This window comes from Miniopterus schreibersii (assembly GCF_964146895.1).
Source record: "Miniopterus schreibersii genome assembly, chromosome: 1".
Lineage (NCBI taxonomy): Eukaryota > Metazoa > Chordata > Mammalia > Chiroptera > Miniopteridae > Miniopterus > Miniopterus schreibersii.
The window spans coordinates 146,120,570-146,264,748 of NC_138101.1; the positions used below are offsets into that span (position 1 = coordinate 146,120,570).

The 144,179-nt window shown below is 41.7% G+C and overlaps 4 protein-coding genes and 3 pseudogenes across 8 annotated transcripts; 6 read left to right on the plus strand and 1 right to left on the minus strand.

Moving 5' to 3' along the window:
* The first annotated feature begins 273 nt into the window (after positions 1–273).
* B2M (beta-2-microglobulin) lies at positions 274–6,569 on the plus strand. Its single transcript, XM_081132831.1, has 4 exons — positions 274–490; positions 4,430–4,705; positions 5,256–5,286; positions 6,251–6,569. The coding sequence occupies exons 1-3, from the start codon at positions 424–426 to the stop codon at positions 5,267–5,269; spliced, it is 357 nt and encodes a 118-aa protein (XP_080988957.1). The 5' UTR covers positions 274–423; the 3' UTR covers positions 5,270–5,286; positions 6,251–6,569.
* Positions 6,570–17,230: 10,661 nt separating this feature from the next.
* On the plus strand, positions 17,231–18,009 carry LOC308550785 (E3 ubiquitin-protein ligase RNF4 pseudogene; annotated as a pseudogene). The gene is made up of 2 exons: positions 17,231–17,496; positions 17,725–18,009. The product of its transcript is annotated as an E3 ubiquitin-protein ligase RNF4 pseudogene (transcript).
* A 7,062-nt stretch (positions 18,010–25,071) lies between these two features.
* LOC308550838 (DNA damage-regulated autophagy modulator protein 2 pseudogene) lies at positions 25,072–26,016 on the minus strand (annotated as a pseudogene). The gene is made up of 3 exons: positions 26,002–26,016; positions 25,600–25,910; positions 25,072–25,476 (listed from the first exon to the last, which is right to left on the minus strand). The product of its transcript is annotated as a DNA damage-regulated autophagy modulator protein 2 pseudogene (transcript).
* A 5,600-nt stretch (positions 26,017–31,616) lies between these two features.
* Positions 31,617–41,184, plus strand: TRIM69 (tripartite motif containing 69; the record flags this gene model as incomplete). 2 transcript variants are annotated; one of them, XM_081137703.1, is made up of 6 exons in its annotated part: positions 31,617–32,087; positions 32,910–33,005; positions 35,878–36,111; positions 36,883–36,905; positions 36,991–37,115; positions 40,643–41,184. In XM_081137703.1, the coding sequence occupies exons 1-6, from the start codon at positions 31,761–31,763 to the stop codon at positions 41,182–41,184; spliced, it is 1,347 nt and encodes a 448-aa protein (XP_080993829.1). In that variant the 5' UTR covers positions 31,617–31,760. The 2 variants fall into 2 exon arrangements, with proteins under 2 accessions (XP_080993829.1, XP_080993830.1); XM_081137704.1 differs by having other exon boundaries at positions 31,704–32,087; positions 35,833–36,111.
* Positions 41,185–48,428: 7,244 nt separating this feature from the next.
* TERB2 (telomere repeat binding bouquet formation protein 2) lies at positions 48,429–64,430 on the plus strand (the record flags this gene model as incomplete). The annotated part of the gene is made up of 7 exons (XM_081140738.1): positions 48,429–48,492; positions 48,610–48,691; positions 49,419–49,558; positions 51,404–51,465; positions 53,525–53,610; positions 61,625–61,713; positions 64,288–64,430. The coding sequence occupies 7 exons, from the start codon at positions 48,429–48,431 to the stop codon at positions 64,428–64,430; spliced, it is 666 nt and encodes a 221-aa protein (XP_080996864.1).
* Positions 58,885–60,979, plus strand: LOC308564488 (AP-1 complex-associated regulatory protein pseudogene; annotated as a pseudogene). The gene is made up of 2 exons: positions 58,885–58,907; positions 59,988–60,979. The product of its transcript is annotated as an AP-1 complex-associated regulatory protein pseudogene (transcript).
* Positions 64,431–92,646: 28,216 nt separating the features above from the next.
* Positions 92,647–127,773, plus strand: SORD (sorbitol dehydrogenase). The gene is made up of 9 exons (XM_081136220.1): positions 92,647–92,988; positions 103,148–103,181; positions 106,557–106,721; positions 110,611–110,770; positions 114,570–114,688; positions 119,959–120,024; positions 121,625–121,800; positions 125,296–125,417; positions 126,324–127,773. Exons 1-9 carry the CDS (start codon positions 92,926–92,928, stop codon positions 126,487–126,489), a joined length of 1,071 nt encoding a protein of 356 aa, XP_080992346.1. The 5' UTR covers positions 92,647–92,925; the 3' UTR covers positions 126,490–127,773.
* The last annotated feature ends 16,406 nt before the right edge of the window (positions 127,774–144,179 follow it).

A 144,179-nucleotide genomic window follows, 5' to 3' on the forward strand; every position in this document is an offset into this window, starting at 1 on the left:
TCTGGGCTTTCATTTTATTTATTTTTTCCCAAATGAAAACCGCAAGTTCTAGGCTCCTAACTGGTTTCGGGCACCGTAAGCAAGTGACTCGTGATCTGGGACTGGTTGGGAAAGCCAGGGCGCCGGACAAAGGTGCGTCCTGACTGAAGTTCAAACGCCAGCATCCAACGCCCCAGCCCCTCCGCCGCGCCCGAGATCAGAGGGCGCCCTTTTACAGAAAGCGAACTCTCCAGTCCACGCCTTCTAATACATCACGAGGCCTTATAGGAAAATGAAACTGAAAATTTCCTTTCCTAACCCGGTTCAGCACCGCCGGCTAGGAAACTGGTGACGGGCAGGGTTCTGATTGGCGGCGCCCGAGCGGCATATAAGCCAGACGCGCGGCCCACGGGCGCAGTCGTCGTCGCGTCCGCAGTGGTAGCGATGGCTCTCCCCGTGGCCCTGGTCGCGCTGGCGCTGCTCTGTCTGTCTGGCCTGGACGCTGAACCGCGTGAGTGCCCCTTCCTCCCCGTTTCTCCTCCTCTCGCCCTTCCTCTCCGGGTCCCCTACCCGCTTTCTCGGGACTCTCTCTCTAACACCCTGGTTCTCCAAGTGCTCTTTCCCGCCCAGGGGACGGCGGGGGGGGGGGGGCGGTGCGAGCCCAGGACTCAAGCTTTTCCTTTCTTTCTCCGAGAGCGGGAGCTGGGGGAGACGGCTGGCACCCCCGGGCTGGGGAGGTCGGGACAAAGTTTCGGGGTGTTGATAAGCTTCTGAACAACCTGGGTGAGAAAGGGTTTCTCTTCCGCTCTTTCGCGGGACCTCTGGCTCCCGGGCGCAGCTGCAGGGGAGGGGCTGGGAGGCGGTTCCCCAGCCCCTCCGAGCTGCGGACTGCGAGTGGGTGGAGACGCGTTGGGGCGTCGGGGGAAGCCCGGCGGGGGTGAATCTGGGCACCTCTGGGCTTCGGGCTTCCTCCCAGTGCCTGCCAGGTTCACCTGTCCTTTCGCACTTCTCCATACGTATGGAATCAAACCTTGGGCGTCTGCGCGCGACGTCTGTAGAATGCTTTGGGGTGTTACAGGGCCCCCGCTTTCATATCATTAAGTCACTTGTTCCCATTACACTATGCCGCTTTCTCTCTCTCTCTCTCTTTTTTAAAAATATATCTTTATTGATTTCAGAGAGAGGAAAGGAGAGAGAGAGAAACATCAATGATGAGAGTCATTGATCTGCTGCCTCGAGCCCGCAACCCGGGCATGTGCCCTGACCGGGAATCGAACCCGGATCGCCTGGATTCTAGGTTGATGCTCAACCGCTGAGCCACGCCTGGCTGGGCCACTGTGGCGCTTTTAATAATTGTAAGAGCTACCCTGTTTTTGACAACTCACAGTGTGCGGGGGACGCTGTGTGCTTCATGTCATTTTAAGTCTTAAATGGGCCTACAATGTAAATATGAAGGTTATTATCAGCATTTCACAGATGAGGAAACCGACGCACCAAGAGTTTAAGCAATTTAATCACACAGGGAATAAATGGCCGACAATGGCTCCTGACTAGAGCGTAATGCTGAGGTGTAAACCTTTGGGCCGTATGTAATCCGTACCTCCTCCGTTGGGTATGAGATTGCCTGGAACAAGCTGGGAGGCTGTGGGGCCCCTGTTGCCATTTTTGGCTCCTTGCCAGGTTCTTTCCAAGATGAACTCAGCCTCTACTTTCAGTTTTGAAAAAGCCAAGGTTAATCAGTCAGAGAGGTTGTAAAACCAGTGATAAGGGTAATCAGAGTGATTACCCAGGCTGTCGGTTGAGGACACCAGGGACATTGAGCATGTCCCAAATACCCTGTAATATACAAGACTCTCCTATTTTCCCCCTCATAAAACCCTCTGTGAAGCATGGTCTTTTGATCATGAGAAGAAGGTATTTAATTTATAATTTGTTTACAAAGTAAAGCATGATGTCTATCATCAGTATTTTTTAAAAAAAAGATGTTTTTATTGATTTCAGAGAGAGGGAGAGATGGAAACGTCAATGATGAGAGTAATTGATTGGCTGCCTCCTGCCCTCCCCTACTGGGGATGGAGCCCACAACCCAGGCACATGCCCTGACCAGGAATCCAACTGCAATCTCCTGGTTCATAAGTAGATGCTCAACCTCTGAGCCACACAGGCGGGGCTGTCATCACTATTATTGATATTTGCTGACTGTAGAAGCCTTTTTGAAAAATAACAAGCTAGCATTTTTTAAAAATCTTAATTTTAAAATTTCTAAAGTAATACATGCCCTGCATAGATCATTTCTGGAAGAGACCCAAGAAATAGGTAATGGTGATTGCCTCTGGGGGTCAGTTTTCTGCTCTATCCCATGTGTGGGTTTGTTTGTTTCATGTGGACATAAATTATTTTTTCAGGTAAGCTTTGGAAGCTAAAATAACTCTCCCAAAGTCACAGAGCCAGTAAGGGGCTGGGTCCAAATTAAAACCTAGGCCTCACTGATACTGGTCCTCTTAGAAGAGATTTTTCACGATGCTTTTGCAAAACCCTACCTGGTTCCCTCAAAGTGAGAATTCCAGGCCAGATGAACCTTGCTCTTACTCCTGTGGCATTTACTATATTCTAATTATTAGAAGCTCAAATACAAAGAGCATTCTGATTTATCTTCACTTTTAACTTTATGGGGGAAAGAAATTAAGGCTTCATTGGGATCCTCGGTCCAGCTTTTGTGGACTTTTGATATTTCCTTTCCTGGCGACCTTTCCTTTGATGATAGAGTGTTTCTACACAGATGCATGTGGCCAGAGTGGTCTGGTACTTCTCCTTTTCCCCACCACCTTCTGGACCTGGAGGAGCAGCTGCCCTGTAGTAATCATGAACCCTGAATGTATACCTATTTTATTTTTATTTTTAAAAAATATTTTTATTGACTTTTTTTTAGAGAGAGAGGAAGGGAGAGAGAAACATCAGTGTGAGAGTGAAACATCAATCAACTGCCTCCTGCATTCCCCCTACCAGGGGTCAAGCCTGAAACCCGGGCATGTGTCCTGATGGGGAATTGAATGGGCTACCACTCAGTGCAGAGGATGATGCCCAACCAACTGAGCCACACTGGCCAGGGCTGTATGTATTTTAAAGTGAATTACACACATGCATTAGTGTCAGTCTGTATACTGAGTAGCAGTAACACTTCTCTTCATTTTGGATGAAAAATATAGAAATAGAGTTTATATTTTCTTTCTGCACCCCCAAGGATGGTCTAGTCATGCATCCCCTTTGGAAACGGCTGTTCTGTAGCCTTATACAATGGATTCTGAACCCAGCTAGTTATAGGAATCATTTCAATCATCCCATTCTCATGCATTACTGTACTTGGTCATAATGGAGAGTATGTTCTCTCCCATTTGCCAGAGTCCTCACCCTTTCCTATTGTTTTGACCCAGCCAGACTCACACATTTAAGCTATTTGCCAGCTTCTGTTGGCATTTAAACCTTGTAGCTCATGAAATCAGGTACAAAAGCAGGGGTTTGGTGTATAAACTCTAGGCAGGATGAAGAGGTTGTGTTTTGTAGGAACGTACTTTGAGTTGACTCTCTTAGGAACCTGAGCAACTAGTAATGATAACATCTGCCACTTACAGAGCAACTGCTGTGTGCCAGACCCTTTACTAGATACTGCACACTGAGAAGTCAGATGGGTGTCGGTCTAGGCAGGAGCAGGAACCAAAAAGGAAATATGTAAACAAAGAAAAAAATTGATGGGGCTGAAACAGGATACAATAACATGAGTTTTTTGATGTGGCTAGTAGGAGGGTGTGTGAAGAGAAAAATGAAATTTGAAAAGTAGGTTAGGGCCAAATCATGTAGACTTTTTTGAGTGATGTGTTAAGGAATTCTGTGGGTGCCGAGAAGCCATCAAAATCATTGCTAGATAAAGAAGTGATCAAAGACAATACAGTAAAAAATGTAGGAAAATGCTATAGAGGGCTATTAGGCAGCATACTGATAAAAATATTGTATTACCCTTTCTGTATTTTGTGATCGGCTTTTCCAGATGTGCCAGCTTTTAAAAATCACTATTTCTTATGATTTATTTTCTCATTTTGATTAAATATTCATTTTCATATCTACAAAAAAATACCTCTCGAGAGACTCCGCAGAAAGGTTCTTAAAGATTTGTCACAATCTCCAGTGACAGCAGAAGATACTACTAGAAATCTGCCAGAAAAAGCCAAAAAGGCATGTGTAGGGGAATTATGTGAGAAAGATACCAGGTCATGGTTTATCCCTCAAAATGGAGGTAGCCTTTTGGAAAAGTGAAAGCTTATTTGACCAGAGAGGAACTGGAACTGGAAGTGGACAATCAAATTTAAACACTTGGTGCCCAATCTAGCTTTAGACCAAGGTTGTCCCAAGTGATATACTGTGCATTGCTCATTTATCTTTCCCTGATGTTCCTCAGGTTCTCCAAAGATTCAGGTTTACTCACGCCATCCAGCAGAGAATGGAAAGCCAAATTTCCTAAACTGCTATGTGTCTGGGTTCCATCCACCTGAGATTGATATTCGTTTGCTGAAGAATGGAAAAGAGATGTCTGCGGAGAAGTCAGACCTGTCTTTCAGTAAGGACTGGTCTTTCTATCTTCTGGTGCACGCAAATTTCACTCCCAGCGCAGGAGATGAATACAGCTGCTCTGTGACTCACGTTACTCTCCCTGAGCCCAAGAAAGTTAAGTGGGGTAAGTTTTCAAGTTCTTTCCTTAACTGCTGGCAGTTGTATCTGAGTATAGCCACAGCATAAAGCTGCTTTGATATTTTTAAAAATATGTGTACTGGGATTGTTAGGGAATGTTATTAGAGCTCTGATAAGTGGCACCTTCTGAGAGATCTCTGCACAGCATGGTCCCGGAGATGGTCGTTTTCCTGAGGCAAGAGCAGGGAGCAGCAATAGCACTTGCACAAATGCACACTCATTCCCAACGTCTTACCTGCTGGCTTTCTCAGGCTTTCCTGACAACCTCATGGATACTTCGAACCAACAAGAGTCTCAGGGAGGCGCAGGCCTTTGTAAGCCTTGCTCTGCTGGCACCCTACAATCCTGGACTCCTCCAGCACTGACTGGGTTGGGTTCTAGGCTAGTAGGCAGGTTTGGGTCCTGCTAGGTAGTTCTAACCCAGGTACTCATGGTTAGGGACAGCAGGCTATTCTGCCAGACATTTGTTAATACATAGTATTTTAAAAATAAAACTTATCGTTTCCCTTTTTCTTCCCCCATTTTCTTTTTCATAGATCGATACAACTAACTGGCAGCATCATGGAGGTAGGTTTTTAACTTAAAAGAAACGTTTTGTTTGTTTGTTTCATTATTCTGAAGACTTTCCAAACAGCTGTAATATGACATCCTCAGTATATGGAGGACATTAATCAGGGCAGCAGTTCAGCAGGCGGAGAAGAATCCTGCAGGGTCACATTCCCTTTTCCTGTGGAGTGGCATGTGGAAGGTGTGTGGCCCCAGTTGTGGCTCTGCCAGCATCACTGGCCCCCTAAAGGAAGTCAGAGGAGCTGCTGGTGTACAGCATAGAGGCAGCTGGTTACCCACACTACCTGCAAGGCTTTGCTCGCTCTTCTGCCATTTCCACATGGGGCATCTCCGGGCCTTCAGAAATGAACCATTCTCTTCTGTTGCATAGCAGTTGCTTTATTAGTCAGAAGAGAGGAGTAGCATGGTTCTAAAGAAGTCCCATTCCTTTAATCTCTTGTTGAGCCTTAGCATGTGAGCACTGGGTTTGCCTTCTGGAGGCTCCCAGTCCAATAGAGGAGAGAAACAGAAACACTGTTATAATGCATTGTAAAGATACTAAAATGGATGTATCTACAAGGAGTTCTAGCAGCATGAAAGAGGGAGGAATTGGACTTCTCTGTCTCTTTGGATGGAGTTCACAGGTAGAAAACCTCTTCACATCTCCTGTTATATTTTAGGACAGGGAAATTAATTCAAGAGAGCATCAGAGAAGCTGGGTGACCTGCCCAGAGTCACACAGTAACTAAAAGGTAGAGCCAGAATCTGAACTCTAATACCAGCATTCTTTTCTCTTAGGTTGTGGGAGAATCAATGGGATAAACTAATGGGAAATGCTCTTTGTAATGGGTCTGGAAAATTGTCTGCAGCTACTACTTTTACAAATCGTGATATACACAGAAGAAGTTAGACAAGTTGGGTGGTACAGTCTGTAATCCAAATAAAATAAGTATATTTTCTAACAAGACTTTTTCTGTCCCCTCAGGTTTGAAGATTCCTCATTTGGATTGGATTGATTGCAAATTCTGCTTGCTTTCTTGTTAATGCATATATGCTATTGTGCTTTAAAAAACAATATTTACATTAACAAAAATGTCATCTTTATAATTTCACTTTGGCCACTATTGACGTATCTGGGCAGGGGGTTACTGGCTGCATAGGGGTAGGGAGAATAGAATTCTTATGTCCAATATTAACATCATAAAAAATTACATAATTTTTATATAAAATTCAGATTTTCCTATTAATCTGTGTTATAACTATGTTGATATCCTTGGTTCACTAAATAAACAATGGTGAAACTTGCTGTGTCCAGTTTCTTATACATCTCTCCCTCTCTTACCCTTTAATTTTTTTATTTTATTTTTTTATTTTTAGAGGCTGTTTATTAAAGCTGGGGACAGTGAAACAAGAAAGGGCTGGGGAAATAAGCCTAGGCTGGTCTGCTTTGGCTAAGAAGTCAGAGAAAAGGGGGCCTTGGAGACAGGTTCAGGGGGTTTGCCCGGGAGGAACTGTCCCTGCCCATTGCTGCCCTGGTTGCAAGTCTCGTGGGTTTCCTTAGATAAGTAGGAGATGCGTGCCTGTGGGGGCAGGAGAGGGGCAAGGAGAAGAGAAAGGCCCACGCACTGGGACCTCTATTTTGAAGGTTTTTAAATGATGAGAGTTTAGGGGAGGTCTTAAGGGAGGATCTCAATAGAATATAATATTCATCAGTTTTTCCTCTCTTACCCTTTTGTTTTCAAACAGGGAAACAGTCTTCAAGTATCACTTGAAGAAGAGTGTAAACCCCTGGTATATAGGGTTTGGTTCACAGTGGAAGGGGCCTTAGTGATTTACAGTTTACAGATCCAGAGGAACAGGATCCCAGAGAAATTAAATGACTTTGTCAGGGTGACACAGCTGTCTGCTGAAGACCAGGCTTCCATCTTTTAGCCAGAGTTCTGTTTCCTGGGCCAAGACATGAATATATAGACTCAAAGGGAGCAAGGGTATCTGGAGAATTTCATATTTTAGCAGGTAGTAGATATACTTTGAATGAAAAATACTAGATTTTTAAATTTCAAAGCATAGTTTATACATGATGACCTGCTTGGCACATTTGTTTCTTTGACCAAGAATTTCAGTTAGCTAGTGCTAGGTACTGACAGGACAAATAGAACACAACACTGCTCTCAAATTGCTCAGTGTAATGGATAGGCAGACATGCACTCAAACAATTAACGCATTCTGATAGAGTGTAGCACAGGGAAGTCCAGAGAACTAGGTAAAGCATGTTTGGGAAACAACAAACAACTAGGTAGGTGTTAGGGAAGTCACTTGCTTGAGCTGCGACTTGGTGGGGAGAGGTTCTCTTTGGTGAGTGGGGCCTGGGGTTTTCAGGGAGGGAGGCAAATTATGAGATGTAAAGAGGTGTGACAGGTGTGAGTAGTTCCAAACAGCAGAGCAAGAGCAGCTGGGGAAGATTTGTAGGAACTTAGCTGAAAAGATTGACGAGTGACTTAGACCCTTAACTATTCACCCTGGGTGCACTTTTGAATCACCTATGGAACTTATTAAAACATAACAGCTCTAAAAAATAAAGTCTATTTAAAAAAACCCCAGCTTTCTAGGTTTCAATCCAGACCAACTACACCACAGTCTCTAAGTATGGAGCCCAGCCAAACAATAGTATTATTATATTTTTAAAATTAAGACCTTAAGTTTTTAGAGCAGTTTTAGGTTCACAGCAAAATCGAGAGGAAGGTACAGAGATTTCCCATATAGTCCCTACCCTCACCAACCATAGCCTCCCCCATTATCAACATCCCCAACCAGAGTGGTACATTTGTTACAACCGATAAACCTACATTGACACATCCTTATCACTAAAGTCATAGTTTACATTATGGTTCACTCTTGGTGTGTTGTATGTTTTATGGGTTTGGACAAATGTATAATGACATATGTCCCTCATTATGGTATTATACAGAGTATTTCACAGCCCTAAACATACTCTGTGCTCCCAACATTCATTCCTCCTACCCCTACCCCAACCCGTGGCAACCACTGATCTTGTTACCCTCCTCATAGTTTTGCCATATCCAGAATGTCATATAGTTGAACTCATACAGTTTTTAGCCTTTTCAGATTGGCTTCTTTCATTTAGTAATAAGCATTTATGGTTCATTCATGTCTTTTCATGACTTGAGAGCGCATTTCTTTTTAGTGTTAAGTAATATGCCATTATGTGGGTGTACCATAGTCTATCTGTTCAACTAATGAAGAATATAATGGTTCCAAATGTTGGCGGTTATGAGTAAAGCTGATACAAATATGTGCAGGCTTTTGTGTGGACATCAGTTTTCACAGTATTGTTTGTTTGTTTGTTTTTATCTCTAGATAGTTTTAATGTGTAGCAAAGGTTGGGATCCACTGGGTTAAATAATAAAGGACTTTCTATTCCATGTCATTGAACACAACTATTTTGTGAAATCTTGTTTGCCGGCTGATGGTCCCATGTAATGCTCCTCCAGAGCACGCCTTAGTTCCCCACTTCAGAACTAGAGACTAGTCAAAGAGGAGGAGTACTGGAGCTTAACTATGCTCATTAAATTTAAATGTGCAATGCAAATTAAACAAAAGTCTCAATGTCAATAATAAAGTTAGACCTCACACATACTGACATAGAATAACCATGCTACACTGTGGAAACAAAAAAGTAATTTCTAGAAAATATAAGTCATGAAAAAGCCCAAACTATATAAAGCACATGCATTATATATTTTATCATGCACAAAAGCAGGTCTGTAAAGTCATGCCCTGAATTGTTGTTAGTGGTTATTCAAGATATTGAAGAAGGGTGAATAAAAAAGAGGAAGCTGACTAGTCTGTTGGGAAATTAATTTGCTAAAAGCCATTTGGCTGAGTATGAACTGGCATTTTCGTGAAATCCCATATGAGTGTGTGTGTGGTGGGGGAAGGATTTGGGGGAGAGCTGGGAGTGGAGGAGTAGATGGTGAAACAGTACAGGCTCATATCTTAAGCAGAGGTACTTCCCTGCTGCTGCTCACCATGGCCAACAGTGTGGCCCATGTTATGCCCTTCTAAATACTGAGGAATGTGGCAGCTGAGTCAACCATCACCTACCAGGGCCTGGCCAAGTGGAAGGAGGCTGGGAACCACAGGACTCTCCTACTCTCCCAGGTGGAGGGCCAGTCTCACCCCAAACTATGTTGGTGAAAGGGCCGAAGGAAGCTGTCTCTCAGCTTGAAGCAAATTGATTATTTGAAGAATTATTTGGCTAATTAATATATAAACCTTTCCTTTTAGAAAATTTATTGTAGAATTGTTTTAAAATTGTCCTCATTGCCTGGCCGGGCGTGGCTCAGCGGTTGAGCGTCGACCTGGGATCCAGGCGATCGGGGTTCGATTCCCCGTCAGGGCACATGCCCCGGTTGCGGGCTCGATCAATGACTCTCTCATCATTGATGTTTCTACCTCTCTCTCTCCCTCTCCTTTCCTCTCTCTGAAATCAATAAAGATATATTTAAAAATAAAAAATAAATAAAAATAAAAATAAAAATAAATTGTCCTCATCATCAAATAATGAAAATAAAGAAAAACATCATAAACTTCTGCAATCTCCTATGACAGAGATTACCACATTTTGGACCCCACTGGATTTTCTCAGTGTGTACCCATCACTCTCAATTTTATGTTATGACTATTTTTCAAATATAATCTTTATTAAATAGCTCTCCTTGCATTTCCTTATAATTCCCCTTTTAAGGAATTTAGAAAGGTCCAAGAAACCAGAGAAAGACAGCATTTGATTTGATGCAGGTTCTAGACCTGTAGTGATAGCCTGAGAGGGCTCCATACTTTGAATGACAATAGGAAGTGACAATGATAAAAAGCTGTAAGGTGGGAGCCATGGCTTTAGGCAATTCACCAAGGTAAAGGGGAGAAAATACATCTGGAAGAGAGAGTCCAAGAAAAAGCAGAAATGTGAGTTAGAATTCAGCAGTTTTAACCTAAAACTGTTCTGTTGACCCAAGGACCTACAAGGAAAATACCAAGAGATGAGACTGTGACTGTAACTTAGTGGTTTGTGTGTAGTATTACTTAAGACTGGTACTCAGATCTTGGCAACGGTGGCAGACATCCCGCTCATCCCCCCTTCAGAGCATCAGCATTTGCCTATCTCTGGCACTCCAAGCTGAGGTGCTACTTTTGATCCCATTTTAATATATTTTTAAACAAACGATATTAGCCTTTTTACTCCCCCTTCCTCCACAACCTCCCTTAGCAGATAATCCCACAGGAAAAAGTCCACAAATACAGAAAACCTCTTAACAATGTTTACCTAGGCACAGGGCTAAGGTGGCAGGACAAAGACAAAAGGAAACTATTAACAATATTATTCTACATACTTCTATATGCTTTGAAGTGTTACAACTTTTAGTTTTTGAGTAAATGTTCACTACTTTTTAAAATAGGAAGCTTATATAGGCAGAAAAGAAAATTTGTTAATCCCTCTACCCAGAGATGATCACTTACTAGTGTTCATTTGGGTGTGTTTAGCTCTTTAGATTTTTATTTATTCTATATTTAAAAGCGGCTATTGTTATTATCATGTATATTTAAAATACTTTAAAATAATACTTTTTATATATCATTTTTTCACCATCCCTAATGAAAACATGTCATAAATGGAAACAATACAAAGAACTGGCAAATGTTTTTTCTAGTTTTTGTCAACAACCACTCTCCCAATATCTTTGGGATGTTGTTTTTACTTGTCTTTTATATATTATAAATTCTTGAGTAAAAGTCAAGGTTTTTCTTTAATAAAATAAATATTTAGTTTGTGATGTAGCCATTAAGATTTTAGGGGCAACAATTAGCCTTATCTCTCCTTCGACTCTAAGCTTTTAGGGAAAAAACTGAAGATTAACATTTGGGTCCTAGATGTCTTAAAATAAAGTATCTGTGAGTACCTTGACTGAAAACTTTATGCATTAAAACTATTCTGATACTTTGGAGAGCTACAGAAGGGCTGATAGAAAAAGAAAACCTAGTAAATATAATTAAAAATAACAGTTTAATCATGTATTATGCACTTACTATGCACTGGATTCCGTATAACTTCTCTCATTAGTTGGATGCACATTTATTTGTCTTCTTTGGTCCTTCACAACATAGATGATTAAAAACTGAAACTGAAGAGATTTTATATTGCCAGAGCACACAGGCCCAACTGAAAGTTCACAGTGATGTGCAGGCTTCCCTTCCCCCGTAGACCACTTCCTGTTTTTACTGTTTCCACACAGCGGAAAGAGAGAGGCTCTTTCTGGCACAGGATGCCACAGAGCTATCCAAAGCGGTTTCCTAGGTGTCTGTAGCTGTCTGCAACTGCGTGTCCCTTATTCATAACCTGAAGAGTCAGTGAGCGTCTCAGAAGCAGGTCGTGACCAAGGATTCACATGCAAGTGACTTATTGAGAAAGGGCTTCCCGGAGAAACCAGTAAGGGAGTGGGGGATGAAGGGTACAGAATGGGAAGAAGCCAAGTGAGGATGTGATTTCAGAAGTCCCACACCCAGCCTGTGCCCATGGTGAGCTCTAGGACAAAGAACAAACCTCGGAGTCTGTTCTGCTTGGAAGCAAAGGAGCTGGGTTTTCCTGTCAGGAGTGTGAAGTGGGGTGAAGCATGAAACTCCCAGGTACTTCCAGCACACTTCAGTACCCGAGGGTAATCTGCAAGTCTAGGGATAATGTGCAGGTCCTGGTTGTTGGCAGCAAAATCTGAAAAAGCTGGTGATGGGCTCCTAGAGTTTGGTGGGGCATCAGTTTACTACTGTGAGTTTCTTGTTAACATCCTCTGATAAAAACATCTGCTGAGCCCACAACACAGGCCATCCCAAACTTCCATTAAAAGTGCCAAGTTTCTAAGGGGCTAGCATTAAAGTGTGAATGCCACTGAACTCAGACCTGGGTTTGAAGTCCAATTCCACAAAAGGAATGGGAAAAGTCGTATTTCTGGCGTGACTCTTCATCACCATATTCATAAAATGGGATAATTATTCCTACATCATAAAGTTTATTCATTTATTCACTTAATCATTTGTTCAATAAATGTGGAATTCTTTTCTGTGCCAGGCACTGTTCCAGGGATGTTCTGACAAGGGGAAGGTGATAAGGATGGCACTGTAAAATGTAAAGCTCTACGTAACTGCTTTTACTTGCAGTGGTTCTTCATTTTCACAGCTCACTAGAACATAACATTACCTAAAAGCACAGCAAGGAGAGATACAAGGGAAAACTTCTTGGTGCTTAGCAGGTGGAAAAAAAACCCCAAACAAAACCAAACCACCACCACTACCAACAACAAAAACTACTATGGTGGAATTCCTTTCCTTAAAGGGCTTTAGGTAAAAGATGGTCCTCCCTCCCGACAGTTTCTCCAAAGGTGAGTCTATAGGCAGAGCTCTCCTTTGGCAGTCTCAGGATTTCTGGGAATGGTTTTGATTAAAGTATTCATAAGGCCTAATTGCATCTTCAGGAGCTTCTAATCCTGACTCTGTCACAGTTCACCCTTTTTCAGATCTTTTGACCTTCCCTGGCCTCGGTTTCCTTATCTATAAAATGAAGGGTTCTTGACTACTAACTTGTGTATTAGACCCTTACTTACTATACGTCTAGGATAGGGAGTCACTACTCAAGCTCTCTGTGTGAATTAGCCTCGTGTAACCTGGGTATAACACCTGAATTAGCACCTCCCAATTACCTATTCTTTTTTCTTTTTTAAAATCTCAAATAAATACTTGTTGCCTTTCACAATGAAAGGCCTTTTATTTTTAAGTTAGCAACCCATAAACATCCTGGAACAACTGTTACATGGACATATATGGACTTTACTCCCTCCCCTGGGGTTTCTGCCTCTGTCGTTTGCCTACTGGAATTAACCAATCCCTGTTAACCTAGCCAGGGAAAAATCTTTTATTTGCATTTTGTGGTTTTTGCCTTTATGGACCCTGCCTTTCTTCGTTCACTCCGCAGTGCAGTTTGAGTTGTTACCCGAATCTGTGTCTCTTGGGTTGCAATCCTTTGTTCAAATAAATGCTTTTTGTTTTTTATTACAGCCTAAACTAAACCTCTTCTTTGGTCAACAAAACCATGACATTGAAGACTGAAAGTTGCATTATATTGATGGCTCAGATTCAGATATGATATTGTGGCTGTGGTGAAAATCTGTAGGTAAAATTTGAAAAACAAACAAAAATACATCTTCCTTTGAGTTGCCTAGTAGTTGAATTCCTGGAAAATTCAGTGTGTATGGACCTGGCATAGTAGTCAATAAATATTCAAGGAATAAATTAAAATAACTGAAAAATAAAACATATTTTTACATGTGATTGTAAAGCCCAGATTATAAACAGATTTTTCATACATTTTATGTGTGTGTGTGTGTATGTGTGTGTGTGTTGGGACTCCTGGCCCTCAGCCCCTAAATATCTGTAGTGTCCCTATTATTGGAACAACCAAAAATAGTCTTATTAATTTACAAATTTTCTCTTTAAGAGACATACTGCCTTCACTGAGAACCACTAGTGTTGAGTGGGGACTTGCTGATCTAATAATGATTAGGGTGCGGGGGTGGGGGAAGGGCCAAACACAGCAACCCCGCCCTTCCCGGAAAACATGAGGCTTTGTATAAACCAGAAACTAAGAGCAGGGAAAGTCCCTTTTTCTAGCCTGAAACAGCATTTTTTGCCAAGAGACCAGTGACGAACACTAGGGCTCGGATTCTGATTGGGCAGTTGAGAAACTAAGCGAGCGGGACAAAAAGGAAAACCCCAGTGCCTTTCACCAGGCGGCTGGTGGGAATACGTGCCACTACTCCTCTCTTTGTGATCTGAGCTATCTTTTTCTCTGGGTGGCTCCGGCCACCAGCCTGGGCACGTTGGAGGTGTGCACCTCCTCCCGGGCCACCTCTCCCCCTGCTGCTTCTTCTCTACCTATTGGCTCTTCCTGGCCCTGTGACTCGGGTCATCCTCCTCCGCCCAGGGTAGCCCGGCACCCAGGTTCCGCTCGCTCAGGGTCCTTCCGAATCTGACCGGGGAGCCTGGGAGAAGCCGGAAAGTGGCACATCGCTGGGTAGCTACCCGAGCAGGGCAAAGAGGAACAGAACAAAATATCTCGGTCATTGGTGATTTGCTGGGTGCATAAGTGGGGTTGGGGGGGGAGGGGTGGCGCTGCTTCCGGAGGCTGCCCAGCCTCCTCCCAGAGAACATCGCCAGGAGCAAAAGGCAAATATGTAGTTGAGGGTGTCAGCCAAAGAAACATTAAATTCTACAGAGAATTTTTGTGAATTTATTTGAGCCAAACTATTGACAATTGCTGGGAAGCAAAATCTCCACGGATTGAGAAAATGCTCTGGAGAATGGCAATTTTGCATCTTATTTTATACATTACAATCAAAAGAGAAGGCGTAATGGGTTACATGAAATCCACTGGTGATAGATTAGGGAGGCAGGAGAAAGCAAAGGGGAGGGTGGTGGGAACCTCTGGGATTGGATGAAAAGTAAAATGATAAACACATCTTTTACATAGGTGGGTATAGGATAGTTAACAGTCAACAATTAACATAGTCACAATAACAGAGGATTTGTGGTCCTCACCTCATGCTTTGTGCCTTGAGGGGTCTGGAAAAGGGAAGTTACCCTGATATTCCAAAAGTATGTAATGGTAGACACAAAAAGACAATAAGCTTAATTAAGGTAAAGATTGACTTTTGTCAGGGAAGATTCTAACCTAGGACATGACTACCTGCCCAAACTGCTTTTAGTTAAAAAGTTTTAATTTCAGACCATCCTATGTGATTACTTTAGGTCTCTGAGTATGTAAGGCTGCCATTCAGGCCTTCCCTGAGCTTGTCAGGTTTACTACGTAGCCCTTTTTCATCCACAAGGGTAGTGATCCAGTGAGAGGCAGGTGTCTGGGGAGGGGGATGGGGCCAAGAAAAGTATTGCCTGGGTAAGTAGGTCAGTGTATCTGGGGGAACACTGAGCCCTGTACTCTCTTCTGGGCTCACCTCATTTTCCTTTCCAATTCCACAAGTCTTCAACCAGATTCTAAGTCTTGTGTCTCAATCCAGATCATGTCAGCTGTTTTGTGTAACATCCCTATGACAGTTCATGTGTTTATTTTGGCAAAAGCCTCATTGAGATATAATTCACAAACCATACAATTTACCTATTTAAAGTATACAATCCAGTGGGTTTTAGTATATTCACAGTGTCGTGTAACTATCATCTCCATTTTATTGATTTTTTTTAGAGAGAGAAAGGAAGGCGAGGGGTGGAGGTGGGGAGAGAAACATCTGTGTGAGAGAAATATAGATCGGTTGCCTCCCACACTCCCCCAACTAGGGATCAAAACCTTTTGGTGTATGGGAGGACACTCCAACCAACTGAGTCACCTAACCAGGGCCTATCACCTCAATTTTAGAACATTTACATTACTCCCAAAATAAATCCTGTACCCATTAGCAGTCACTCCTGTTTCTCCCCATGGATTTGCCTTTTATTGACATTTCATATAAATGGAAGCATACAGTAAGTGGTCTTTGTGATTGGCTTGTCACTTAATATGAAGTTTTCAAAGGGCATCCATACTATAGCATGCATCAAGTACTTTATTCCTTTTTGTGCTGAATAATTCTCCATTGTATGGATATGCCACATTTTGCTTATCTGTTTATCAGTTAATGGGCATTTGGGTTGTTTCCACTTTCCATTATTATGAATAATGCTGTTGTCAATATTTATGTACAAGTTTTCCATGTGAAGCTAAGTTTTCAGTTCTCTTTGGTATAAACCTAAGAGTGGAATTTCTGGGTCAAGTGGTAACTCTGTGTTTAACTTTTTAAGGAACTGCCAAACTGTTTCCAAAGCTGTTACACCATTTTACATTCCCACAAGTAGTGTGTGAGAGTCCCAATTTTTCTATATCCTCGACAACACTTATCTTTTTTATTATTGCCATCCTAGTTGGTGTGAAATGGTATCTCATTATGGCTTTTATTTACATTTCCTTAATGACTAATGATACATTAGTTTAAAATTACAAAATAATTTATAGGACTTTTATAAAGTTTTGAGAACTTTAACCATCTAGGTAACATACCCAAAACTCACAGAGAGTGTAGGCTCAAACCAATTGCTCTGTGATGAATGCTTGATAAACTCTATCCCCTCTTTCCTAAAACAGAATCTGGGCTAAAACTCTTCAAAACTCCACTTGCTGCCTCTGTTAGAAAGAGATTCCCGGGCAAGATGAAGTTTTATGTGAACTAAACAGTTCATTTCTTATTTGCTATTAGAAACTCGAATATGCATAGAACTTTTTGGTCTCTCCATTTTTACTTTGTAAAAAAGTGTTTCCTGGAATTCCTCCTCATGTGTCTTGAATGAAGTTGTGACCCTTACGTGGTGTTTATGATTGTGTGCTTCTCTTCCTGTAAGTGCAGTTGGGCTCTCCTTCTCCCCCTACCATCAGGACATAGAATGAGCAGGCACACAAAGCTTAAGCTTTGTTTAAAAGCAAAACTATCAAAAAAATTGGGGGTATGCATTTTTCTCTATATATCTATACATTTTATACTACCATCAATCTTATTTTAAATATTACTAAAGCTTAATTTTTCTCTTATTTTTCAGTTAAAAACTCAGATTGAGCTGTTTTATAAGTGGCTCTCAGAAGATTCATACCCCTAGATCCTGTGGGAACACAGTAGTTGTGGAGGTGGAGACAGGACTGGAACCAGAATCAGTGTTTAGATATACCTGAAAATCTGGACTCTAAATTCTTCTGTAAGTCAGGGAGTGACTGACCAATAGCTGTGAGACACTGAGGACTTTAACATTCATTGTAAACTTTGGCACAGATCACTTATTTCTCTGAAGACTGGATCCAAAAAACACAATGAATGCTAGTACATGCTATGGTGGCATGAATTCCAGACAAGCTCTGGAATTTTGTACAGCTGGGGAAGGAGGCTCAATTCCTGAGATGGTCTTGGAAGCAGAACTGATAGAGCTGGGAGAAAGTAATGAGTGGTTGACCTCACTTCTGACTCTCTAGAACCTGCAGTAATTGACCTAACTTACCATGACTCTGTTGTGATTACTGAGGAAAGGAGAAGGCCAAGGAGAAACAAAAGGTCATTCCAAGGACAGTCTTGCATCGGTGTGGTGAACCGTGGAAAGAAGGGGTTGGCCCATCCGGGCGTGGCTCAGCCGTTGAGCATCAACCTAGGATCCAGGAGATCGGGATTCGATTCCCGGTCAGGGTACATGCCCAGGTTGTGGGCTGCAGCCGATCAATGACTCTCTCATCATTGATGTTTCTATCTCTCTGTCTCTCTCCCTTCCTCTCTCTGAAATCAATAAAGATATATTTTAAAAAAATAAAAAAAGAAGAAGGGGTTGATGAGGGACAGAGATGTATATATGACCAACAGTGCTTACCACAATGCCCTGGGAAAAGAAACTTAAAGTTGCACACTACTTGGTTATATCCAGTGCCGAATTTGTATGGATGGGTACTTGGAGATTGAATTGAGTAGACGACACATTTACTTTTCAGAATGTGGCCACATCTTTTGTAGTCAGTGTCTCTGCACTTCCCTTAAATATACTAAAAATTGCCCAGTTTGTTTGAAAAAAATTGACTGCCATCAGTACCACTGCATTTATATGTGATGTGTACTGTGTTACTCCCTGACTGGGTTTTTCCATGTCCTTGTGCAGAAACTATGGAGTTGTTCTGTATTCAAAAAGCCTGTATGAAAACTCTTTTATTGCTCACAAACAATGAGACTGCTTTTTTTTTTTTAACATATATCTTTATTGATTTCAGAGAGAAGAATGGAGAGGGAGAGAGAGAGAAACATCAATGATGAGAGAGTCATCACTGGCTGGCTGCCTCCTGCTTGTCCCCAACTGGGGATCAAGCCCGCAACCTGGGCATGTGCCCTGACGGAGAATTGAATCGCAATCTCCTGGATCTTAGGTTGATGCTCAACTGCTGAGCGACGCCGGCCGGGTGGGACTACTTTTTGATTCCTTTAATTTCATGCTGCAGGCCTGGACTTTTGTTGTTATACTGAATCAGAGACTAGTGATTGTCCTTAAAGCAATTTTCCCTTTTTTTCTCATAGTAATAAATTTTTAACTGGCCACATGGGGACATTTTGGATCATGTAAATAAGAGCAGCATCCTAGAGATGGTGGAGCCACACCCACTCGGGCGACACATTCTCTTTTTTAAGAATTAAAGCAAGCCCTGGCTGGGTAGCTCAGTTGGTTAGAGTGTCATCCTGATATAACAAGGTTGTGGGTCTGATCCTGGGTCAGGGCACATACAAGAATCAACCAATGAATGCATAAATAAGTGGAACAACAAATCTATGTTCCTCTCTTTCCCTTCCTCTCTAAAATCAATAAAAATAAATAATTAAAAAAGAAGTGATGCAAGAAGTTATTAATAATGACACCTACTATTTTTTAAGCAATAGCTATGTTCCAGGCACAATACTAGGCATTTCACACATTACAGCCAACGTATACACCAAGGCAAGAGCAGGAACCCAACAAAATATAAGAGCAGAGGTTGAAGGGAGCTGCCACATGGCACTTAAGGTGAATAATTTGGTGATTAGTGTACACGGTTGTGGGAAGAAGTGAGAAAGTGGCCACATCATGAGTAGAGCACTGTGTTACGAAGTTTAGATTTTATTCTACAGGTGCTAAGATGTCATTAAAGGCTTGTGAGCAGAGCCCCCAGAGAAAGATTCTTAAGGATCAAGCATGATCTCAGTGAAGGCCAAAGATACTGTTTGAAAGTTGGGGGGAAAATATAGAGATGGGATTAGGAAGGAAAGATCCTGGTGTTGATTCTCCTCTAAAAATAGGAGGAAGTAACCTTGGTCTAAGGAATTTAACTGGTACTCTCCTGCCCTTGGATGCCTAGCAGTTTCATTTTAGCACAGCCAGCAGAGCTGTACAAGCCTTTGAGCTGTGGTAGCTCTTGAGAGATGGTCGATCTGAGGTGGCAATGATAGGAGTCCAGGGGGACAGCTGTGGCAGTTTGAATTTAGCTTTCAAGTAAACAAAAAAGTGGAAGCTCCTTTGGTGAGAGTGGAAATGAGATTAGGTGAGGTGGAAAATCAAATTTATCCACTTAATGCCTGACCTAGCTTTAGGCCCAGATAGTCCCATAGTGAGATAATCCGGCAATTTGTCATTTCCTGATGCTCATTGAGAGGTTACAGCAGAGAATGAAAGCTAAATCAAGGCAGTATTTAATATGGGCCCTTTCCTACCCCCTTAGCTTTCAGCAGGCAAACAGATCCTACAGGGCATATTCCCTTCTCCTGTGGAGTGTCATGAAGAAGGCATGTGGCCCTAGGTGTGGCTCTGTCAGCATCACTGACTCTCTAAAAGGAGGGCAGAGGGGCTGCCAGTGGGTGGGACAGGATAGAGGTAGGCAGATACCCAACCACTTGGCTTCCCTGCTGAGAAGACAGCCTATAAAGTACCAACTTCTCTCTTTGTTTTTGAATAAGTTCAAGCCACAAAAATAGCAGCTTCTCTATTCTGCAATCAGGAGAGAGAAGGTGGTGCACCCTTCTTGGGGAATGCCCACTCCAATCTCATTTTCAAGTGAATTTTCTTTCACCTAAACTCTTGATAATCCCTAGGAGACTTGCAACCAGGGGAGCAATGGGCAGTGGAAGCTTGTCCTGGGCTTATCCCCTGAACCTGTCTCCAAGGCCTCCTTTTCTCTGACTTCCCAGTGAGCTGACAGCAGCCCACCTTGGCTCATTGCTTTCCTATAACATTTCTAGAGAGACAAAACCACTCCGACTAGCCTCTCCTGTTGCTTCTTCTATCCTAGACCCTTCCTTGTTTCACTGTCCCTAGATTTAATAAACATACTCTTTAAAAAAAAAAAGATGGGAGGGAGAGAAGGTACAATGCATTGCTGGGCATGGGCCAGTCATTAATTCATTCACTCATCTGCTCATTTACCTGGTACTTATTAAAATTTGATAGTGTGGTAGGCTCGTGTAGTTAAAAAGATAAACAAGACAATCCTTTTCTCTAAGAAGCTGCCAGATAGTGGGGAAGAGATATGAAAACAAATAGTTATAACACAATGAAAGAAATAATGCACTGTAACAAAAGCTATTATAGAAAAATCTGCTAGGTGTTGCATAAAAGAAGTATAAAAGAGAAGATAACTGACTTCTCTGTAATTTCCGTGGAGTCTAGTAAGATGGAAAATTGAACTTTTAATTTATACTCAGCTCTGTTGGAGTCCATGAAAATTAATAGCTACTTACATCTCTTGTTATATTTTAAGTCAGAAAGTTAATTTGAGGGAGCAGAACTTTTTTTGTAAACTATATGCTATACTAACGTTAGTACAATAATAATAATAATAGCTATTATCATTTATTGGGTTCTCATTATGTGCCAGATACTGTTAAATACTTCACACATATCATTTCATTTAATCCTCGCAATGATCCCATGAGGTAGGTGTTTTCATCTCTATTTTATATATGATGAAATTGAAGCTTGGTAAAGAAAAGCAACTTTGGTCTATAACTCTTTTTCCCCCCTACCTACTACATGGTAAAAGCTGGTATATGTAGTTTCTTAGACATCACTGTCCACTGCCTCTCCCCAACTTTGTTTTTAAATAGTGAAATAAATATTTAAAATTCCCCTTTGTAAAATTTGGAACCTCTTGCTATGCTGTTTTTGGAATCGCAAACTTTAGAGGTAGAAGGGGAGTCTTAGGAATTCATATTTTACAGATGGAAGAAATGATGCCCAGAGGAGTTACACGTCTTAGCCAAGGTTAGTCATTGCTCTGATGGGAGACAAGGCTTTTGTCTTCTAGGCCAGTATTCTCCCGCCTGGGCTAGAGGCTCTAGAATGTGCAGACTCCAAGATTTAGTACAATAATCTTTACTAAACATTGTTAATCATTTTAGCCAACAACAAAATTATTCGATATGAAACCAAATTAATTTTTTAACCTAGGGACATAGTTTCTAGGTGAGCATCAGCATTTCATAGCCATTTACTTGACAAGAGATTTGATCCAATGAATGCCACATACTGTCAAAGTGAGCAAGACATAGCACTACCCAGCAATTCACAATTTAGTGAAGGGGAGGACATGCAATCAAAATGTAAAATAATTATTTCCTCGTATGTACAAAGATCTAGGATGCTATAGAAATGTGTAAAGCAGTGGTTCTCAACTGGGGGTAGGCCCTACCCCCACACCCTCAGCAGATATTTGGCAGTGTCTGGAGGCATTTTTGATTGTCACAAATAGGGGGTTGCTACTGGTGTTTAGTGAGCAGATGCTAAGCACCCTAAAATTCATAGGACAGCCCCTCCCCCTACACCCACCAAACACTTTGCCAGCCCAAAATGTCAATAGGGCTAAAGTTGAGAAAGTCTGGCATAGAGCCAGCAAAATATTTTCTATAAGAAATAGGGGAGTGTAAAATTTGGATGCCAGTTACAGCAGAGTTTAATGAAGAGATCATGATTGGGTTTGGGGGAGGGTAATCCCCAGCAGAAGGGACAACCTGTGCAAACCACAGAAGCATGGCATATTTGGGCAATCACAAACACGGCAGGAAGAGTTGTGGACATTAAGGCTAGACAGCTAGGCAGGAGCTAGGTAGATATTCAAGAAAATATACTGAGCTAGAGAAATTACTATTAATAAAAGCTATTTGGTTCCATGATGATCACTCAGGAGCACAGTCTAGCTATGTATCTCTGTGAGCTAAAAACTGAAGAAGAAAGCTGTTTGAAATGAGGCTTTTCTCATCTTGCTTCCTTAGGGCCTGGGATTTTCCAGGCATTTGTTACTTTCTCTGACATAAGAGTAGGAGCTCTTTCAATGGAATGTGAGCTCTGAGAGGTAGAATAGCTCTCTATTAAAGCCACTTAACTGGGGTCTCAATGCTGTGGTGAGATCATGAGGGATGATGAGAGGGTTATTTCTCATGTGTTAGGCTTATGGACAGAAGATGATTATTTCTTCTTTTGTAGAGCACCCTAGTTCAGAAATGGGAATATGTGAACCTTAAGATTAGACTGCCAAAAAGAAAATATATTAGACAGCCACCTGATATCTAAATGAGCTGCCCCCTATAAAAAAAGGGTGGGCAGGTAGGCCATTTCAGTCAGGGTTTTTCTTTCTCGTAAGCTAATGATCAAAACAACTGACAAACTGTCACGGAACCTGCCAGACATCACTCTCGCTTTGCCCCTTCTCCCCAGCTCCTGAACTTTTCCTCCTCCTGTCATGCTCTGAGCCCATTCTTAGCAAGCTACCAGGTCCTAGACCCTGGTCTGAAGCCATCCTGAGCCTGTTGAACTCTGTTTCAAGTGCCTGCTTCTGACCCTGGTGTTCTGATGATAGAGCTTAATGGAGGTGAGTTACTTTTCTCTAACTCAGCTGGCTTTCTAGGTGTAATTTGGAAAACCCAATCAGAAGGGGGTATGCATTTTAGAGCACGAAAGGAAATTCATGGAAATATTTAACTGTGACAGCTTATACCATCTATACTCTCTCCAGGTATTGGAATAACCAAGAATTTTTTATTTTAATTTAAAAAAATATATATCTTTATTGATTTCAGAGAGAGGAAGAGAGAGGTAGAGAGAGAGATAGAAACATCAATGATGAAAGAGTCATCATTGCTTAGCTGCCTCCTGCATGCCCCTGACTGGGGATCCAGCCTACAACCCAGGCATGTGCCCTGACTGGGAACCGAACTGCAATCTCCTGGATCCTAGGTCGATGCTCAACTGCTGAGCCATGCCCGGCCAGGCAGGAATAACCAAGAATTTAGATAAGAGAGGTTGCAGTAAAGTAATGAAACTCACAATAAACTTTTGAGAAAATTAAATTAAATTCTATAAAAATTTACTTTCCTAATTAATGTATCACTTTATTTTAGATTGAAAAAAATTATTATGTATAATTTGATTTGCTCGTTATACCATCACATTTTACGTTTTATATTAAAAACAAAGTTGATTTCTGAGGTTAAACATTTTTAACTGAGTTTCTTTAAGATCCATTCAGAGCTAAAATAAAGCAAGTAATATTCTGAACTAATGGTTCTCTTGATACATAGACAGAAGAAAATTTTTATTTACTATAAGAAGGCTGGAAAAGGTCACTAAAATCCATCAACAAGAAATTTTAACCGAAGTCCTTATGTAATGAGTTATCATTTCCATCAACTTCTACATCTTATAAAGTTTGTTTTAAATGTATATTAATCACTAAGATGAGGCTCTAATTTCCTTGATTATGGGAACTTTTTTTTCTCTTCTTCTTCTCTGCCCTTAACTGTTGAAACAGAGTTATAAGTATTTTTTAAATAACTTCTAGAGAGAGAAAAATAAACACTGTTGCCTCTTCCTACTACACTCTTATTAAAGCAAAGTCAGTAAAAAGACATACTTCTCCATAATAGTAAAAAAACAGTTTGTGTAACAGTGAGCTTCCCACAGGACCCTACAGGACACCTACTACATTAGGCCACTCTACCAAACCTGGGAGTTGTAGCAATTCTACCTAATACATAGAAACAAACACAGGGAGGCTGCCAAACTGAGGAGACAAAAAACATGTCCCAAATGAAAAAACAGAAAACTCCAGAGAAAGAACTAAACAAAGTGGAGACAAGCAATCTACCATATGCGGAGTTCAAAACATTGGTTATAAGGATGCTCAATGAACTTAGTGAGAACTTCAGTAGCATAGAAAAGAACATGGAAACCATAAAAAAGAACCAGTCAGAAATGAAGGATATACTAACTGAAATAAAGAATAACTTACAGGGAATCAACAGTAGAGTAGATCAATCTGAGAATCAAAACAGCGATTTGGAATATAAGGAAGCAAAAACACCCAATCAGAACACCAAAAAGAAAAAAGAATCCAGGAAAATGAGGATAGTGTAAGGAGCTTCTGGGACAACTTCAAGCGTATCATTTGCATCATGGGGGATACCAGAAGGAGAAGAGAGGGAGCAAGAAATTGAAAACCTATTTGAAAAATAATGACAGAAAACTTTCTTAAGCTGGCGAAGGAAATAGATATAAAAGTCCAGGAAGTGCAGACAGTCCCAAACAAGATGAACCCAAAGAGGCCCACACCAACACACATCATAATTAAAATGCCAAAGGTTAAAGACAAGGAGAGAATCTTAAAAGTAGCAAGAGAAAAGCAGTTAGTTACCTATAAGGGAGCTTTCATAAAACTGTCAGCTGATTTCTCAATAGAAACTTTGCAGGCCAGAAGGGAGTGGCAAAAAATATTCAAAGTGATGAAAAGCAAGGACCTACAACCAAGATTACCCAGCAAAGCTATCATTTAGAACCAAAGGACAGATAAAGAACTCCCCAGACAGAAAAAAGCTAAAGGAGATCATCATGAACAAACCAGTATTACATAAAATGTTAAAGGATCTTCTTTAAGGAGAAGAAAGCTCTAGCCAGTTTGGCTCAGTGGTTAGAGTGTTGGCCCACAGATTGAAGGGTCTCATGTTTGATTCTGGTAAAGGGCAGGTACCGCAGTTGCAGGCTCCATCCCCAGCCCCAGGCCGAGTGCGAGTGGCAGCCAATTGATGTTTCTCTCTCTCTCCCATCAAAAGCAAAGAAAGTCTGAGAAAATGTTACAGCCCAGAGGAGCTTAAGCAGAGAAGGCAACTAAAAAATGTAACGTGATAGCCTGGATGGGATTCTGGAACAGAAAAAGGATATTATGGAAAAACTTAGGAAATTGGAATAAAATATGGAGTTTAGTTTATTAAAAAAAAAAGAAAATGACATAGACCATTTTGTTGTAGTAGTGATCATGTGAAACACATAACCTTTGTCCTCGGAGTTCCAGTGTGGTTTCTGTACTATATCTGTGCCAAAACTGCCACTGTACAAAAGAAATGAGCAAGTCAGCATGCTAAATGTACTTACTCCCCACCACATAACCAACAGTATTCTGATCTAGATTTATTTGCTATGAATTTTGGGCTGCATTCAGCAGGAAAAGATGGTCTGAGCAAACATATATAATAAGCCTATACCAAAGGTGAGCACAGCTCCACATATATGCACAGGGTGGAGCAAAAGTAGGTTTACAGTTGTGAGTATGCAAAACAGTTTATTCTTTTATTATTTATAATTATTGTATTATTTCCATATGAACAACTGTAAACCTCCTTTTGCCCCACCCTGTACAATAAAAAAAGTTGTTTTCTGGAAGTTTGCCACAGAAGGAAGTCCTAAACAACTCAGAATTCAAGTACAAGGCCAACCTTGTTTAATCTGGTGATACAATTCCCTTCAGGATTCAGAGCATGAAATTGCTTATAAGAAACATAAACAGTAGCAGCGCATAAAACTGCAGTGAAATTTAACATTGTCCCAAACAAGCACTTTTCTGGAGCTAATGTACCACTGATATAAGGCAAAGCAGGGTCAACAAGGTGGAGAGTGAAAGCAGCAGCCATCCAAATTACAAGGGCTGAAGGATGGAAACTGAGGCCTTCCTGAAACTACCACATCTCAAACGAGTCTTTGCTATTAGTTTGATTTTACCTTGCTCACTAAACTTTAAGTTTTGTGAGAGCAGGAACCAACTGTTTTGTCCACCATTATATTTCCAGCTCCTGTTTTAAAGTTCACAAAGTATCAATCTTCAAATCTGCCCAAATCTGCACCTTTTGTAAATCCTATGTTCTCTGCTTTCTTTGAGGATCCATGAATTGGAACGGCAATTACAATTTTTAAATTTCACAAGTATTTAAATACCACTGGTAATGAGATGAATTCCTTATGCTGTCCCCTCTCAGTGGTGACTGCTTGCTAGGATGAGCCACCAGGGCTGGCTTCTGGGTCTGGAGTCTGTGGGCTGTTGAACAGCCAATGAAATAGGTCAGAAGTGCACCTGTATTTTAACCAATTTTAATTGGTTATATGGCAAAACACTAAAACAATCCAATTGGCTATTAATAGTAAAATGAAGAAATACAGTTTCATCAGTAAAATATCATATAACAATAAAAATGAATGAAATTCAGCTATGCACATTGACATAGGTGAATCTCAAAAGTTCATGTTGATAAATCTATTAAAGGCATAGTTATAGCACATCACCCCCACCTACAAAAATGATAATTCATATCGCTGAGATGTAATGAGCTCTACTTTTACCTAAGAAAGCAAAGCTGGGTGGGTAAAAGAAGGTTAATTAAACATTACCCTGGAAGCAGGTTACCAATTCCTAGCCCTACACTGTACTAGTTACCATGATGACATAAATATGACTGCTGTATTGAATTATTTTATTTTATTTTAAAATATATCTTCATTTATTTCAGAGAGGAAGGAAGAGGGAGAGAGAGAGATAGAAACATCAAAGATGAGAGAGTCATTGATTGGCTGCCTCCTGCACGCTCCTCACTGGGGATTGAGCCCGCAGCCCAGGCATGTGCCCTGACCGGGGACTGAACCTTGATCTCCTGGATCCTAGGTCAATGTTCAACCATTGAGCCACGCCCAGCCGGGCTGTATTGAATTATATTTTTTAAATGTCATGCTGAGTAAATAAAGCAAGGCACAAATATATAAAATATGATTTTGTTTATATAAACATCAAAATTGGTAAGAAAGACATGATCAACACAAAATTCAGGATAGCGATCATCTCAGAAATAGGAGGAGGGGCATTTAGGTGGTAGGGAATATATGGAAGACTGTTGGGAATGTTCTATCTCCTTTCATGGCTGTTTATCTATTAATAATTCAATAGCATATGATTTTTTTCCATGCTGCTTTCTGTATTTGTGTTATGCTTAAAAATCAAAAAGTTTAAAAATAATTTTAAAACTTTTGTTCATTGAAAGATATCACTAAGTAAGTAAAATGGCAATCCACACAGTGGAAATTGGTATTTGGAATATGTGTACCTGATAAAGAACTTATATTTAGACTATGTGAAGAAGTTTTGTGAATAAATAAGACAAATCAACAATAAAATATGTGCCTTGTATGGGCACTTCACAAATGGGGAAATCAAAATGCACAATTAACATCTGAAAATGGTCCCAATAGTCATAGTCATCAGGTAAATGCAGATTAAAGCCACAATAGAATGCTACTGGTACCCACCAGAATGGGTAAAATGAATATACCTATACTAACTTTTGACAAAGATATGGGGAAACTCTAGTGGCACTGTAAATTGATACAACCATTTAGAAAAAGTATGGCAATATCTACTAATCTGAATATATGCCAATCCTATGATCCACTCCCTGGTATATACCCAAGAGAAACGTATATATATATAGAACAACATGGATAAACCTCACAAATGTAAGGCTGACAAAAGAAGCCAGCAATAAAGAGTACATATTGCATGGTTGCATTTATTTTTTTTATTTTTTATTTTTTAAAATATGTCTTTATTGATTTCAGAGAGAGGAAAGGAGAGGGAGAGAGAGAGATAGAAACATCAGTGAGGACCGAGTCATTGATTGGCTGCCTCCTGCATGCCCTCTACTGGGGACTGAGCCCAAAACCCAGCATGTGCCCTGACCGGGAATGGAACCCCAATCTTCTGGATCATAGGTCAATGCTCAACCACTGAGCCATGTGGGCCAGGCACATGGTTGCATTTATATAAAATTCAAATACACGCAAAAGTAATGTTTAGTGTTGGAAGTCACTGAACTGCATAATTAAGATTCTACAGATATTAGCAAATCAGATCCAGCAATATATTAAAAAGATCATACACCATGACCAAGTGGAATTTATTCCAGGGATGCAAGGCTGGAACAATATTTGCAAATCAATAAACATGATACATCACATAAACAAATTGAAAGATAAAAATCATATGATCATATCAATAGATGCAGAAAAAACATTTGATAAAATCCAACACCCATTTTTTATAAAAACTCTCAGCAAAGTGGGAATAGAGGATCATACCTTAACATAATAAAGCCCATATATGACAAACCTACAGCCAACATCATACTCAATGGGCAAAAACTAAAACCATTTCCCCTAAGAACAGGAACAAGACAGGGGTGTCCACTTTCACCACTCTTATTCAACATAGCACTGGAAGTCCTAGCCACAGCCATTAAACAAGAAGAAAATATAAAAGGCATCCAATTTGGAAAGGAGGAAACAAAACTGTCATTATTTGCAGATGACATGATATTGTACATAGAGAATCCTAAAGACTCCACCAAAAAACTACTAGATTTAATAAATGAATTCAGCAAGGTAGCAGGATACAAAATGAACACCCAGAAATCGATGGCATTTTTATACACCAATAATGAACAACCAGAAACAGAAACTAAAAAAACAATCCCATTTACCACTGCAACTAAAAAAATAAGATACCTAGGAATAAACTTAACCAAAGATGTAAAAGACCTTTACTCAGAAAACTACACGACACTGAAAAAAGAAATAGAGGAAGATATCAACAAATGGAAAAATATACCATGCTTATGGATTGGAAGAATTAACATAATTAAAATGTCCGTATTACCCAAAGCAATCTATAAATTCAAAGCAATCCCTATTAAGATACCAACAGCATATTTCATAGATCTAGAAAAAACACTTCAAAAATTTATATGGAACCAAAAATCACCCCAAATAGCCACGGCAATCCTGAGAAAGAAGAACAAAGTTGGAGGGATCACAATACCAGATATTAAGTTATACTACAAAGCCACTGTAATCAAAACAGCCTGGGACTGGCACAAGAACAGACATATTGATCAGTGGAACAGAACAGAGAACCCAGAAATTGACCCATGCCATTACGGTCAATTAATATTTGGTAAAGGAGGCAAGAACATACAATGGAGTAAAGACAGTCTTTTCAATAAATGGTGTTGGAAAAATTGGACACCATTTTTTGCAACACCAAAAAATTGGTGTTGCAAAAGAATGAAACTGGACCACCAACTTACACCATACACAAAAGTAAATTCAAAATGGATAAAAGACTTAAATGTAAGGGATGAAACCATAAAAATCCTAGAGGAAAACATAGGCAGTAAAAATCTCAGACATCTCTCATAACAATATGTTCGCTGATACATCTCCTAGGGCAAGAGAAACTAAGGAGAAAATAAACAAATGGGACTGCATCAAAATAAAAAGCTCTGCACAGCAAAGGAAACCATCAACAAATTGAAAAGGGAGCCCACTGTATGGGAGAACATATTTGCCAATGACACATCAGATAAAGGGTTAATATCCAAAATATATAAGGAACTTATACAACTTAACAAAAGGAAGACAATCCAATTAAAAACTGGGCAATGGACTTAAATAGACACTTCTCCAAAGAGGACATACAAATGGCTAAGAGACATATGAAAAAATGCTCAAGGTCACTAATCATCAGAGAGATGCAAATTAAAACCACAATGAGGTATCACTCATTGTGGCTACTATCAACAAGTCAACGAACTACAAGTGCTGGTGAGGGTGCAGAGAAAAGGGCACCCTAGTGCACTGCTGGTGGGAATGCAGACTGGTGCAACCACTATGGAAAGCAGTATGAAGTTTCCTCAAAAGATTAAAAATTGACCTGCCATTTGACCCAGTGATCCCACTTCTAGGAATATATCCTAAGGAACCCAAACACCATTCGCAAAGAACTTATGCACTCCTATGTTCATAGCAGCACAATTGATAATAGCTAAGATTTGGAAACAGCCCAAGTGCCCATCAGTAGATAAGTGGATAAAAAAGCTGTGGTACATTTACACCATGGAGTACTACGTGGCTGTGAAGAGGAAGGACCTTTTGGGCTTTGGCACAGCATGGAGGGAACTAGAGACTATTATGCTAAGTGAAATGAGCCAGTCAGAGAAGGACAAGTACCACATGATCTCATTTATATGTGGAATATAATAAACAAAATAAACTGATGAACACAGTGGATCCAGAGACATAGAAGCTTGGAACAAACTGAGGGATCTCAGAGGGAAGGCAGGGTGCGTGTGTGTAGATGGGGAGAGATTAATCAGGGAACTTGAATGTTTATGGGCATGGCCCATGGATATGGACATTGGTGTGGGGAGGGCCTAGGGGTGGGACAGATTTGGGGTAGAGGGGATCAGTGGGGTTAAAAGGGGAACATCTGTAATGGTCTCAACAATAAAGATAAAGGCAATAAAAATAAATAAATAAAAAACAAAACAACAACAACAAAATATTTTGCATTTTTCTGTACGTATGTTATTTGTGTAATTTAAAATATTTATTTATTATTTTTTTAATCCTCACTCAAGGATATTTTTTCCATTGCTTTTCAGAGAGAGTGGAAGGGAGAGAGAGAGAGAGACATTGATGTGAGAGAGACACATCAATTGGTTCCCTCCCTCACGTGCCCCAACTGGAGCCAGGAGAGAGCCTGCAACTGAGGTACATGCCCTTGAGTGGAATCAAAACCCGAGACCCTTCAGTCCGCAGGCCGATGCTCTATCCACTGAGCCAAACCGGCAAGGGTGTGTAATTACTTTTTAAATTTTTAATGATTTTAAAATGTTTATTTATTTCAGAGAGAGGAAGAGACGGAGCGAGAGATAGAAACATCAATGATGAGAGAGTTATTGATCAGCTGCCTCTTGCACACCCCCTACTAGGGATTAAGCCAGCAACCCTGGCATGTGCCCTGACCAGGAATCAAACCATGACCTCCTGGTTCATAGGTTGATGCTCAACCACTGAGCCACGCTGGCCATGCTAATTTTTTTTTTTTAAAGAGGGCAGAAGGCCTGGGTGATATTATGGTTGGTGATATTATACCACACACTGAGGAATCTGATTGATCTTCCAATTCTTTGTACATGACTTCTAAACACAGAACAAGACAGAAAGGTAATAACTAGGAGAACAGAAGTTGAAGGTAAAATTCTCAACTGACACACAGGGAAAATGGGTGGAAGGAGGGATGTACAACAAAATATATTTCTTTGGTTGAGTGCTCTATCTTCTGTCTTGGTTGTCTATTAAAGTTTAAATAGTGTTGATAGTAATAAAATGATGTTACAAAACACTAAATTTACTGGATCCCTTTCAAAGAAGAGATTATGGTGCTTCTACATTGGTTGCACCAATTCTCAGCTTCTTTAGGAATGGAGCACACTATCCTGGAGTGGGCAGCTAGAAAGAGAATTCATTGTAACCATTCTTTTCCAAAGGTATCTTCCAAACCTTCCTCCAACACTGACCCAGGCAACTACATTGAAGTGAATGATTTGATCACTCAGATACCCTCTGAAGGGCAGATACAAGATATTACTAAGGAGCTACACTGCCAACTGTGTAATGATTGGTTCCAGAATCCACTGATGCTAACCTGTGGCCACAACTTCTGCCAGGCCTGTATTCAAAAATTTTGGAAGCAGCAAGCAAAGGAAACATTCTGTCCTGAGTGTAGGATAACATGTCAGTATGGCAACTGTGCATTCAACCTTGTATTGGAGAAGCTGGTAGAGAAGATTAAGGAGCTGCCCCTACTCAAGGGCCATCCACAGTGCCCAGAACATGGAGAGAACCTGAAACTGTTCAGTAAACCAGAAGGGAAACTGATCTGCTTTCAATGCAAAGATGCTCGGCTGTCTGTAGGACAGTCTAAAGAATTTCTGCGGATCTCTGATGCTGTCCGTTTCTTCATGGTGAGTGAGCCCTAGGCCTTGAACAATCCCTTAGGCAAGCTGGGGGAAAATCTTCTGTAGGGCTGCTTCTCTCTTCTAATTTCACCCCTTTATTCAGATGATTATTAGAAAGCTCAGAATGCTCAGAAAATACAATATATCTTACAGTGTTCTTTCTCTAGAGGTGCTGATATAGGAAAGGAGCAGTGGAGGAGCTGTGGCCTACTCTTCAAATAATGAAATATTTACCTAAACCCTGCAATGACAGTGCTCTACTAGACACCCTTGTAGAATATGAATGTATACAATATTGCTCTTGTTATAAAAGTCTTGAAATCTAGTCAAAATGAATAAAACCATAGAAGTAATATAAGTTTACTATTGAGAACTAAATTTTGTCACATTAGTAATCTATAAATGTTTAGAATTTCAGACAAGGTTAGAAAAAAACTGAAATATTCAGGGGCTGTATGGAGAAAGAAACCACTGAACGGGGAACCCATTTGGATTTGGATGGGCAGAAGGCAAATAGTGTTGTGAGAACAATTTAAGTAAAGGTATAGTTAGAACAGTGCAACTAGGGTAGAAAATGTGTAGAGTTCTGTTTCCTTCCTCAAAGCCCTGTAGTTAGCTAAGAAGGTAAAAAAACAACTAAGATTTTCTGCTGCTTGTAATTTCCTTCACAATTCCTGGAAAAGACAGGAACTATGACATAGTAGAAAGGAAAGACTTTTGTAGCAAGAGCTTGTTTTTTTTCTGATATGCTGGGGCTTTGGGGGAGATGTCCCTTATGGCCCTTCATCTCCCAAGTCAGTGTGGGTTAATTCTATGTGGTATTCCCAGGAGGAGTTTATTGTCATTAAGGGTCAACTGGAGGCAACCCTGAAGGAACTTCAGTCCCTGAGGGACATGCAGAAAGACGCTATTGTTGCTTACAAGGTGAGGAGCAGGGTAGAGGGTTATGAGATAGAACTAGAATACACCCTCCTTATAACTTTAGTTATTTGGGTGGAAAGGTACCTATACATGTGTTATCAATACACTAAATGACACCTGGGTTATAGAATTTTAAAATGGACACAGTAGGGTGGAAAGGAGTATAGCAGTGGAATAAGTTCCCAATAGTTAATCAACAGAAAGAGCATAATGGCCTTTCCCTTAATATGCTGATCCTTTTGAAGGTTCAGTTGCTGGGTGATTATTGTGATTTGTCTGGTCTTTCCTCTTATTTATAGTAAAATAAGAAATTTATCTATGGCAAATCCACTAAAGATAGCTATGTCCAAAGAAATACCTTTCTTTTCTTTGGGTCTACAACCAGTCTACCTCTGAAACAAGGTCTCTCAGATTGCTGGCTTTTACGATCTGATTTGATCTTTCCTAGCTTCGCCCAAATGAAATAACACTATTGCCTATACTTTCAACTTCACAGGAGCTCTAGGACAACATTAATGGATAGAGACTTGGCAAATCAGTCTCTAGGTTGGGGAGTTAAATTGGGAGTTCTACTTATTTATTAATGATTTATGGAGGAGAGTATTCTTTGGCGTTTGGCATCTGGAAGAATATGTACAGTGAGAGAAAGAAGAAAGATAGATGGAAATAATGACATCTCCAAAGAATCTTGTTCCTATTGCAAGAGTTCTTAGTTCAGCTATTACAGTTAACATTCATTCATCAAAAAATATTTATTGAGTGGGTCAGGCATCGTACTAGGCACTATATTTCACTAGGTTGGGAGATGGGTGTTAAATAATCCCACCAATAACAACAAAATAACAATGGTGGTCCTAGCCGGTTTTGCTCAGTGGTTAGAGCGTTGGCCCTTGGACTGAAGGGTCCTGAGTTTGATTTTGACCAAGGGCACATACCTTGGTTGCAGGCTCGATCCCCAGCCCCTGTAGGGGTGCATGCGCGAGGCAACCAATGGATGTGGCTCTCTCACATGGATGTCTCTCTCTGTCTCTCTCTGTCTCTCTCTCTCTCTCCCCCTTCCACTCTCTCTGAAAAGCAATGGGAAAATATATCCTTGGGTGAGGATTTTTAATAAAAAGCATATTGAAAAAAAAAAACCAACTCCCCAACTGTGATAATTACTATAAATGAAAATACAGGGTGCTATGAGAGCATATAAGTGGAGAACCTAATCTAGACTAAGGGAGGGCTGTTCTCTGAAAAAGTCACTTATTAATAACTGAGAATTGAAGGATAAGTAACTTAACTAAGTGAACTAGACAAGGGGAATATGAAGGAAGTGTTCTGAAGAATGTTCTATAAGAGTAAAGAGTAAAGAGCATATGGAAAAGTCCTGAGAGAGGAGGTCAGTTGCTATGGTAAACAGAGAGAAAGTCAATAAAACTGGATCCTGGTAGGCAAGATGAGACTGAAGAAGTAGATATGGGCCCAAACATGTAGGCCCTTGTAGATAATGTTAGAAAATTTGAATCTCATCCTGAGAATAATGAGAAGCCGTTAAAAGGTTTAAACATGACACGGTTTTTACCTCATTTTGAAAATTTCAGTCTGGTGGCTACGGGGAAAATGAATTGAGAGAGACAATGACAAGGATAATGATTAGAAGGCTACCACAGTGATTCCATAGAATGATGATGGTGGCTTGGTCTAGAGAGGCAGTGGAGACGGAAAGAAATAAACAGCTTCAGCATATTCTTTGGAGATAAAAATAACCTGGATGGGGGGATTCATTAGATGTTAGGGGTAAGTGTAGATGTCAAATAGACAGTTGGATACAGGAATCTGGAGCTTAGCAGTTGGACTAGGCTAAAAATAAGAAGTCAGCATACAGATGGTACTGAAAGCTGTGGGAAGAGAGGATATTACCTATAAAGAGAGTATAGAATGAAAAGGGAAAAGAGTCCAAGACAGAATATCAAGTAACTCTAGAACCAACAAATAAGACTGAGAAATAGTGGTAAGATGGGTAAAAGGAAAACTGGAAAAGTGTGGGCTAGAGGAAAGAGAGAGTTAAGACTATTTTAGAAGTGCAATTACAATGATGGACCAGAGAATCCAAGCTGGATAAGAGGGGACATAAAGGCAGAAGAAGTTGAAGGAATAGAAATGAAGAGGTCAATATACAGGTTTCAGTGAGACCCAATAACTGCAATAGGGGTACCTGAGTGAGTATAAAAAGTTAATTTTGGAGATGGTGAAGTTTCTGGGGATGATAAAATCCTCAGTGTAGCTAAGAGAATGAGTAGATAGAAGTGGAAATCACTAGAAATGAGAATAAGGAACCAAGAAGCCAGGATATCAGATGGCTCACCCGTGAGGATGTTGAGGTCACCTAAGGAAAGAGCTGCAAGTGCATCAGTTATCAATTTCAGTGCTTCAAACATTTCCCATCTCTTCTTTTACATTGTCCTGGCAGCAGGAGTGGTATCCCCCCAGTTCTGATGTTCTGATTTCTTAACAAGGACATCTCTCTTTCTGCCTCCTTATGGCCCCAGTCTAACAGCATCACTTGGTACATACTGGTTTATACTTCTGGGCAGAAGGGTATTATCATTCATTCTTATTTAATATGGCATCAGTTACCACCTCAGTGCTGCGATAGGAACCTGGAGGTCACTTCTGACTATTTCATTCTGAATTATTAAACTAGCTGAGGAAGGTGGAGTAAGTCTCCCCGCCTGCCACAAAATGGGCTCCTTTTAGTATGGTTGAATATTGAAACTCAGAGGCCATTTTTATGCATTTTCCTGTTATGGTATTTTCCAAGTGGTGTGGGCCCCCACCCCTAAGTGCTAGTCTCAGTAATTACCATGGTAATGATTATGGAGGTTTCCAGGAAAACAAGCTACATCTGCAGCAACACATCTCCTTGGAGTTTCTAAAGCTGCATCAGTTTCTGCATGGCAAAGAAAAGGACATTTTAAATGAGCTCCGGGAAGACGGGAAAGCCTTGAATGAGGAGATGGAGCTCAATCTGAACCAGCTTCAGGAACAGTGTCTCCTAGTCAAGGAGATGTTGGTGAGCATCCAGGCACGGATGGAAGAGCAAGACTCCTTCAACTTTCTCAAAGTAAGACTCCATATCAACATGACTGTGGGTTCACCACTAGGGGAAAGAGGGTCGGAAAGGATGTGGAAGCAGTTTTCCCCACAGGGAGAGGGAAAAGCACTCTGCTGGGGGCTTTAAACAAAAAGATTCCCTGGGAAAAATAGTAGGAGGCTACTTTTGCTTTACACTCAATAGAAAACTTTACTTTCACCCTCCTAGAAAAGAAGATAATAAAATGCCAGTAACAACAGTATGTATTAATATTTTAATATTTCCCCATAAAGAACTTTGGAGGTTTATCTCTCAAAAATAAAAATGTTGCAACTTAAGCTGTATCTTTGGCTCTCAGTAATCATAAATTGACCTGTTTGAAAAGCTGTTTGCCAATCTTTGCTAACTGAAGGTTCACTTCTAAAGTAGCATTGGTTACCACCTCAGCACTCAGCAGCTTAGCTAGCCAGAGTAAGGAAAAGTGGCCTTGGGGTGGGAAAACCTACTGTGTTTTTCTCCTGAGACTGTGGCAGTATAGGTAAATATAGCTTAACCTTAACTTCTCTCATTCCATATAAAAGGGAGCTAGAAAATAAGAGCAAGATAAAGCCAGTTTATCTTGGGGTAGATGAAGGATGCAGATCAGAAAAGACATGTGGAGGATGAGAGGTAGCAATGGGATGGGGACTGTCTGCACTGGATCCCAGTATTAACAATCAAATTCTGGTGGTGGCCAGTATCAGACATTTCTGGAGTTGATGAACAGGCATCTAACTTTTCTATTTCTCCTTTCCTCTCTAGGATATCACATCTTTCTTGGATAGGTAAGTGGTGTTTCCATATGGTATTTGTACCCTACCTTCAGTCCCTGGAGGATGTCTAAGAATAAATGATTTATGTCCCTTGCAGCTTGCAGAAAGGAATAAAGGTGCTGACACCCAGAGAGCTTCTCTCCAGAAAGCTGAACCTGGGCCTGTACAAAGGTCCCATCCAGTATATGATGTGGAGGGAAATGGAGTCCATTCTTTCTCCAGGTATCAGTGGGTAGTAGCTATTGGTACCTGGAGCTCCTAATGTATGTTTCGTCTGTGGGACCTCTTCTGTGCCCTAATTAGTATGTTAGAACCTGGGACAAGGGGAAGGGTAGAGTTTAGCAAAAGAAGGCTAGTTGATATACTAAATTTCTTCTGGTACTATGACCTAAGAATTTATAGCTTTTTACTGGTAGAGTCTAATGTCAGAATTACCTTTGAACCTATGATTTTGTTTAATTGTCCTATCAAATGTGACAACAAATATTTTATCCTGTTTTGCTAAATCAGAAATATAAGTCCCTGGAACTTTTCTGCCCTGAAGAAGGAATTTATTGTACATACTCTTTGAATGTAATAGGGTCTTTATAAGTCCTCTTGTGTTTGATGTTCATAATATAGAGCATAATCTCTTAGGAGATTGTTTAGAGATCTTCAGTGCTTCAAAAGAAAACCAGTAATTTCAACAGGTATGCCTAATATGAAAACTGTTTTTTTCATCCTGCTGATAATAAATAATTGAGCAGGAAAAAGAACACAAATAGCATTTCAAGAACATAAAGTTCTAAATACAATTCTTTAGAAACAAAGTTCTAAATAAAGTTTTTTAAAGAATTCATATAGACTCATTATTATTAGTAATTACGGACTTAATGAAAATCATAAATCTATCCCAGTTAACATTTTTCCAGGTAATTGACATAAAAATATCAGCTTTACTGAAATACAACTAACATAGAACTCATAAATTTTGTTGTTAATTTTCATCATTTAAAAAAATTTATTGAATTTATTGGGGTGACATTATATACCATTATATAGGTTTCAAGTGTACGATTCTATAATACAAAGTATTGTGTTCACCACCCAAAGTCAAGTCTCCTTCTGTCACCATTTATCCCCCTTTACCCTCTTCTACCTCCCCCACCCCCATTTCCCTCTGGTAGTCACCATACTGTTGTCTGTGCCCATCAATAGATGAGTGGACAAAAAAGCTGTGCTGCATTTACACAATGGAATGCTATTGGACTGTAAAATAAAAGGAAACCTTACCTTTTGTGACAGCATTGATGTACCTGGAGAGTATTATGCTAAGTGAAATAAGCCAGTCAGAGAAAGACAAATACCATACGATTTCACTTATATGTGGAATCTAATGAACAAAATAAACAAAACAGAAACAGACTCATAGATACAGAGAACAGACTGACAGCTCTCAGATGGAAGGGTACTGGGGGACTGGGAGGAAAAGGTGAAGGGATTAAGGGGGGAAAAACCTCTTAGGCATAAACTTACTATTTTACGGTGTACAATACGATGAGTTTTGACAAATGCATATATTTATGTAAACATCTCCAAAATCAAAGTATAAAAGAATTCTATCATCCATTTGTCTCTTCTGGCTGGTCATTTTTTATTGGATGCCAAACATGATCAGTTTTATATTGCTATTTCCTTGATTTTGTTGTAATCTTTTAAGCTCTACTGGATTTAACTTTGCTGTGTAGGTAAGTTATTTGAAATAATTTTGTTTCTTCTGACACTTTCTTTAAGCTTTGTTAAGGTTTTTAAGCTTTGTTAAAGTAGTTCAACAGCAGCCTTTAAACTAGGGCTAATTTAGCCCATTTTCTAAGGTAATATAATTCCCTTGTGAGTACCCTGTCTGATGTTCCATACATTATAACATTTTCCCATTCTGGATGGCAAGATTGAAAATTATTCCCAGTCTTGTGTGAGCTCTAAAAAATTGTTCAGCCTACTGCTTTCCAGAGAGTCATTCACTGGCCCTAATGAGTTTCATTGAAAATCAGTACTCAGCCACAGCCTTGAGGGAATCCCTTTGTAGATGTTCAAAAGTCTATGTGCAGCTCCCTCCTCTGTGTTACTTTACTCTGCAAATTCTAGCTCTTGAGATAACATTGTGTTTTTCTTCCAAGTGCTCTTTGCCCTGTAAAATCAAACTTTATGTCTAGCACTCATTTAAACCACAAATTGATTTTTCTTTATTTTTGGTATAATTTTACATCCAAGAAAATCAAATGGGATTTAATATATGGCTGTTTTACTAAAAATGTAACTGTGATCAAACCTTGGTAAAATACACTTCATACTTCATATTTCTAGGCCTTTGCTTATTCTGCATGTTTATATTTTCTCCTTTCCTGCCTTATAATAGATGCTGTTGCTTTAGGAAAGGGGTTGGCATTTTTTTATATATAAATGGTCAGATAGTAAACATTTTAGGCTGTGTGGGCTATATGGTGTTTGTAGAATTAATGAATATGTTGTGGCATCTATATGTATAATTTTGTGATTTTCCTCCTGCAGTGGTAGGAATTAGGATGTGAATTTGAATAGCTGGATAGATCCAGAGTTAGAAAGTTGCATGACAGGTGCTGCAGAAAATAAAAGTGTTGAGGTTATTGGCAACAAAGCTGCCAGTGCTAAGCTGTTTAAGAAAGGTTTTTAAGCCAGGAGGTAGATAGCTTGGGGTAACAAGAAGGGACTGGCTTAATGAAGAAGTGAAACAATGGTTGTAGGAGGAAATGAGAGTGAGAAAGCTCAAAAAATAAGACAATGGGATATCTGAGCTTAAGATTTTAGAGAATGAAGAGTTCCCAATTACTACAAGGTCCAGAATATGGTCATTGACAAGGACAGCTGAAATGGAGTCAAAAGTCACTAACAATGAAGTTAAGGACCTGCCAGAATGGAAGATTGGTTATATATCCAGAGACAGTGAAATCTCTTGGGATGATGGGCTGGAGTTGGGGTAGAGGAGTGAAGTTAACCCAAAGTGCAGGAAGTGTAACAGGAAATTTGTACATGACATCATCAAACACAGATAGAGAGTAATATGAAATTGAACAGCAAGAGCCTCAAATGAAAAGTGATTTAAAAATCGTAAGGATGAGGAGTAGAGTGGGGGCTGGAAGTGGCAGTGGTGGCTATTGGATCACTGGCATCAGAATTTAGAAAATAGTCTTTTGAACTTTGGGAATCTTTATTTTTGGAGGAAGAACCAGCCAGGCTTCTGTTAGAGTAAGGAGGTGATGAGAGAATTCTGTAGACTGAGGATGCAAGAGAGTTCATTAGGAAGGGAGTTAGTTCCAAAGGGCAGAGTGGAAAGGGTTTGGTGGGAGCAGTGGGAGGATGGGTGAAAGCAGAGGAAGTAAAGAACACAATAATGGGGACAAGAGCACCTTAGAGGATAAATCATTGGAGGGCTCTACATTTTGGGTGCTGGCCAAGGATAACAGGAATATGAGCCATGGTGGAATTAGTTGGTGCCTAGGCTTCAATTGGAACTTCGAAGTTCACTTATTTATTTAACAAACAGTTCCTTGAACACCTAAGAACAGTTCCAAATTTTGAAGATATATGAGGAAACAAAACAGATGAAGTCGCTGCCCTTCCAGAGATTACATTCTGGTGGGGGAGATAAATTACTGGTGTTTATGTAAATACTGCCTTTTACTATGGGAATTTGCATTCACCCCTTTTCTCCCATTCTCTTATTTTCTAACTAGGCTTATCTCCATTAACTCTGGACCCTAAAACAGCGCATCCAAATTTGGTGCTCTCCAAATCCCGAACCAGTGTGTGGCATGGTGACATTAAGCAGGAAATGCCTGATGATCCAGAGAGGTTTGACTCAAGTGTGGCTGTGCTGGGCTCAAAAGGCTTCACATCTGGAAAATGGTACTGGGAAGTAGAAGTAGCAAAGAAGACAAAGTGGACAGTTGGAGTTGTCAGAGAATCCATCACTCGGAAAGGCAGCTGTCCTCTAACTCCTGAGCAAGGATTCTGGCTTTTAAGACTAAGGAACCAAAATGATCTAAAGGCTCTGGATTTGCCTTCTTGCAGTATGAAACTGACTAAAAACCTCGACAAGGTGGGCATATATCTAGATCATGAAGGAGGGCAGGTGTCCTTCTACAATGCTAAAACCATGACCCACATTTACACCTTCAGTAGCACTTTCAAGGAGAAACTTTATCCCTACTTCTGCCCTTGCCTTAATGATGGGGGAGAGAATAAAGAACCATTGTGCATCTTACATTCACAGTAATTAGTCATACTATACTGTGTAAATTCAGAGTGTTATTAAAGAACTACTGAAATAGTTTACCAGTCTCACTGGTTTCTCTTCCCAATTTAATAATGAATAAATGAAAAGAGGATTCACAAATTAAATTCCATTCTCAGTGTCCTAAGTGGATTTTACCAAAGCCTTTCAAGATGTCATTCTAATTCATTAGGGTCCTCTATGACACAGGAGCCTCTCTCATGAGAGTGATCATCATGCTATCGTTACTGAATAAAACTGCAACTTGAGTTTGTGATATTTGGGAACCCTTGTCAAATGTGCCCAGACATTCTATTATGCTGTCATTAATCTCCAGCATAATGACACATATTAGACGAATTTTCAGATATATACTCTTCTTCCTATTTAATTTTCTTTTTTAAAAGAAATCCTTACCTGAGGATATGTTTTTCATTGATTCTAGAGAGAGTGAAAGGGAGAGGGACAGACAGAAAAACATCAATATGAGAGAGAAACATTGATCAGTTCCCTCCCGTAGGTGCCCCAACCAGGGATTGAACCCACAACCTGGGTATGTTCCTGGACCAGGAATCAAACTCTCGACCCTTTGGTGCTTCAGGAGGACGCTCAAACCAACTGAGCTGCACTGGCCAGGGTTTAATTTTCTTTTAATATAACTTTTGCAACACATTTCTTCTCTAGAACTTGTTACTGTAATTAAAAAAAACACCTGTAATTTAAAAAACAAAGCTGCTCCAGAGATTTAGAGAAAAGAAAAAAAAAAGAAAATAGTCTGGGCCAGTTTATAATCTTGTCTTGAATTATCTCAATATACTTTTTAGTCCAGTGAACCTCTGACGCTTTCTCAGCCCCTTTTTCTTGCTTTATCTATCTATGGGGGCACTTTATCTATCTATGGGGGCACTTGTTTTTCCATATTCAAATATATTTAACCATTTCCATTTGCTATGTCCTTTTCATCATTCCTGTCTATAATTTAAATTTCAGTATTTTTCATCTTGTCCTCTCCAATATACTCATCCTCCAGCTTGTTCCATCTTTCTAAGTCTAAAGTACTTAGCATCATTGATCTCAGCCGTACCCTTGATGAACCATCCCCATTTCCTTTCCTTAGACGTTTCACATAACTGGGTTTCATTCTCTATATCTGACAGGATTTTTTTAGGTGAGGGGAATGGGTATTTAGGACCTGCAGCAGTGGCCATCTAAAATCATAATAAGCACAGCTCTTTGGCAGGGTGAAAGCCCCCAATTTGTAATAATGGAAAGGATACACACACATTACAGGTAATAGTCATGTATCATTGGCATACATAATACACATACACTCATAGCTGCTTACTTAGGTAAACAGCCATGACATAATTATGCTACATTTATTTATTCATTTATTTTTATTTTATTTTTATTTAAAATATTACAGATGTCTCTTTTTCTCCCCAATGACCCGTTTCCCACCCCCCCCCGTTCCTGCCCCCTCCCCAGTCCCTCTCCCCACCATTGTCCGTGTCCTTGTGCGTATCTGCATATAAATTCTTTGGTTACTCTCTCCCCCTCCATCCACTTGCCCTCCTCCATCCCTCTAACATTCATCAGTCTCATCTATGCTTCCATTTAAAAAGTTACTTTTTAAAAATGAATTCACTTCAATTAGAATATAATGAGGACTTTAAAAAATTATTTTTAAAAATATCTTTTTATTGATTTTAGAGAGAGATGAAGGGAGAGGGAGAGTGAGAAACACCAATCAACTGCCTCCTGCACGCCCCCTACTGGGGATCAAGCCCATAATCCCTGCATATGACCTGACCAGGAATTGACGCTCAACAAACTGAGCCACAGTGGCCAGGACAGGAGTTATTTTATGCCTGGAACCTTGCAAGATGTTTTAAAGGAAGGAAAATAAGCACAAAAAGAAAAAAGATTCCTCCAGAAAGATTTAAAAGAAATTCAGATGTTTGGACCCCACCCAAGACCAATTAAAGCAAAATCTCCAGCACATGTGACTCTAATGTGCTACTAGGTCAGCAAACCATTGAACTAAAGGAATACATTTTCTTTAAAATTTAAAAAAAAAATTCAAACATACAGAAAAATTGCAGATTTGTATGACAAACTCCCATGTACTCTCCACCTAAATTCACCAATTATTAACATTTTCCCACATTCTCTTAGTCTCTCCCACATCCACCCCATATGATTTTGTGTATGTATATAATTATTACTAATGTTAACTTGCTGAACCACATTAGATTAAGGTGCAAGCATTACAATTCTTATCCTTAAATATTTCAGCAAGTATCTCCTAAGAACCAAGATATTCTCTATATAGTCACTATCAAATTTAGAAAATTTAACATTGACATGATACTACTTACTAGCTACTATTCAGTCCATATTCAGTAAGTAAATATGTCTAATGATGGGGTTTTAGGAAAGGTGGTAAAGAATTTCAAGTAGTATGACAAAGAGTTTGGAGGATAGAAGAGGGCTTATAACTGCCTCTTAAATTATATGCATAGTTCTGGATAATTGATATCTAAAATCTGTCCTTTGGGAAAGATGAGTATTACAGAGTTCAGAGGAAGGAGAGGTAATATTCACCAGAATAGGAGAAAATTATAAGGAAAAGTTGTAAGTTGGATAGTGAAAAATGAGTAGGAATGAATAAAAATTCTAAATTTGCAGAAATCAATTTTTCTTAAAACTGAATTTTTTGTGGTGATGGTTGCATAACTATCTATATAAATATACTAGAAATTAGTGAACTGTACACTTATAATGGAGACATTTTTACAGGTTGTAAATTATACCACAATAAAGCTGGAGTTTTTTTAAAGGAAAAGAAAAAAAGTAAGGTTTTATTCAGATCCCCAGAAGAAAAAGGACAGACTGCAAGTGTATACACATTTTCCACTACCTATAGGTGTCCATCTTAATACTTTCTCTGACATGCTACCTCAGCTCTCCAGCATTTGTCTTAACATTTAGATGACACAAATTTATTTTCCCATAGTTTTCCCAAATAAATGGTTATTCTGTACTGAATAATTTAAACAATCCCTCTACTTAGAACTCATTATAATCAAAGGCAGGAATCCTTCTAATGATTATGAATCATAAAACATCAGTATGAGACCTCCCTTGTGGATACAGACTCTGAATGGTATTCATTAAGAAGCGTGAGTGGGGCTATCATACAGTTTTATCTTAGGGTATAGGATATGAGGCTGATAGAAACAAAAATATCCTTGTATGAAGTAAAAGGTAAAAGAAGCCCCAGTGTGTTAGAATTCACTGAGGTGAGAACCCTAAAAGGAGAATGCCTTGTGCTTTTCTTTGACGAACTGGACTTTTAGAGTAATAGTGGTAATATCATTGCACAGTTGTATAACATAGCTGAGATACAGAAGAAAAAATAGTAAAACTAGATTATGAGTTATTTTCAGGGAAAGAGATGCTCTGGGTAAATTAATTTTTCAGACAAGTAAACATGGTTTATTCAAGGCCAAATATTTTATTAACTACTTTAGATAAAAACCTCCTACTTTGACATACATTCTTGACTATTTTATTTATTTATTTTTAAAATATGTTTTTATTGACTTCAGAGAGAGGAAGGGAGAGGGAGAGAGAGATAAAAACATCAATGATGAGAGAGAGTCATTGATCCGCTGCCTCCTGTGAGCCCCCAGACAGGAAATGAAGCAGGCAACCTGGGCGTGTGCCCTGACCTGGAATTGAGCATTGACGTCCTGGTTCATAGGTCGACGCTCAATCACTGAGCCACGCTGGCCAGGCATTTCTTAACTATTTAAAAATATTAAATTGTAAAATACATGCAGAAGAATGTATTGAATGTATACAGGGTGTCCCTCCCCCAAAAATGTATACATATTTTAACAGCGGATAGCTCAATTCTGCAAATGAAATGTATTTGAATAAACACTGCCTTTATAATTATTCAAAGTGTGTGTATATATTTTGGGGAGATACCCTACATATGCAGTTTAGATTATACTATAAAAGTCAAGTACTCATTAACTGGCCATCTAGTTTTGGAAACAGAACAGTATCAAAATCTTTGAAGTTCCCTGTGTACTTCTCTCAGCTCTGAGATAATCACTAATCTACATTTTGTATTGGCTTTTTCCTTTTTAAAAATATTTCACAGGTCTGCTTTTCCAACAAATGTACTGTTTAGTTTTTTCTATACTACATATGTTAAGTATAATTTCACTACCTTTTTTTAAAACTTTAAATGAATGGAATCATGTTGTATGTCTTCCTCTGTTTTTTAAAAAATCCAAATTGCCCAGCCCGGTGTGGCTCAGTGGTTGAGCATTGACCTAGGATACAGGAGACTGAGGTTCAATTTCCAGTCAGGGCACATGGCCAGGTTGCGGGCTCGATCCCCAGTCGGGGGCATGCAGGAAGTAGCCTATCAATGAATCTCTCATCATTGATGTTTCTATCTCTCTCTCCTTCTCCCTTCCTCTCTCTGAAATCAGTAAACATATATTTTTAATAAATAAATAATCCAAATTACGTTGTGTTCCATTTCATGAAAATAAAACAATTTAAATATCCAAACTACTGTGGTTTCTAGTTTTTTATTTTTGTTTTTTGGTTGGTTATTGCTATTGCTTTAACCACAATGTTGCCATAAACATTATTGTATATGTGTATTGGTAAATAGGAACAAGAATTTCTCTAGGTACAAATCTAAGAAATGCTGGAACATACAGTATGCATATCTGTAATGCTGAATTGTTGGTCAAAGCTATTGCGCGAATTTACATCCTCACAAGAGGATGTGCGTTCCCATTAATCTATGTCTTTGCCAATTCAATTTTTACCAGTAAGGTAAGTACATAATAGTATCTCATTGTAGTTTTAGTTTGCATTTCCCTAATTACTACTGTGGTTGAGCATCTTTTCATAAACTTATTGGTCATTTAAGTTTCTTCTTTTATGAAATGCCTATTCAGATGTTTGCCCATTTTTTCTATTGGATTGTTTGCCTTGTAGTGATTCATAGGATTATTTATAGGTTCTGGATACCAATCCTTTATTGGTTATTTGCTCTGTAGATATCTTCTGCTGGTTAATACTTGTGTCTCATTTAAAAGATCCTTCTCTATTCAGAGGCCAGAGAGAGAGATTTTTCTGTGTTTTATTCATGTTTTAAAGTTTTGCCTTTCATATTTAAATGCTTAACAGTTCAATCAACTAGAAAGTAACAAGTATACATATGCATGCACCTAACATCATAATTTCAGTATATATAAAGCAAAAATTAACAAGAAGAAATAGATAAAACCACAAGTAAAGTAGATTTTAGCATCCCTCTCTCAGTAATTGATAGAGGAGTCAGACAATATGATGAACAAATATGACCCAATGAACATCTGTAGAACACTGCACCCAACACCTCAGAACAGCCAACAGCTGCAAAATATTTTTTAAACACACATAGAACATTGACCATATACTTCAGTCATAAGGAGAATTCCAACAAATTTTAAAGGATTATAATCACACAGGCCATATTCTTTTAATTTAATGCATTTAAGAATCCAGAAATCAATAGCAACAAGGTAAATAAATAATCCCATGTATTTGAAAATTTTAAAATATTTTAAATAACCCATGGATCAAATAACTTACATTGGAAATCCAAAAATATTTTAAATTGAATAATAAAAAAATGACATCTCAAAAACTTTGGCACACAGTTTAAAGGAAATTTATATACTTATATGTACAATTTAGAAAAACAAAGAATGAAAATCAATTATCTCTTTCAAGACATTAGAAAAAGAATAGCTATCTAAAACCAAGGAAATTATAAGAGCAGAAATTAATGATAGAGAAAAGAAATATATCAAGTATCTATGAAGCCAGAAGTTTCTTCTTTGAAAAGGCTAATAAAATTGACAAACCTCTGGTGAGACTAAAAAATAAAAAGGCACAAATAACTAGTATCAGAAATGAAAAAGGAGCTATTACTACAGAGCCTTGCAGACATTAAAAAAGATAATAAAAGCTTTTATGAACAGTGTTATATCAGTATTTTTGAAATTTTAGATTAAATGGGATGAACACCAGAAAATACAGCTTATCAAAACTGATCTAAGGAAGAGGGTGGATACTGTAAAAGAAAAGCATAATTTTGAGAAAACTGGAAATTTGAACACTCATGATATTTGACTGTATTAAAAATTATTATTTTTAAGTGTGATAATGGTATTGTGGTTATGTTTTTTAAAAGGTCCAATTAAAACATTTATAAATGAAATGATAAAATGAGTTTTGCTTCAAAAGAATACTTGATGCTAAAATTCTACTTCTGGGTATTTAACCAACTCTGAAAGACATATGCATCCCTACATTCATTGCAGCATTATTTCCAATAGCCAAATAAGTGTTTTTGGATATTATGAATGGATAAAAGTGTGGGGTATATATACAATGGAATTTTATTACTCAGTCATAAAAAAGATTGAAATCTTGCCATTTGCAACAACATGCTTGGTCCTGGAGGGCATTATGCTAAGTAAATCAGACAGGAAAAGACAAATACTGTATGATTTCACTTATATGTGGAATCTAAACAATAAAACAAATGAACAAATAAACAAAATTTGTTTGAAACAGACTCATAGATACAGAGAACAAACTGGTGGCTGCCAGAAAGAGGCGGTGTCAGGGGGTGGGCGAAATAGGTGAAGGGGATTAAGGGACACAAATTCACAGTTAAAAACGAAATAAGACATAAGGGATTATAACAACAGCATAGAGAATAGTCAGTAGTACTGCAGTAACTTCGTACAGCGACAGAAGGTAACTAGACTTACGGGAATAACTACATTGTAACGTACATAAATATCGAATCACTATATGGTATACCTAAAACCAATATAATATTGTAAGTCAATTATACTTCAATTTAAAAAAAACATTTGATGCTACACAGCCTGCACCCATGCCTGTACAACATAGCACAATAATTTTGTTAATACATACTCACGGTTTAAAATTCACAGGTATGACTACTGACCCCTCCCTGCAGAGTAGGTCTCCTCAGTCTGGTTGTGGCCGAATCCCTCTTCCTCCTGCCTCAGGCTTTTCCCGCCCACTACCCTGAGAACCAATCATCGAGCAGGCCTTCAGACCTGGGACCAATCAGCGATCTCTGCTACCGCTCCCTCACCCATGACCTCGACTGCAAGGCGGCCGCCATGTTCCAAGGGCAGCGGGGTTGGTTCTGCCGCAGCGTTGGCGGGAACCTGAGGCAATTCTGGGGTAGGAAGCCGGGTGGGAAGGGTGGGTGCGGTGATGAGGGTAGCACCCCTCCCCACTCTTGTGCCTTGGCCCCACGGTACTTGCTGACTTACCCTTTCTTTGCTCTTGCCTCCACAGTAGCCGAAGGGGGGACGATCAGTGACCTGAGGGCCGCGGACTTCTTGTTCAGCTGTGACGCTTCCCACCCAGACACGCTGAGGTACCTGAACGCCACCTGTCACGATGAGCCAGGAGTTGGAGGTGGAAATTGCAGCCCACTCATAAACGTGGATGATCGGAAGAGGCTGGAAACGAGCAAGCTTTCAGTCCTAAATGTGGGGATTAAAATAGATAATCTTTCTCCTCTCCTGTCTGCCACAGTGGCCTGGCCTCCTTCCTGGTCCCCCAGTGGCTTCTCGAGTTCCAGTGTTAACGGCTGTCTCTCCCACAGCTCCACGTGACTTCTTGAAGGCCCCTCATATTCAATACGCTTAAACCAAATCTCCTGATTGCCCCTCAGACCTGCACCAGGTCCTGTGCTCTCAAGCTTAAAACCTTTTTTTTGAATAACAACCTCTACCCACATTCATCAGTCAGTGGCCAGACACCATGGATTGTACCCCTCAAACATTCTTAGTACTCGCTGTCACTACCTTAGTACACACCCTAATTACCTCTTGCCCTGACTATCAGGGTATTTTTCTGGGGGGTTGCTCTGCCTTCGATCTGTCCACCTGTGATTTCCTCACATTGCTGTTGGATTATGTTTATAAAGCAGAGGTCTAATCACTGCCCTGGCTGCCCCTCTTCCCCATCCCCTTAACCCCCAGGCTGATTACCTACAGATAGATAATTGTCCCTACTTCCATTTATTTATTCTGTTTTTGAAAGGTTGAATACATTCTTGTTTATTTCATAACCTAAAGTATTTCCTTTCTTTCTCCTAGGGTATATCAGAGCCTCGATTACATAGACGACAATGCTACAGTTTTTCATGCCTACTATCTCTCTGCAGTAGCTAATGCTGAAATTAAAAATTCAGTGGCTTTAGGTCATTTCGTTCTTCCACCTGCATGCCTGCAAGAAGGTTAGCAAAGATCATTCGCCCAATCCTGTCAGACAGTCAAATCCCCCTAAGTCGTCCAACTGTATACTGATCTAAGTGGGAAAGCATGCACTTCGGATCAGATTGCCTTGATGTATATTCTAGTTTTATTTGTTTATCCTTCATGCATTCACTGAGATCCTCCTGTGTGCCATAGGCTGGGGATTCAGTGCTGAATAACACAACGCAGATCTTGTTCTCATGGTTCACTGGCTGGGATCCAACACTCACTAGTTCTGTAACCTTTAGGGCCTTCTCCCAAGCTGTTTTGAGGATAAAATGAGATAATATAAGAAGTCTGATCTGTGAACATTCAATAAAATGTTCTTTGCTAGTTTTGAATCTCTTCATTATATTTCTGAAAAATACTTTTCTACTTTCTGACATTTAAAGATTCATTATGATAATAAACCCTTCTATTACTATTGTTGTTTATACTTTTGAAAGTACTTTCACATTATGTCAGCAACCCTGTGAAGTAAAGGGCAAGTAAATAAAGTACTTCTGAAATGGGTTCTTTTAATTTCCCCTGATTTATTCTATTCAACCCTATCTATCTTACATGGCTAACTCTAAATATCCCATTTTTGTACGTCTTGCATTATTACCCGATTCTTGATGTGTATATGTCCATTCCTAGCAAGACAGACAGAAGCTAGTACAAATTTCCCGTGATCAAAGTATTAAAACAAAAAATGCTTGAAAAAGAGTTCTATAGAAGAGTTTTAGAAACCCCAAAGATTGGGTTCCTTTCATAGTTTTAATGTCCTGGTAGGACCTATTTATAACAATAAATTGCTCTAAGTGGTTATGTAAATAAATTAATGACTCCTATTCTGTCTGAGTTTAGCATCTTACAATTACATTGTATTTAGATTTTTAAAAACTGTCAGAAATGAAAACATGCTCCTTTTTAAAAATAAAAACTATACATTATTAATCCACCTAGACCAGTATTGTCTGGTAGAAGTATGAAGACGCAAATTTGAGCCACACATCAATCTTAAACTTTCTAGTAGCCACATTAAAAAGAATAAAAAGAAATAGGTGAAATTAATTTTAAGAATATATTTTATTTAACCTACTCTATCGAAAATATCATTTCAATATATAACCAATATAAGAGCTATTGAAATATTTTACATTTTTTGATACTAAGTCTTTGAAATTCAGTATTTATGTTAAGCTTACAGCACATCTCAGTTTGAACTAGTGACACATTTCATTATGGTGCCCACATGTAGCTAGTCAAGTGGCTACTACTTGGCAGAATAGATCTAGAGGAAAGCTACCTTTTTAGCCTTGAGTGGGCTACTGTGGAAACTTTTAAGATCTTTGAGTTAGGATGATGACATAGTCCTTTGACATACTGAGCATTGTAGAATTCCTGCACTACCATGTCCACTAGACATGTTGCTCTTCCACCCATCTTTTAGCAAAGTAAATTATTGAATTCTTGAAGACTTCTATTCTAAAAATTCAGGAATTTTACAGCTTTTATTTTGACTGGACAATTGCCTTCTTTATTATTGCTTGGTCTAAAGACACTGACATCTAATGAAAAGATATATTCCAGCAAGAAAACTTTACAACAATGATTCTCATAATGCACTGGAATCATCTGGAAAGTTTGTTGGAAATGTAAATTCCTGAGCTCCTTCTCAATAATCTGATTCAAAAGAAATCTGCATTTTAAACAAGTATCTTAGGTGATTTTGATACAAGTGGAATAACGCTGGCCTAGAAATTTCAGACTTCAAGTAAAATTCAGAAAATGTTACATTTACTTTTTAAAAAACAGTATTGGATTTGTTTTTCCTACAACAGAAATAAGAAGAAAAATTGGTAGTTTTATTTGGGAACAAGACCAACATTTTCTGACAGAAGAGGTAAGAGTAAAATAAGGTACTTAATTAAAATCTACAGTTTCAAAAATTTTTGCAAGCGGTGTAATCTTAAAAATGTTTGCCTGTGACATGTTAGCACCAATGATCCAGGTTAAGGAATTTAAAGACCATGTTTTTCTTGAACATTATCTGATTTGACATTGTTTTTATACTAGTACATTAGTAATATTGAGATTTTTTTGTACGAATAAAATCATTCATATAACTTGAAATTTTGCTTCTGTCAGTAATAATAAGGGAGTAATAGTTGCCTAGTATATACCAGTTCTTTTCTGCCAGTGTAGATTCTGATTGATTAATTACGGTGTTGTACCATTTGTTAAATATTTTTAATAACACCCCTCAGTAAATGTGCATAATACTAAAAATTGAATTTTATAGCTTTTGCCATCCTACCTCAAATTTGCCTATGCTTTTGACTTCAGAATCTTTATGCAGTAGCCAAGTTTGGGATAATTTGAACATCAAAATTAACAATGACAGTAATGAATTATAAAACATTACATTTTTAAAAGTTCATGACTCCATAGTGATACTTCAAAAGCATAAAGAAAGAAAAAATAGAAAAACAGAAGGAAGGCAGGAAGGAAAAGATGGGATAAGAGAAATTTTCCTTAAGGATAGCAGCTAATAAATATACAAAGAATGATAGAACAGAAAACCCCACTTTACCACTCCCAATAAAATCATTGATTTAGGCAAGGGTCATTAATGGATGTTAAAACCATGATCTCAAATGATCACCCCACAGATTACTAATTATAAAGGTAAGCAATGTACCTTTACACTGGAGAGATCTATCAGACCACCACCTTAACCAACTGATCAAATTTAGCATCACCAATACTGGAACAACCTCTCATTATGTTCAGCTTGATGTAATACGATAAAAAGTACATAATATTATCTCTGTAATGTTCCTGTTCAAAATGCTTAACCTGAATCTAGTTATGACTAAACACTCAGACAATTGTAGAATATTGGAAATACCGCAAAACAATTAGCTGGCTTAGGGTTTTTAAAACAATGTCATAAAAAAAAAGGCAGGAAGACTGTTTTAGATTAAGAGACATAACCAAATGTGATGTATAAACCTTGACTGGATTCTGGATTTTAAAAAAAAAGTTTAAAAAAAAGGCATTTTGAGAACATTTGGGAAAATTTAAGTATGGACTGTATTACTAGGTGATATTGAATTAATGTTATTTTTTTTTAACTGTGATAGTGGTATTATAAAGATAAAATATATTTTTTAGAAAATGCAATGCTAAAGATTAAGGAATAAAATGTCACAATATCTGCAAATATTTTCAGATGGTCCAGTAAAAATAAAAATTAATGGGGAAGAAATGCAGGGTGGTAAAAATGCCAACACTTTATGAACCTAGGTGAAAGGTATATAGTACTTATTGTATTACTCTTTAACTTTTGCTAAGTTTGAAATTTTTCAAACTAAACAGGAAGAACATCTTTACAATTAATACGTCTAAAGCCAAACAATTAACATTTATTTTGTACTCCTTTTATTAATTTGTTTTTTTCTTCTCAAAGTATCATAATCTGAAAATAATATTTCTTTTATAGTCTTTGTCTATGTTGTACAAAGGACCAAAATATTTAACCACTGTGGCTTATCACAGTGCTTCCAGGGACATGAATGGTGATAGAATGGTTATTATTTGATAGTAATTATTGAGTATTCCAGGACTTTAGAGCTAAAAAGTCCTTAAAGATCATTAATTTAATCATTCAGTCTTAGAAATGAGAAAACTAAGGTAAAAGAGAAGTAAAGATCTGTCTTGGTTCACATAGCTAGATATTATTAGAAAAGTGGAACAAAATTTTCTCAGCTCCAACCCAGTCCAGCATTTTTTCTACTAAAAAATTAGAACATGCCTGCTGTACTATTGACTATTGACTAGACACTATTGACTCTAGAACTTGTATGATTATATAGTAAAGGATTTTGTTAGTTCTTTCAAAATATTGATTGATATTGAATATTAGCCAATTATAATGTGATTTCTTTTGCTATCCACAGCATGATGAAATAACACCAAATGAAATAAGCCCCCTTAAGGAAAACAGTGAGCTAGCCACAGATCACCAAAAAGAATTATCCAAAAGGTATTGAATTCATATGCTTCATTGATATTCAATTCAATGTAGACATCTTTGAGCACTGACTATGTGTTTATCTCATTTAATTTTCAGTTTTCTTATGAAATTGTACATCATCACATTGATATTTTACAGAAAGAGATCTAGGATCAGATAGATTGTAATTTGCCCAAAGTCTTCTATTAAGTGGGGAGATGCAGGATTTAAACTGAGTCTATCTAATTCTAGAGCCCATGCATTTAACTACTGTGTTAGACTAACCTTGCAGAAAAGAAGCTAGAATTTTATTTATATTATGATTACTGTTACATTATTTTTTAAATATATCTTTTTATTAGAAGAAAATATACTAATTATTAGCAGTAATTTTATTAGGATTGGAAGTTGTGATGTGATTACTTTGGTTTAAGAAATTAAATTTATAAAGACAAAAGTGTACTTGTCATTGTGTTAGGGCCAATCTTTGAGAGGTCCCCTTGTTGCAGACTTATTTATTATCTAGTCTTAATTTCATATTTTCCAGTTTAGTGGTTTCAAAATATTCATGGGGGAGCATTGGTTATGCAAAAGTCTGGTATTTGACTGCTAAAATAAAAATGATCAATAGGAATTGTCTTGCCCAGCCAGGGTGGCTCAGTGGTTGAGCACCAACCCATGAACCAAGAGGTCACCAGTTCGATTCCTGGTCAGGACACATGTCTAGGTTGGGGGCTCAGTCCCCAGTAGGGGGTGTGCAGGAGGCCACCAATTGATGTTTCTCTCTCATCGATGTTCCTCTCTCTCTCTCTCTCTCTCTCTCTCAAATCAATAAAAACATTTAAAAAAAATAGTAATTGTCTTTCTTCAATATAAAAAGTAATGTTTGCTCTAGCCAGTTTTGCTCAGTGGTTAGAGCATCGACCCTCAGACTAAAGGGTTCTGGGTTCAATTCTAGCCAAGGGCACAAACCTCTGTTGCAGGCTCAAACCCCAGCCCCGGTCAGGGTGCGTGCAGGAGGCAACCAATTGATGTCTCTCTCACATCGATGTTTCTGTCTCTCTATCTCCCTTCCACTTTCTCTGAAAAGCAATGGAAAAAATACCCTTGGGTGAGGATTAAAAAAAAAAGGTAGTAAGTTTAATTTATAGAGTTTTTTTCAATTTTAAGTTTTTCTCCCTTAATTTTTTCTTACATTTTTTATACCTACTATTTTGGTTTGTTACAATTTGATGTAAGTTGTTATCTGATGTAACACAAAGTTGCATATTCAATTATGTTAAATTTAGTAAACCATTGCTTCATGGTTTGGTGACTTCGAGATATCGTACCACTTAAGTTTGAGAATCCATATTTTAGGTTTTTGGGGTCTCTATGTGTAACACTCCTTTGAACTTACTTGTTATGCTTTTTGAGATAAGAAACTGGTAAGGAGAGGAAGGAAAATGACACTAGAAGGTGTGAGACCAGGAAGATATTCTTAAGAGCTGGATAGAGGAGAGAATAGTTATCCTAAGTGACCTTGTAAGAGAAGGCTGGGAAATAGAATTAAAAAGTGCCTCCCAGTGTGATTCACTTGGCTAGGAAAGATATAAAAGTTCTTTAAGAAACAGTTGTCCTGCAAAGTACGGAAACCATAAAAGAAACGATTGATAAATATGACTACCAAACATTTTTTGTTTTGTTGTTTTGTTAATCCTCACACAAAGATATTTTTTTTTAATTGATTTTAAGAGAGTGGAAGGGAGGGATTTGGGGGGAGAGAGTGAGAGAGAAACATCTATGTGAGAGAGACACATCAATTGGTTGCCTTGTGCCGCAACCCCAGGGCTGGGGATCGAATCTGCAACCCAGGTGCGTGTCCTTGACCAAGAATCAAACCTTCATCGCTTTGGTGCATGGGCCAACACTCTAACCACTGAACCACACTGGCTAGGGCCTCAAAAATATTTTAAATTTGTACAAGGCAATAAAAATACTATAAACCAAGTCAAAAGAAAAATATACACTGGGAAAAACATTTGACAAAGGCTAGTTTCCTTAATATACAAAGAAGGCTTACGAATCTGGGGAAATATGTTCAATCCAATAACAACAAAAGTAGACAAAGGATATGAATAGACACATTCTGTAGATGTCTACCTACAGCCTTTTTTGTGTGTGGAACCACCATAGGGTGCAGTGCAAACATAGATAAAATATATTTTACACTTGAAGCATTTAAGTGTAAATGCTAGTATTGAACACAAGCAGTGAACTAGTTGTTGAGTACTTGCTAAATACAAGACTCTTGTGAGCTCCTGTTCATAATAATTCATTTGTTTCTCAGAACCTTATAAGATAGGTAAATAGTATTAGTCCCATTTTACAGTTGAGGAAACAGGTGTCAGAGAGCTAAATAATTCACCCAATATTATTTCAGTAGTGAAGCTGAATTTGAAACCAAGGCTAGCTAGCTGATACACTCTTTTTTTCAATATGTTTTTATTGATTTCAGTGAGAGGAAGGGAGAGGTAGAGAGAGAGATGGGAAACATCAATAATGAGAGAGTCATTGATCAGCTGCCTCCTGCATGCCCCATACTGAGAATCTAGCCCACAACCAGGGCATGTGCCCTGACCAGGAATTGAACCTTGATCTCTTGGTTTATAGGTCCAATGCTCAACCCCTGAGCTACTCTGGCCAGGCCAGAGTCCAAACTCAATCACTATCCTGTCTTCCTTCCCCAATATGTTCCCAAAATCTTCAGGAAATTGCATGGATGTTTATTTTTCTTGTTTTTAATTACCATAATTTTATTATTATGAATATAATGCATGTAATTTGTCAAAATAGAAAATACAAAAAAGAATAAAGAAAATTAAAACCCCACCACTCAGATATAACCACCACCATTAGTATATTTTTGCTAGTTTTATACAAATACATGCATTAAATAGAGTTAATGTCGACTGCATACGGTTGTATGTGAAACAGAGAGTTTATTCTTGTATTATTATTTAGTAATATTACTGTATTAATTACCATATGAACAACTGTAAACTTACTTTTGTTCTACCCTATATAGCCTGTCCCTTGATTTTCCATTGAGTGTTCAATGGGCAGTTCCCCATTTTGAAAAGCCTTATTTAATATGATTTGTAAGAGCTGTATATGGTATTTCATCTTGTTTAACTACCTTTTTAAAAAAATGTTTTAAATTATTTACAGGTTGTTTCTCTTATGGCACCTTCATGAACAACTTTTTAAAAAATATATTTCTCTGCTTTTAAAGATGATATTCTTAATTTAAATTCTCAGATTTGGAATTTACAGTATAAAGAGATATGAATATTTTTTAAAGGCCATGATGTCTACTGTTAGTTGCTTTCTACAAAAGTATAAATTTAAATTACCACCAGTGTTGGTCTCACTGCATCCTCATCATTATATTAAGTGTTAATAAGAAGCCTTGTGCTAACTTAATAGATGAAAGTGGCAACTTCTTTTAATTTTAATTTTCATTTGATTACTAATAGGTTTGAACTTTTTTGAATTTGTTTATTAGAATTTTATAGTTCCTTTTCTGTGGCTTTTTGTTTCTATTATTTCTCCATTTTCTATTGGGGGGTCTTATTGTTTTGCTTATCAACTTGTCTGAAGTCTTTATATAATGACCATATCATCTTTTTGCCAGTTTGTCACATTGTATCCTCAGTTTGTTGTCTGATTTATACTTCTTCAGAGATACACATTTTAATTTTTTACATTATTAAATTAATCACTTTTATAATTTCTTTATTGCTTTTACCTTCAGAAAAGTCCTTTCCCACTCAGATATCAAATAGGTTTTTAACTCTGCAGAAATTTATTTTGGTGTAAGATAATTGGTGAAGATCTAATTATTTTTGTTTTGCAAATAAGAAATTTCCACCAGGTTTTTAAAAATAAATCTGTTTCAACGGATGTGTGATATCCCTTTGTCATACGTTGTTTTTGTGTATATGAAGATCTATTTTTAGACTACTTGTTTCATTCCATTAATCTGTGAATCTATTTTTATATCAATACAATATTATGTTAAGTTAGATAACTTTATTTATGTATTTTAATACCTGAAAAGGTAAGTCCCAAACTCCCTTTTCCTTAGCTCTTCATGCCTACTTATTTTTTTTCTATGTTCAGATTTTAATTATTTTTAATAGGTAACATATTCACATGGTTTAAAATCCAAAATATACAAAAGTGGATACTATGAAAATGTATTGGCCCCTAACAAGCCAGATTCCTTCCAGAGGCAGTCAATATTATCAGTTTCTAATATATGCATGTACTAGCAAATTTATATACATATTCCTTAATTTCTCCTGTTTGCACACATAGTAAGTAATACACTGTAGTCCATTCATTTGTGATGCAACAGTACCTCTGTTTTAATTACTTAGAATATGATTTAATATCTAAAACTAGTTCCTCCTCCTCACTCTTTTTCAGATTTTCTTAGCTATTCTTTCTGAATTTTTCCATCTGATTTTTACAACCACCTTGTTCATATTTTTTAAAAATTCCTGTTATTTTTAGTGACATTACAAAATTTTTTATTAGCTTAGGGACATTATGATCCAAATATTCCTTTCTGAGAAAGTGGTATTCTTCTCCCCCTCCCTCCCATTTGTTCAAGTTTTCTTTTGTGGCCTTAAGGAACTTTTTCATATTTTCTTTATACAAATCTGTACTTCTTTTAAGATTATTCCTAGGTATGTTTTTTTCATTATGTTACAAAATTAGTCTTGCCTCCTAATAGATATTCTAACATGTTGCTTAGGTGAATTTTAGAATTATTTTTTTTTCTTAAGCTTTAAAATCCCTTTGGGACTTTATTGAGAATTGTGTTAAACTTCAATTTGAGAAGAATTGTTATCTTTATAATTTTCATTATTCCTATCCAGGAGAATGCTTTTGGTTTTCTTTTATTTTTCTCTTCTATATCTCAGTAAAGGTTTTTATTTTCTACATATAAGATCATAAATTTCTTACTATGGTTATTCCTAGATTTTTATGAATTTTATTGCTATTGTGGATCTCTTGCATTTTATTTTGTACTAGTTATTGCTATTATACAAGAAGGTTATTGATTTGGATGTATTTGTCTTATATCTACCCATTTAGAAGAATATTGAAGTTGATTCTCTTGGCTTTTCAGGGTGCCGAAGCTTATCATTTTGTTAATAATGAAAGTATTGTTTTATCCTTTCACTAGATATCTCTTCTGTTTCCTTTTCTCCCCTTCCCCATCTCTTATTGCTTGGCCAGAAATTTAGAGCCATGATAAATGGTAATAATGATGGGTATCCTTGTTTAGTCCCTGATGTTTTGGGGAACACTATTTTGCTTTATTTGTAGGATCTCATTCGAACTGAACTATGGTTTCTTTTAGAAGAGTTTAGATGAAATCTAATTTTTAAACAAATTGAAAATAAAGTCTGTATTATCACTCAGTATAATGTTAGATTTTTAGAAAAATAATTTAAGGGTGATCCCAATTTTTTATTATTAAGGTTTTTATTTTCATACAATTGTATTATCTAGTTGTTATATGTGGCCTAAATATAGTAAATCTTTTTATTTGGCACAGTTAGAAAATAGGATATTTTAGCTGAAAACTGTTTAGCAATTTAAAAATTAGAATATAGCCCGGCCATTGTGGCTCAGCAGTTGAGCATCAACCTATGATCCAGGAGATCCCCGTTCCATTCCTGGTCAGGGCACATGCCTGGGCTGTGGGCTCCATCCCCACCAGGGGGCGTGCAGGAGGCAGCCTATCAATGATTCATCATTGATGTTTCTCTCTCTCACTCTCCTCTCCGAAATAAAAACATTTATATATATAATTTAAAAGAATATAATTAATTATACACTATACAACTACACTAGAATAATTTAACTTTCTTTTGAATCTTAGTGTACCTCATGATTATCCCAGACATCATTTTTTAATTTTAGTTTAAAGTATGGAAATACTAGTTAATGGTTTCAATTATTTGAACACTGAAAAACAAACAAAATGCTGTGATTATTTAAAATAGAGTCTACTATGCTTTTCTTTCCACATATTTAACATTACATATGTATATATGTATTTTCTCTCATTATAAAGTACTGTTGAATTATTACGCACTCAAGAATCCTGAGTAACTTCGGCCGCGGGAGCGGCCTCTGGCGCGCGGCTGGGGGCTGGGGGTTCGGGGCCGGGGGCCGGAGGCCTTGGGCCTGGGGCCTCGGGGGGCTCGGGGCTCGGGGCTCGGGGCTGAGGTGAGCGCCGCGCCGTGCGGCCGGCCCGAGGGTCCACAGCCCGCAGCCCGACGCTCCTTCCTCGCGCGGCGGCGGCGACCGGGTGGCCGAGGGAATAGTCGCCACCTTTGTTCCAGCCGCGCGCCCCACGCAGCCCGCTCGGGCCGTCCCGCCGTGGGTCCCGGCGCCCATCGGCTGGAGCGGCGCGGCTGCGGGCAGGCGGAGGAGCGGCGCCTGGCGGCTGCCACGGGGAACTGCTACTGGACGCAGTGCTTAAGACAGCTGCGCTTCGGACGCAGCGCAGCGGAGGATCGAAATATTTTAGACCATGCTCAAGAGGTGAGCATTTAGCTATAGAGCTTGAGAACCTGGTAGAAGCAATGAAGGGGAAAGCCCAGGAAGCAGACTTAGGGTTCTTACCGGGGAGGAAGTTGTTGACCTCCGAGAGAGGCGTTATGATGCTATTGCTGAAAAGCAGAGACCTTGACACGGAAACTGAAAAGGAGTCAGCCTTGCAAGAAGAGAAGACTAGAAGAAGCGGCTTTATACGCTGCACAGCGTGAAGCAGCCAGGGCAGCAAAGCCTCGAAAGCTCTTGGAGGAAAGGCCGGGCGCTGTGCGTGGATGCCGCCCCTCCAGCAGTGCAGAATGTCAAGGTTCAGGACCAGAAGATGGCTTTGAGTCTTGTTTGAGAAATATAAAGTCACAGTGTGAAGTTTTTCAAAGTAGTAGACTCTCATCAGATGCCACAGTTTTGACACCAAATAAGAAAGCAGTTGTGATTTAATAACCAAAACTAAATCAACTAGCGGAAATGATGACAGCACGTCCTTAGAGCTAGAGTGGGAAGATGAAGAAGGAATGAACCGAATGCTTCCAATGAGAAAGTGTTCTAAGGCAGAGGAAGACATTCTCCCGGGCAGCACTCAAGTGTAGCGGCAAGAAGCCTGGAAGTCATCCTGCGTCAGCCTCTGATGACTACAACAGGCTGGAGTGGGAGAGCGATTTCCTGAGCGCGTGGATGACAATGGCAATTCCAGTACTCGGGGTTTGTGAGCCCTGTGCTAGAGCCATCTGCTTCAGGCAGGAAGCAGCCTGATGGAGATCAGCAGAAACAAGAGGGATGGTGAAGGTGACCCGGAGACAAGTCATTGTCTCTCCTGTATCAGCGTCTTTGAAACTGGACATGATGGCAGCGAACTCCCACCTGCAACAGGCAGAGCAGCGCTTTAGCGTACTCCCTGCTTCAGGCAACGAGATCCGGATCTAATGTTTTAAATGAAAATCTCCTGATAGGTGACTTATTTAGATTTTAAATTAAGAAAACAATACATGGAATACTTTCAATTGTATGTGAAATCATATACCAAGCCCTACGAACTGGTGTGTTACCTTTTCCTATCTCTTTATTTTTCATTTCAAGTTTGACAATAAGACCATACCTATAATCCGACAACAAAAGAAATAATTGTTGATAATAAAGTGGTTTGTGGGGAGCATTTAAAAAAAAAAAAAAGAATACTGAGTGAAAGACCCTCTAATATAATTCAATAAATACTTGTTTTGTAAAGTGGCCAAAAGAATAAAAAATATCTATATGGGCCCTTGTATTACTTAGAAGCACACAAGAAGTTCACACTTAACATTTTTACCCAATTAAGACTGAAATCTGATCAAAGAGCAGTTAGATTACTATGTATATTGCCTGGAATAATTTTTCATTTGTAAAACAAGTCCAAATATAAATACGACTTTCTGTATGTTTCATTTTACAGCACAAGAAAGCATTTTATAAGGACTCCAGTTGTAGAAAAGCAGATATACTTCCCTCTTCAGAATTATCCAGTGAACAACATGGTAACAGGTAATTTAAAATAAAATTTAGAGCCCTGGCTGGGTAGCTTAGTTGGTTAGAACATAATCCAGATATGTCAAGGTTACGAGTTTGATCCCTGGTCAGGGCACATATGAGAATCAACCAATGAATTCATAAATAAGTGGAATAACAAATTAATCTCCCTCTCTTTTCTCTCTCTCTTTTCTTTCCCCCTTCCTCTCTCTCTCTAAAATTAAAAAATAAATAAAATAAAATTTAGAGTAAACCCAAGTAGGGAAGAAACAAGGGAATATTTTGTACAACAAAGCTGCTGTTATACTAGCCTAGCAAGTAGAACCTCCTCTATTACACATGCTAATAGAGGAGACATCATTCACACATTAAATAAATTAATTTGCAGATATGACCCAAAGATAGCCTCATATTTTCTGTGTTAAAACACTAGTCTATACGTAGGGTTAGGACATGTCCCAGTTTATACAAGACAGTTTCCATTTATACCTGTTGTCCCGATAATAGTTTTTACTCTCATGTATCCCAGTTTGGAAGATAAATTATATAGACAACTTTAATCATAGTTTCCTTTGAGCATCTTATGAAACAGGCCCCTTTCCCTTATACACACACACACACAAGAACATAAACACACACCAACTTTACATATAACTTAAAGAGGCTTGCATATGCCCAGAGGCCCATTATGGATCACCCAGGTGTCCATTGACTCCATGTTTGGGTTTCCTAGTACCTGACAGAAAAGACAGTGAACTGAAGCTGACATTGAGAGAATGGAACCAAGAGAACAAGTTGAATAGTGGTCACTGGGATTTGGATAGTGCTAAGTGAAGTAGATATTTGGATACTTGATATGGGTAGTATTCAGTAGGCCATTGATAATTTTTAAAATAGAGGTCTAAAAAATTGTTTTCAAAACAGCAATTTTAAAAGTATAAGTTTTTGAAATTTTACTTAAAAAAACATTTGTATATTTATCTTTTTCTCTTTATTTAGCAGTGTCAAAACTATCTCCACAATAATCTTCAAAACTGCTATAATAATCCATTTCTGATACATAAATATCCTATCTTTCTTATACATACAGGAATATTTTATTACTGTAGTTATTACTATAGAAAATAATCTTTAAATTCCTATACTCATACATATCTTCAGAAACTTCACACAGTGTATATGTGCAATTAACTAGACATTAATACTTTCTGAACTAGTTTATTTTACACAGAGACATAGGCATTAGACAAATACCTTGAGCCATAGGATAATTAATAGGTAATATCACTAATATAGTAATAGTGCTTCAAGAAATTTTCTGAGGTAAATAACTATGATTAAAATATCTTTTAAAATGCAAATCAATTTTATATGATTGAATTCATAGTTAATTTTTTAACTGTGAATTTATTAGCTACTATTAGAAACAAACTATATGCATAGATAACCTGTTGTTGGTGGTGAGATGGTGTTCTAAATCCAGTAATTCTTGAGCCCTACCAGAATTTTTCACATGTAGGATTTACTTCAAAATAAAGTTTCACTTTTAGTATAAACCATAAACACTTATATTACACATAAAATATAATCACTCAGATAAAAATTGATATGAAGGTAATATTGCTGAAGTGACTGAATCCTTAAATTTTCCCTATTCTAAGTGTTTTTTTATATTCATGTCTATTTCAGATTATTCAGGACATCAAAATTACTCATATCAATAACCTTTGTTGATTAAGCAGTAATATTGATTTTCCCATTAATTTTTTATTAAAAGAATATTATCTTAGTGTTAGCAGTGCAGGAAAGTGTTGCCTGTTCCACTAGGGAAGATGAACTGTTTGCGCTTTTGGTAACTAGTTGTATAGTTCTAGGTGATTATACTCTAAACCAGACACACTTCCCAGTTTTTTGATCTAGGTACTTTAACTGTTCCAATCCCCAATCTTAACACGATACTCTTAATAGTCAAAGTGGTTAATTAAGTATCTTTGTTTTTAAAAGGAGGTAGAAGGGCCCTAGCTGGGTAGCTCAGTTAGAGCGTTGTCCCAATTCACCAAGGTTGTGGGTTCAATCCCTGGTCAGGGCACATACAAGAATCAACCAATGAATGCATAAGTAAGTGGAACAGCAAATTGATGTGTCCCCCCCCCATCTAAAAATTAATAAATAAAAATAGCCTGGCTGTTGTGGCTCAGTGGTTAAGTGTTGACCTATGAACCAAGAGGTACCTGGTTCAATTCCTGGTCAGGCCACATGCCAGGGTTGTGGGCTCAATCCCCAGTAGGAGGCATGCACAAGGCAGCTGATTGATATTTCTCTCTCATTGATGTTTCTATCTCTCTATCCCTCTCCCTTTAAAATCAAAAACATTTTAAAAAATAAAAGGAGGTAGAAGGTTGTAGGGAACAGGTAAGGGGTATAAGGGTGTTTGTTGATCATTATCAGGTGTCACGAAGAATATTCTGACTAGTATTATTTCTTTTCTAAGAACCTTCTTTAGAAATCTTAACTTTAATCAACCAAAGACACTGAAAATCAGATAGTATGATAAAATTTCAAATATATACATATTTTTTTACTTTGTAGGCTATGTATCAATTGATGCCATGAAGAAATTCCTAGGGGAGCTACATGACTTCATTCCTGGAAGTTCAGGATATTTGGCATACCATGTTCAAAATGAAATTAATATGTCTACTATAAAAAACAAATTGAAGAGGAAATGTTAAGTAAAATTGTCCTTATATTTTCTATAAAATATTATCAAAGATGTGCATGATTTTAAGTTCTCCCATTTGGGACAAGGGTATGAAGGAATGGGGATGATTTCTTCTCTTTCTTTCTCAAAAATGTGTCTTTAGGAAATTTATAATATTTTTGGCTCTCAATTTTGACATTTGGGCTGGATTTTTTTTACCAGCTTGTAACACATGTCTATAGATTCCGAGTGTACATTTGTTATGGAGTAATTGTCATTGAAACACACTTCGTAAGAAGTCTCTCTCTCTCTCAGATCTTCTTTTAGCTTTAACATCCTATTATATATATATATATATATATATATATATATATATATATATATATTTTTTTTTTTTTTTTTTCCTAGGTTCAGTGATGTGAACGTAAAATTTATGATTCTGGTCATTTTATTTAAAGTTAAAAAATTAGAATGTTATAGTTGAATTCTGAATTACTGTTTCTGACTTGAAAATATGAAGTAGAACATTTTAATAATTCAGACTTCATGTGTGGACAATTTGATAATAAATGTATGAGAAGTAATTTAACATAAACAAGTTTTATGTCACCTAAAATGAACCCTCAAGGCATCTTAGAATCATAGTACTGTAAAGGACCTGAGAGACCATAGAGTCCCATCCATTTGTTGTTGTTGTTTTCGTTGCTTTTCAGAGAGAGTGGAAGAGAGAGAGAGAGATGTGAACTTGCCCTGACCGGATCCCAGGATCAGCCTGCAGCTGAGGTACATGCCCTTGGCCGGAATTGAACCCCATACCCTTCAGTCTACAGGCTGACACTCTAGCCACTGAGCCAAACTGGCTAGGGCCATTTGTTGTTTTTAATGAAGAAATGAAGGGTATCCTACCTAGGTGACTAACTGGGAACTAAATCAGGACTGGAACATAGTTCTGTTGATTTCCAGGCCAGTGCTTCCCTATTCTCCCACGTGGTATATGCTGTAGCCTGTGTGAGATATGTCTTGAGATGTAGTGATTTCAAGAAGGCAACTTCTTTATTCAATTCATATGGTCATGTTATATAGAATCTGGTAGGTTTATTACATTTTGGAGATTTATAAATGACACAGTATTTGTGAAGCTATCATCTTGTTAAAGCTATACTCTCTCCTAGGAAGTACATACCAGCTGTAGAATTATCTAAAGAAAATGTTTTTTTTTAGCATTTGATCATTTGAATGTATGTGGGCTCTGGCTTTTCTCCCATGACTCAAGTTTCATAATACAAAATTTTAACACTACTTTCAGCATCAGCACTAGAAAGTTCTATTTTTTTCAATATAGTAACTTTTCTTTATTTATATTCATATTTTTAGTTAAACTCCTCTGAACTTGTAAACTTAAAAAAATCCAAAAACCCTAAATATTATCTTTCCCTGAAACATAATACATATTGTCTTTCCTGCATACTTTATCTTACATTCAGCTGAATACATTCAGCTGATTATGTTTCTTTTTCTAAATTGATTTTTAGAGAGAGAGGGAGAGAAACATCTATGTGAGAGATTGAAACATCAATTGGTTGCCTCCCACACGCCCCCTACTGGGGATCAACCCTGAAACCCAGGCATGTGCCCCCACTGGCAATCAAACCGGCAAATCTTTCGGGGGCCCAAGATGATGCCCAACCAACTGAGCTACACCAGCAAGGGCCACCTGATTTATGTTTCTTATATAGCAACCAAGCCTGTTTGTGGATCATTAATTATTAAAAGGATTAAATAAATTTACACCAAGCTATGTACATTGATTTGGGGTATTCCAGTATTTTTCTGACATATGTAGTATGCATGTAATATAGTAAATAAAAAACTACAACAAACAAAAGTGATTCCCAAACAAAGTGATTGTATTGTTAGGTGTATATAGGAAAGGTCGGATGCAGTATATATCCTTGAAATACTGCCAGAAGCAATAAAAACAGTTGATAAGCCTTTTAGGAATTGAAAGCATATGAATAAAGTAGGCAAAGATAAACCGTTTGTTTTGCTAAAGTCTGTCTTTTTTTGAGAGTATGTCTTTTAAAGCTGGGGACAATGAAATAAAAGAAGGGCTTAGGAGAGAAGAAGCAACAGTAGAGAGCCTAGGCATGGCTGCTTTGGCTCTCTGGAAACATGGGAAAGAAGTGAGCCAAGGCAGGGCTGCTGTCAGAGAAAAGGGGTTCTTGGGGACAGGTTCAGGAGGTTAGCCTGGGACGAGCTTCTGCTGCCCATTGCTCCCCTGGTTGCAAGTCTCATGGGAACCCTTAGAGATAAGGAGATATATGCTTGTAGAGGAAGAAGAGAAGGAAGGGAAAGGCATGGGTGTGAACCCAGGAGGGAGAACACAGGCAAAAGTCTGTTGTCTTAAAGTAAAAAGCAGTATGATTTTACCTATTGCTCATTTAAACTGTTTCTTTTTATTTGCCATAGCATATCTGATGGATGTTGTCTCTGGTTCCCATCTTTAAAAAAAAATGCTCCCCGTATTGTAGGCAGTTAGACATGAGCAGAGCAAGGACAATGGGCCAGGTAGAGAAGGTCACCAGGGTGGAAAGTCCCAGGTAACTACCAACTGACAATTATAGGGTGGGGCCTCCCCCCAGGGTGACCTTTTCTCCCCTAGCATATCACTGGTAATGTGGTTTGGACCCCCTGACCTTTCCTCCCTAGAGATAACATCTAGGCCTCAGTTATATTTCAGCTCCAGGTCCAGAAAAGCAGCAAAACTAGACCAGCAACCCCACAGCTGACCTCAGGACTAACTGCTTTGGATAATGAATGACCCCCTGCCCTGGTGCCGACCAATCAGTCAGTGGAGACCCTGACCCTGAAAGGACACACCTGGAAAGCTGCTAGATATTCTGCTGAGATCTTCCCCTGGGACCTCCCCTAAAATCTCCATCCTCAAAACCCTTAGGACAGAGGACCCAATGCACTCTCCCTTCTGGCAGCATGCCCTCACCTTTTTGTTTCCCCTCCCTTTCCCCTTCCTCCAGCTCCTCCCCCTCCCCCAACCCCAGAAGTATTACTATTACCTTCCTCACTCCCAAGCTCCAAGGGCCCTTCCCTTACCTCTATAACTTATTTCCTAAGCCCATTTCTTCTAGGAATTACTTTTTCCACCTCTATGATTTACCAAATAAATGTTCTCTTATAATTGGAGTCTTGGCTCTGAATTCTTTCCTAGCCAGAACTCAAGTACTGAGGGTGCTGAACCCATGTCCAGTGTGACCCCACTTGTCTGACACTCAGTGCCATTCCTGCCACCTGCAACACCCCCACTTTTGATATTTCTCTACCCCTTTGCAAACATATCTCCTCTAATGCACTTCACTATTAGACAAAGTCATTCCTCATACTGTTTAATATGGTATGTAGTTCTTATTTCTTATTTCTTTATTTTTTAAATTAAATTGATTGGGGTGACATTGGTTAATAAGATTACATGTTTCAAGTGTACAATGCTATCATCTTATTTATTTCATCCTTTGTGACCAGATTATTTTTCTTTCTAGCTTTTGGTAGAGTTTTGTGTCATTAGATAAGTTATGGATCATTGACAGAGTCTGACAGTTATTTCTGAATGTCTGTTACCCTTTCTTCCATGATAATAGAACCCCCTAATTTCCATCTGGGCACAGGCTACCTAGAATAAAGACCATATTCTCAGTCTCACTTGAAATTAAGTATGACTATGTCACATGTTTTGGTCAATGATGCACAGCAGAAATGGCATCTGGGAACCTTTCTTAAAGACATCTGGTATGTACCCTTTGTCTCCCCCATTTTTTCTGCTTCTTATTTCATTCTGTTGCTTGGAATGCAAATGTGATAGCTACCATTTGAACCATAAGAGTGTGGCAGGATAGTAAGAAGCTGGGAAAATTCCTGGGCAAGTGGAAGAGGAAACTGAGACAAGAAAATTAAACAAGGCCAAACACTTTGAGCAGCTTGCAGCCAGCTTGTGAATCTCAAGACCTTATCTTCCCCAACCAAGGAAACTTGAAAGCAATGGTACCTCTCCTCCCTAACCAGAGAATACAGGAAAGGGGGATGGGGGAAGGGGGGAGTTTTATTTCACTCACTGAACAAAGAAGTCAGCAGTCTTGGAACTTGCCAAGATAAATCACCAGATGTTCTCACAAATTCTGGAAAAAGCCACAACAAAGTAAAAGGGGGACCTTGAAGTCTAGTTTGTTGCCCAAGATATCTAGCAGAGGAAACTTGAAACCTGCAGACAGAAAAGTATAAAATTCCTATACCTCCACCAGGCAGGGAGCTCAGACTAGCTGGATGCCTGCTTGTGCTACATGCCAAGTGTGTTTTTAATAAATTCGCTTGTCTTGCTTCCTTAATAAATTCACTTGCTTTGCTTAAACACTGCTGTCTGTCACTCATTTGAAATCTTTCTTATGAGACTGACAAGAGCTGAGGAGCAGATAGTCCTCCCCCTCCTACTCAGGGGGCTGTCCCCTAACAAGAGCATACCCTAGGGTTGGCAAAGCAGGAGACTGAAAGGATTCTTGGGCCCTTAGGGCATTGTGGAGATATCTGCCACCCCAGCCCTGGGTCCCCTACCTCTAGACTTTTATGTGACAGAGAAATAAACTGTTCTGTTTAAGGCACTATATTTTGTGTCTCTTACTTCCAAACTAATCATAACTGAGGCTTTGATGATGAACAGGTTGCTGACCTTGTTCTATGGGAGAGAATTTCATGGAAGATACTAGTTCTTTATGTCTGTAAAGTACTGACTGAAAATAACCTTAATGTTTAATAATAATGAATGACACCTTAAATCATATTGCATCAATTTAATGAAATAGCCTTTTTCCCCCTTTTAACAGCTTTATTAAGCTATAACCACCTATACCATACAATTCACCCATTTAATGGGTATGGTTCAATGGTTTTTAGGCAGAGTTGTGCAACCATCACCATGATCTGATTTGGAACATTTTCATCACCCTAAAAACATACCCCCTTGCGCCCAGCCAGGCGTGGCTCAGCGGTTGAGCGTCGACCTAGGATCCAGGCGATCGGGGTTCAATTCCTGGTCAGGGCACATGCCCGGTTGCGGGCTCAATCAATGACTCTTTCATCATTGATGTTTCTATCTCTCTCTCCCTCTCCCTTCCTCTCTCTGAAATCAATAAAGATATATTTAAAAAACAAAACAACAACAAAAAAACATACCCCTTGCCCATTAGCAGTCATTGCCCACTCTCCTCTCCCACACTCCCTCCCCCTGCCCTAGGCGACCACTATTCTACTTTCTGTCTGTATAGATTTGCCCATTCTAGTCATTTTATATGAACAAAATCATATAAAACCTACTCTTTTGTGACAGGCTTATTTCACTTAGCCTAATGTATTCAGAGTTCACCCATGTGCATGTATTAGTACTTCATTCATTTTTATTGCCAAGTAGTATTCCATTGTATGGATATGCCACATTTAAATTTTAAATTTATTGGGGTGACACTGGTTAATAAGATTATATAGGTTCCAAGTGTAGAATTCTATAATACATCATCTGTATACACATTTTTTTAATCCATCAATTGATGGACACAGGTTGTTTTCACATCCTCATCAATACTTGTTATTATCTGTCTTTTTTGATATAGCCATCCTAGTGGGTGTGAAGTGGTATCTCATTGTGGTTTTGATTTGTATTTCCCATATAGATAATGATATTGAACATGTTTTCATGCTTACTGGCCATTTTTTATATCTTCTTTGGAGGAATGTCTATTGTTGGAGAAGGTCATCAAGAGGATGTGACATCTGCCAATGACCCATGAGCTGGGCCCAAGCAGTCTGAGGTTCCTTACCCCCTCCTGTCCTTGGAATGTACATTTCTGTCCACGGTTCCCATGGTGGGAGCCATTTTCAAGGACACAGCCTTGAAAGCTATGTGTTGTTGACACCATCTAGATAGTATATGGGACTGGACCCAGTTAAGGCTTCTATTTAAACTTTTAAGATTCTGGCAGGTGGTTGGAAAAATCTACTTGCCTTGTGGCTGGCTGCCCAAGACAAGTCTCATATGTAGTAAGTTCCCTTGCTTATTAAGCCTCCACCTACCTATCTGGAATAGTTTCCTTCTTTCTTCAGTCTCTCCTTGCCCTCCGCGTATAGGGGCCAGTTATAGATCTCACCTGGGAAGTTACTGAGTTTGTGAACCAACATTTGTTTAAGTCACTTGCCCATTTTAAATTTGGGTTGTCATATTATTATTGAGTTTTAAGAGTTCTTTATATACTCTGGTTATAAGTCCCTTATATTCATGGTTTGTAAATATTTTCTCCCAGTCTCTGAGTTGTCTTTGTTTGTAGCACAAAAGTTCTTAATTTTGATGAAGTCTCATTTTTCTATTTCTTTTGTTGGTTGTACTTTTGGTTTTGTATCTAAGGAGTCTTTGCCTAAACCAAGATCATAAAGATTTATTGCTCTGTTTTCTTCTAAGACTTGCATAGTTTTAAGTTTTACATTTAGGTCTGTGATTTATTTTGAGTTAATTTTTGCATATGGTTTGATGTAGGAGTATAAATTCATTCTCTTGCATATGGATATCCAGTAGTTCCAGTACAGACTATTGAAAAGACCATTATTTCCTTCATTAAATTGTCTTAGCAGGAAGAACCACTTTATTTTTCTAATTAATAATGTGTTCTTATAAAAAAATTAAACAGCATACTAAGACGCTCTCCCTCTCAGGACCATACCCACGCCTTTCTTCCCTCTCAGGCGTGCATCTCCTAAACTCTAAAGGTCCCTAGGAGACTTGCAACCAGGGGAGCAATGGGCAGCGGTAGCTTGTGCTGGGCTAACCCCTGTCTCCAAGGCCCCTTTTCTCTGGCTCTCCAGTGAGCCGATGCAGCCCTGCCTGGGCTCATTTCTCTCCTGTAACATTTCTAGAAAGCCAAAGCACCCCACCTAGTCTCTCTCCTGTAGCTGCTTCTACCCTAAGCCCTTTCTTGTTTCACTGTCCCCAACTTTAATAAACATACTCTCAAAAAAATTTAAAAAATAAGCAGCATATAAATAAATAATGTAAAAAGTAAAAGGCCCTTAGGACGCCACTTTCAAAAGATAATAACTATTACTACTGTAAATGAGTGGTCTGGGAAGAAAGGGTCTTGAGAGAAACAAGATGGTGCGTAGGGAACAGATGCACCCGCCGCCTCCCACAACCACATCAAAATTACAGCTAAAATACAGAACCACCGTCACTCAGAGCCTCCTGAAATCTGGCTGAACAGAAGCCCCACAACCAGGGAACTGAAGAAGCACCGAGACCGGGAGGAGGGGCGGAGACGCGGGTGGATAGGGGCTGAATCCCGGAGACCTGGCCGCGGGCCCACACCCGGTGCCACGGTTTAAGCCCGGGAGGGAATCTCCCTGGTGGAGGTTTCCTGGAGGAGGGAGGGGTCCCAGCCCCACAGCAGGCCCCCAGCCCAGGGCTCCAGGGCCAGGAAGAGACGTCCCCACAACTCTGGGCTGTGAAACCAGTGGGGACTGTCCCTGAGGGTCATGGAGGCTGCGGGAGCCCCAGCAGCTCCTCTTAAAGGGCCCGCGCACGGACTCACTCAGACACGCTCCCTCTGAACCCAGCGCCGGGCAGCAGCCTGAAAGGACCTGGGACACTCGGGGAGGAACTAACCTGCCTGAAATTGGGGCGAGAGGTGGAGGGGCAGCTTCCTCCCAGGCAGAAGAGCTGGCAGAGGCCACTGCTCCTTTGGCGAGTCCTCCCCGCACACAGCCGGCACCTGACTCTCACCTTTGGGCCCGCCCCAAGATTCCCGAAGGCCCCGCCCCTCCCCACCTTCAGGCTCATTCAGGCCATTTCCAGTGGCTTTTCTGTGCAAGTGGCCTCTCCTCATGCTTAGGACTTTCCTAAATCTCTCAAATAAGCAGCAGCGGGCCCCATACAGCTTGATAAGTGGCCCCAGGCCTGGCACTAGCCGCAGCCTGCACTGGCTCATAGCTTGGCCTCTCCTGGGCACCTCCAAGCCCAGCACAAGTAGCAGCCAACTATGGTTTGCTGTGTAGCTCATGCTGGGTGGCCCTGGGCAAGGCACTGGCACAGGCTGACTTTGCACCTCCAGGGAGGCCCCAGAGACAGTGCACCCAGTGGTCAGACTCGACCACAGGGGATTACAACCCTACCACATCCACAAGTGACACTCAAGGTGCACACTTGATGAACACCAAAGCCCCACTGAAGTTAATCCTGCTCCACAGGGGTGTCTCCAGCACAGCAGCTCTTTGGCTGTGGTTGCAGCTGGTCCTCACAGCTGATTGGCCTGGGAGTCAATTTCTCCCAGTGACACCAACAGCAACTAAGGCTCAACTACAACAGGACAGTGCACACAGCCCACACAGGGGAGCACCTAGAAGGCCCAACTCAGGTGACTGGGGAGGCTGAGCCACTGGACCCTACAGGACACCTACTATACAAAGCCACTCTACAAATTCCAGGAGACATGGCAGCTCTACCTAATACATAGAAACAAACACCTGGAAGCAGCCAAAATGTGGAGGCAAAGAAACATGTCACAAAGGAAAGAACAGAAGAAATCTCTAGAAGAGGAACTAAATGAAATAGACCCAAGCAAGCTAACAGATATGGAGTTCAGAATTTTGTTTATAAGGATGTTTAAGCAGACTATTAGGGAAATACCTGAGAAAATCAATAACATAATAAAGTACCAATTGGAAATGAAGGCTACAGGAACTGAAATGAAGAATAATTTACAGGGAATCAACAGTAGAGTAGAGGCCGATGAGAATCAAATCAGCAATTTGGAACATGAGGAAACAAAAAACACCCAACCAGAAGAGCAAAAAGAAAAAAGAATCCAGAAATATGAAGATAGTATAAGGAGCCTCTGGGACAACTTCAAGAGGCCCAACATTCGTATTATTGGGGTGCCAGAAGGGGAAGAAACAAACCAAGAAATTGAAAACCTATTTGAAAAAATAATGACAGAAAACTTCCCCTACCTGGAGAAAGAAATAGACTTACAAGTCCAGGAAGCACAGAGGGTCCCAAACAAGAGGAACCCAAAGAGACCCACAGCAAGACACATCATAATTAAAATGCCTAAGGTTAAAGACAAAGAGAGAATCTTAAAAGCAGCAAGAGAAAAGCAGTTAGCTACCTACCAGGGAGCACCCATACGACTGTCAGCTGATTTCTCAACAGAAACCTTGTAGGCCAGAAGGGAGTGGCAAGAAATATTCAAAGTGATGAAAAACATGGAACTACAACCAAGATTACTCTACCCAGCAAAGCTATCATTTAGACTGAAGGTCAGATAAAGAGCTTCTCAGATAAGAAAAAGCTAAAGGAGTTCATCACCACCAGACCAGCACTACAGGAAATGTTGAAGGGTCTTCTTTAAGAAGAAGCTAATGAACAAAAGAACCTGATGAACTAAATAGATCCAGAGACATTGATACATGCAACAGACGATCATATTTCAGAGGAAAGAGGGAAGGGGGGTGGAGGGTGGGAAGAAATTAACCAAAGAAGTTATATGCATATATGCATAACCCATGGACACAGACAATGACAGGGTGAAGGCCTGGGGAGGGGGTGGGAGTGAGGGGGAGGGGGTCAATTGGGGGGGGGGAATGGGACACCTGTAATACTCTCAACAATAAAGATAAATTAAAATAAATAAATAAATAAATGAATGAGTGGCCTGGAATAAGTGATCTCTAAGGGACCTTCTAGATCTATGAGTATACAAATTTTTACAAGGTACAAATTATTCCCATAAATACTATTTAACATAAATGCCTATTTTACATGAGTGATTCCCTGAAGTACTCAAATGAAAGGCCTAGTGGCCCAGTTATATATTTATCGTCCCATTACTACTGTATACCGGGAGAAGCCACTTGAAGCTCTTTATACTTTTATTGAAATGTACTAATCTTTTGGAGTACCTATCTTGTTTTCTTCTGTTTACTTTGCATTCTGCATTATGCCAAAGCAAACATGCTCATGAGTGCTACTTGGACTCATACCCTCTGCACCAGAGAGGACATCACATCTCCGAAGTATAAAGGCATGGCTGAGAGCACAGAATCAGACTGCCTTATTTTAAACTCTAGCTACAGTGGTATGATCTCAGACCAGTTACTTAACCTGTCTTGTTAAATGAGGATCACAATGCCAAAATTATAGGCAGATTGTGAGGATTAAGGAGGTAATACACTCAAGGTGTTTAGGATTATAATACCTAGCACTTAGTAAGCACTTAATGATAAAGCTATATAGCTTCATTGTTACTATTACTAGCATATTCTGGTTTTTGTCAAAAAAATAAATGATGCATTATTATCAAATCAGTGCTTTTTAAACTCAAATTGGGATTATTATGGATAGCAGCATTGGGTAGATTTATGGAGTTCTACCTTATCTTTTGTAAGACACAAAGAGTTCATGGCAGCTCCATTTTTTTCTAAAGAGTTGGAAGAGATAAGAGTAGCTGAAGGTAAAAAATGTATTTACCCAGGACAATTACATAGTTGAGACCTTGAACAAAAGCTTTAAAAACATTTGATTGACAGAAGCAATATATTTGGAGTAGTTTTTTAAGTGAAAAGCATCAATGTAATAACTTTCGCTCTTTCCTATGAAAAATATCCCTGGCTGGTGTGGCTCAGTTGGTTGGGTATCATCCCCTGCACCAAGGTGTTGCTGGTTCGATTCCTGATCAGGGGCATTGCCTCTGTAGGGGCATTCGGGAGTTGGCCAATCGATGTTTTGCTCTCACATTGATGTTTTTCTCTCTCTCTCCCTCTTCACCTCTCTCTAAAAATCAATAAAAATCTTTTTTAAATGTTTTTCCATTTTTAGGGAAAGATATATAGTATAAATGTTAATTATTTACCTTAAATATATCAATAGTTACCTTAAAGGTAAGTGGACTAAATATTTCAATTAAAATACCTCTACTGGCAGGTTTAGGTTTTAAAAATAATTGTGTGCTGTTTATAAAAGACATCAAAAAAATAAGAATGTTGAAATGTTGAAAAAAATACATACATTTCATACACATATATACATATATGTATGTAATATAGAATATAAGGATCTCGAAATGTTGAAAGTAAAATAATAGAAAATGCTATAGCATGCAAACACTAACCAAAAGAAAGCTGGTGTAATTATATTAATATCAGATAAAATAAATTTTAAAGCAAAAGCATTACTAGAGATAAAGATTACTTGGCAATGACAAAAGTTTGTGTTCACCAGGAAGACATACAACTCTAAATTTGCACTTACCCTAATCAATAACTTTGCCTCAAAATATGTAAATTGAAAATATACAAAACTAAAAGGAGATACAGGCAAATATAGAATCATAGTGAGAGGTTTTCAATATAACTATCTCAGTAATTTATAGAAAACAAACCAAATCATTATGGATATAGATTTGGATATACAAACTTGGCTTCATTGACACATATAGAACATCATACCCAACAATTACAGTTGTTAATTCTTTTTAAATATGCATAGAACATTTTAACAAATCATGTTGTGGATAACTTTGCTAGATTACAAATTACCCTTAAATGTAGAGCTTAAAATAGCAATTTATTATCACTCAAGATTCTGTGGTTGATGGCTCAGATAGGTGGTTTTCACTTGAGGTCTCCTACATGACTGCAGTAAGAAACAGCTGGGACTGGAATCATTGGAAGTCTTGACTAGATGAGGTATCCAAGAAGGTGCCTTTAGTCACACGTCCTGGCACCTTGATGCTCCTTGACCTCTTTTCTTTTCTCACGATATCTCATCCTCTACGGTCTTTCCACATGGCTTAAGTCTTTCACAGCATGGTGGTCTGAGAGTAGTTGCACTTCTCACATGATGGCCATCTTCCAAGAAGCTGGAAGCAAAAGCTATCAGGCCAGCTATTTCTCTTGGTTAGTTATAGGCCACCTAGATTCAAGGGGATGGAAACATAGACTCCCCCCTCCCCCTTGACAGAGAAGTTGTAAAATCACTTAGCAAAAGACCATGTGGCATTGGAGATATAGTTGTGGTCATTTTGGAAACTATAACCTGCTACAGACTTTAGAAAATATAATCTGCTACAAACCATGTACTGAGCCACAAAGCAAGTCTCAACAATTTCAAAGAACTGAAATATTCAAAGTATGTTCTCTGATCACAGTGCAGTTAAGCAATAAATCAGTAGAAAATAATAACTAGAACATCTTCATATCTGAATATTAAAGAGTTATACTTATAAATAACCTATGTATAAAAAGAAATCACAATGGATATTAGAAAATATATTAAACTAAATGGTATAAAATATAAAAGCTGTGGGATGCAGGGAAAGCCGTGCTTGAGGAAATTGTACAGTCTTAAATACATACTTTAGCCCTGGCCAGTTTGGCTCAGTAGTTAGAGCGTTGGCCTGTGGACTGAAGGGTCCCAGGTTTGATATCAGCCAAGGGTACTTACCTCTGTTGCAGGCTCGATCCCCGGCTTTATCACCTGGTCAGGGCTCTACGGGAGGCAACCAATTGATGTCCCTCTCTCTCTCTCCTTTCCACTCTCTCTGAAAAGCAATGGAAAAGGTATCTTTGGGTTAGAATAAAAAAAAAGTAATAAAATAAATAAATACATACTTTAGACAGGAATAAAGGCTAAAAAATCAATGAGCTAAGCATTCATCTCAAGAAATTAGAAAAAACTCACCCCCCCAAAAAAAAATCTCAAAGAGAATAGAAGGAAGGAAAATAATGTAGATAAGAGGAGAAAATAATAAAATAGGAAACAAACTTAGATAGGAAAAACAAATCAAGAAATTGTTTTTTTGAAAAGACTAATAAAATTGATATTTTTGGCAAGACTGTCAAGAAAAAGAGAAAGAAGTATATATAAACAGTATTAAAAATAAAAAGGAATATATCTCAAATTTTATAGACATTAATTAATAAAATTAAAAGGGAAAATTTGACCAAATTTATATCAATAAGTGTGAAGATCTAAATAAACTATCTAAATTCCTAAGAAATATATTTTACTAAAACTGATGGCCCTGGCCAGTGTGGCTCAGTTGGTAGGAGCATCACCCCATGCACCTAAAAGCTGCAAGTTCGATTCCTAGGTTTCAGGTTCGATCCCCGGTCCAGGGGACCCATTCAGGAGGCAACCCACTGATGTTTCTCTCTCACATAAATGTTTCTCTCTCTCTCTCTCCCCCCTTCCCCTCTCTCTAAACATCAATGAAAAATGTCCTCCTGTGATGATCAAAACAAAACAAAACAAAAAACCTGATACACAAGAAGAAGAAATCTATAGTTCTGAATAATTCTATGACAATAAAAATAATAGTTATGATTTAAAAAACTTTTTATAGTGTTATGATCTTGTAACCCATTTCACCATCTATGAAAAGAAGATAGTATGAAATATGATGTTATAGGTAATATTGTGAGGAACAAATAAGTTAATGCCTGTAAAAGCGCTCTGCACAGGGCCTGGCAATTTTCACATGCTCGGTGACTATGTGCGTTCTTCAGGTGCCTTATATGCATGCTCTGAAAGGCACAAGGGCCTGGTTTGTCTTTTTTCTGAAGTAAAAGTACTTTAAAATTTAAAAATAAAATTGAAAGCAAATCACTCTTGTCCTTAAATCAGATTCTCCCTGCTTTCCTTTGGTACGCCTGCCCCAAAGCATGGTGGAATTTTCCCCACTGCTACGGGTGCAACTTTTGTACGTGGACAGAACTACCTACACACCTCCAGGCATGAATCCTGATTTCAGTGGCTTGGAAAAGGCTATCACAACTTGTAATGTAGAGTCCAACCCAGTCAATTGCTGTTTCCATTCTCCTTCCAGCTCCCCACTCAGGGCTCATTTCCCAGCTGGTGTCTGATTCCCTGCTGTAACCGCGCCCGTGATCTTGGGGGCATGCAGCACTGGCTAGCCACAATATTACCCACACCTCCTGTGTAAAGTTCTTTCTGGCTTACCTGATCTCTCCTTACCTCTCTCACTCTGGGGCTTTGCTCAAATCTGGTTGTGTAACATTCTTTAGGGGATTTCTCCTTCCTCGATCCAAGGGCTCTTCATTTCTCCAGTTCCTGCCTCTGTGACACAGCCCTACCTACCACCTGCTGGAATTCCCAACCTTGCTCTGGTGAGCTCTTCTTTATGGCCTTGCCTTCTTAAACAAAAGTACCCACCAGCTGTGGCTCCCTCACCCCTTTAAGGGGGTTTGTTCCTCTGCCACCCTGTTGTGATTCCTTCCACCCTGCTCCTATCTTTGGAGTCAGTTTCATTCCTTTGTCCTAATTAGTCTCTTCACCACACCTCCTCTGTATTGTGTTTCTTCCTCAGTTGTCAGATTCTTAAAAGCTGTTTCTTTCCCTCCCTCCATTCCCACCTGTCCTACCTTCAAAAACATCATCTCGAAAGATAAGTCTGAATGAAGCCTCTTTTGTAAGTCCCCTTTCTTGCCCCCTCCCCCCACAGGATTCTTTATTCTACTTACAGCACTCAAAATTATAATTACTCAACTCAACTCAAAATTATAATTACTTATGTATACCTATCCAATGCCCCCTTCCTACTAGATATGTAGGGACTTGAGGGCAAGGACATTTCTTACGGGTCTTTGCAGCCCCCACAGCACCAGCACAGTTCCTGGACCGTGGGGGATTTGTTCAGGAACTGTTTGTTGAACTCATGAGCGTGAGATCCCAGAGGATAAAGGCAAGGATTTCCTTCTGTTCTTAGGCTGGGACCCACAGCGCCCTGACTGGCTTCACTTTTTATCAGGAAATGGGTTGTTTGGGCCTGGAGGGGCCGGGTGAGACAAAGGTTTCCATGAGTTCACACTGAGCTGTTCAGTTTCATGCACCACCACACAGGCTTCATGTCTGTACCTCCCTTTTCCAATGGTGAGAAACCTCACTCTCACCATCCTTGCTACATTTACTTATTTTATCAGTCACCCTGTATGCACCAGTCTCCCATCTCCGTGGCTCCTTCCTCATCTGAGCAGATGCTGTCCCCTGCTTCGCGGGCCTCCCACATCCCACACTGGCGCTTCCCTGTGGTTATCCCCCGCCTCACACTCAGTCTCCCTTACCTCGCTTCATGTTTTCCTACACTTCTGCATTTCCAAAAACGTGCAACACTGGAAGACCTATGTATACCTCTGGGTTAGGCTCCCTGTTCACTGTGGCCCTGTCACACTCCTGACTTCTAATGATGGTCTCCACCACCTCTAGGACCCCTTCAGCCTGGAACACACACTCTTCCTCCCTTGCCTCTGCTATATTTGGTGACTCCCCCCTGGGCCCTAAGGTAAGTTCCTTTGGAAAGTGCCAAAGGACTCTGAGAGGCTGTGCTGAGAGGCTGTCCTGATGTGGGGAACTCTGTGAAAGCGCTTGTGGAAACTCCTAGCAGCTGCTGAGTTCTTTACCTCGGCTACTTTCCCTAGCACCCACTTTCTTGGTTGCCTTGGCTGTTGGTTGAATCGGGGTTCTGGTGGTGCACCTGTTCTGGTCTGAAAGGCCCAGGTGCTATGTAAGCCAGGGGGTGGCATATTTAAGGTACCTTCTGTTTCTGGTATTTGTGGGTGCTGAAGATTCAAAAAGCGTGGGGAATGCACTGGCAGCCCCACCTGGCAGCCCCACCTGGGCAGCATTCTGGCTGATTGGTCGGCTTTTGCTTACGGCTCTGACTGAAAACGATCCTTTAGTGCCATACGGTGTGGCCCGTGTATGTTTTAGAATCTGGTGAATGGTTGGCCGTGTTCGGATCTCTTAACCTGTTTTGCTATTCTGCAGCTTAAACTGTCCTGTCAACGGTCTGGGAAATGGGATGGAATACCTGGAGGACAGGCTTTTCTGGCTCTCCGTAACGCTGTTTCTAAAAAAGGTGCTACTAAGTTAATGGTGCAGAGGGAACCGGACCCCAAGAGGAAGGAGGAGAAGGGACAGGAGTTAGGGGAGCAAATGTCTGTAACTAGGTGCCTGAATCCCGCAAGTCTTGCCGGAGGGACAGTCTGGCAGCCCTTCTGCTCCTCCTCACTCCCCGCTCTGGTCCCTCCATCGGTGCCCGGGAATTAGAGCGCAGGGCACCACCGTATCCAGGATTACGTGGGGCGTGCGGGCCTGACACCGTGGGGGCCTCCCCTTCCCGCACCCGCAGCGCGAGGCTTTCCGCCTTGGGTCGCGGTTTCGCAGCGGGGCAATATCCCTTGCGCCACCTGGCGGCAGGGTTAAAATGATCAGGGCCATCCTGCGGCTTATTATTGGGCACATTCCCCATTTTCTACATCTGATCTGATGAGCTGGGAGAATATGATCCTTCCCTACTGAGATGACCCCATGAAAATGACGGATCTAATGATGACTATTTTTGCTGCTCAAAACCCAAGTTGGGCGGACACACAGTCTCTCTTAAATATTATGTTGACTGGGGATGAACGCCGGCTGGTCATAGATAAGGCCCTTGAAGAAGCTCAGAGACCGCATCCGGAAAATCCCAATAACAGCCCTAACCCTGCAGACAGCAGTGCCTACAATTGACTGTGGATGGGACCCTAATGCTGGGGGGGTGCCTTATTTAGAACATTATAGGCATTGCTACTAGGGGGTCTCAGAAAAGGGGCGCCGAAACAGCTCAGCCTTAATATGGAACAGGCAGTACAACAGGGGCAGGAGGGAGATTCCTCTGCCTTTTTAGAGCATATATGTCAGGCTTATCAAAAACCGATCGTGACCCCCAGGCCCCTGAAAACGTCTGTATGGTAAATTGGACTTTCATCAGCCAAAGTACCCCCGACGTAGGGAACAAGCTCCTGAAAAGAGAAGGAGCCGTTGGCGTGAGCTCCCCCCACCTGGCTGATAGTGCCCTCGAAGTATACAATAGCTGAGAGAAAGTGAAAGCAAAAGAACCAACAATCTTTTTGTCTCAGGCCTTGTGTGGAAAGCCTGTAGGGAGGAAGGAACAGGTCTGGACAGGCGGACAGAGGCCCCGGACCCCTGGCTGCCAATTGGCAAAAGACCAGTGTGCTTACTGTAAAAAGAAGGGGCACTGGAAGCATGAGTGCCCCTAAAAGTCTAAAGGAGATGCTCAGACTCTCTTAGGGAGAGAGGACGATTCAGGGGGCGACTGAGGATGCCCAGAGGCTCATAACCCCCACCAGGACATTTTGATTAAAGCCCAGGAGACTCGGGTTTAATTAACTTTGGGGGGGGGCATTCTGTTGATTTTCTTGTTGATACTGGTGCCTCGTATTCAGTACTAAGTGCTCCATTAACTAGACCTCCGAGCCACACTGTGACTGTCACAGAGGTGTCCAGCGTCCCAGAATAACAAGCGTTCTTACAGCCCCTGGAATGTGAAATAGGAGATTCTGTTTTCACCCACAAGTTTTTGTACATTCCTGATTGTCCGATCCCATTGTTGGGTCGTGACTTGTCTAAATCACAGGCTCGGATAACGTTCACCCCGAAGGAACCTAGCCTACACCTACAGGTACCACCAGAACACGCATGGCAGTTTCTAGTGATACCACGGGAGAAAAAAGAAACCCAACCCTGGTCAAAGGAAATTCAGCAACAGATAATACCCCTTGTCTGGGCACATGGGAAGCCTGGTAAGGCAACAGATGCTGCACCGATCAGGACCTAATAGAAGCTCGGGGTCCCTACTCCCTGCAAGAAACAATACCCTTTAAAGAAAGAGGCTCTCCTGGGTATTAGGCCCTTGATCCAGTCGTTCAAAGAATACAGCCTCATCCAGCCCTGCCATTCTCCATACAGTACACCGGTCCTACCTGTCAAGAAGCCGGGGACTGAGGAATATCGCTTTCTGCAGGATCTTAGGGCCATAAATGATATAGTCCAAGATATATATCCCATGGTACCTAATCCTTACACCTTGATTAACAACATTCCAGGGAACAATCATGGTATTCTGCGCTGGATCGGAAGGATGCTTTCTTCTGCATCCCTGTAGAGAAAGAGTCTCAACCCTTGTTTGCTTTCGACATCTTAGTCAAAACTCAGTATTGTTGAACTGTGCTGCCATAGAGTTTCAAGAATGTCCCCACTCTTTTTGGTTAAATTCTGGGACAAGATTTGTCTAGTGCCAACCTGACAGGAGGTGCACTACTCCAGTATGTGGATTACCTCCTCATAACTGGAAACACTTATCAAAATTGCCTTGAGAACACTGTTGAGGTCCTGAACCTCCTGGCCCAAAAAGGGTATAAGGTATCAGCCCACAGGGCCCAAATTTTCCAGCAAGCTGTGAACTTCCTGGGGTTCTTACTAGGACCTGGAAAATGGACTTTAATGGAAAATCGGAAGGAAGCCCTGATCCAGGTGACAACTCCCACACTAGAACGCAACTCCGAGCCTTTTGGGGAGTGGCTGGATATTGTCATATCTGGATTCCCAACTTTGGACTTATAGCCAAACCTCTGTACGAGGCCCTAAAAGGGGCTGAAGAGGCACCTCTGGATTGGGACAAGAATTGCCAGCAGGCGTTTGACACCCTAAAGACTAAGCTTCTAGAAGCGCCTGCTTTGGGACTCTCTGATTTAACTAAGCCTTTATGTCCATGAGAGGAGAGGAGTTGCCCCAGAGGTATTAACTTAGAAGGTAGGAGACCTACCTCAACCGGTTGCCTATCTATCCAATCTAACTGCAAACTTCGATTCTACTGCCCAGGGCTGGCCATCCTGCCTGAGGGCTGTGGCAGCTACTTGTCAGTTATTGCAGAAAGCAGAAAAATTTACTCTAGGACAGCCGACTGAGTTGCATGTTCCTCACCAGGTACTTACACTTCTTCAACAAAAAGGAAATTTCTGGCTAACTGCAGGAAGAATGGGATCCAGGCCATCCTTTTGGATAATCCCAACATAATACTGAAAGTTGTTTCTACATTGAACCCAGCTACATTATTGCCAGATTTAAATGAACCCGCCTTAATACATGACTGTGGAGAAACATTAGAGGAGGTATTTTGCAGCAGACCAGACCTGAAGGACTCTCCCACCAGATGGTGCTGAATGCACTCTGTGGACAGCAGCAGTTATGTACAAAGAGGTGAGTGACGGTCAGGATATGCGGTGGTCACCGGGATTCAGGACTAGAAACTCAGGCCTTACCACCAGGAACGTCAGCCCAGAAAGCAGAACTGACTGCCCTTGCTGGAGCACTCAAGATAGCTGCTGGTAAGACTGTCCGTGTGTATACTGATTCCAGGTACGCCTTCTTGGTTTTACACACGCACGGCTCCATTTGGAAAGAGAGGGGGCTATTAACTACTAATAAAAAGGATGTTAAGAATCCCCAAGAGAATCTACATCTGCTGGATGCCATCCACCTTCCAGCTCAAGTAGCAGTCATGCATTGCGCCGGCCACCAAAAGGAACATACTGGTGTGGCATAAGGCAGTAATTTTGCAGATAAAACGGCAAAGACTGCCATTGTATCCAAATTGTTACCCCTCCTTCCAGCTATTGACTTGACTGAATTTGATCCAGAACACTCAGATCAGGACTTACAGAGAGCCCAAAAGCGGGGCTATACTCAGTTTACTGACCAAAACTGGAGGAAGAATCAGGGTGAGCTAAGCCTCCTTCCAGAAAAACTGGTGGAACTTGTGCTGAGATAGACACACCAGTCATCGCTTTACGGAAGAGAAGCCCTTTTAGAGCATATAAAACCATGGATAACAGGCCCCAAGTTGAGTAAGACTGCACGACAAGTCATAGTGTTATACCCAGCTTTCACGAGATTAATTCACACAGAGACCAAATTGACCGTTTGGAGATTTTTAATAGCTGGCGACCGCGAGCGGGCTCCTGCCCAAAACAAAACTCGCAGCCCCGAACGGTCTTTGCAGGGAGAATATAAAGGCAAAAACCACATTCTTGGTCGGGAGGGGGTATGCAGGTGCGAGCTAGCGAAGCAGTACACACAGAAGCTAAGATAAGCGTTAATTAACCTTCTTCGGTTAGCTATTCCCAGGAATTTTGTGGGTGGAAATCTTTTACAAAGAGCCAGGGGAGGGGAAGAGGTCATTGTTTTCTACCAAATTGTGTTGCTCTTGCTTATCTTCAAAGTAGCAATTGTAAGGGTAGAAAATGGGAGTGCTAAAATGAGAATACTATACTTCAATAGCCCAGTGCACCACCTGTCAGAGGAACAACCTAAAGAATATTCCCAGCCCACCCCGTTTGGGACACCAATACCAGGGACAAGTTCTCTTAGAGGACTGGCAAATAGGCTTTACTCAGATGCCAGCAAGAAGAGGATGGGAGTATTTACTGGTACTAATAGATACTTTGTCAGGATGGGTAGAGGCATTTCCTCCCAGAAGTGAGTGAGCTTCTGAAGTTGTAAAAGTACTCTTGCAGGAGATAATACTTCGTTTGGGGCTCCCTGCTAGCTTACAAAGTGACAATGGGCCTGCCTTTGTGGCGGAAATAACCCAGGAGGTGAGTGAAACCTTCCCTATCAAGTGGGGGCTGCACTCAGCATGGAGGGAACTAGAAAGGATGAATCAGACGCTGAAAGGGATGATTGCAACCTTGTGTCAGGAAACTCATCTACTTTGGGACCAGATGCTACCAATTGCCCTGTTGTGAGTCCGAGTCGCCCCCAGAAGCGGGATTGCACTAAGTCCCTATGAAATTGTTTTCAGCTGACCATTTCACAGACCCTCCTTAAAGACAGAAAACATGCGCATACACCAAGATGTGCTTATTCAGAAATATGTACAGCATTTAAGTAAATATTTAGCAACTGCTCATAACTTCGCTTCTCCTAGAGTGTCTCCCCTTCCAGGTCCTCTCCACCCCTTTTCCGCAGGGGATCAAGTTCTCCTGAAGAAGTGGAAAGCGGGATCCCCAGGAGATCAATTAGAGGAGAAGTGGAGCAGACCCTGGGAAGTAGTATTAACGACCCTGACGGCTGTCAAGTTGGCTGAGATTAAACCTTGGAGGCATCGTACTCCCATGAAGAGAGCTCCTGAAGAAGAGAAGGCCTGGACTGCACAATCGCTTGGTGACTTAAAGACTATTTTAAGGAAACAACGATTTGCCTCCCTCTTGGCCTTATAACTACCAGTAGGGCAGACCTGATCCCTTTCCAACGGGATGAGAATGTTTGGGTGTCCTTAGCCAAGAATGTGTCAGATTTCTGTATTTCAGGAGGCAAATACGTAGAACAGACTTTTCCCGCGTGTCTAGTAGGTATCGGAACTCCTCTAGAGACTTAAAGGAATTATACTCAGTTTCAGAACGTACTGAAAAGAATTACCTGTGATGACTTATATAACTTTGGCCCTGTTGCTGTCGAAAAGGATCATACCATGTCTTCTATTAAAGTAGCAGGGGGGTTCCATAAGAGAGTGTGTATATTTTACAGGATGTCCAGGAAACTGTCTTTGAAAAATCAGCAGCAATTGTTCAGAAGAAAATTCCTGTATATCTTAGGAAATGGGCATGCTCGCCTTCCCCCTGGTTGGTTCCTGCTCTGTGGTTTAACAGCATATTCTTATGCACCTATAAATAGTGATGGGGGCCCTTGCACGATTGGACGCTTGACTGTTTGTTGCCACAGAAGCCTCATCCTCAGCGAGTGCACCGTGAGCTCACACTAGATGAAAACTGTGAGGGTGAAGTACGTTTGTGTAGCCAAGCTGAATATATTTCTATGACCATATTTATGATCCCAGTAATGGTAGGATTGCTAAATGCTGAAGCCACCGACCTTGCTTGTGCTATGGCAAAGGCCTTAAACGCCGCTTCTCAAGCTATAGCAGCCATGGGTCAGGAATCAGGGCAAGGAAGGGCGGCTGTGTTAGAGAACCGTGCTGCCATTGATTATTTATTTTTGAGGCATAAGCACGGGTACGAGAACTCCAAAGGTATGTGCTGCTTTAACTTAACAAACAATTCACACCTTATTGAGCACAAACTACAAAAAGTGAAAGAGACACTCTCCAAAGTCACCCAAGCGGAAGGTTTCTTTACCAAGGAATTTGCTGCTCTTACTTCTTGGCTACCTAGCGGGGCTGGCATAAGGGAAGCCTTCCTCATTTTTTTTATTTTATTGTGATTTGTCTAATATCCTGTTGCTGTATTCAGTGTATGCCTCTCTTTTCTAGCACATGTAAATTCATAAGACCTAGAAGAGGTAATCGCCATACAGCAAAGGTGAAAATATTGGCACTATAACAATATGATTAAGAAGAAGATATAGAGATTAGTGAGACTGATAGATATCAGATCATTTACATAATCAGAGGGGGGAATGATGGGGTGCGATAGCCTGAATATTGTGGTCTATAGTTTGATTGTATAACTAGTTGTGCTATTTCATAGCATGATGTATGATCTATTGTTACAAGTTTGTCCTTTCCAGACCCTTGGTGTTCCCTTTGAATTCAGCAGACAGGTTTATGGCAAAGCCACAGGGCGATAAGAATAAAGTCATAAATCTAGATGCACAGAACAGTCAGAGGCATGCGCTGACCACAAAACTCAGAGACTGTTTTGTCCGCGCAGCGCCAGGTTGGTCAAGAACAAGAGCTGACGTCTGCGGACGTCCAGGGCTGCACATAGCTGCATTCCATTCCCAGCCTCAACTTACCCCCTCCCCTTTATAATCCCGTCCTTTGCACTGTGCTGTAAGACAGGGTTTGGATGCTCGTGTGCTCCCTGACTTCTTGGTTGGCTGGCCTTCTCAATAAATGCCTTATATGATGATTCAACCCTGCCTCCATTGAATCGGACACAGCGACGGGCAGCCCGAACCCCACCGGGGTTTCCTGGTAACGTTATGACTACCCCAAACTTTCAAGTAGAGCTCATACATCACTTTTTGGGAACAACCTTCCCTTGCTTTCACTCTGGACTGGGCTCCCCTGTTACACAATTCATGGTATTCTTACCTTTTTCTTCATAGCCCTCATCATAATTATGGCTGAGTTATTCCTTTTTTGATTACCTATTTAATGACTGTCCCTGCCTGAAGTGGGGATTGCGTCTGTATAATTCACTGTATCCCCAACACTCTGTATGTGGCATGTCGTGGATACTCATTACATATTCTCTGAATGATCTCAGCCTAGTATGTCTCCTCATACCTTCATACCCAGACTCTTCCAAGATCACCAGGGACCTTGTTGCTCAGTCCACTAGACACTTTAGATTTCACAGCATGAGTCCAGGTGGCTTTGAGAGGACGTTTATTAAAGCTGGGGAATGAAACAAAGGAAGGGCTTAGGGTCGACCAAGCAACGGGAGACAGCCTAGGAGGTGCTGCTTTGGCTCTCTAAAAACATTCCAGGAAAGAAGTGAGCCAAGGTGGGGCTGAGAAAAAGGGACCTCGGAGACAGATCCAGTGGGGAAGCCCAGAACGAGCTGCCGCTGCCCGTCGCTCCCCTGGTTGCAAGTCTCACGGGGACCCTTAGATTTTAGGAGAGAAATGTAAAGATGCGTGCCTGAGAGAGAAGAAAGGTGCAGACGTGAGCCCAAGCTGGGTCTTTGTCTTGAGGGTTCTTAACTGTTTTCTAAAGGCTGGAATTTTAGGAGAGGTCTTAGGGGAGAATCTCAATAGAACATTCAACAGCTTTATGCTGATGAACCAAAATAAGGTTTATTCCCCTAACTTTGTCTGTCCTTGGGTGCGGTTGACACAAATGGCACTAACTAGATTTCTGTTATCTATCTTCCGGAGTAGAGTGATTTAAGCTGTTTACCCTCTGGTTGGGGAGGAGAAGTGTAAACCATTTACTCTTTAGTGTCTTTGGTTGGGGAAGATAGAATTTTGCAATTTACTAGATGGTTGCAAACTGCTTGGCCTTTTTACCAACGGGCTCGGTTTCCTTATTTTACTCGTCCTGGCTTACTAACACATTTCACATCAGTATCCAATAGCTGGCTGCTTCCTTTTTAAAACGCTGGCTCTTTCTTTTGTGGCTTCACTTGATTTTCAGCATCCTTTGCTGGTCCCCTTCCTTTTCCTGGCTCCTTAGACGCTCGGAGGTTAAATCTGAGCTGTCTTTTTTTTCATTCTATACTCTTTCCCTAGATCATCTCATTCTCTCTTACTGCTTTTAGTACAGTCTACATACCATTGATTTATAAATCTAGTCTATATTTTTCAAGCCTAGACTTTCCCACACCCTTATATCAAAGATGCCCTTTAGTCATTTCACCGGTCTCACAAGCATCTCAGACTAGGCCTATCCAAAATTACTTGCCTGATTCCCCCCCCAAACTACTCCTCTTCCCTCAGTGCTGCCCATATCAGATAATAGCATCTCATCCATCCAGTTCATCGTGTCAGAAATCTGGGAATCAACATTTCCACTATCTTCTCAATTTTTATAAGCCAACCCCTTACTAAAGTCCCATGGAAACTACCTCTAAAATAAAACTTGGATCTTTTTAAAAAAAATATGTATTTATCGATTTTTTTAGAGAGCGAGGAAGGGATAGGGAGAGAAACATTATTCGGTTGCCTCCTGAATGCCCCCACTGGGGATCAAGCCCACAACATGGACATGTGCCCTGACCTGGAATCGAACCAGTGACCTCTTGGTGCATAGGATGGTGCTCAACCAACTAAGCCACACTGGCCAGGGCTAAATCTCAGATCTTTCCACTTCACTTCATCTTCACCTCCACCATTTATTCATGTCCAAGTCACCATCCTCGGCTGGCATGTAGCATACCCTTTAACTCTGGTTCCATTGCTTCCATTCTTCTGTGCTAGCAACACAGCTACTACTATCACCACACACCTCTCTTCCTTGGGTAGATCTGAGTCCCTTTTCCTAATCCTTTATTTTTTTAAAGTTTAGTTTAAAGTGAGTTTATTATCAAAGCAGTGAGACAAAGAGTGGGCTACTCCACAGACGGAGCAGCTCCTACCTCCTCTTAACCCTTTCTTGAGATTTGTTAATGGCAGGATGTTATTAGTTCCTTATGAAAGTTCATTAACCTCATCCATCGCCTATGGGTTTTACTAGTTTAACCTTCATTGGTAACCTTATTTCCAAGGTCTGCAAGAAATCTCATGGGTTTTCTGTTTGTTTTTGTTTCTTCCTTTTGTTGTAAATAACCAGGTTTGGGTAATTAAATAGTTGATGACCAAATGGAGAAATCTGGAAATCAAGATTTTATAATCGTTCTGACCTTTGGCACATGAATTTTTCTTGTTAGTACACTGTGTAATCCAGACCTGAAGTAACCCAATGTCTGTGATAAGATGTTCCCTGGGCTAAAGTCTCCCTTTTTCTAGATAAGTAACCCCAGAGGATGCACATCTCATAAATTAATTTCTAAAGTCCAAATAAATTTTCACAGCAAAAATTTATGAACAGCTTGCTGAAGTTGATTTCGGTGAAGAGAGTGCCTCAATGTGCTGTACTGTGGGAAAGTCAGGCAGAGACCCAGAGAAGCTGTGCCAAGCAGGCCACCAGCAAAGGCCAAGACAGCATTGTATCCCTTATTCAGTAAAATGCCTAGAAAAATCTGTTCCTCACCACTGTGAATGCTGGTCTCTGTTAGGAAATTATGTAGAAATGTCACAAGTTGTTTAAATACTATAATAACAACTTACATTTTTATATTTAAAATGTCATTTTTTAAAGAATCCTATCAACTCACCCTTTTAGCTTTTCTGTAAAGGACCCTAGTCATAGGATATATTTTAAAATTTGTCTCCTGCCTTTCCAAGTCTCTTTGTCCCTTCAAAACAGTATTGAAGGGACAAACAGTTTCAAAACAGTTTTGTTATTGCTCAGGAGAAAACAAATACCACTCCAAGTGTGGCTGTTGTGTCATTATTTTAAGGACTTTTGCTTTGCTTCTGGTATTGTTTTCTTAATTTAAAAGTAAAAAAAGTGTCCCCTGGCCAGTGTGGCTCAGTGGTTGAGCATCGACCCAGGAACCGGGAGGTCAGGGTTCAATTCCAGGTCAGGGCACATGCCTGGGTTCAGGCTCTATTCCCAGTCGGAGGCATGCAAGAGGCAGCTCATCAATGACTCTCTTATTATTGATGTTTCTCTCTCTCTCCCTCTCCTTTCCTCTTTCTGAAATCAGTAAAATCATTTTTCTTTTTTTCTTTTTTTTAAAGTGTCTAGTTCAAGTGGCCCTCAGCTCTTCAATCATTCTGTAATCTATCGAACAGAGTTTGTCCACCTGGTGCTAGCAGAGCCAAACACTTAAGGCCAAAAATTGCAGTGGAGAAAAATAGGCTATTTTATTATGAATGACACCACCTGGGAGAACAGGAAGCTAGTGCCTAAAAGCCTGAACTCTCTGATGGCATATAGGTGACAAATTACATAGAGTGAAATCACAAGGTATCCTGGATTATGGATTGGATCCTGCTGGGGGATGATTGGTGCAGGTTAGGTAAGGATAAAAAATCATTTTTTCAGGTCTTGAGGACAGCTCTGAGGTCTGTTCCAGTGTCCTTCTGTCTGGACTCATAGGAAAGTAGCCAGGGGGTAGTCCTATCTAGGGCTCACAAGCTGAAACATAACTTAGGTCAAGATATTATATTTAGCCTGCCAGAGGTCTGCACTTTGTGATGATTAGTCAGGCCCAGGTTACTGTCTTCTGATGCCTTGGGGTTTGCTGATGATCCCAGGTAGATGATTTTTAGAGCTAGGATTTAAAGCTAAATTTAATTAAAGTCATAAGGACTCTCAGTTTCAATTCCTGGGGTTTTCTCCATCTTCAGCTTCACTCACCGGAAAGACATGCTTGAGAGACTATATGGAAACCCCATGGAAACCCACAAAGCAAGGAGAAAAATGTGAGTGTTTTGTTTTTGAGCCAAACTGAGATACACTTCGGAAGCAAAATCTCATGTTCCACTTATTTATGCATTCATTGGTTGTTTCTTGCTTCTTTTAAAAAAAATCCTCAACCGAAGACATATTTACTGATTTTTAGAGAGAGAGGGAGAAACAGAAACATCAATCTTCTGCCTCCTGTAGGAACCCCGATAGGGGACTGAACCTGAAGCCTAGTTATGTGCCCTGATCGGGAATCAAACCTTCCACCTTCTGGTGTACAGGACGATGCTCCAACGAACTAAGCTACTGAGCCAGAGCTGAAAGGTAAGTTTTTTGTTTGTTTGTTTTTTAATAAGTCTTTGTTGATTTCAGAGAGAGGAAGGGAGAGGGAGAGATAGAAACATCCATGATGAGAGAGCCATTGATTGGCTCCCTCCCGCACACCCCCCACTGGGGAAATGGGGCCTGCAACCTGGGCATGTGTCCTGGCCTGGAATCCAAATGGCGATCTCCTGGATCCTAGGCCGATGCTCAACTGCTGAGCCACACCAGCCAGGTTGAAAGGTGAGTTTTAAATTCATGCACATGAGTGAAGGCAGGCAATCCCCATTTAGTCATCTCTCCAAGCAAGGCCTGCTTAGGAACTGAGTGCAGGAGCTGCTGGAGGAACCAGTCAACATAGCCAAGCCTTGTGGGAGGTCTCTCAAAGCAAAGAACAGAACCGACTCTAAGTTCCCTGCAAAAATTCATCCCATTGCCTGTAACGTCTTAGAACACCCCCTTACCCCTCCACACATTCCCCTTTTTGTCATTATTGAGGTTCTAGAGCTTGACCCACATTCATCACCAAAATTGTTTTAGAGCTCCTACACTGTACAGAACATTTTAGTGGGTTCTATTTAAGAAGTGAGGCCTTGCCTTCAGTGGGCTTCCAGGGCCTTGGGGAAGGAACTGAAAGTGTAGGCTGTGTCCCATATGTGGGGCACGCAGTAAGTGCCAAACAGAGTCTTGAAGGGCCAGGGGAAGGTCTCCTGGGGGAGGTAATAGGACCTGGTGGAGAGTCTGGAAAAGAGGCTGTAGGGAATGAAATAACGAGCACTGTTCTCAAAGGAGGGAGGGGCTTCGATGGAGCCTGCATCAGGGCGGCGGCGCCCGTCCCTCAGCCTCGGAATTCCCAGAGCTGATCGCACAGGACCTCGGGCCTCTCCTCAGATCTAGACTTGACTCTCTCAGAGTCTCACGGCTGGTCCTGAGAGCCTGCCGCACACGGCGCATCCCCATTCTTCTGCGGCTAAACCTCGAGAACACCGGTGCGGCGGCTGTTGCCTCTGCAAGCTGCTTTCGAGGCAGCGATGTTTGCTCGGATGTGAGGCGGTCAGGAAAAGTGTGCAGCAGGTGGAGGCTCCCCTCTCCCGGCGGCCGCGTCAGCCCCCAGGGCTCTCTCCCGGGGTGGGAAGCGGAGGCAGCCCCGCCCGCCCGCTAGCCCCGCCCACGCGCCCCGCCCACGCGCCCAGGAAGCCCCGCCCCCCGGGGCTCCAGCCTGCTTAGCCCAAGCCCGGCCTCCAGCCCTTTGCCCTGGGCCCCGCAGCCACCAGAACCTCCACGCGTCCTGCAGGCTGCAGTTTCAGCCCGGGAGGGAAGAGCGACATGGCGGCGGCCAAGCCCGAGAACCTGTCCCTGGTGGTGCACGGACCCGGGGACCTGCGCCTGGTAAAACGGGAAGGGGAGTGGGGGCCCCCCGGACCCTGCCCCACCGGCCTCGGAGCCCAGCGCGGGCCAGCTCGCCGGTTCCAGCGCGGCACCCGCCCTGTGCCTCGTGCGCCCCGCCGCTCAGATCCCGGTTGTTTACCACGCTGGGGGGAGGGGGAGGTTGGCGGTTGATGCTCAGAGCAGGGTTCCTGTCGCGTGCCTCCAGGAACCTAGCCCAAGGCCGGCACGTGGCTGGAGCCCAGGGCGGTTGCAACAGGATTGCCGCCTCCTCCCTCCTTTGCCAGCCAGCCTAGTGCACTTGCCTTTGCACTTTTCAGAAGAGATACCAGGGAGGCTGTCTGGCTTAGGACATGCCCTAAACCTCTCCTCTGGACGGACAGTGCAGGGCAGAAAGGAGGGCCAGAGGGACATTTAAAAGCTGTAAAACTCGGATTTAATCTCTCTTGCTTGGGGCTGATAAAAACCTCCTTTGCAGGATAATTATGATCACGAGAGTAGCCTGCGCTTACTGGATCCTCAGCTCCTTCCTCCTTTCCTTCCAGCACAGGCATGCATTACGGGGACTCTCAGTGTTCCCCTGGCCTTTGCCAGACTTCTGGATCTTGAGAGTCTCTATGTCTATAAAGCTCCTTTCTTCCTTACCTCCCTTAATCCACATTTCCAGCCTTTTCCCTTTCTGGCCCTGCTCCCCCCTGTCCCTTTAAGAGCAGACCCTGCCTCTCCGCTCTTGAGGCCAAAGTTTAGGGAGCTGCAGAGTCAACCTTGAGATGGTGCCAGGGCTCCCTTGACAAAGTCCATCTCAGATGGACTTAGGATGGCAGTGAGTAGGCGGGACAGGTGCCAGCCATCTCTCACTCCCTAACATGTCCTTCCCCCTCAAAAAGAACATATATCACCAGGATGGAGATTGGAGAGACCCAGGAGATTATCCAGATTAGTAGTTCTTGACATTGAGAACCTGTGGTCTGTCTCCCCAGGAAGGCAACAACTTCAGAGAGTGAGTAAACTTCCTTTAAGCCCATCCATAGATTCTCTAGATGTCTGTGGCCCACAGACTAAGAATCCTGCCTTGAGCCAACTGTCCACTTCCTCAGTTGAAGTCAGTTCCATCCCCAAGGTGACAGGCTTGGTTAGTTAACAGCCCAGACAGGAGACTCCCATTCCAGTGCTCTCTTCACTGACCTTAGAGCCTCCACAAGGTCCTGAATTTAAGTGACAGTTTTTATTGCTACCAACACCAGATGGCATTACGTGGAAGGGAAAGTGGTACAGCTCTATACAGCTTACAGAGTGGTTTCAAACTCAGCCCTTTATTCCACACACACTTACTAGATGAGAGGCTGCCTTCCATGAACCAAGCACAGGGCTGGGTGCCCCGAGAAGAGAAGGAGGAAGGATACAGCCCCTAAGCACAAGCTGCTCTAGGGAGACAGATGCAGTAAACAATAAAACAGCGGGAGCGCTTTGATGGAGGTCAGAGATCGTAAAGGCCTCACAGATAGGGGCCCTTGCCCAGGAAGGATGCCCTAGAGATGGATGCTGCTTGAGCTGATTCTTGAAGGTGTCGATGTAAGAAACATCCAAACAACCTATGCCAGGGAACAAGATCTAAAATGTTCCTGGGAATAACAGTTTTGCAGGGTTTTATTTTTTTAGGGCATTTTAAATTAAGGAGGTAACAAAAGGAAGATTACATGAACACACAAAGAAGCAATTATCAGATTACAGGATAGTTAATGAGATTTTGTGCTCTCTTAAGGGTGGTCCCCTTCAGAAGGAGGGGTCTGAAAAGGATGGGTATGTGTTAGGAGGAGGGGTCTAAAAGGGGGCATTTCAAAGGTGTGTTAAGCTAGATGCTTAGAAACACTGGACAGGGCTTGCTTAAGGCAAAGATAAGCCTTTTACTAAAGAAGTTAAATACCTGGGGTGTGATTACTCACCAAGACTTGCCCAATTAAGATTTAAGATCATATCACCTGTGAGGTTACCTTCGTAGAAGTCCTTTTCCATTTAAAATTTCCTCTTTTGGTCATAAATCAATCCAAAGGATGCATTGATGACCAACGTTTTGGTCTGATAGTGTGGTCTCACGGTGCTGGGAAGGCTTGTTCCGAGGAAGTCTCAGTATCTATATCATCTTGTTGACCACTGGGGATGGGGCAATACCGTCACCATGGGTATGAGTTGGGGTGGAGTTTTCCCAAAAAGGGAAGGGCAGGTAAATGTAAAGCAGTCAGGTCTAATGGCCTTCATTGCAATAAAAGCACTCTAGATTATTGTTATCCTCGGAACCATTATGATCCGCGTTTTGCCTTCTGTCTCAATTTTTTTTTTTTTTTTTTGAATTTAGCATCTAGTATAACATTTACATCAAAAGAGTATTAACAGTTATTTTACACGTGTTCAGTAATCATAAACAGTTGGACTATATAGAAAAATCCAAAGAACAAGAATAACTATTTGTATGAATAGTATCATAAGTAAACAGACAAAATTCTGAGCTCAATACCAATCCATAGTTATATAGGCTTTGTTGATGTCAGGATAGCTACCTACCTCTGATGTCAGCAGCTTCTCATTCTAGAGGAATCTTTGATGTCCCTTGTAGGCAGAGGTGAGTGTCAGAGACAGGGACAGATGTCCATAATGTCCCTTTCAATAAGGTTGGAGAGTTTCTGTTATTGACGTCCTTTCTAAAGAACGGTATCTAAAGTTTTTGTCTCCTGGGAGCTCTCTGTGAAAGGAAGCAGTGACAAACTTGGCATTTTCTTGAAGTGACTTTATCGAACATTGGCAGTAGTGTAAGATGTCTTTCAAAAGTGTTAGCTCATAAGTTTCTTCATCACCAGCTTAAATGCACTATGATGTGTGAAGGAATGCAAAAACTGAAAAATGGGAAGCCAAGGAGCAGCAGAGAACCAAGAGGCCCTCTTGGGTTTCCCATAACCCCAACTATTCATTAAAAAAAATTTGGTGCATGAGAGGATGCTCAACCACTGAGTCACACTGGCCAGGGCTCTTTTTTTTTTAATCACTTAAATTTCATGGACATCAAAGTCAATTATTAACATGAACTTATTTTTGTAAAGCCCAGATAAATTAAAGACATGTCTGGCCCTAGCCAATTTGGCTCAGTGGTTAGAGCGTTGGCCCAGGACTGAAGGCTCCCTGGTTCTATTCTGGCCAAGGGCACGTACCTCGGTTGCAGGCTCGATCCCCGGCCCGGGTAGGGGCAGGTGCAGGAGGCGACCAATTGCTGTGTCTCTCACATCGATCTCTCTCTCTTCCGCTCTCCGAAAAGCAATGGAAAAAATATCCTCAGATGAGGATTTAAAAAAAGAAAAAGGACATTTCTATTTTACTTAAACCAACGAACTTAAGCTAACTTATTTACTAAGGATTAATCTTAGACCATGTGAACTGAAAAGCATGAGTTTCTATATTTATGAGAATTTTAGAATACTCAGTCCTTACAAATGCTTCACAAACTTTCTGAGATGAAGGACCAATTTAATTTTTATTCCCAATTGGCCATGAACCAATATATTTGCCTTGCTGCCTTTGGATGTTACAGTAATGTCAGAACGCTTAAACATTTCTAAATGCGCCTGTCAACTTATGTACATATTTATCACATATCAGTAATAGTTCATCGACTAACCGAGGGCACTTTATCTCCCGTGTTCCTGATAGTGAGCTCTGCCAGGTTTTAGGCACAAGCATCGGGATAGGAGAACAGGAGCAACACAGCCCTCATGTCCAGGGAGCTGGGTACCACTGAGGGTTATCTATAGGATTTATATATATGTATGTTCAGGTGTTGAGGCACACCTGAATGTTTTATAATTAGCTGTATGTGGAGGGAACAAGTGAAAGGGAAAATAATTTTTAGGATGATGGGTTGATGTTTAGTTATAAAGAGCAGAGAAAGTTATGTGTCAGGATCAAGTTTAAACATTAATGAATTCCATGAAGATAGGAGTTTTTGCTCTTCTAGCAAATGTATTATGCCCTAGGTCAAAAGAACTGCTTTGTACCTATAACAATATTTTTAAAAACAAAGATAATTCCGTTTCTGTAATATAACACATTTAAAATGTCCCCTCCCTTGCATATATCCTGTACTATTAAGGTTTCTGGGTGAAGGGGAGGGAATTGTAGAAAGGGGTCCTTGAACACCTGCAGCCCAAGTGGTCCTGAGCATCACGTCTCTCCCTGGTTAGTTTGCCACCAGCTGACAGAGTCAGCAGCTTCTATATGATCACATGCATAGGCTTTAAGGAGCAGCCTTTACCCCGAGTGAGGAAATGCAGGCTAATTAACCTTTAATACCTGAGCTAGACTTCTGAGTCAGAGGCAGTTGAGACTACAAGAAGAATTTACAACTCCTTCAGAAAAAGGGAACATTGGGTAGTAGCAAGTAGCCCAAAGAAATACCTTCCTTCCCTTTATATTATGTTTCAGCATTAAAACAAAACCCAAATCAGGTAAACAACAGGAAATTAAATCTAGCAAATACTGCTAGGGAAGGGGCAGTACCTTCATCTGCAAAAGCTAACATTTTCCTTGAAAAGCAGGAAGAGCAGTAAATAAGACCACAATAGGATTCTAACATTTTATGTAAGAAGCCCTACTACTAAGTTAACCCTATTCTGAGGGGGAAAACTAGAATTACGGGTGTGGGAAAAAGTTCTCTTTTAAAATGCATGACAGAAATGAAGGAGGAGAAATATGTACTCATATAACTGGAGAACATTTGTCCAGATTTTGTGAAGTGATATTCAGCTCAATAGTCTTTTAAAAATGTAGATGCTCAATTACATAGGCTTGAACACAGCGAGCGTTTATTCAATGTTACTAACAGACTAGAGCAGCGATTGTCAACCCGTGTGCCGCAAAAAATTTAAAACCTGTAATACCTGACTATTTAGTCGGGCACTGGCCTCTTTTCCCGTAGATTGTCAAATAAAAAAATGACAACAGCCAACACAATAATTATCCGATATGAATGAGTCAGAATTATTCCCTTTTTTTGTTGTTGTCAGATTGGCAAAAATATATTTTTTGGTGTGCCGCAGAATTTTAGTAATTAGGTTACGTGTGCCATGAGATGAAAAAGGTTGAAAATCGCTGGACTGGATGGAGCATCCAACAAAGCTCAGAGGCTTTGTATTTTTGTTTAAAGAATCATCTAGTTGTGTCAGTAAGTCAAATAATAATAATAATTGTTATTACTGTCTTTTGAATTTTATCATACTAGTTAGCTTTTTTAATATTTGTGATTTGTTGTGGTTTTATTTCTCATTCTAAACAATGTTCATTTTTGTACCTAAAAAATTTGTCTAGTAAGTTCATGTTTGTTTATGTTCATACGTTTTGAATTAGGACGAAATTATTTTTAAAGTTTATTTATTTATCACAGCTGTGAATTAAATAATCCTTTACCCACCCTGCATGCACTTAGTTCTAGGTGCCGGGGAAGCTCACATGAGAGGAAGGGGCCACCTTCCCAGCCTGGTGAGGGTAGGGAAGGCTTCTTGCAGGTTTTTGTTTCATTCCGTGTTCACGATTCATGTTCATGAGTCTCTACCCCTGACCCGCCTGTTGGGCAGCCCCACCTGGATGTCCCCAGACACCACAATCCCAGCACATCCAGACCTGAATCTCCCCCAATTCCCACAGGAATTAGGGAGTCATCCCAGATGCCTCTTGCCCCCTCGCTTCCCACCTCCTGTGGGATCTTGAAGAAGGCGAGGGATCAGCCTGGGTGAAATGGTTCCCAGGAGGTAGGCACGTGAGCGCAGGGTGAGTCTGAGAATTCAGGAGGCTTGGAGCACTGAGAGCCTGGGCTGGAGACCGGCTGAGTGGACTTTGGGGGAGTGTCCGACCCTTCTACTTTGACCTCGTTTGCCGGGACCAATGCCAAGAACAAAGCCTCCTATGACAAAATGTCCAACTGGGAAACCTTTGGATTTTCCTCCCACCCTCAAAACAGCCTTCAGACACACTCAAGGGAGGGATAATTGAGGAGGGGGAGTGAAGCCAAAATCAGATCTCCTGCTCTGGTTCCCTTAAGTGTGCAGGACAGACAGCCAACTGGTTTGAGGCCCTGGGGGCATGGACGACCACCTTCTCTGAGCCTTGCCTGCTGCCCCTCACTCTAAGGCAGGGGGACACTTCCCTGTAATTGATGTAATGAAGCCTACAACGCTGGCATCCTGCTTCACTTTCTTTCATATTCCAGCCTTTAAAGGAACAGGCAGGTTCTCTTAATATTGACATGAAAACAAGGGAAATACAACTTTTCTCCAACAATAAAAACCCTTTCAAAAGAAAAAGGACAAGATTGTCCAGAGCTGGTTGAACCAACTTTGGTTTTCCCTCTTTTGTAATAAGAGCTACCTTGTTTACTCTGAGTCGGGTACTCTCTTTTATGATATCTTCATTAAACAGAGGAGGAAATTGAGGGCGGAAAGAGGTTATGTAATTACCCCGAGGTCGCACAGCCGGTGGTGGGGAGCCTGGGCTTATCCATGGGCAGGTGGTTCTAGGGTCTTCACCGCTGCACCACTCAGGTTGGCTGGAGGCGGGAAAAGGCATCTTCCCAGCGCTACAACATGCAAGACGTTCTGAGGGCGTGGGCTCCGATGTGCAGGTGGAAGTAGAGGGAAGGGGGCCATTAAGATATATCTAGAAACACTTAGGCTAATTTGAGAAACTATATTTAGGAAAGGCAAGGTAATATTTAGGATGCTAGAGGCACCTGAGATGATTCTATGTTGCCACAGTATTTCCAGAAGTATTTCCATGATTTATTCAGGGATGGGGTGGGGTGGTGGGGTGGGAGGACCGCAGGGGAATAGAAGGGAGAATGTTATGTGGACTATGTATGACTTGAAGTGAAAAAAATGCTAAAAAACTGACATAAATACAATAACAGTTACTCAATAACTACAAAGAACAGTTACTCAACTCATCTTGTTACTGTCACGCACAGATACAAGAATATCACCACCAAAATCTGAGAAAGAAAAGGAGATTAAGCCTGGCTGGCGTGGCTCAGCGGTTGAGCATCGCCCTATGATCCAGGAGACTATGGTTCTATTACGGGTCCCCACAAACCCGGGCTCCATCCCTGGCAGGGGCGTGCAGGAGGCAGCTGATCAATGACACTCATCATTGATGTTTCTCTCTCTTTCTTCCTCTCTCTGAAAATAAAACTTAAAAAAAAAAGAAAGAAAAGGAGATTAAGTAAACAGGATTATAGCCAATATCACCAACAAAAAGCAAGAAACCACGCACAAAAAGCAAGGGTTTTTTTCTTTTTTAGTAACCATGCTGTGATAACTTTTTAAAACATTGTGAGCTCTGTAGCTGGGCTTAGTATAATATTGACAAACTTAAGGACCGATCTTTAACATGGTCTTGTGCTCAGGTGGCATGTCTCCTACTGAGAGGGGAGTCAGGAGCCAAGCTGAGCTGTAAGGGTGATTAGAGTTAGCAAGAAGAAGGACATAAATGGAAAGCTGGTTTATGGGGAGAGGTATTTAAATTCTCGGTAAAGTGTGTTCTGCTACTAAGGAAAAACCAGGTTATGGACCCAGCACCCTCTAGTGTCTGGAAAGGTCACTGCAGTCTTGCTCCTGTGGTAAGGTCAAAGCTGGTCCCCTCTGTTAACTCCCGCAAATATTTACAATACTAATTTCTAGTGACACCGAGGGCCTGCTTGGTGTGCCCAACAGTTGCTGTGAACTGGAATCTTACCCCCTCTCCACCCTCAAATGTGGTGTTCAGGCCTGGCCTGGTTGGAGGCAAGCTATGAAGATTATGCTGTGGAATTCCCTCAGCGCCTGAGAAGTTGCTTCCTAGTGCCTTTAGGGGGCAGGGTGGGGTGCATTTCCATGTTTGAAATAAGGGCCTGTGTTAACCTACAGTTTAAAATTTCTCTCAGTATAACAGAAACATGACTATACACCAGGCCCTGGTGTGGTATAATGTCACATGTGGGACCAGCAACTTCTTTGAAAAAGATTTCAGTGATAGCTATCCTGAGTTGCCTATTTCTAAATGGATTCCCTACCCCTTCCCCCTCCCTCCCTCCCTCCCTCCCTCCCTCCCTCCCTCCCTCCCTCCCTCCCTCCCTCCCTCCCTCCCTCCCTCCTAGATGTAGCCAGTTTAAATTATTAAAAGATGGAAAACTGCCTTGAGCCCCTCTCCCCACATCAGGCTGCTTTGGATGCATCCCTACCATTACTACCTTAGTGTTACTGTGGGCATTTTGCTAAATCTCACCATTCTCAGTCTCATCATATGGAAAATGGGATATTGGAAGGTACCACATAGGGTGCTGTGAGGGTTAAAGGAGGTGATGCATGTATAGCACTTAGCACAGGACCTGACGCAAAGCAGTTGGTCAGCATCAGCATGATCGCTTTGGGCTTTGTTTCACTGGAGACAAGGAGTTCAAATTATCATTGAGCTACTTCAACAGAAAGGGCTGGTAATAATCTGAGATGAGCAAGAACCTCAGACCTTCCGTGGAAACACTATTATGGAGAATGGATATTTAACCAGTATAAGCCCACCAGGCAGAGCACTGTACCTGGTTTCAGAGATTGAAGGCATGGTCCTTGGCATCAAGGTTATTATCTTTTTAGCTAAATAGCCCCAGTGTTGTATATTGCTACCTGTAAGAGCATCTTGGGGATGCTTTCAGAGTGAGGCAAACTGTGAGTAGTGTCTTCTCCCAGAGTGCTCTGTGTGGGGCCCAGCTCTGATCTCATCACCCAATAGACTGCTCCTTGCATCACCCCTCAAGGAAAAAAGATGTGCCACCTTGGGGGTGCAGTGGGGGGATGCATTGAGGCAGGCTTGGGAATCAGACACACTGGGTTTAGCCCTGATTTATCCACTCTCTGGCAATATGACCTTGACCAAGTTATTGAACTTTCCAGCCTCAGGTCTCACATCTGCAAACTGGGCTGTGACGAGGACCTTGTGCCATGATGTGTGTAAAGCCTAGAACACTGTCTGGCACATAGTAGGTGCTATGAACATTTCATATCCCTTCTTCCTCTTCTGGACCGCCTTCAAAGAATTAACAAAATAACCGCTTGGCCCTGGTGTGGCTCAGCGGTTGAGCATCGACCTATGATCGAGGTTCAGATTCCTGGTCAGGGCACATGCCCTGGTTGCAGGCTCGATCCCCAGTAGGGGGTGTGCAGGAGGCAGCCGATCAATGACTCTCTCATTATTGATGTTTCTGTCTCTCTCCCTTTCCCTCTCTCTGAAATCAATAAAGACATATTTTTAAAAAATAGTAAAATGAAATAGCCGCTTGGATTTGGCCACTCACTGTTCTTCCTCATGACCAGGAATTTCTTAGCCAGTTGGCATTGAGGGAAAATAATAATAATAGCAATAGCTGTGCCCTGTTGGTTGGAGCCCAGCTGGTTGGAGCGTTGTGCAGATAAGCTAAGGTTCTGAGTTCAATCCCTGGTCAGGGCACATACATCAACCAATGAATGCATAAATGAAACAACAAATCAATGTTTCTTTCCCTTCCTCTCTCTAAAATAAATAAATAATAGCTGTGAACATGAGGAAAACTCAGATTGCTTTTTGAACCTATGAGAATTCAAAATACAGGTCCCATGTATTCCCAGGGGACCTTTAAAACTCCACACAGGATGTTTTGAAAGGGAGGACCAAGTGTTGGTCTGTGCCCTGGTGTAGAGGGGAAAGAACAGCCTCACACTTTTCCAACCTGTGCAGCTGCTAGAAATACCCTCATCCTTTCCCTGTCCAAGTTTGCCAGACTAAACAAATCTGTATCTAGCAACGTGTGTTTTCAGAGCACAAAGAGCTGAAAGGGAAAGCAGATCTAGAGTAGCAGCCCAAACACCCTTTTTGTCTGGGGATGCACATAGCATACTTTGTTTCTGAGTCCTGGGCAAAGCGCACCATTGAGTGGGGTGAGTATAGCACTGTTCAGTGTAGCCCCTCCAGCATCTACCCAGCAACAGTGTGACCTGAGCCTGTGTTAATTCTAAGAAGAAACATTTGAATGAAACTTCACTTTAATTTTGAAAAATTGAAAATGTTCAGAAGGTAAATGTATTATGCATCCTAAATGATTTTTCTATTTTGTTTCCTTTAGGAGAACTATCCTATCCCAGAACCAGGCCCAAACGGTAGGTCATTGGGATATTCAACTTACGTTTTCTTGTTTCCCCTGCAGACGCATGTGCATTGCTCCTTCACCCCCCCCCCCCCTTCTGCTACAATTTATACTTTTGCCTCCCTTGAAACTATGCTTTTATTAGGCTTTCCACATAGTTCATTGCCCACAGCATGACTGGAGAGACTCCACTTGGCTACTACATGCAATAAAAGGGACAGTGGTAGAATGGGAATAGTTACCATATCAGACTGCTAACTTGTCCCAAAGAGTTTTTGGCATAAAATGTCTTCAATTTATGGACCAAAAGCAGAATTGTTCTTTTGACCTTAGGTTACTCTACCCCACTATAAGCCACTATTTGAGTGGCTGAATCCAACATTTGAAAAGGAGTGATTCTGCAGAACTTAATGTTATAGTTAGAAAAGGGAATATCATGCCAGGAAGATCAGGACCTTCTATCCGGTGGGGATGGGAGGGGCTGCATGGAACCCTGCCCCACTGCCCTAATCAACCTGGTGCAGAAAGTGGGTGTGCACACTGGTGCAGGCTTCCACCACCTTTGTTCCACTTTTTCTGGCCTCTCACTGTGCGAGCCTCTGGCTGAGCTGACACGCATGTTTCCTGGGTGGTGTCTGTATCTCGGAAAGTCGTGCCACCCTATTGACTAAGGCAGATCCCTGTTGAGAGTGTGAACCTGTGAGAATTCAGAATATAGGTCCTATGTATTCCTGGGGGACCTCCTCCCATCCCTGGAGTCCCATTTCATGACCTGCCAGACCCTGAAGTGAGGCTGGGAGCAAGGGGCAGAGTGTCTACAGATAGCCCATCTTACACCCAGCCAGTCACAGGTCCCTTTTCTGTCCTTGATGAGTTGGGGTGTGTTGTCCCACCTCTCCCCACAACTGTAGCTTCTGTGTGAACATCAGATTGAAGGTAGCTTTCCTGGAGCCTCCAGAGCATTGCTACTCAAAGGTTAGTTGGGTTATTGATTTATAGTGATATCAATACAGACAAGAGCTGTTTCTATCAGTATTTAGCAAGTAATGTATATTTAGGGCTTAAGTGTTTTCACTAAGATGTTATTTTTAGAGAAGTGAAAGAGGCAGCTCATTGTGTTCTGAAAAGTTGGTGTTGATTCTAGAGGTGGCCAAACAAGGGCTATCTTGGACTCAAAGGATCCTGGTACTGCTTTTCTCCCAGAGGCAGCACTCTGCTCTCCTTGAATTGGAAGGGGAAACTGGTGCATTTCAGCGAGAGCTTTAGCAAGTCAGTGTAACCTCTTATTACAAATTGGTAACTTCAAGAGAGGAAACTCAGGTGACTTTCCTAACTCCAATGACTTTTCCGTACCTTGGATCGCAGAATTCACCTGCCATTTCTTACTCTGTTCACCCAAACTGAAGATGGAGAAAGTTCTACAGAGCCACCCCTGGTGGATCACCCATGGTTTGTGGCAAGGACAGTGTAAGACACCTGAGCGCATAGTACAGCTTTGGGTCTCTTTGTTTTTCTCAGGGAGATACTTGTAACATGGTCATCTCAGTCAGATTAAGCCAGTAATCCTTTAGGACATATTTTAGCAAAGGGGCTCAGCAGCATCATTATTTTAAACTTGGAAAACTGACAACAACAATACCACCAAATCTCACTATAGTCAAACCTGTGAAGGTTGAAATGCCATTTGAAATATCTGGGTGGTTTACATTCACACTGCACTTTTAAACAAAACAACAGGCATGGAAACATAGCCTGATAGCTTCCGAAGTGTTGCCAAGCCTAGATTCTGCCGGCTTCCCTTTCATGAGCAGATAAGAATCAGGCATACGGTAATAATTGTCCAGTAACAGTCATCACCTAGAAAATAGTTTTTTCTCTTATATGGTTGACACATTTCTTCCTATGAGTAATACCTTGTTTACGCAGTTTATTAGTCAGAGTTCTCCAGAAGAACTGAACTCAGCGAGCTTTATTATATAGATTTATTTATATATATACTTATTATATGTGCATATAGAAGGCAGGGGGGAGATTTATTTTAAGGAATTGGTTCACGTGATTGTGGGGGCTGGCAAGTCTGAAATTTGTAGGGCTAACCAGGAGTCTGGAAATTCAGGTAAAAGTTGATGTCACAGTCTTTAAAAAAAATTTTTTTTATATGTTTTTATTGATGTCAGAGAGAGAAAGGGAGGGGGAGAGAGAGATAGAAACACCAATGATGAAAGTCATTGATCGGCTCCCTCCTGCAGGCCCCCTACTGGGGATGGAGCCCAGAACCCGAGCGTGTGCCCTGACCGGGAATCGAACTGTGATCTGGATCATATAGGTTGACCCTCAACCGCTGAGCCACACTGGCTGGGCGATGTCACAGTCTTGAGCTTCAGGAAACCTCAGTCTTGTCTTTTAAGGACTTTAACTGATTGAATGAGGCTTATCCACATTACGGAGGGTAATCTGCTTTACTCAAAGTCTAATGATTTAAATATTTGTGTGTTTTTTTTAAATTGGGGTATAATTGACATACAACATTATATTAGTTTCGGGTGTATAACACAATGATTCAGTATTTGTATATTTTCTGAAATGATCACTACAATGTCTAGTTAATATCCATCACCTCACATAGTTACAGATTTTTCCTCTGATGAAAACTTTTAAGATTTACTCTCGTAGTAACTTTTAAATATACAACACAGGATTATTAATTATAGTCACCATGCTGTACATTAGATTCTCGTGACTCATTTTACAACTGGGAGTTTGTGCCTTTTGACCCTGTTCACCCATGTCACCCATCCCCCACCCCCGCCTCTGGCAACCTCCAGTCTGTTCTCTGCATCTGTGAGCTTGGTTTTTGTCTTTTTGTTGTGGCTGTTTTTTCAGATTCCACAATATTATATTAGTGAGATCATATGGTATCTGCTTTCTCTGTCTGACTTACTTCACTTAGCATAATGCCCTCAAGGTCCATCCATATTGTCACAAATGGCAAGATTTCCTTCTTTTTTATGGCTGGGTAATATTTATGGTTGTGCGTATATACTACTTTCCTTCATCCATTTATCCATTGAGAGACACTTAGGTTGTTTCCATATCTTAAGTATTACTCACATCTGAAAAATTCCTTCATAGCAACATCTAGTGATTGACCAAACAACTGGGAGCCATAGCCCCGCCAAGTTAGCACACAGAATTAACACTCACGTGCAGTGATTTTGCTCTGTGGAAGCTTTCTTGCCTGTGGAAGGCTCAGTCGGGGTTGCAGTTTGGCTTGTGTCTAAATGTTGTACCTGGCCTTTGAAACCAAGCCCTCTCCTTCGTCCAGAGGAGAGTCACCACGGCGCCCGAGGGTGACCCTCCCTTGTCTCCTCCTCTGTTTTCTTATCAGAGGTGCTGCTGAAGATGCATTCCGTTGGGATCTGCGGCTCAGACGTCCACTACTGGCAGCATGGTCGAATTGGGGAGTTTGTTGTGAAAAAACCAATGGTGCTGGGCCATGAAGCTTCAGGAACAGTCGTAAAAGTGGGATCATCGGTAAAGCACCTGCAACCAGGTCAGCAAAGCCCTTCGGCCAATGGATCAGTTTGCACGTTCAACACCAACATTTGTGTGTGCTTTCTCAGGGCCAGTCTCTCTGAGAAACTGGGGCGCAGCAGTCAGTCAGCAAGACAGCCTCGGTCCCAGGACAAATGGATCCTGCCTTCCACAGTGGGAGACAGAGCTGGGACACAGATAGTTATTAATTACAGTCGTATTGAGGGCAGCAGGGTGCATTTGGTGCGTTCTACTCAGACCCCTGGCTTGCTGAGGAAGGGACAGCTAAGCCGACACCTTCAGGCAAGTAAGAAATACGCCAGGTACAGGGGTGGGGAAAACGTGCCAGGCCCAGGAATCACAATATGCCTCCATATACTAAGAACCAGGGTCTTCAGTGTAGTTTTTGATTTTATTGCATGGCTAGGAAACCACCAATATGTTTCTAGATTTGCTTAATTCATTCTCCCAGAGGGAGGAATTCTCAGCTGTGGCAGACTATGGTATGTTCCCCAACACAATGAATTAAATCCAAGCTGTCCTGGCATAGCTGGCCATTGGCTTTAAAGTTCTTTTGCTGATAAGGCCACTGTCCAGCCTGCAGATGACATCAGATTATTTGGAGGAAGGAGGAGGTGGGTAGGCGGTGCCATCCTGTGTTAGTTGGAGAGCTCTCTGAGCCCAGGTACATGAGGAGGGATCGACCAGCTCTGAAGAAGCTAGTCGTGTCTCTCATTCCGGACCGTTAAGTCAGGCCCTCCATCATCAGTAAAGTCAAGAAAGCCCCTGAGGTTTTGCAGGGTTCTTTCAAGGTGGAAGGTTCAAAGCTTCCAACAGCCACCGATTGGTGGCTGTTAGACGAGGTCTCCAAATATATGTCATAACAAGGAATGGGGGGGGTCTCTAAATTTAAGTTATAATGGGCGCTTAGTTAGCATTGACAATGGATCCAGCCTGTGCCAGGTGCTTTGAGGGACATAAAATATGGAGAAGATAAGATCCTTGGATGCTTCGATCTAGTTGGGGAGACGAGACATCAGGATATATGTGTCCTGGGCATTTGCCAGGGGCACAGGTGTGTAAAGAAAGTCCATGGAGGAGATAGGTCTTTGAGCTAGACATTTAACAGTAGTAATTATGAGATGATAATTATGAGAAGAAGAAAACATAACATTTATTGACTTACTATTGTTATTCTCCATGTTAAATACTTAACTCGTAAATTACTTACTTTGTACTTGAAACCAAATAATGAGGCGTCGTGTTCCTGATTAACAGAGGGAGAAGGTGAAGGATGGTGGTGCCCAGGGTCGCACACTAGTTAGCCTTAGAGCGAGGCTGCCTGCCTTGGCCTTCCTCACCCTAAGCAAGTGCTCGGCATGTGGAGACTTGAGAAAGGTTTTGTATTTGAGTTACTGAAGAGGTCAGAAGCGAATATTCCAGTTAAGAGGAACAGCCTAATAAAATTACGGAGGTGGGAGTTTCGTAGCTGGGTTGTTAATAAGTCTGTGCTGCTCAGAGCAGAGGTTCTGTCTTGGACAGTTAGTGGAGATGATAAATTTGCATAATCTGAACAAAAGTCCCTCTTTAAAAAGTACCATACAACTGTGAGTTATTATAATATTACTATGATGATGTAATAATAATTAGAAGACAAAACTGAATAATATAAACTCCACCTAATTATGGAGGATCTTAAGTGCTAAGTTGAAGAATTCATTGTCAAGGCTAGAAGTGTAGTTTGGACAAAGTTCCTCGGGCGGCAGAGAAAGCACAGAGGATAGAAGGAGGAGGCGTACATAGGTAGAGGAATGCATGTTAGTGGCCACAGGGATTTCTGTGGGTGCTTTTTTAAAAATATGTTTTTATTGATTTTAGAGAGGAAAGGAAAGGGAGAGAGAGGGAGAGAAACAGCACTGTAAAAAAGAAATGTGATTTTAGAGAAAGAGGAAGGGAGAGAGAGAGGGGAGAGAAACATTGATAGTTTGCCTCCTGCATGCCCCCTGCTGGGGATCGAGCTTGAAACCCAGGCATGTGCCAGGAATTGAACTGGACAACTTCTGGTGCCTGGGTTGACAACTAAGTGAGCCACACTGGCCAGGCTGTGGGTAATTTTTTTTAGAATACAACATTTTCATTTAAGTGTTTCATTTGCTAACTTTTACTTAAAGCTCTAATCAACTAATCTAGAAAGAAGAAAACCACTCACTAAGTAGTTCTTGATATACTTGTTTATAAAATTTAAACATGAATATTAAAGAATCAGTAAATCTAAGGCATGGAAAAATTCCTAATTTATGTACAATCTGGCCATCTATCTTTTTTTCTTTTAAATTTTATAGTAGCTTTATTCATAATTGCCAAAAATGGGATGTGACTGGCTTCACAAACCACAGAAATGTAATACCACTCAGTAATAGAACTAATGAGCTGTCATGCTGTGCAAAGACATGGCTGAATCTTAAAATTAATGAAAATAAATATATTAATTAATTTAATTAATTGTGGCCATCTATCTTATAGTTTGAATTTCTTCTATAATAATACTAGCTCAAATAATTATAATAATGATAAATATAATAAAAATAGTTGGTGCTACTATATATTACTGCTACTACTATCACCATCGCCACCACTATTTTAATGAGCACTAACTACATACCGGGACTACACTATTCTGTGGGTACTTTTAACACAAAAGACATAAAAAAATAACCTAATGTGTCTCTGCTTAGTAAAAGGCAGATCTTTCAGGGTTGTTCTCTGGCTGCTAACAACAATTCTTTAGGCTCAGGAGGGCCCTAATACCACTAGTACACCCCTCTTGAGTTGGAGGTGGCGACTGACTGGGAAGAAACATGAATGAAAGTTCTAAGATAGTGGCAGTGTTCTGTATCTTGACAGGGATTTACATCACACAGGTGAATGCATCTTATCAAAATTCATCTAGTGGTCCACTTAACATTTGTGCATTTCATCAATATCAAAATTTTACCTTAAAAAATCATCATAAACAAGTATTGAATAGTTAATGCTATGCAGGCTGAAATATTTAAGGGTGCAGTGTACTAATGTCTGCAACCTACTTTGAAATGCATTAGAGAAGAAGGGTTGATGGATACAGGAGAGATGCATAGGTGGGATGGATGGATATGTGATAAAGTGAACGTTGCTAAATGTTAATTGAAGAATCTAGGTGGAAGATATCTGGGTGTTCACTGCACAGTTTTTTCAACTTTGCTAGATGTTTGAAAATTTTCCTATTAAGAAGAGAGAAGAGCAATTCTAACGCTGCGTTTGAAGCCAACTTGGTGAGACGTAGAGTAGAAGTAGGACAGAGCCAGCAGTTCACAAGCCTGAATGTTAATCTCTGCTCTGCCAGAGTCAGAGGCCTCTGCGGGTCATTTGCCTTAACGGTTCTGCTAACCAGGAATCAGTTGATTTCTAGTTACTGTCTAAACACAGCCAGACTGTATGGCTTTTATAAAGGCCTTGCCCCATGTTTTCAAAAGAGGGAAAGAAAAAAATGTCTGCAAACACCATACACTAGCTACCTCTTTTGCAGCAGTTTGAGGTGTAAACTGGAGCTGGCTTGCCTTAGAAATGGGACTAGTTCTGAGTTTCCCAAGCTGGGAGGTGGCTGTAGAGCTGGAGGGCAGGTTGGTTTGGTCCATGAGTTGGTAAACGGCAGGCCAGGTCAGTGTGGAGAAGTGGGCTGGTCATTCTATCCCAGAGTGTGAGACTGCTGCATTCTGTGTTTCCTTTAGAGGCACCAATGGGCTGGGTTTGGTTAGAATACCCTGGGTCCCCAGGGAGAAGGCTGGCTCATTTAGCCAGATTTCCTTGCTGGTATCTGCCCATGAGCCTGTGTCCCTTTACAGCATCTCTGAGGCTACTCCTGTTTTCAGGTGATCGTGTTGCCATCGAGCCTGGTGCTCCCCGGGAAACCGATGAATTCTGCAAGATTGGCCGATACAACCTGTCACCATCCATCTTCTTCTGTGCCACGCCCCCCGATGATGGGAACCTCTGCCGGTTCTATAAGCACAATGCCAACTTCTGCTACAAGTTAGTGCCCAGCCCAGCCTTCCACCTGGGACCTCTCCCCCTCCATTTCTTCCGTGTTCTTTCTTCTACTTTCCTGTAGTGACTTCTTTGTTCTTTTTAGCTCTTAATTCCAGACATGAGGCACCTGCACAGTGGTGATTGGAGGGAGGCCAGCCTGACTAGAGCTAAGACTGAGTCACAGTGCTTGGTTTTAGTCTCTCAGTCTAACTCATGAGAGCAGCAATAGAAAATTGTTGCTAAAGTCATTCACTCCTTTCCAGCCATCCTGGTGACAACATGTGGTTCATCTTCCATCACTGGTTTCCAGTATAGCTACAGGAAAGAGAATTTTAACAGCAGTGACTTGCAGGGGCTTACTGAGGAGGCTTGGCAAGGAGCCAGCACATGACTGTGGATCCTGGACCCACTCCCTCCTAGGGAGTAACTTTGGGAAAATGACTTAATCACCAGACAGTTAAATAAGACAATGCATGTAAAGGCACAATTATTATTACTATGTGTCAGGCCTTGTGATAGCAAATGCTTTGCATGCCTTATCTTATCTTACCTCCATTAAGAATAGTGATGAGGCAGGGGCCAGTAGTGCAGTTTAGTGCAAGGGTTAGCAGAGGCAGGAGGAAGCTAATAGACTCCAGCACAGAGCAAGGCCAGGAGTCAGGCTGTGATTCTTGAACTCCTGCCCTGTGCTCACTGCATGACCCCAACATTCAAAATGGTTTTTTGGGTAAGAAGTTGTGTCTGGCAGAAGCAAAGTGCTGTACCTCCTACGTGGCCCCCAGCCCATGGAGCTCTGGGGGGCTGATGTGCCACTTAGCTTCTGGTTTCTCCCAGCCTGGCCCTAGTTCTGGCTCCGTCAGCCAGGATGGGGCTTGTCTGATGGAGGCCAGGTGCCAATCACAGGGGCAGTCGGACAGATCTGAGTTTTCAAGTGGCCAGTGGCAGCCTTGAGAGGAGTCACAGGCTGGAGACCTCATGACGAGTTCAATTAAGTCAACATCCAAAACCTGCTCTAGAAGAAAGCAGGTTGTGTGGGTAGAGTCCACCTTTCAGCAAGTGATTCCTGGGCCCTTTCCAACTCAAGGTACCAAACAAGGTTTTTGTGGAAGGCAGAGGAGCAAAGTGGTAAAGCTGGCGACTAACCGCTGGTCTCTGCCATTTACCAGTGGCATGGCCTTGAGCAAGTTACTTGAACTTTGTAACCTCAGTATCCTTGCCTGTAAAATAGAGATGATAATAGAACCAATATGGTAAAATGCATAGAATTATTGATAGCATTCAACGAGAAAGGAATATTAAGTGCTCAGCATGAGTCCTGGCACATAGGAGGTGCTCAATAAATGATGCCATCATATGTTGTAGCCATGAACTTGAGTCTGGGGGATGGTATAGGGTTAGTCCTGAAAGGGAGCCTTGGGCTGGGGAAGGAAAGGGGTGGTTTGCTGTGGGAGGGGAGTTCTGCCTGGCAATGGTGATGGGAGGACTGGGAAGGGCTCTAGGGGACATGTAACCCCCACCTCTCCTCCCAGGGTACTTTCTGTCTGTGTTCCAAGCCTAGCTCTGGGCCCAACTCCTTCTCTCTGGTTTCTCTTTGTGAGGATTTTTTTCCTACCCACCTTATTTTCAGTTTATCTTCCTGCTTCCTCCTTGGCTTCTGGGTAATCCTCTGACCCTTTGGCCTGTTCCCTGAACCTTGTGAAAACCACCAAGTTGCCTTGTCATTCTCTGGTGTTTATAAAGTCATGAAAGATTAGGGCTGGGAAGACACGTAGAGCGTCTCATCCCCCTCCTCACTCAACCCCCAGTGAACAAGTTTGGGGAAGGATGACCCAGTAACTCTCCCAAGGTCAGTGGCAAAGGGGCTGGGCCCCAGGACTCCGCCTGGTGCTTCTGCCTCCCTGCTGCTGGCTGTGGCTGCCTGTGTGAAAAGGCGTGTGGTGTCTCCCAGATGACAGTCCTCTCTTAGCACCATCCCCAACCCTTTTCTCCTTCGTGTTCTCATTCCAAGGGAAAGTCAGCGTGAAGGGGAGAGGAGCACAGGGTTCCTGACCAAAGGCCACTTTTAGCTTAGAGCCAATACAAGCTTTAGGGGAGGCGCAGATGGGAAGGAGCAGATGTGTCTGAGAGGGTGTGGTGGTTGGGTCCATGAGAGTTTTGGAGTCTTCATTATTCCATTTCAAACTTATTTTTTCATATGGAGTTGATGGAGTGGGTTAGAAGGGGTGATGACAGCAATCAGAGCAGGAGGGTGGATTGGAGTGGGGGAAATGATGTGAGAGAAGCAGAAGGGAGGGGAGAAGGAATGTGTGGTAGGTGGCAGTCAGGCCACTTGCAGGCCTTGTTATGTATTCGGGGATCGTGAACAGGGACAGAAGGATCATGGGGATCAGCACATGGTTTGGCTGCCACCTTTCTTTCTTTTGTAATTTGAGGGTTTTCTTTTTTTTTGTAAGACTTTTTTACTGATTTTCAGAGAGAGAGGAAAGGAGAGGGAGGGAGAGAAGCTGCCTCCTTTACGCCCCCTACTGGGGATCGAGCCAGCAACCTGGGCATGTGCCCTGACAGGGAATCGAACCTGCAACCTTTCCGTGCACAGGATGGCACCCAACCAACTGAGCCAGAGCTGCAACTTGAGAGGGTTTTCATGTGGAGTTTTTTGGGGCAGTGAATAAATAAATACTGGGCAGTTAAAAACTAGCAGAGCCTGGCTGGCATGGCTCAGTGGTTGAGCATCAACTTATGAATCAGGAGATGGCTGTTTGATTCTCGGTCAGGGCACATGCCTGGGTTGTGGGCTTGATCCCCAGTAGGGGACGTGCAGGAGGCAGCTGATCAATGACTCATCATTGTTTCTATCTCTCTCTCCCTCCCTTCCTCTCTCCAAAATCAATAAAAACATTAAAAAAAAAACTAGCAAAAATTAAATATTAACTATGGAGCTGCTTGTACCAAGAGGCAGCTGACATGGGACAGGCCAAGGAAATGGAATCAGAAGACCTGGGTTCAAACTTTGCTTTTTCACTCACTAGCATTTTAACCTTGGCCAAGTCTCGTAATGTCATTGAGCTTCAGTTTTCTCTTCTGTAAAATAAAGGTAAAAATAAAGCCTGTCCTTCTCACCTGACAAGGTCACGGGAGGATTAAATGAGATAATGGATGAGAAAGCACTCTAATCTGTAAAGCCTTAGGCAAATGTTTGCTGTCATCTTCGGGAAGATTGTTAAAAGGATCAAGATACCAGTGGACTTGGAAGTGAAAACCAAGAACCCAGTGGTGAAGGAAGGTGACACAGCATTTAATCAGCTGTGTGCAAGACAGGCCCTTTTCCCACCTCAACCAGTCCTGGGGCAGCCGGGCAGCTGCTGCCATCAGGTGTGGTTCTTCTGGAACGTGTCATGGGGGGAAACGATGAACAGGGTGGCGCCAGCTCCTAAATCACTGCAAAGCTGCCGATCATGGGGATTGCTCGCTGTAGTGAAACCAGAAAGGTTATCAGTTTGAGAAAAAAATGAGATGCCAGAACGTGGCTTATGTATCTGGTTTCAAATTCAAATCCTTTGAGCCCCTCACTAGTTTTGAACCTTTACAGCAAGTTGTTTAATCCTCCAAGCCTCAGTTTCCTCATCTGTAAAATAGGAATAATACTACCTACCACAAAACTGCTCTGAGGATCTACATGAGTGAATTTACGTAAATTGCTTAGCACATTGCCGGGCACATAAATAAATGATCCATAAATAGGAGCTATTGTTATCATTGTCAACCCAGAGGGACTAACTGAGTGTGTTGAATGACTCCCCAGGCTTCCTGACAATGTCACCTTTGAGGAAGGGGCCCTGATTGAGCCACTGTCTGTGGGGATCCACGCCTGCCGGCGCGCTGGAGTCACCCTGGGGAACAAGGTCTTTGTGAGTGGAGCTGGTAAGGAACAGGCGATACCCTGGTCATGAATTCATTAAAGGGGAATGTGGGGACGCCTCTGCCCTTCTCGTTCCCCCTCCAAAGGCTGGAATTGGTCCTGGGATCTTTCTGGGTAGAAGAGGATTACAGTGTCCCATTTCCTCAGTGGCCAGCACTTGGCTAAATAAACTACTATCTGCAGAAATGATGTTATTTCTTGGGCAACATGACTCTTTTATACATTTAAAGAATGCAGCCTGGGATCCCTTGGCAGGAATCTAGGGAAATATTTTTGGTAGTATAGGGAAGGACAACTTTTGGAACTTCCAAATCATACCAGAGAAGTGGCCTTCTGGTCCATCTAGGAACGAGGTGGCCCTGCTCACCGCCAGGGAAAGGAGTAGAGCCCAGCCCCCCATGAGCCAGCACCCGGCCTGCCCTGGAAGCTGCCTTCTCTCCTCCACCGAGCAAGCCCCAGCGGCCTCAGACGGAATCATTCTAGACTTCTAACTGCTGGCGACTCTGGCAGCGTGCTCACACTCCTTGGTGGTGTTCCTCGTACACTTTTGGGGGGGTGCGTTGGGGTATAATTGACATATAACATTAGTTTCAGGTGAACAACGTATTTATTTGATGTTTGTATACAATGTACAAATATTGTGAACACTGCCTGGGTTAGGGGCTCGCGCCTATGGCACAGTCGAAAATCCGAGTATAACTTGACTCCCAAAAACTTTACTAGTAGCCTACTGTTGACTGGAAGCCTCACCAATAACATAAACAATTGGTTGACACATATTTTGTATGTTATATGTATTATATCATGTATTCTTACAATAAAGGAAGCTAGAGAAAAATGTTATTAGGAAAATTATAAGGAAGAGAAAATGCATTTATAATACTGTAGATGTTTATTGGGGAGGAAAATCTGCATATAAGTGGACCTTTGCTGTTCAAACCTGTGTTGTTCAAGGGTCAACTGTCTTGCAAAATGACTGCCACAATAATCCTAGTTAACATCTATCACTATACATAGTTACAAAATTTCCTTTTCTTGGGATGAGAACTTTTAAATGTACTCTCTTAGCAACTTTCAAATTTACAGTACAATATTATTAACTATAGTCACCATGCTGTACATTGTATCCCATGACTTACTTATTTTACAACTGGAAGTTTGTACCTTTTGACCCCCTTTACCCGTTTCACTCATTCCCTACCTGCTCTGCTTCCTGAGAGGGCTCTAGGGCCAGCTGGTCAGTAGTGTGTGGGTTCTTGACTTTGCAGGAAAAATTTCATAACGTGAGTCCAGGTGACTAAGGAGATATTTATTAAAGCTAGGGGTGTAAAACCAAAAAGGGCTTAGTGTAGAAGAAGCAACAGGATAGTCTAGGCTGGGCTGCCTTAGCTCTCTGGTAAGTCAGAGAAAAAGGGGCCTTGGGAACAGGTTCAGGGGGCTAGCCTGTGATGAGCTGCCCATTGATCCCCAGGTTGCAAGTCTTATGTGGTCCCTTAGGGTTTAGGAGATGCATGCCCCCGGGGGGAAAAGTGGGGAAAGAAGCCCTAGCTGGTTTGGCTCAGTGGTTAGAGCGTCAGCCCGTGGACTGAAGGGTCCTGAATTCGATTCTGGTCAAGGGCAAGTACCTCGGTTGCAGGCTCAATCCCAGGCCCTGGTCTGGGTGAGTGCAGGAGGCAACCAATCCATGTTTCACTCTCTTACTCTCTTCCTTCCACTCTCTGAAAAGCAATGGAAAAAAATATCCTCGGGTAAGGATTAAAATAAAAAAAGAAGTGGGGGAAGAAGAGGGGAAAGGGAATGGCAGGGGCTGCTCCCCAGAGGGAGAGCACACGATGGATCCTTTGTCTTAGGCTTTTATTTCTCTCTTGCAGGCAGGAGTTTTAGGGGAGGTCTCAGGGGAGGGTTCAACAGAATATTCATCAGTTTTCTAGGTGTGCTCCTTCAGGGTCTTGGTCTTCACTGATTGATCAGCGTCAGGGCAGGGGTTTGTCAGTCATCACAGCTAGTTGCCCACCTGGTTTTGCTGCTTTTCTGGGTCTGGAGCTGAAATACAACTGAGGCCTAGATGTTATTTCTAGGGAGGTGACCTGTCTCTTCTATAAGTTGCTCTGTCAATTTGTTCAGTTATCCATCTCAGTTTCCCTATTCCACTTGCCCTGACTTACTGGACTGTCTCACTTCCTCTGGCATCTAATCTGTTCTCTGTATCTATGAGCTGGGTGTTTTTTTTGGTTTGTTTTAGATTCCACATAAAAGTGAAATCATATGGTATTTGTCTTTCTCTGTCTGACATATTTTACTTAGCATAATACCCTCAAAGGCCATCCATGTTGTCACAAATAGCAAGATTTCCTTCTTTTTTATGGCTGAGTAATATTCCATTGTATATATATTCCATCTTCTTTATCCCTTCATCCATTAATGGACCCTTATGTTGTTTCGATGTCTTGGTTGTTGTAAATAATGCCGCCATGAACATGGTGGCACGCATATCTTTTTGAATTAGTGTCTTCATTTTCTTCAGATACTCAGACGTAGAATTCCTGGATCATTTAATAGCTGTGTTTTTAGTTTGTTGAGGAACCTCCATACTGTTTTCCATAGCTGCTGCACCAATTTACATTCCCACCAACCGTGTCTGAGGGCTCCCTTTTCTCTGCATCTTTTCAACCCTTGCTACTTCTTGTCTTTGATAACAGCCATTCTAACAGGTCTGAGGTGGTACCTCACTGTGGTTTTGCTTTTCATGTCCCTGATGATTAGTGATGTTAAACACCTCTTCCACATACCTGCTGGCCATTTGTATGTCTTCTTTTTCTTTTTGTCTACAATTTGAAAAATTCATAGTTTTATTATTTTTTTAATCCTCACGCAGGGATTTTTTTTTTTTATTGCTTTTCAGGAAAAGTGGAAGGGAGAAGGAGAGGGAGCGAGAGAGAGAGAGAGAGAAACATCGATGTGAGCGAGACACATTGACTGACTGCCTCCTGCCTCCCACATGGGCCTCGACCAGGACCAGGGACCAAGCCTGCAACCGAGGCAGGTGCCCTTGGCCAGAATACAACCCAGGAGGACCCTTCAGTCCACGAGCTGACGCTCTAACCACTGAGCCAGACCAGCTAGGGCTGTATGTCTTCTTTGGGAAAAAGCCTGTTCAGATCCCCTGTCCATTTTTTTAAATCAAATTGCCTATTTATTTATTTATTTATGCTATTGAGTCATATGAGTTCTTTATATGTTTTGGATATTAACCCCTTAACAAATACATGATTTGCAAATATATTCTCCTATTTGGTAGGTTGCCCTTTTCATTTTATTGATGGTTCCCTTTGCTGTGCAGAAGCTTTTTAGTTCGATATAGTCCCACCTATTTTTGCTTGTATTGCCTTTGCTTTTGGCGTCATATCCAAAAAAATTCTTCTCCAAGACTGACGTCGAGGAGCTTACTGCCTGTGTTTTCTTTTCTTTCTTTTTTGTTGTTGTGAATCCTCACCTGAAGATATTTTTTCCATTGGTTTTTAGAGAGACTGGAAGGGAGGGAGGGAGAGAGAAAGAGATAAACATCGATGTGAGAGAGGCACATCGATTGGTTGCTCCCCCACCTACCCTGAGCCCCCAGCCAAGGCCTGCCTGTCTTCCTCTAGGAGTTTTATAGTTTCAGGTCTGTGTTTGAGACATTAATCCATTTCGAGTTAATCCTTATGTATGTTTGTGACTGATTTTTCTTTGGCAGAGCCAAATAAGCCACCATAGGGCTTCCTCAGTGGGTTGATGGGTGTAGAACAGACTTGCCTCAGTAAGCAAGCAGGCTGTCTGATTCAGGTGGCAGATTTTTTTTTAAATACCTTTTGCCATAGAAAAAAAAGATAAGACAGCCCGTCCCGACTGGCTCAGTTGGTTGAGCGGCATCCTGTGCACCAAAAGGTTGCTGTTTCAATTCCCGGTCAGGGCACATTACCTGAGTAATGTGGGTTCGATCCCTGTTGGGGCAGGTACGGAAGGCAGCCAATTTATCTTGATCTCTCTCTCTCTCTCTCTCTCTCCCTCCCTCCCTTCCTCTCTAAGCATGTCCTTAAGTGAGGATTTAAAAAGAATAGATTAGTTATACACACCACATGTAGACACACAAACATTTACCCACAGCTCCATCAGCCTGAGAGAATCAATGTTAACATTTTGATGCAGAGCATTTCTTTTCTTTTTAAAAATGAGATCATGTTGAATATGCCTCATTTTTTTACTTTTTAAAAAAAAAAATCAAGCCCAGCTGGGCGTGGCTCAGCGGTTGAGCGTCGACCTAGGATCCAAGCGATCAGGGTTCGATTCCCAGTCAGGGGTGTGCAGGAGGCAGCCGACCAATGACTCTCTCATCATTGATGTTTCTTATCTCTCTCTCCCTCTCCTTTCCTCTCTCTCTGAAACCAATAAAGATAAATATTAAAATAAAATAAAATAAATCAATATATTATGAGTGTTTTTTCATGTCAGTAGATATAAAAGTTATGACATAATTTTTAATAACTATGTGATATCCCACAGTAGTTTATTTAACTAATCCCTTTGTTGATTATTTCAGGTATTTTCCAGCGTTTTGCTTTCTGGGGGAACTCACAAAATTATTTTCAAGGGGAGTGTCCAAAAAGAAAATCCCCAAAGATTTTCTGCATAGCCTTATTTTGTGGGTCTGGTTTTTGTATTAAAACAATCATGTCACCCAGCAGGTAGATAACTGTGGGGAAGCAAGTGGTCTCTAGGCTGATTCTTAGTCACCGGAACATCCTGGGGCTGCCTGACAGCTGCCTCAACCCAGGGAGCCAGCTCACTTAAGGACACTCCAGGGTAGTCCTCAGAGGGCACCTAAAAACAAGATGTCTCTCCTTGGGGAGGTGTAATGGGTTCTAAGAAGGTAGGGGTCAAGGCACAGACAGGAAAATGCATCCAGACCTTCTAAAATAACTTCTCTGAAAAAATTATATGTTTCCCTGAGCCTTCTGGTTCTTTAACCTTATCCCCAAGTAGTGCTCAAAAGTGAAAAATTTATAGCTCTGTTTTAGGAGAGAATCAAACAGAACCTGGCACTGCTAGCAAATTTCATGTAGAAAACAATTCCTCATGCATTCATTCAACAAACAGTTGTTAAGGTCTCACTGTGTCAGGCCCTGGGGTAGATTCTAGCATACACAAAATATATGGTTCTTGTTTATGGTCTGCACGGGGGGAAGAACTGATGTTTCATATTTCACATTCGTCTCTCATTTCCTGCTTTATTTAGGGCCAATTGGACTGGTCAATTTGCTCGTGGCCAAGGCAATGGGTGCAGCTCAAGTGGTGGTGACTGGTAAGGTTTTCTTTTTAAATATCCTTGAGTGGGGAAACAGCTGGGCCTATAGTTTGAGGCAGAGGCATAAGACCTATTCCCTTCATGGGGTACTGGGTTTCTGAAGGGGTTCTTCCTCTTTTCTCTGGGTTCTAGGGTTGAGAAGCCCATCCAGGGGATGACCAAGTCAGGGCTGAGGAGGAGACTTCTTTGAAGCTGCTGGGAGAAGAGGCCCTGGCTCTTTATGTATGGACATAAGATGCCCATACTGCCTACATAGTCCTAAACCAAGGCTCAGCCCTTGCTTCATTTGTCTAAGCCCAGGAGACAGGGAGTGTTTGTGTGTATGTGTGTGATGTGGTGTTAGTAGAAAGTGTAATGTATTTAATTTTTTTTTAAATCCTCACCCGAGGATATTTTTTTCCATTGCTTTTCAGAGAGAGTAGAAGGTGGAGGGACGGAACGGGGGGAGAAACATCAATGTGAGAGAGAGACATTGACTGATTGCCTCCATCTCACACACCGACCAGGGCCGGGGATCGAGCCTGCAACCGAGGTATGTGCTCTTGGTCAGAATCAAACCCAGGACCCTTCAGTCTGTAGGCCGATGCTTTAACCACTGAGCCAAAACAGCTAGGGCTATAATGTAATTTATAAGAGGATGTTTGTGCGCAGCTGGTGTGGCTCAGCAGTTGAGCATTGACCTAGGATCCAGGAGATGGAGGTTGGATTCCTGGTCAGGGCACATGCCCAGGTTGTGGGTTCCATCCCCACCAGGGGGCGTGCAGGAGGCAGCCGATCAATGATTCATCATTGATGTTTCTATCTCTCTCTCTCCTTCTCCCTCTCCCTCCCTCTCTCTGAAATCAATAAAGATATATTAAAAAAAAAAAAAAAGAGATGTTTGTGTGTGAGGTGTGTGCTTTGAGTGAGAGATGTGAGTGTATATGTGTAAGGTGAGGTTATCCAACAGCATGTGTGGGTGTGTTTGTGGAAGCAGCGTGATATGTATGGAAGCTTGTGGGATATCAGAGGGTGTGTGTATGTGGAGAAGACATCTGTGAGAGAGAATGTGTGTGTGTGTGAGGTATCGGAGTGTGCACATGTGTAAGGAGGTTATCTGTGAGTGTGGGGGTGTGTAGAGTTGTGTGGTATGCGGGTGAGTGTGGATTAATAGGGTAGTGGGGGTGCAGAAGGGTGTTTTGTGTGAGGAGAAGCTGTCAGAGTGTGTATGGAAGGTATCTGTGAAAGCGTGCATGTGTTTGAAGAGTGTGTGTGTATGTGCAGATGTGTGGTATGTACGGGAGTGTGTGAAGGTAGAGAGACTTTGTGTGTTGGGTTCAGTGACACCACCCACTACACCAGAGATTTATTGCCATCAGAACCTGTACCTCCATTAAAAAAAAAAAGTTTTTATTGATTTTTAGAAAGAGAGGAAGGGAGAGGGAGAGAAACATAGATGGGCTGCCTCCTGCACGCCCCCTACTGGGGATCCAGCCCGCTGCGGGGACAGCGCCCAACCAACTGGGCCACACCGGCCGGGGGTGCGCCTCCCTTGCTATTTTCTCCCTACTCCGCCACCCCGTTTCTCAGTTTGAAGGAAAGTTTGTTTCCATTTCAGATCTGTCTGCCTCTCGATTGGCTAAAGCCAAGGAAGTCGGGGCTGACTTTACCCTCCAGGTGTCCAAGGAGAGCCCTCAGGAAATCGCCAGTAAAGTGGAAGGTCTCCTGGGGCGCAAGCCCGAGGTCACGGTGGAGTGCACGGGGGCGGAGGCCGCCATCCAGGCGGGCATCTACGTGAGTGCGGGCAGCGGGCAGCGGGCAGCGGGCAGCCAAACCGGGAGGGGGGCGGGGGGGGCGCAGCTCCCGGGCTCGGCGCAGGGCCAAACTTCTCCACTGACTTGCTTTCTGTCTCCCCAGCAAAATTAAGTCACTTTTTTTTTTTTAATATATCTTTATTGATTTCAGAGAGAGGAAAGGAGAGGGAGAGAGAGAGATAAAAACATCAATGATGAGAGAGTCATTGATCCGCTGCCTCCTGCACGCCCCTGACTGGGGATCGAGCCCCCAACCTGGGCATGTGCCCTGACCGGGAATTGAACCCGGATCCCCCGGATCCTAGGTCGGTGCTCAACCGCTGAGCCACGCCCAGCTGGGCAAGTCACCTTTTTGTATCTTTGTTTTCTTCTGTCTCTTGTGGAGATGGAGGCACTTGCCTAACATTCTGCTTGGGTCGTTGTGAGGTTTAAACACGGAAACAAATATGCACAGTCCTTGAAAGAAAGTAACACACATTTAGGATGGGATTGCTGTCCCGGTCATACCTGTGATCATAAAAGTTGTGCCCTTGAGAAAGGATTGATAGGAGGAACAGGGAAGCATGTCTTAGTTAAGTGGGGGAAATCCTTATCTTATTTTATTGAAGAAAACTGGTCTTGCAATCATTTATAGAAAGTGACAGCCAGTGGTTCAGTTAGTCACAAAGGTGAGGTGATTTTTCAGGGTGACAGTTGGCTACTGCTGTCTCCCAGAATTAGGAACAGATAAGCTGTCAATACCTGATAAGTCCTTGGAGCCACCTATAATTTATGCAAAGTTGGCAGGTAGGGGGAGGGAGGGGAAGTGGCTTTGACAGGTCAAAGTGTGAGGAAAAGAGGGGAGAAAGAATATGTTCCAGCCCGGCCGGGTGTGGCTCAGCAGTTGAGTGTCTACCTGGGATCCAGGCGATCAGGGTTCGATTCCCGGTCAGGGCACATGCCCGGTTGTGGGCTTGATCAATGACTCTCTCATCATTGATGTTTCTGTCCCTCTCTCTCTCTCTCTGCCTCTCCTTTCCTCTCTCTGAAATCAATAAAGATATATTAAAAAAAAAAGAAAGAAAGAATATGTTCCAGGTTCTGAACCCTACTGTGTGCCAGGTCTTCTGCTGTGTGCCACTCTGCACAGTCAGTCATCATTTTCCACATTTTACAATGAAAGGTCCAGTGACTTGCCTTGAGCACACTGCTCCGATGCCCGTGTTTTCCCTACTCTGTCCACTGCTTAGGAGAGGAAGGGAAAGAAGGGGCAAGAAGCCAGTGGGCCATCATGCTAGGGTGGGAGGGGCAGGGGTGGCAACAACTGCCACCACTGGGACTCTGCCCTGCCTCCCAGACTGCTTCCCCCTAGCAGCCCGGGCTTCCTTCTTCCTTCTGAGTCACAGCCGGGTCATGCACAAGGGCACTTTGCACCACATAAGACATTCTGGGGAAAGCTGACCCCTTGAGCTGTGTGGCATGGCCCTTAGGCCTGGTACCTGGCAGAGCTGCCCAGCCCTCCTCCTACCAAGATGCCCATGGCATCAGGTGCAGAGTAAGTGGTAGGAGGAGGAAGGACCAAGTGGCACCCTCGCCCTGGGGCAAAGAGAAATCAAAACACAGAGGAGATGGTAAGATCAGTCAGTTCATGACAAGTCTTGGACACTTTGAGGTCTATGATGAGTGAAGTATGTCTACTATCTTCAACTTGCTGGCAGGTCAGGGACCCCCTCTCCCCCCATGCACAGAGAGGCAGTAAAAGACTTGGCTTCTCAATTCAAAGTTTTCCTTCCTCTTTTGTCCTGCCTGGAGAAGATCTGGGAACAGCTGGCATCTCCAGCTATGAATGGTGAGGGCCCAGTTGCCAGGTTACCTGAGGTGAGCGTGGAGGTAGATGTGACCCAAGGGCCTCACCAGGCCTGAGGCCTGTGCCTTTCCTGAATGGGGAGGGGAGCCATCATGCATGACAGATGCTGTAGAAATGCCACAGGCCACCCTCAACAGGCAGGTTAGGTGGAAGCACCTTGTAAGGACATACCTGAGAGTTACTTTCCTGCCAGATCATGACTAGTCATTATCATGACTAGATAATGTTCGTGAGGCCAAGTGGCAAATGCTTAGGGTAGAATTGAGGTCATCTCCTCGGTGCAGAGGTCACACCCTCAGAACAGTGATCATGTAGTCCAAGCACCTGTCTGTGGTCAGCAAACTGCTGGCCTCCTGACAGCTTGGGACCGCCAATTTGAGCGTGTTCCTCCTTCTCACCAGGTGAAGAGAAAATGCTGGTGGGGAAACAGTTTTCCTAGAAAGTTCTCAGTTTTCTGTGGCTCACTCACAACTTTGACCTCTCTCCCCTACTTTTCCAGTGGAGAGAGCAGCATTTTCCAGTTGTGAGATTCCCTCCCTCTTGCTGAGTTCATCTGTCACAGGCTGTTTTTAAGTGATTCTGTGCTTCGATAAAAAAAACAGAAAACGTGCCAAACAGTGAGCCTGTCCTCCTGCCAAGCACTGAGATTGGTACCCCCCGCTGGGGAGACATCATCTTGTTCATGCATGGGAGGGAGCTGGCTGACAGGGCACCATCCAGGGTCCCACGGCTCAAAAGAGCAAATGCCAGAGTCACCCCCGTGCCGCAGGCCTCTCTCCATGGTGTATCCTTCCCCTCAGAGAGAGGAGCTGGAATGAATTGTCGATTTTTCTGTCTCACATCGAGCACAGTGATCCCCAGAGTTCTCTGGGGCAGGTACAACACTCAGGAGTTACGTGGGGAGTGTCAAGAGAAATCCCAGTCTCTGGCCCATTGCAGGAGAGAACTGATAAGGCAGATAGATGTTCAAAGAGGACAGACTCCGTTATGACCAATACTATTGGGATGAAAGTCTCTAGAACAAAGATAATTTTAAATGCCAGCTTGCACGTATAAGGAAGTTTTTAAACCACAGAATTCTAATAGCCCCCCCCCAACCACCCCGCCTATTTGTGTAGTGCTTAGTAGTTTTCTCACCAAGAGGGTGGTTCCTTAGAGGTTTGACAAAAGTCCTGTCTTGTGGGGTGGGCACTCTGGAGGTAGAACAGGTGCTGGGACGAGGGAGTGGCTGAAGCCAACATCTGGTATGAAGTGGCACAGCTTTCAAAGATGCGCGGGGATTGCTGAAGATCAATCTTGTTTGTAGGGGAGATTGTCTCCCAGAGGTCTGGAGAACCTTGGCTGTTTCATGGGATGTTGTAGACAGTGAAGGATGCTCCCACGTTGCCTGGTCCACCGGTGGTGAAGTATATTATTTCAGGATCTTTAAAGGTGATGTTCACTCGGCTGCTCTGTTGAGTTTGGCCACCATGGTGAAGAGTTCAGTGTTATAGGAAGAATCATTCCCTGGGATTTTTGGATACTCGCCTCATGCAATCAGAAGATATTTGTGTGACGGCGGTGTTGTTGTGAGCGGGAAGTCTGCATTTTCTTATTTCCCACGTTTTCTTGTTCTTCCTTCCTCTTTAGGCCACTTGTTCTGGTGGGACCCTGGTCCTTGTGGGACTGGGTTCCGAGATGGCCTCTGTCCCCCTAGTGCACGCAGCCATCCGGGAAGTGGATATCAAGGGCGTGTTTCGATACTGCAACACGTGAGTATGTTGTGGGTGAGGGGGTGACAAGTGGCCAGCAGACCAGGGCAGACCTCTGGGACCAAGGGTCTCTGCCTATTTATTCCTGAGGAGCTCTCCATGGCCACAAGGAGAGCCGTGCCATATGATAGGGGTCCAAAAGGAGGGTTCACTCCTGGGTAAAGTACAGGAGGGTAGAGACAGCAGAGGCGGGGAGGGAGGGAGGGAGGGGGGAGGGGAGGGAGGGAGATTGAAAACATGCTCTTCTTGGGTGTCTGCCTCTCCTATCCCAGGCCCTCTCTTCTCTGTTTACTTAAGTGACTAGATGACCATTTTCTCCCCTCAAAGGGAACAAGGAGAGAAAGGACAACAGCAAGAACTCAAGTCTCTTGCCTCCCCTTCTAGAGCCCCAGGGCCCACCCTGGGAAGTGAGAGGGCTTAATTCACCCAGCTGCGTGCTGTGGCTCCACACTCTGTCCTGATGGGGAGCTCTGTCCAGGACACTTTCCCCACCAGAGTCCCTTACTCCCACCTTTAGAGTCTAACCATTTCCTCAGCAGAGTCCCAGTTTTCCAGTAAACTCTCTCTAGCTGAGCTGCTAAAGGGTGATTGGATTATCCTGGCCTGCCTCCCTAAAGCTTACCTGCCTTTTCACAGTGGTCTCCATATGCTATATGTCTTTATGCCAAAAGAATTCTAGGCTTCATGGCAGACATTGCAGAGGGGCCAGGGGCATTTGGGAACAGGCTATGTACTCCCACATTACAAGTCCTAAGATCATTCCCACCATCGTTGGTCTGTAGAATTGACCTGACAGGACCACAATGCTATAAATAAATATGGCCAAGCTGATGCTGTACTTGGTACCTTTGGGGGCCTGGCTCTTTCCTCCTGAAAATTGAATGTAATCCTTGTGATCTCTTACAGATGGCCAATGGCGATTTCAATGCTTGCATCCAAGTCTGTGAATGTAAAGCCCTTAGTGACCCATAGGTTTCCTCTGGAGAATGCGCTGGAGGCCTTTGAAACATCCAGAAAGGGATTGGGTTTGAAAGTCATGATCAAGTGCGACCCTAACAACCAGAATCCCTGATGTTAATTGGGCTCTGCCCTCATTCCCACCCTCTCAGCCTCTCAGGGCTAAATGTCTTGGCAAGGGTGGGCTTTAAGGCAAAAGTTTCTTTTAAGTAGTAAGGATAATTAAAATAATTCATTATAAGCAGAGAGCCTTACACAGAGGAGTTGGCATGCCTTAAAAACACAGGTAGGGATAGCTGGGGGACTTGTAGTCAGAGTGACTGTTTCTGCTGAGCAGAGTCCAGCAAGTGGAGCAGTGTCTGGCGGGCAGGCGCCGGGAATTCCCCTCCTTCCGGGAGTGCCTGAGTTAAGCGAGGGCAGAAACCTGCCCATGCCCATGGAGTTCCTGGTTCCACCGTGACTGTGGCCGGGGGGGGGGGGGGATTATGAAGAGACAACTTTATCAAGACTTAACTGGCTCAGAAGCTGATTTTCATGAAACTGCAGCTCAGGGTCTGGGATGAGGGGCTGTCCGCAGTTTTAGTTCAGAGCACAGTGTTTCTAGACATAGGTGCTGTTTGGTTTGATGACAAAAAGAGAATAGGGGACTGACCTTCCTGGGTCTAGGGTAATTATAAAAATGGTCAAACAAATAAAACCAAAATCCCACATGAGGTCAGAGCAACTGGCATTCCCCAAATGTAGAAATAGGGAACTTCTCAACACTGCCTCTTTTCCAGCCCCTGAGAACTGTTTGCAAGGTGCATAACCACCATCCTATTCCCCCCCGCCCCCCCCACACCCTTCCTTCCACTGCTCAGGAGTAGCCACTGCAGGCTTCTTTGTCACTAGGCAACCAGGAGACGCCTACCTAAGGACAGTCCCCAGGAGTCCCCATGGGAGACCTTAAATCATGCCTTTGATAGCCCAGGAGGGTTTGGTCGGGGCACCACAGAAATAACATCCCCTCTAGGCTCAAACTCCCGCATGATTACTATACAATTCCATGTAATTCTGGTAACTGTAAACAGAAAACCTTTCCCCTTCTCATAGCCAGTTAAGACTCTTGGTATCTTTCTGTCCAAATGATCTCTCTAAAATCGTGACCTTATTTTAATTTTACTGTGTAAGAGTTGGGTCCAGTCTCATTATGTCCATTTGTGACTTTAAGATTATTAGTCAGGAATGAGGGTACTGTAGCTGTGACATGACATGGGCTGCAGCCTTAAATCCCTCGCCTCAGCTGAGGGAGGAGGGTAGCTTCGAAGAGGTTCTGGCTTTCTTGTGACTGGGGAAGGCTGTGACCAGTGCCTGGAATTCCTCAAACTGCTTTGGTAATAAATTCTGCTTGTAGCACCTGGCTGCTGTCATGATTTGTGCCTCTGTTTAGGGAGGAATGGACTTAGGTTTATCATTTCACAAAAGAAAAGGTCCAGTAATTTCATTGTTGGAAATTTACATTAATGATTTCTCTTCCTCACAGCAAGCCAAATGCATGTGGTTATTTTACAGCTAAAGAAATGGAGAAATCAGGTAATTTGCTCAAGGTCACACACTACTTTCCTTATGTCATCTCCAGAGGAGGGTCGGATCTTGAGACTTCTGTCTACACACAACACATGCACAGACTAGGCAGCTACATCGCCCATTGTGCCCACTTCTCTGAGTCCTGTTAGCTCAGGGCCAGACTTGCCAGCTGTCTTCTCTCAAAGCTCTCTCCCAGCTCAGTGGTGCCCAAAGGCTTCCAATAGGAATGCCCCTGAAGGAGGTGAACTTACTGTGTTAAGTTCACAAGTAGCACTTTTCCTCTGATTTGGTGGAGGGAGGAGGCCACTCAACCTGAAAGGGACTTAGGAGCTGCAGAGGGACCCCTGGAAAGGTAAGACTACCAAGTACAAAGACGTGTCACTTATGACACAGTGGTGATTGGGCTGTGTCTTCTAAGTCAATATCTTGGAGCCTTGATTTCCTGGTCTGTTAAATGGGCTTCCTGATGCCCGCCATGCGGGAAATTCCAAAAAATGAATGGGCTGATTGAAAACAGCAGTTGGGGAATACTTCCCACTTCCAAATCCCCAGAGGAGCTCTCAAGCTACTGTGCTATTTCACAGCTTCCCATGCAAGGGCAGAGAGGGTGGCAGGAGAGGAGGTGGTGTGGGTGGGCTGCCAAGTCAGTCCTTGGGTGGTGAGAGGGCCCAAGGCAGTATTCGAGAGCTGTTGCTGGGCTCCCTTGACTCCACATCCTCTGGAAGAATCTGCAGGAAGCCCAAGAACTCATTCCTCACACCACCCCTAAGTGTTTAGAAAATATTTCTGGAATCAGTGAATCAGTCCCGGAACCAAGAATATAAATTTCCCTTGGGCTCCCTGAGCTTGAGTGGCTCAGCCGGCTTCTGTGTGCTCTGTCAGAGGTGCCTGACACCCAGTTCACTTTCAGTCAACACAGGACCCCACCCAGCCGGCACTCCCAGCATGGGGTAGGGTGTAAGGGTGGAGAGCTGGGAAGAAGGGCCCTGCGGGCAAACTAGAGGGTGGAAGGAGAAGGCTGCCCACAGGAGAAAGGGGACTCAGTTCTGTCCACTCCTACTTGCCATCCACCTTTGTTACCGCAGATGCTGACATGAAGTCCCCTCTGATCTTCCAATCCCTGTTCTCAGGCCGCGCCAGCCCTACTGAGTAGCACAGTACCGCCTCTTCCTTCCTGGTTCCTGTTTTGCTCCCTTTGGGAGAGGAAAGGGGGTCAATGGGGAAGTTGGTTGGGTCAGAGTTTAGGAGTGGGGAGGCAAATAGGATTATTGGATATTTACCTTTCGCCAGAACTGTCCTCTGCAGATGATCTCAGCCTAGGCTTGAAGTAGAAGCCAAACAGCAGGGCTCACACCCCTCACTGACCTGAGATCACTGGATCTCACCTTCTGTAGGAGCGTCTTGGGGTTGCTCGTATGGGAAAGAGCCTCTGTCCTCTGTCTTGGATCCATGAGCCTATGAGAGGCAGATGTAAAGGATTTGATGCTAGGATTCCTGGGTTCTATCTAACCTGGGCCTGCCATCAACTGTGTGACTTGCCAAGTCACTTCAATCCAAGCCTTGGCTTTCTCCCTTCTTAATGGTAGGGTTGGGCTAGCTCAGCGATTTTCAAACGTTGTGCTGCAAGAATTTTTAAAACATGCAATACCTGACTAGTCAGGGGCACTGACCTCTTTTCCCTTAGGTTGTCAAAAAAATGACAACAGCCAACACAACAATAACCATGAATGAATCAAAGTCAGACCTATTTTTTTGTCAGATCGGCAAAAAATACAATACAGTATTTTGGTGTGCTGCCGAATTTTAGTAATTAGTTTATGTGTGCTATGAGATGAAAAGATTGAAAATGACTAGGCTGTGTCAGAATGGCTGCCATCAACAAATCAACAAACGACATGTGCTGGCGAGGGTGTGGAGAAAGGGGAACCCTGGTACACTGCTGGTGGGAATGCAGACTGGTGCAGCCACTATGGGAAACAGTATGGAGTTTCCTCAAAAAATTAAAAATGGAGCTGCCGTTTGACCCAGTGATCCCACTCCTAGGAATGTACCCTAAGAATCCTGAAACACTAATCAGAAAGAATATATGCACCCCTATGCTCATAGCAGCACAGTTTACAATAGCTAAGGTCTGGAAACAGCCCAAGTGCCCAGCAGTAGATGAGTGGATAAAAAAGCTGTGGCACATTTACACCATGGAGTACTACACAGCTGTAAAGAAGAAGGATCTTGTACCCTTGGGACAGTATGGAGGGACCTGGAAAAAATTATGCTAAGTGAAATAAGCCAGACAGAGAAAGACAAACATCACATGATCTTGCTTATATGTGGAATCTAAAGAACTTAATAAATTGATGAACAGAATAGATTCAATGACATGGAAGCATAGATCAGACTGATGAATGTCAGAGGGATGGAGGAGGGCAGGTGGGTGGAGGGGGAGAGAGTAACCAAAGAATTTATATGCATATATGCACAACCCAAGGACATGGACAATGGTGGGGAGAGGGACTGGGGAGGGGGAAGGAATGGGGTAGAATGGGTCATTGGGGAGAAAAAGGGACATCTGTAATATTTTAAACAATAATTAAATTAAATAAATAAATAAATAAATAAATAAATAAATAAATAAATAAATAAATAAAAAATAATCTGAGGGGAAAGAAAAAAAAAAAAGAAAATCACTAGGCTGGATGGTCTTAAGGTCTTCCAGCGCTAATATTTTACAGGGCTCCCATCGCCCTGAGGCCCTGGGGACTGAGGACCTCTTTGGGAGGTGTCCCTCAGGACTGAGGTGTGAGGGACCTTCTGGGGTTTCAGTTTCAATCTCCTGTGTGTGGGAAGGGGTGACCTGAGGTGGGGAGGGCAGCTTATGGAAGCACCTGTGTCCTGGGCATCACTTTGTTCTGTCCTTGGCCTCAGTCTCCCAGGTGTGATCCCAAGGGGTTCTGCGCAGCCCAGAGCTGAGCCTGGGACGTCTGGCCTTATCACTAACTTCCGTGCTCGATGTCACTGATTGGCCTCTCTGCGCTCCACATTGGACTGGAGGCAGAGGCACGGCGGCTGGGTGGGGGTGGGGAGGGAGTTCGTCCACTGCGAGGAGGGAACTGTGGGAAGAAGGAGGGCCTGTTCTGGGTGCAACACCCCTGAGGCCTGGTGCTGGTGCAGCTCCCTTGGGACCAGCTCCAGGCTTCAGGAGGGTGGTGCTGAAGCCTTGTGGGTCCTGCCGGGACCTCACAGGCTCTGTGTGCACCGAACCACCAGCCACCAGCTTCTCCCAGGAGCCTGCCTCAGCTTCTCCTTCCTGGCAGGAATCCCCAGAGGTTCCTTAGGTCAGCTGTTTGCAGTGCTCTGGTCACAGGAGATAATGGTGACTACTTCCCTTTATCACACAAGTTTGTACATTGTTCAGAAAATACAGGCAGATAAGTAAAAAGAAGATTAAAATCAGCTATAACCTATTCTCCAAGGATGCTAATAAGTAGGAGTACTTCCTTCTAGCTTCCCCCACTCATTTCTACAAGTATAAAATGTAAAATTATGATCAGAAACAAGAATTACTTTACTCACTTTCCATTTTCACTCATAAGAGAGGACTTTTATTTAAACAATCATACTTCCCATTAACAAAATTAATAATTCCTTCATATCATCTCACACCACATCAATCTAAGTCCAATTTTCCCTAATTATCTAAAAAAAAGTGATTTTTTTTACACTTGGTTTGCTTGAATCAGAATCTAAACACATTGCACGTGGTTATGTCTCTTAAGCTGTGTTTTGTTTTTGTTTTTTAATTATTGATTTTGAGAGAGAGAGAAATGTTGATTTGTTGTTCCACTTACTTAAACATTCATTGGTTGATTCTTGTATGTGCCCTGGTCGGCGATCAAACCCGAAACCTTGGCATATCAGGACAACACTCTAACCAACTGAGCTACCCGGCCAGGGCTCTTAAGCTGTTTTTAATCTGTTACAGTTCTCCCTCCATTTTAGTTAAAATACCATTACTATGTTGAAGAAACTGGGTCATCTGTCCTCCACATACGGTTTTGCATTTGCTTTCATTTAATAAAGTCTTAAGTTTGGATGCCAATAGTTACAGGATGGGGAAAATGTAGGTTTACAGTTGTTCCTATAGGAAATAATACAATAATAAATAATAATACAAGAATTAATTCTGTATTTTGTGTACTCACAACTGTAAGTCTACTTTTGCCCCCTGTATATACACTATCACTTTTAACTACTACATCCTATGTACTATCATTTTAAAATATATATATGTCTTTATTAATTTCAGAGAGAGGAAGGGAGAGGGGGAGAGAGAGAGAAACATCAATGATGAGAGAGTCATTGGTCGGCTGCCTCTTGCACGCCCTGGACTGGGGATTGAGCCCGCAACCCCAGGATGTGCCCTGACCTGGAATTGAACCCCGATCATCTGGATCCTAGGTTGATGCTCAACCGCTGAGCCACGCCTGGCTGGGCTATGTACTATCATTTATAAAGCAAATTAAAATATTTGGTTATTTGGATAGTGTACAGGCCTTGGTCTTAACGATAAAGTTGTGATGACTGTCCTTGTGCATACATCTTTGTATTCCTGACTTCCTATTTCCTCAAGCTTTGTTTTAGAATGAAAATAGTTGGATTGAAGGATATACATATTTTTTTAAGTGACCTAGTTAGACAAGAAAACAAAATATTGATATTGAGACTATGTAAGAAAATCTGAGATTGTGGGTGCCCCATGACATGTACAATATGGGAGGACTCTGGAGTCCAGGCCACCTTTCAGGGGTGCCATGAAGCCACTGACTCTCTGGCTTTGGGCCAACCTTGGGAGGGCTGGAGTCTTGGGCCTCACCACCTATAAACTTGGGCAGGTCACCACTTCTTCAGGCCTCAGTTTCCCTATCAGTAAACTCAGTAGTTCCTTCCAGCTCTTGGACTACTACGAGGACATGACAACAAACATCCCCTGTTAAGGGTGGCATAGGATTCATAGGGAACTGTGGCTGGGGTACTGTGGAGCAGTGAACCCCATTAATGAACTTGTACTGAAAGAAATGAACTTTTGTATTGGAAGAAATGAACTTGTACTAGAAGACTCTCCCCACTGTGCCAAACCTCAATGCCAGGGGACTCTGGGTACCATTCACCAAACTTTAATAAGTCACTAAGGAAGTGAAGGTGGCGCGTGTAGAATGTTCCTTTTTGGCTCTGCCCTCTCAAGTAGATGCAAATCCATGTGGCATAGAATAAATTGGAGTAGTTATTAAGATGCAAATTTTGGATTCTCCCGGACCTCAAGAGATTGGCAACTTGTAGGACTGTTGAGGAATTTTGTCTTCTGAGTGAGTGATTCAACTACAATGGTTAGGTTCTTTTTATTTATTTATTTATTTATTTATTTATTTATTTAATATATATTTATTGATTTCAAAGAGAGGAAAGGAGAGGGAGAGAGAGAGAAACATCAATGATGAGAGAGTCATTGATCAGCTGCAGCCCGCACCCCGGGCATGTGCCCTAACTGGGAATCGAACCCCGATCTCCTGGATCCTAGGTCGACGCTCAACCGCTGAGCCACGCCCGGCTGGGCTGGTTAGGTTCTTTTTAAATCTCTTGTCACATATATATTAATGCTGTGCTTATGTAGCCTGACAATATAGCTTTCGAGAGTGTTTGCATATCTGTGCTGTGTGCTTTCAGGAACCCTAAAGTAAATTATCTCCTTTGTCACCTATTTATTATGTGGGATGGAATGAGACTGCCAGCATCAACAGCATCAACGGTGATTCTAAAGAACTTTTGGAAAAAACTGTTATCAGTAATCAGAATGAAGGACAACACATTACCTGAGAGAGAGGAATACGGAAAAGCTAAGAAGAAAAGGAACTAGCAGCGTATTCAGGGCAAGGTGAAGAAAGCGACTCAGCTAGGGCCTTTGGAGACTGGAGACTGGTTCTGGGAAGCAGCTGGGGTTTCAGCACAGGAACAGAGAGGCTTTACCAGAGCTCTTCTTGGCTTACCCCAGGCGTGGCTTCTCCTGGTACTACATACAAAAGTCCCACATCTTGCCCTGACTGCTGTGGCTCAGTTGATTGAGCATCATTTCATGCACCAGAAAGTCGCTGGTTCGATTCCTGGTCAAGGCACATACCTAGGTTGCGTTTTCAATCCCCAGTCGGAGAGCATACGGGAGACAACTGATTGATGTTTCTCTCTCCCTCTCTGTTTCAAATCAATAAAAACATATATTTTTAAGAAGTCCCACCTGAAACTAGAGCCTGGGGAACACCTATTGCCCTGTTCAGTGGTCCCTTAGAACCATGCTGCTTCCTCCCAGAACAGGGCTCCAGGGGGAGGTAAGCTTCCAAGGGGAAGTCAGACGTTGCTGGGGTGGTTGGCTGCAGAAGAGTTTGTGCCATCCCATACACGTCTTGTCATGCGCCAGACTAGAGGAAAAGCTTTCCTGCATTTGGAAGAGGTGGTGAAGAGGCCAATGGGGTGTTTGGATGTCTTGGGCAGTCTCTAGTAGGAAAGCAGTAGGTACACATGAGGCTACTCTATTTCCTTATGGCCTTGAGCAACTCAAGTTCTTCAAACCTCAGGTTCCTCAGCCTTTAAGTGGGAAAAATAATACCTACCTCAGGGTTGTCATAGGCACAGAACGAAGCAGTTTTGAAGTCCTTAGCTTAGTGAATGGCACCATGATTGTGCTTAATGAGTGCATGTGTCTCTGCCTCCCCCCCCCAAACCTTATCTCTTCATCTGGTAAATGAGCAGGGTGGGTGATCCCCAAGACTTTTCCAGCTCTGAGCCTGGAGTCTGCAGAGGTGCTTGGAAGTATGTGAGAAGTTCCCAGGGTGGCAGAAAAGGCCTCAGCCTGGCCATGACCCAGCATCCCCTACTCTCCCGTAAACCTGCCAGGCAAGGAAGGGCACTAGAAGTAGATCTGGAGGCCAGGCAGGCAGGAAGAGTGAGAACCAGGTAACTGCATTCAGGAGCTGCCTCTTCCTGCCTGCCCTGTTCTGCCTCTGTGACCACCCGGAGGAGCCCCTGTGCCTAGGAGCGCAGAGGACAGGGACTCCCAGAAGCCATGGCCGTGCCTCACACCCACATTATGGCGGCATCTCTCACTGGCTGCTCCAGCACTTAGCATACACAGAGGAGCTCTGGAAATGTCTGTAGCCTGATAAGCAGCCAGACCTCACTCTTAACTCTGAGCCATTGCCATCCTGATAATTAGCCTGAGCTCACCCCAGGGTGATGAGCGTCCTCAGGGTGACTTATTGAGTAGAAGGGAAAACCAAGCCCCATGGACCAGGAGGGACATGTCCAGAGACCACAGCAAGGGGAGAGCTCACCTAGGCCTAAAGCCCCCCTTGCCCCAGAGACCTATCAAAGACGGTCGGGGGTCTAAATAAGAGGTGCAAGTGAGCTAGATCTACTGAGGGACAAGGAGTGGGACCAGCTGCCCCCTCCAGACCTCTTTGGCTTTAAAGGAGGCTGTGGGGGACCCTGTGGTGTCATAAGAACAATCGTAAGCAGAGTCCGGGGTTCTGGACTCAGTCCCCCACTAGTTTTAGGAGAGCCATTTAATTTTCGTATGTGTTCTGGGGCATCTGTGATGCGGTCAGTAAAACCTCTCTGGGTATCGTCACCTATGCAATAGAATACTAAGCTGCTGTGAAAAACTGAGGAAATAATAACAGCTAACCCCAGGTGCTCACTATGGGCCAGGCGCTTTTCTAAGAATGTCAGACATCTTGACTCATTTTACCCTCACAATAACCTTATGGGGTTAATATTCCCCCATTTTAAAGCTGAGGAAGCTGAGGTACAGAGATTAAAGAATTTGCCAAGATTCCTACCCATACATACATACATACATATGTGTGGGGAAATGCCTAGAAGGATAGACACCAAGCTGTTACTAGTAGTTAACTCTGGAGATTTGGGGATTTTGTGTTGTCTGAGGAGAAGGTAAGAGGAGGCCTTTCATTTTTTAAAATTATTTTTTCTTTTTTATTGAATTTATTGGGGGGACATTGGTTAATAAAATTATATAGGTTTCAGGTACACAATTCTGTAATGCATCATCTGTATACTGTATTGTGTGTTCACCACCCCAAGTCAAGTCTCTTTCCATCACCATTTACCCCCCTCTTCTTCCTCCCCACCCCCCTTTTCTTCTGATAATTATCATACTGTTGTCTGTGGGACTTTTTTTTTTTACTGTATAAATTCCTCTATTGATTATTACTATTTTATTTTATTTTTTTTACCATGATCCTATATCACTTTTGGAATTTAAGAAAATGACTAAAGATGTCACAACTCACTGTGACTTTCATTTAGACCCAAACACCGAAGAGCATAAGTGGTGGCCGGGCGCCCAGGGCAGAGCACACTCTCCATCACCAGAAAGACCGGCTGCAGCCCATTCCAGGAGCAAGGAGACAGAGGGGCCAGCCACTTTCAAGCAATCACAGCCTCACCCCCTGACCCCTAGCAGACCCCTGGGCAGCCTGGGCAGGGTGGTCTGTTACATCATGGGCCCAAGGGTCACTGTGAGGCCTGAAGGACTGTGGTGTGAAACCGCTGGTTCTGAGATGTCAGCTGTTTTCATGCTTCAACCCAGAAACTGCATTCTTAGGCTGTTTTTTGGTCTTTTAAATGAATCATCTCCTTTATCTGATGACAAGCTGAGTAACTGCCCAGAGCGGGGGCCAGTCCTTGGTACCTCCCTTTAGTTCTTGCACGCTAGCATCTTTGGTCTTAGCCATGTTTGTCAACTCCACGGCACTGGGCTTTAGTTTTGAATGAGTTAATGACCCTCCCATTTTCAGAGGAATTGAGTTAGTGCTCCTTTATGGCTGCAATTATGGTTCTGTGTTTCTCTCATGCCTCAGGCTTGCCTTGGTTGCTTCCTTCTTTTGTTCCACAACCTTGTGGTTTCTGTGGACTTTGGGTTTCCTGGGTCTTTTTAAATTAAAGAGAACATTACTTCACCTTTCTAGTTTTTTTAATTTATTTTTACCCTAAGAAGCTCCAACAATATTTTTATTGTTCTATGAACAATTAAGTCATATTTTAGTCTTGCTATTAAAAAATGTGAATTTAAGTGTTTCCTCTGGCCTTACTCAGCCTTTGGTAGTATATTACTATCTAAAAAGCCCTGTCAAATATTTATTACCCAGTAGTTCTCCCACTATTGTACCCAATACACGGTTTACTTAGACCTCATGCCATTAGATGTGACTTCTTTCAGACTTCTCTTTGTCCATGTCTCCACTGTTTCTAATGATTGCTTCTACAGCTGGCCACCTCTCTTTAAAATGTTTTTAATGTGTTTTTTAGAGAGAGAGGAAGAACGAGGGAAACATCGATGACAGAGAAACATGGATGGGCTGCCTCCTGCACTCCCCCACCAGGGATCGAGCCCGCTGAGCCACGCTGGCCAGGCTGGCCATCTCTCTTGATGAATTCTCTCGAGGCTTCCTTTTCTTAAAATCTTCTATCAAAGGGGGAAAGTTGATTGAGATCCTCACCTGAAATTGCTCATTCCTTTTCCTTCAGGTTGCGAGTCCTTTCCTTCAGGCCCTTTTCTTTCCCCAGGTTGAAAAATGAGGTTCACAAATATTTCATTCTAACTTTTTTCAAAAATCTTTTCCCAGAGTCCGCTCACTACTCACCAAGTACTGCATCCACATTTATATAGTCTTATTTGTTCTCATCTCTGAATTTACAGATTTGGCAAGTTGACAACTTAGGGAAATGTCATGAAGGGTCATATTGCTCTGAGCTTTACCACGTTATCTCATTTCACTTTCACATTTGGCAGAAAATTGAAACTCAGGGCAGTGACTGGAACCTCAATGCACGTAACTGACACATGGGGGTTTGAGGTCCAAAGACAATTATTCCCTAACCACAGTGATGCTGCATTTTCTTCATGGTACTCATGGTAACAGTGTGGCCCTTGTACTTTGTTATTTTCTTTGTTTAGTCCCTAAGCTGATCAACTGGTTGTTTAATTTGGCTGTATTTAGGCTTTCCATGCTAGTGTTCTTGGCATTGCTGATGATTTGCTCTCCCGTGTAATGGAGATTTAACTCAGCTGATAAACAAATGTCCCTTCCTTACCCCAGCCCCCATTTTCCTAGAAGCCTCCGTGGTTAATGATTTGGAGTAATCCTTGCAGATACATATCCACTATAGATATTATACACACGTAGATTTAATTTCACAAAAGTGGGATCACATCCTGTTTATAGACATTGTCATGTCGGTACATGTGGATCATGTTCAATCTTTTTAATGCCAAGATTATTCCACACATGGACGTATGATGTATCAGCATATATCCTTATCATTCTCCTGTTAGTGGGCGTTTAGGTTTCTTCTAACATGTTGCTATTCTAAACACAACTAATTTCCTGTACACATATCTTTCCACATAAATACATAAAATATTTCTGTAGGATTCTCAGAATTAGAGTTTCCAGGCAGAAGCACATTAACACCTTTTTAAGGCATCACCCTCAGGGAGGCAGACATATTTTCCTCTTTTCTTTCTTTCAGAATAAATACTGTCTAATCAATTGGATATTTGTAACTCTTCAGCATTTCTCCCATTATTTCTTTCTTCTTCGGGTTCCTATTAATCACCTTTTCCCTTTTGGTGGTGAAGCATTCACTTTTTTTTTTTTTTTTTAACTAAGCATTCTTCTATTCCAGTAATCATTCATAGAAATAGATAAGATAAACATAGGGGTCACATTTAGTTGAGGGTGCTGACTGGGAGGAAAGAGATGATAAACTTGGCCCTTGCAGATTGAGATGTTACATAAAGTAAATTAAATAGCACGTACAGGAGGCAACTGGTCAATGTTTCTCACATTGATATTTCTCTCTCTCTCTCTCCCCCCCTTCCTTTCTCTAAAATCAATAAAAGTAAAATAAAATAAAATAATAAAATAAACAGGATAATGTGTTAGAGGGTGTTCCAGTTTTCTGTTGCTGCACAAAAAAACCAACCCACAATTAGTGAGTTAAAACAGAAACATCGAAATTTTTAAAATTTTCTTTTGACACCATCAGCTATAATAATAATTTTGATTTGACAACAATCACTGTAACACATCAGCTTTGAATGTTTCTGTGCTGGCTGCCAGTCCTTGCATATAAGGGGTGGTCAAAAGTAGGTTTACAGTTGTAATACAAATAAATAATACAATAATTAGTAAATAATAGTACAAGAATAAATGCTGTTTCACATACAACTGTAAACCTACTTTTGACCACTCCTGTAAGTAAGTATGATGTTAAAATATTTCTATTTTTATGATTATGAAAGTAATATACACTTGTTATAAAAAATCACAGAAATGTGAAGATAGGAAATGAAAATCACTCTTAGTTCAATTCCATCCCCAAGAATAATCGCTGTCAACAATTTATAAATAAATATTTTCATAGTCACCATAAAAGAGCAGCTACAATTTACTTTCACTTAATAAATCTTAACCACTTTATATGTTTAGCAAATCTTTATAATTGTAGTTTTTCCAAAAATACTTTTGTCTGGATTGGTTTTCTTAAATTTTCTTAATGGTTAATTTTTAAAGTTTCTTCCCCTCTTATTACAAATATTTTGCATTTTTGAACAATGCACACAATTATAAGGAAGAAAATAAGATCAATCATAATGTCCTCACCTAGAAATAACCACTGTTAATGTTTTGGTGCATTTTCCTCTACAAAATGTAAATCTTTGTCCATATTTCTAATTATTTTCCTGGGATAGGTTCGTATAAGAGAAATTAATGAAAAAGGGGGCTTAAATATTTTAAAATTCTTGAGCTATTTTGCCAAATTTCCTCATTCTGAGATTGCCCATCTAATAACTTTCACAGAAAATGGTTCATAACATTCTATGTGGCTGTGTAGTTTGCTTAACTGTTCTCTTACTGTTGGGCATCCTGGTGATTCTGGCTGCCTCATAGTGCTGCCGAGAGAATTAAATGGCAGAGCATGTTAGGGAACCCAGCCCTGGGCCTGACTCAGAGGGAACTCCATTACTTGGTATGCCTAGTTTCCCCTTCAAACACTTCAGGTGATGGCATTCTTGTCCCCTAAAACTCAGCCCTAAACTGCCTCCCCTCCCATTTTAGGGTCACTCCAGTTCATTCCCTAAGGACTGTACCTTTCAAAGGTGCCAACCTCTCCTGCACCTGGACTGGGCAAGCCTCTTGTTTTCCCTAACGTGACGTGCTAAGGTGACAACCCTCCGTCGAAGTCACCAACAATCACACTGGGTGTCGGGAGATCCAAAGGTAGTAGGAATTCTGAGATGTTTTTTCCTTCCAAGGCACTTTAGGGCTGAGTTTTCTGGGGGGCAGGAATGCTGTCTTCAGGTTGTGGAAGAAGAACACAGCTAAGGTCTGAACAGGTAGAATGTGGGCTCCAACCCAGAATGAGTTTGTACAGTTGACCTTAATCCCTCAGGTTTAGTTCGCAATCTCCCTTCTCCAGAGACCTTTCTGAATTCCTTGGGTCCTCACAGCTCTCTGATTCATCTTGGTACTTAATCAATCACTTATTGTGTAATGTAGTTCATTCATCAAATACCCCATGAGAATCTCCTCTGTGCCCAGCACTGTGCTAGGCAGCTGGTTAACGACAGTAATCAGCAAAAGCATAAGTCCTACCCTCTAGGAGCTCACAGCGTAGCAGAAAAGAGGGACCCTGAACCAGCACTGTGCTTGCAAGTGTGATGAAGGGCTGAGCTTTCTTCCCAGAGATGGGCTGAGTCCTCCCGGAGGGCTGGGAGTGGGCCTTGCATTCCTTTTGGGTTCCGTGGGTCTATGATCCGTGTTCACTGTAGTTGCTCAATAGATATCATTTGAACAATTAACAATGGGAAACAATGAAAACATTTGTCTGCTTCTTGATTATCTCCTCTTTCTATACATTTAGAGGCATCAGGATGGAAAGAGGGAGCAGAGATTCTGAGATTTCATGGGACTTGGGTTCAGATCCTGATTTTGCCTGTTACTAGCTGGATGCTTGTGGGAAATTTTCTCTCTGATCCTCAGGTGCCTCCTTTGTAAAATGGGGGCAAGCAAATATACCCGCTCCAAAGAGTTATCGTGATGATTAAATGAGGCAATTTGCATAAATGTGGTATAAGATCTAACACATATAAACCCTGACATGTTAGTTCCCTTCCCCTAGCTAATTGAACTTCAGATGAGAGATAGAGAAAGCTGTTTCCTTAATATAGGCCTTTCATTCATTTGGGACAATGAGTGCAGAAGAACACAGTGAAATTTTAGGTCTGGAAGGAGTCTTATTTATCCCTTTATTTTTTTTGATGAAAAGATTGAGGCCCAGAGAACTCAGGTAACTTACCTAAGGTCACACAGTGATTTTGCTTATTTATTTATTTATTTATTTGTTTGTTTGTTTGTTTATTTATTTATTTATATTTTTCTCTTACAACTAGACAATTAAAATAATAAAAATAATGTTTTAAATTGGGAAAAGGATTTTTGTTTCGTTTTGTTTATTTTTGTTTAAAATATTACAGATGTCCCTTTTTCTCCCCAATGGCCCATTCCACCTGGTCCCTTCCCCCTCCCCAGTCCCTCTCCCCACCATTGTCCGTGTCCTTGGGTTGTGCATATATGCATATAAGTTCTTTGGTTACTCTCTCCCCCTCCACCCACCTGCCCTCCTCCATCCCTCTGACATTCGTCAGTCTGATCTATGCTTCCATGTCATTGAATCTATTCTGTTCAGGTTATTAAGTTCTTTAGATTCCACATATAAGCAAGATCATGTGATGTTTGTCTTTCTCTGCCTGGCTTTTTTCACTTAGCATAATTTTCTCCAGGTCCATCCATACTGTCCCAAGGGTACGAGATTCTTCTTCTTTATAGCTGCGTAGTATTCCATGGTGTGAATGTCCCACAGCTTTTTATCCACTCATCTACTGCTGGGCACTTGGGCTGTTTCCAGACCTTAGCTATTGTAAACTGTGCTGCTATGAATATGGGGGTGCATATATTCTTTCTGATTAGTGTTTCAGGATTCTTAGGATACATTCCTAGGAGTGGGATCACTGGATCAAAATGCAGCTCCATTTTTAATTTTTTAAGGAACCTCCATAATGTTTTCCACAGTGGCTGCACCAGTCTGCGTTCCCACCAGCAGTGTACTAGGGTTCCCCTTTCTCCACATCTTCACCAGCACAAGTCATTTGTTGATTTGTTGATGGCAGCCATTCTCACAGGCGTGAAGTGAGACCTCACTGTGGTTTTAATTTGCATCTCTCTGATGATTAACGATGTTGAGCATTTTCTCATGTGTCTCTTGGCCATCTGTGTGTCCTCTTTGGAGAAGTGTCTATTCAGGTCCTTTGCCCATTTTTTAATTGGGTTGTTTGTCTTCCTCTTGCTGAGTACTATGAGTTCTTTGTACACTTTGGAAATTAGCCCCTTATCAGATACATCCTTGGCAAATATGTTTTCCCAGACCGTGGTGTTCCTTTGTATTTTCAGGCTGTTTTCTTTTGCTGTGCAGAAGCTTTTTAGTTCGATGTAGTCCCATATGTTTATCTTTTCTTTTGTTTCTCTTGCCCTAGGAGATGTATCAGTGAACATTCCACTACATGGGATAGGGGGAAAGGATTTTAAAGAAATTTTTGATTTATTAATATTGTTTTAGAGAGAGAGAAACATCGATTTGTTGTTCCACTTATTTATACATTCATTGATTGACTCTTGTATGTGCTCTAATGGGATCGAAATGCAACCTTGGTGTATCAGGACAATGCTCTAACCAACTCAGCTACCTGGCCAGGGCTTAAATAGGAAAAATACTTGAAAAGGCCAATTTGTATATATTGGCCAAGATATACAAATGGCCAATAAATACATAAAAGAACACTCAACATTATTTTATGGAAATGCAAATCAGTAGCACAATGAGATATCACTTCACAGTGCCTGGGACAGCTATAGTGAAAAAAAAACTGTTGACAAGGATGTGGAGAAACTGGAACACTCGTACATTGTTGGTAGGAATACAAACTAGTATAATGACCTTGGAAAATTTTTTCAGTTCCTCAAAAAAGTTAAACATAAAGTTACCATATGACCCAACAATTCCATTCCTAGATCTATACCCAAAAGAAATGAAAACTCATGTCCATAGAAATATTTGTACATGAATGTCCATAGCAGTATTGTTCATAATAGCCCAAAAGGTGGAAACAACCCAAATTTCCAACAATTGATGAAAGGGTAAACAAAATATAGTACATCCATACAAGGGAATATTATTCAGTGGTAAAAAGAAATGAAGTATTGATACATGCTACAACACGAACTTGAAAAACATTATGCTTAGTGAAAAAAATCTACAGAGATAAAAAGTAGATTAGTGGCTGCCTAGGGGAAGGGGACAGGAGTGATTGCTAATGAATCTGGATTTTCTTTTTGGAGTGATAAAAATGTTCTAAAATTGATTGTTGTGAAGGTTACACAACTCTGTGCATATATTAAAAGCTATTGAAGCCCCGGCCAGTATAGTCAGTGGTTAGAGAATCGACCCTGGTCACCAAAGGGTCTTGGGTTTGATTCCTGGTTAAGGGCACATGCCTGGGTTGCAGGTTAGATCCCCGGCCCCAGTGGGGGAGCGTGTGGGAGGCAACCAACAGATGTGTCTTTCTCACATCGATGTTTCTCTCTCCCCCCTCCCCTACCTCCCTTCCACTCTAAAAATCAATGGAAAAAATATCCTCAGGTGAGGATTAACAAAAGAAAAAAATTAATACAATAAATAAAAGACATTGAATTGTACACTTTAAAAGGTCGATTTTGTCAAGGACAATGGTGTGAAGAGGGACTGGGGAGGGGGGATGGGACAGAGTGGAATGGGTCATTGGGGAGAAAAATGGATATCTGTAATATTTTGAACAAAAAAAATTAATTAAAAAAATAAAAGGTCAATTTTATAGTATGTGAGTTACATCTCAATATAGCTATTTTAAAAAAGAAAGTAACACAAATTCTCGTTTCACCTGGTAAATACCTAGGAATAAGAATGCTGGGTTGTCTGGTAAGTTCATGCTTGTTTGCCCTTATAAAGAACTGCCAAATGCATATACCACCTGCATTGCCATCAGCAATGGAAGAAAGCACCAACTGCTCCACATTC

Excerpts from the sequence above, each read along its gene's own strand:
- B2M (XM_081132831.1), top strand. The coding sequence starts at position 424 with ATGGCTCTCCCCGTGGCCCTGGTCGCGCTGGCGCTGCTCTGTCTGTCT. Across the intron at positions 491-4,429 it reads TGGCCTGGACGCTGAACCGC|GTTCTCCAAAGATTCAGGTT; the intron begins GTGAGTGCCCCT and ends GATGTTCCTCAG.
- SORD (XM_081136220.1), top strand. The coding sequence starts at position 92,926 with ATGGCGGCGGCCAAGCCCGAGAACCTGTCCCTGGTGGTGCACGGACCC. Across the intron at positions 103,182-106,556 it reads CCCAGAACCAGGCCCAAACG|AGGTGCTGCTGAAGATGCAT; the intron begins GTAGGTCATTGG and ends TTTTCTTATCAG. Across the intron at positions 120,025-121,624 it reads AGCTCAAGTGGTGGTGACTG|ATCTGTCTGCCTCTCGATTG; the intron begins GTAAGGTTTTCT and ends TTTCCATTTCAG.